At 43.3% G+C, this 130484-nt stretch overlaps 6 protein-coding genes, 1 long non-coding RNA gene and 1 other non-coding gene across 24 annotated transcripts; 4 read left to right on the top strand and 4 right to left on the bottom strand.

Moving 5' to 3' along the window:
* Positions 1–30088: 30088 nt before the first annotated feature.
* LOC125159520 (uncharacterized) lies at positions 30089–47051 on the bottom strand. Of its 2 annotated transcripts, none has more exons than XR_007149806.1 (3): positions 46604–47051; positions 44023–44114; positions 30089–30403 (listed from the first exon to the last, which is right to left on the bottom strand). It is a non-coding gene; the product is annotated as an uncharacterized LOC125159520 (long non-coding RNA). The 2 variants fall into 2 exon arrangements; XR_007149805.1 differs by lacking the exon at positions 30089–30403 and adding an exon at positions 41854–41910.
* Positions 47052–51100: 4049 nt separating this feature from the next.
* ANP32E (acidic nuclear phosphoprotein 32 family member E) lies at positions 51101–66953 on the bottom strand. 2 transcript variants are annotated; one of them, XM_047848001.1, is made up of 7 exons: positions 66512–66953; positions 63286–63435; positions 62689–62811; positions 61772–61937; positions 59861–60039; positions 53791–53845; positions 51101–52533 (listed from the first exon to the last, which is right to left on the bottom strand). In XM_047848001.1, the coding sequence occupies exons 1-7, from the start codon at positions 66563–66565 to the stop codon at positions 52463–52465; spliced, it is 798 nt and encodes a 265-aa protein (XP_047703957.1). In that variant the 5' UTR covers positions 66566–66953; the 3' UTR covers positions 51101–52462. The 2 variants fall into 2 exon arrangements, with proteins under 2 accessions (XP_047703957.1, XP_047703958.1); XM_047848002.1 differs by lacking the exons at positions 51101–52533; positions 53791–53845; positions 61772–61937 and having other exon boundaries at positions 59878–60039.
* A 2800-nt stretch (positions 66954–69753) lies between these two features.
* Positions 69754–69940, bottom strand: LOC125159556 (U2 spliceosomal RNA). The gene has a single exon (XR_007149819.1). It is a non-coding gene; the product is annotated as a U2 spliceosomal RNA (small nuclear RNA).
* Positions 69941–86777: 16837 nt separating this feature from the next.
* On the top strand, positions 86778–93511 carry CA14 (carbonic anhydrase 14). 6 transcript variants are annotated; one of them, XM_047848034.1, is made up of 12 exons: positions 86778–86824; positions 87158–87258; positions 89292–89312; positions 90183–90362; positions 90735–90877; positions 91126–91221; positions 91401–91467; positions 91630–91787; positions 92145–92265; positions 92506–92526; positions 92643–92727; positions 92847–93511. In XM_047848034.1, exons 2-12 carry the CDS (start codon positions 87204–87206, stop codon positions 92908–92910), a joined length of 1011 nt encoding a protein of 336 aa, XP_047703990.1. In that variant the 5' UTR covers positions 86778–86824; positions 87158–87203; the 3' UTR covers positions 92911–93511. The 6 variants fall into 6 exon arrangements, 5 of the variants coding, with proteins under 5 accessions (XP_047703990.1, XP_047703987.1, XP_047703986.1 ...); XR_007149813.1 differs by lacking the exons at positions 86778–86824; positions 87158–87258; positions 91401–91467 and adding an exon at positions 91314–91400 and having other exon boundaries at positions 89230–89389; XM_047848031.1 differs by lacking the exons at positions 86778–86824; positions 87158–87258 and having other exon boundaries at positions 89230–89389.
* Positions 93512–93647: 136 nt separating this feature from the next.
* Positions 93648–97334, bottom strand: APH1A (aph-1 homolog A, gamma-secretase subunit). The gene is made up of 7 exons (XM_047848035.1): positions 96986–97334; positions 96239–96409; positions 95988–96061; positions 95631–95753; positions 95350–95477; positions 94807–94930; positions 93648–94469 (listed from the first exon to the last, which is right to left on the bottom strand). The coding sequence occupies exons 1-7, from the start codon at positions 97096–97098 to the stop codon at positions 94405–94407; spliced, it is 798 nt and encodes a 265-aa protein (XP_047703991.1). The 5' UTR covers positions 97099–97334; the 3' UTR covers positions 93648–94404.
* Positions 97335–98177: 843 nt separating this feature from the next.
* CUNH1orf54 (chromosome unknown C1orf54 homolog) lies at positions 98178–105345 on the top strand. 5 transcript variants are annotated; one of them, XM_047847934.1, is made up of 8 exons: positions 98185–98994; positions 99111–99232; positions 99633–99697; positions 100932–101015; positions 101454–101512; positions 101911–102024; positions 104399–104497; positions 105205–105286. In XM_047847934.1, exons 3-7 carry the CDS (start codon positions 99652–99654, stop codon positions 104492–104494), a joined length of 399 nt encoding a protein of 132 aa, XP_047703890.1. In that variant the 5' UTR covers positions 98185–98994; positions 99111–99232; positions 99633–99651; the 3' UTR covers positions 104495–104497; positions 105205–105286. The 5 variants fall into 5 exon arrangements, with proteins under 5 accessions (XP_047703886.1, XP_047703890.1, XP_047703891.1 ...); XM_047847935.1 differs by lacking the exon at positions 105205–105286 and adding an exon at positions 102823–102898 and having other exon boundaries at positions 98186–98994; positions 104399–104498; XM_047847932.1 differs by having other exon boundaries at positions 98445–98994; positions 104396–104497.
* Positions 105346–106842: 1497 nt separating this feature from the next.
* CIART (circadian associated repressor of transcription) lies at positions 106843–112762 on the top strand. 3 transcript variants are annotated; one of them, XM_047847929.1, is made up of 6 exons: positions 106843–106917; positions 107776–107947; positions 108093–108168; positions 108422–108500; positions 108613–108724; positions 112106–112762. In XM_047847929.1, exons 2-6 carry the CDS (start codon positions 107846–107848, stop codon positions 112628–112630), a joined length of 894 nt encoding a protein of 297 aa, XP_047703885.1. In that variant the 5' UTR covers positions 106843–106917; positions 107776–107845; the 3' UTR covers positions 112631–112762. The 3 variants fall into 3 exon arrangements, with proteins under 3 accessions (XP_047703885.1, XP_047703884.1, XP_047703883.1); XM_047847928.1 differs by having other exon boundaries at positions 106846–106917; positions 107522–107947; XM_047847927.1 differs by lacking the exon at positions 106843–106917 and having other exon boundaries at positions 106927–107947.
* Positions 112763–116231: 3469 nt separating this feature from the next.
* On the top strand, positions 116232–130280 carry MRPS21 (mitochondrial ribosomal protein S21). 4 transcript variants are annotated; one of them, XM_047847939.1, is made up of 3 exons: positions 116232–116236; positions 118347–118462; positions 129496–130280. In XM_047847939.1, the coding sequence occupies exons 2-3, from the start codon at positions 118380–118382 to the stop codon at positions 129674–129676; spliced, it is 264 nt and encodes an 87-aa protein (XP_047703895.1). In that variant the 5' UTR covers positions 116232–116236; positions 118347–118379; the 3' UTR covers positions 129677–130280. The 4 variants fall into 4 exon arrangements, with proteins under 4 accessions (XP_047703895.1, XP_047703892.1, XP_047703893.1 ...); XM_047847936.1 differs by lacking the exon at positions 116232–116236 and adding an exon at positions 117873–117938; XM_047847937.1 differs by lacking the exon at positions 116232–116236 and adding an exon at positions 117953–118169.
* Positions 130281–130484: the final 204 nt, after the last annotated feature.

Genomic DNA, 130484 nt, shown 5'->3' with positions numbered 1-130484 from the left:
TGGCATTGGTTTGGCCTTTTGGTGAGGGGAGCCCAGTTCAGGGGAACTAGGGACAGCTGACCCCACAGAAGAACCCCACTAAGAATGAAACTGATTTGCAATGCGAGCTGGGCAGGATTGAGGGGAAAACCAAAAGCATGCACGTGTTCCTCTTTTTGGCCAAGCTAGGGCTTCTGTAGCCTCTCCCTCTCCTTCCTCAAACCTGTCTTCCAACACTCATCAAGCCCCAACTTCGGCAAAACATCTTTATGCTCATGCCACCACCCTCCTGGCCAGGCCCCCCTACATTCTTAATGGTAGATTCCACACGCTCCTTGTATTTTGCTTCTTTCCTTTTCAAGTCCCTAAGATCAAGTTAGCAACAGTGACTGGGTCCAGAGAAGACTTGGGAAGGCAAGAGTGGTTTTTGACAAGAAGGGGACAGAGCTTCATGAATCAAGTAGAGGGGTTAGAAACCACTTTGAGGTATATGTGTCCCTTGCTAGCCCCTCTTCCCTACATCTCCTCTGGCTTCCAAGACCTAGAGCCTCTCTGGGGGTGAGAAGGAAGACGGGGTAACGCGGGGACAGACTGCCTGTCGGTCTTGGCGATGAGTCTGCCCCGTTGGGACATTCAGGAAAATGGGGTAGGAGGAGAAAAGGAGAGTCCTCTGGGTGGAACACAGACCCTTCAATTCCCATTCTTCTGCTCTGGGATTTGTTCCTCCTATATCCCAAGTAAGCATGATGGGGGACTGTCTCCAAGTTAAATGGTCTCTGTGGAAGAGAAGTTCTTGCTTCTAGCCCTGCACCATGTGATCCTGAAGATTTTCCCTAGATCTAGCCTGTACATCTCTCAACCAGTCTCTTCCCTGAGGAACGTGTATCCTACTTGAGTGAGGGACAGTGCACCAGAGCACCACCTGAATGTCGTCCCCAAGATCTCCCGGGATAGCATGGGAGGAAATCTGTCTGCGAACCTGCCTTCCTCCAAACAGGCCTTCCTCTCCTAAACTCAGCAGACCTACCGATTGTCAAATCAGGAAGATTTACTTTCTTTGTGTAGGTCCCACCTTTGTATTAATTTTATCTTACCAGTATTTTTCCTCTTTTTCTTCCTTATTGCTCCCTCATAATGAAGAAAAAGACAAGAGCGAGAAGGACATGTATATCCCAACATGCCAATTACCTGTGGCTCCCAGGGGGGCTAGAGCACAGAGGGGGACACTGGGAGGAGAATGACAGGTTAGGAGAGCAGAAAAGAAAGATCAGGGCCCCCAGGAGACTAGAAGCCAGACACTGGGCTCCTGCTGTCTCCAGGCCACAAGGTAGTAAAATCAAGCCCAGCTTTGGAACCAGACAGATTTGGGGTTCCAATTCTGACTTTTCAGTCATGATGCCCTGGGCAAGGCATTAAACTTTCTGAGGGTCAGTTTCCTCATCTGCAAAATGGAGAGTTACTGTGGGACAGGCAAAGACCGTACATTACGTGGAAAATGCCTGTAGGCCAATGAAAGGCTACTGGCCCTGAGCAAATGGCCACTGTGGCTGCAGCTGCTGCTATTAGTGAAACAACTCCTCGGGCTAGGCACACGAGGGCTAGAAGACAGTTGGAACGAGGCCTGGGGCATGGGGTGGATCACTGTCACTTTGTTCTAGTAAATCAGCTGAGTCCACACACGGTGCCCACACCCTTTCTTCAAGGGGAGAGTGCCAGGGACTGTGTAAGGCTGGAGATAAGAGTGGGAAAGCTAGACCTCCTGTCTTCAGGAACTGCAGAGATTGGCATCAAGCTGGCCTTCCCATTAGAAAACCAGCTTAAAGCACACCCTGAAGGTGGGCACTAGCAAGGTCTCTTAACCCAGAGCGAGCACAGGCAGAAGGACAGGAGGACAACAGCTGGGACCCTAGCTCCCCCTCTCCCAGGACCTCTCTCCCCTCATTCATTCCGTCATCCCAACTTCTTTGCCTGCCGAATTGCTCCCATTCCCTCCCAATTGCTGGGTTCTGGGGTAACCGGGTAGACGGAGTAGGGGATGTGAGCCAACTTGCTCGTTACATGGTCGCCAACATTCTCCAGGATGTGTATTTCTTGTTCCTCCCCTTCTCTCCTCCATCAAGTGTGCTACATCTTTTCTTGCACAAATGAACTGGAAAAGGGAGAATCTTTTGGGATGTCCTAGGATGGGGTGGTGAGGAAATCCAGGACAGAGTCGAAGCCGAGTAAGGAGTAAAGACAGGCGAAGAACCAAATGCCATTTCATATTTCGGTGACATTCCCCTCAACTCTGCCTGTTCTTCTCCATTCACTTAAGTAGGGATTAGGGGAACAGGAGGAAAACATCTGAGGTGTCCACCTGAAGAGTTGATGGGTTCCTGTGCATGCTCTTTCGCATAGCTATAGGATGTTTAGGGTGAGAAGAGACCACCCCATGAGTTTCTCTAACTCCTACTCCAAGCCTTTGGAAACCATGCCATGCCCAGCCTGGAGCTCTGACCCCAGGGAAACAGCTCTTGCCCTCTCTCCCAGCCCCTGTGTCAACAGTATGTTACCCCTCAGCCTCCCCTAAAAACCAGTCCCCCCACCCCAGATCTCTCCCTTTTCTACACCTCTCAGGCAAGCAGACCTAGCCCCAGTCTGTAACCCCCAAGCTTGGCTCCAGCCCCTTCCCCTTCTCACTCCATTCCCCCGATCGGCTCGCTTCTCTTCCTCCTTTCTTCCCAGCTCCCAGGCTCCTAACTGTGACAGCCAATCTCCAGCCTGCTCTGGAGCCACACCATATAAGGAGAGGTTGGAAAGAAACCCAAGTAAATGCGGGAGCAAACACACACACACACACACACACACACCAGCACACGCACACACCCTAGAGTTTGAGCACCTTTCTGCACAAGACCCTGTGTCCCTTCTTCCGTGTGGATGACACCAGCCCTACGGCTCCCTGTCCCCGGCTCACCCACCCCCTCCCCACACACACACACAGAGAAGGAGGAACCTGTTTGCTATTCCCCGCCTTTATTCATGCCCCCCTGAGACCATCACTCCAACCAGTTGCCTCTGACCTAGATTTTCTGCACTAATTACAAGCCTAACGAGATATAACAAACACCCAGCTTAGCACAGCTGAGACCCTTGAGGTCAATTAGTGCAACCCAGCTCAGCCCAGGAAATGAGGGGTGGAGCCAGAAACTCTTGTAGGCGCCTCACCCCCACCCCAACTCAACCCTGACCTTGGAAGCAGGCAGGGGAGAAGGCAAAGATTAGCAGGACCAGTTTAAAAATAGGATCTTGGAGAGTTGACAAACGTGCAGAAAACTGCATTGAAGTTGGGAAGAATACAGATTCCCATCTCCTCTTAAGTGATCAGTAGGGTGGAGGTTGGTGCAGGGCCATACGGCAGGCAGTTGGCAGTTTTCTTTCTCTGGAAGACAATCCGGAGCCCAGGAACTCAGAAGGGCAGGTAGCACTGGAATCTTGGGCCTGCACCCATCTCCAACTCATCATCCCTCTTCCTCTTTATTTCGGACAAGTTGGGGTTGTCTCCCCTATCTTTCCTGCTGGTTTGCAGTAACTCTGAAATCCCCTCTTTCTTTCAGAAATGCTAGATTCCACCTCACTCTTGCTCCTCCTTCTTCCAGATATGAAAACAATGAGAGCAAACAGTTCCTTCCTCCCAAGAAACACGGAATAGGGTAAAACAAAGGCGATCAGGTTTGGGTTAACGAAGTATGGCGATGATGCCCAACTTACTGTCTTCTAGAGGAAGAATGAGAAGAAATAGAAGTGGTAGAATCCGGTTGCTTTTGCAGCTTTCCGACCTGGCAGCAACCTCAGCACCACAGGAAAAAAGATGGAGGGCAATGTGGCCCTCGTTCCCTGGGTTCCTTTCTTTAGGTGGCAAAACAGGGCAGTAGGAAGGTTCCCTGTCCTATGTCCTCTGCGTGTGGGCCAGTTGTCCCAACCCCATCCCTGGCACTTGTGACTCTGTTGAGATGGGAAGGGAAGGACAAGGCTCTGCCCAAGTGGTAAGGGGACTTGGAGTCACTTCAAGAACAGGTGTCTCTTCCCCCAGCCTCCACCCAGCTCTGGCTGCAGTGGGCTGCACTCGGCTCACACCCCGCCTCATCTACAGTCCAGATTTACGCAGGAACCAGGTACTTGGTGGGCAGGACAACCCACAGAAGCAGCATGTCTATATGTGGAGGACTCCCAGATTTACCTTCCGGGCCCGAACCCGCCTCTGAAATAAAGGCACTTACAGCCACGTGCCCATCTGACATCTCTACTTCAGTGTCTACAGGCATCTTAACATAAATGTAGAAGATCTTTAAACAATGGTTCTTGGTGAATCAGCCTTCCTCCATGCTTTTTTGCAATGTGAGTTTACCATCCTCCGCTCAAGATTTCTCCAACTGCCATTTGAATCTGGGTTTGCCTTGATCTCACCGATGGAATGTGCCATTGTGTAAGTTCCAAAGCTTAGACCCTAAGAGGTCTTGCAGTTCCCTCACTGCATGTAAGAAGCCTGGGCTTCTTAAAATTCAGCTGCACGCAAGAAGCTTGGGCTAGCTCAAGGATGTGAGACCACATGGGGAAAGAGGTCCTGAAACCACATGGAATCATCCCAACATCCAAGCCTCCACACAAACACTGGCTAAATGTAGCACACGATGCAAGACCAGACGGCCAACCTTCCAGTCAATCCACAGAATTGTGAGAAGTTGATAAATCATTGTTGTCTGAAGCCACTAAGTTTGGAAGTGGTTTATTATTCAGCAGTAGATATGGAAACAGAAATTGGTATGCGGAAGTGGGATACCATCATAATTAAAACCTAAAACACATGGCATTGGCATTGGGACCAGGGAACAGACAGAGGCTATAAGGGCAGGCAGCAAAAAGACTATTAGTAGAGGCTGGATGAACAGGGATGAAATTGTTGTTGGATGCTCTGAGAAAGGGTCACCTGTGTTATGTAGTGGTGGAATAATTTATGAAACCATCATCTGTGGTACTTGGAAAATAGTAAATGTACCTAATGAAGTTGTTGGAGGTGGCTAAGGGGATTTCCAAGGAGAATGTTGACAATACCAATATGCTTTTCTTAGCTGTAAATGATAAGGTATTGAAAGAGAAAGGAACTAACAAAGGAACCAGTTTTCAAGCAAAATTTGAGGGGGAAATCATAAAGAGACAGGAACAGTCTCCAGCCAGAAGAAACTGGAGGAATTGAAACCCTTGTGCACTGTTGGTAAGAATGTAAAATGGGGTGTCCAACTATAGAAAACAATATGGCAGTTCCTTAAAAAAAAAAAAAAAAAAAGAATTATCACATGATCCAGCAATCCCACTCCTGATATATATCGAAAAGAACTGAAGCTAGATATTGAAGAGATATCTGCTCACCCACATTTATAGTAGCATTATTCACAATGGGTCAGAGATAGAAGTAACTCAAGTGTCCATCAAAGGATGAATGGCTAAGCAAAATGTGCTATATACATATAATGAAATAGTATTCCGCCTTAAAATGGAAGGAAATCTGTCATATACTTACATGAATGAACCTCGAGGACATTATGCTACATGAGCTAAGTCAGACAAAAAAAAATACCGTATGATTCCCCTTACACGAGGTATCTAAAGTAGTCAAATTCATAGAAACAGAAAGTAGACTGGTGGTTTCCAGGGGCTGGGGGAAGGGGGAAATGGGGAGTTGTTTGATGGGGACAGAGTTTCAGTATTGCAAGAAGAAAAAGTTCTAGAGCTGGGTTGCACAACATTGTGAATATGCTTAACACTACTGAACTGCACACTTAAAAATGGATAAGATGATAAATTTTATTATATATTTATTATATATGTTAACCTCAGTTAACTATAAAAATTTTTAAAGACACTTTAAAAATGCCATGATCTCTTGCCCAGTTCCTACACCTGAAATAGTTTTCAGACCTGAAATCTATTGAATGAAAAAGTGGCTGAACACACCCCCCCCCCGCCCCCACCCCAGGAGGAAGGACCCTACAGCAAGTATGTATTGTGCTAATTCCACCAGTCCTTCTCTCAAAGGGACTTACAGGCATTTACTTCGGTGACTGTAAACTAGGGGAGAGGGAATATCCAGTACAACATAAGGTCTGAAATGATATTGGTATTTCGAGACCTGAAATGTCATTGTGGACCCTCACTAGAGTGATGGACTATGGGCCCAGTCAAAATGGAGTCCTGGCTGACATCCATCTCAAGGTGCTCCGTGGGCCCATGGCCCCACCTGGTGGTCATTGCCCCAGTTTCTGAATGTGTAACTGCAATTGATATATTTGGCTGTTAGGAAAGCCCCTACATTATTGGGTCATTGGTTTCTGTAAGAGCTGTCACGGGGGGTGGGATGAGGGGGAGGCCTGGGTGGCTCAGTCCATTAAGCATCCAACTCTCGATTTCAGCTCAGGCCATGATCTGGCTCAGAGCAGGATCTCACAGTCCATGGGTTCAAGCCCTACATCAGCCCTGCATCAGGCTCCACGCTGGCAGTGCAGAGCCTGCTTGGGATTCTCTCTCTCTCTCCTTGCCCCTCCCCAGCTCATGCACACTCTCTCTCTCTCAAAATAAACTGTAAGAGCTATCACAGTGGGGAAGCTTCTGAAATTGTGCCTCTCTCCCCACTCACGTACTTTCAAAGCATGATGGCAAATAAAAAACAATATCCCAGAACAAACTGGTGGTTACCACAGAGGAAGAGAGTGGGGGAGATGGGCAAAATGGGTGAAGGGGAGTGGGGGTGGGTGGGTACAGGCTTCCAATTATGAATGAATAGCTCACAAGGATGAAAGGTATGCATAGGGAATGTAGTCAATGGTATGTATTATAATAGTGTTGTATGGTAACAGATGGTAGCTACACTTGTAGTAAGCATAGCATACATTCAAATCACCATGTCGTACACTGGAACTAATATAACATTGTGTGTCAACTATACTTCAATTTAAAAAATATATATCCCGTTAGAGAGGAAAGACAGATCAGCACCACCCTTAAGGATCTCAAAGGATAGTGGTCTCTATCATACCTCTGGTTAATTTGCCAGTCTGGCTCCTGCAGAAAAGAAATGGATCCTGGAGAGTGACAGTAGACTACAGCCAACTCAATTCAAGCCCTGATTGCAGCCACTGTGCTGGATGTGGTCTCATTGCTAGAGCATATAAACATGGCTTCAAAGCACAAGACATGTGGCCAGGGATTTAACATCTGCGTTCTTCTTCATCTCAGTCAGGAAAGAGGACCAGAAACAGCCCTCGCACAGACTGAACAACAACATTCATTTAGTTTTTCCCCCAGGCTGTAACAACTCTCCCAATCTATGTCATGATCTATTCAGGAAAGATCTGGACCACGTGGACATCCTAGAGAACATCACATTGATCCACTGCATCAATAACATTGTGCTGATTGTAGAGAACGGGCAACAGGTGGTTAACACCTGGAGGCCTTGGTAAGACACATTCACTCAAGAGGGTGGGGTATAAACTCTATGAGGATTCTAGGGGTCTCCCCCATCAGTAGTTTGGGGGATCCAGTGGTCAGAGGCATGCTAGGACATCCCCTATAAAGAAACTGCTGCATCTTACATGCCCGGTACCTGGTGGACCTCTTCGTTCTGGAAACAACATGTTCGACACTTAGGAATACTGCTCCAGTCTATATCCTGGGTGACACACAAGGTTGTGGCTTTGAGTGGGAACTGAGACAGGGATATCAAGACTGATCAGCAGAAGGAGGTGGAATGCTGCGACACCTGGGGCGGGAATACCTATGGAACTCAGGTGATCCACATGGGCACCTCTTGGCGCTCTGTTGTCTAATTGTGATGTGAATGGCAAGCACAGCACAGCCCATGAAGGGTGAGGTTATCAGGGGCTCAGACCGCCTCGAGAATCAGGGTTAGGGTGACTCCACCAGGTAAGCCATCAACACCAGCCGAGATGACGGTGGATAATGGAGGAGAAAGATAATAAATTACCAGCTGCAGCCCAAGACCCGCCACAGCAACAGCCTCTGGTTAAGCCATCCTTTTCTGGGTCCCTTTAGGAAGAGAGCTCACTAGGATGAAGGACTACCCCTCGTATGTGTCTGGAAAGTGGGTCCACACAGTACAAGGGATGGACTGCGGTGGCCATGGAGGTGCCCTGCTTAGATGTGCCTTCAGGAAAGAGCTTGCTGAGCAGCTGCAGGAAGGGCAGTCAGCTATCAGCCCTCTACTGCTGGAAGCTTCAGGCTTGGTCTCAGTTTTCAAGCCAGGGCACGCCCCTCCTGGCACCCCTCACCCCCACCCCCTGCCCATGACTAACAGCAGAGTGAGGGGTGGTGAGGGCCTGAACATTTCTGCCCAACGGGAACTCCTCTCTTGAGAATCTTTGCTCTGGGGTTCCCAGTGGGTTGCCCAAGGTTTCATCTGCATTTCAGACCAAGGCTCTCCCTGCCCAAGCCTGCTTCCTCTCCCCTTTCCTATCATAGGCACACCCCCTCCTTACAGCTCTTACACTCCCCACTCCTCAGCATCTACTTCCTAGAGGACCCAACCAACATACCTTTCTTCCTCTTGACCTCCCCAGCGCCAACATGTGCAACATGTGCAACAATCTATGTGCAAGTCTTTTGGCTCTACCTTAAAAGCATATCTAGTATTTGACCATTTCTCTATCTCTCCCCTGCCAGGCCGTCATCGTCCAAATAACTGCATGGTCTCCTGATGACCTCTGTCTCTGCTTCGACTCTTCCCCATTCAGAAACTGGGGAAGCAACCCTTGTAACTTTTTTTTAAAGGAAGGCTTTTATTTACTTACTTATTTTTAAATGTTTATTTATTTATTTTTGAGAGAGGGAGAGAACAAGCAGGGCAGGGGCAGAGAGAGGGGGAGAGAGAGGATCCGAAGCAGACTCTGCACTGACAGCAGTGAGCCAAATGCCGGGCTGGAACTCGCGAAACTGTGAGATCGTGACCTGAGCCAAAGTCAGATGTTTAACCGACTAAGCCACCCAGGCGCCCCTGCAATTCTTGTAATTGGCCTACTTAAAATCGTCCAAGCTTCACAACACTCTTAAAATGAAAATCCAATAAGAATCCAAACTCCTTTCCCTGGAAAATAAAGCCCTTTGTCATCTGACCCATGCACACCTCCCACCTTATGTTATCCTGATCCAACCACACAGAGCTCCTTCCTATTCATCAAACACACCAATCTTCTTCCCACCTCAGGCCCTTTGCCCCTGCTATTCCTTCTACTTAGAAAACATTTTAGTTCTCTTCCTTAAAATCTTTATTCAAATGTCAGCTCCCCTGAGAGCTCTTTACTGGTCACTCTGTCTCTTCCAGGGGGAGCACCCCTTCAGATGACTTGCTCCATGTCACATTACTATTTGCTCCCTTCAATTCCTTCAACAATTACCACAGTCTAATTATTTGCCTCTTTTGCCTAGGATCTTGACTTGTTCACTGTTCTCTCCCAGTGCGCTGCACACAATATTTAATGCAACATTTGTGCAACGAATGAATGATTAAAGTCCCACGCAAACCTCTGCTACATTCATCCACACCATTTACTTCCATTGTAATGATATTGCTATATCTTGACAGCCCATCAGTTTTTAAATAGCATATTCTTTTACATACTTCATTTATTTATTGATCTTAAGAATTAACCCTGTGTGGAAAATAGAACAGAGATGATACCCAAATTAAGGATAAACACAAACACACACACACACACACACACACAACCGAAGCTGACAGAAGTAACCAAACTAGAAAGTGCCAAAATCTGAATCTAAAATCAGGTTTTGGGAAATGCAATGATGTCTGACACCAGCTGTCAACCACAGGTAGGCCAAAATTCATAGTGCCCTCACTTCAGACACTCATCACAAGTTCAAGGGTCCCACTACCTCCTCAAGTTTGATAATTTGCTAGAACTACTCACAGAACCAGGAAAGCACTGTACTTACAATTAAAGTTTTATTACAAGGATACAAACCAGAACCAGCCAAAAAAAAAAAAAAACAGACAGATGGGGTGAAATCTGGGAAGGGCCCAAACATAATGCTTCTGGTCATCTGTGGAGTCCTGGATGGCATATACTCCTCTCACCTACAGTGTGCGACAATACTTGAGTGTTGCCAACCAGGGGCACTTACCCAAGTCTTTGGTGTCCAGAGTTTTTATCAGGGCTCTATCAGACACCACCTACACTGCTGACCCATAGTCTCCAGCTTCTCTGGAGGTTGGAACTGATACAGCATGTTTCAAAGCCATCACAAATCACATTGTCAGACTGCCCAGTAGCCAGCCCCCACCCCCAGGGCAAAGACACTCCTATCAGGCAGGACATTCTAGGTGCCTAGAGATCACCTCCCAGTAGCAGAAGGCAAAAGCCATGCCTCTCTTTGGGTAAAGTCAATTCTTGGGGTGCCTGGGTGGCTCAGTCAGTTAAGCATCTGGCTCTTGATTTCAGCTCAAGTCATGATTTCACACTTCCTGAGTTCGAGCTCTGCATTGGGCTCTGCGCTGACAGCATGGAGCCTGCTTGGGATTCTCTCTCCCCCTCTCTCTCTGCCCCTCTCCTGCTTGCTCTCTCTCTCTCTCTCTCTCTCTCTCTCTCTCCCTCAAACAAATAAATTTTTAAAAAGTTAATTCTTCACTATACAGGATTGTTTTGCTTTTTTTTTTTTTAATTCCAAACCTAGTGCTCCAAAGATACTATTCTGTCTAATCTTTGATCTCAAAGCCTTGCTCCACCCCTCCTCTCTTAGAATCTGCTCCAGGTCACATTTACCCTGGAGAACTAAGAAGGTGAGCAGACCAACAAGCAACTGAGGCCCCAAAATAGCAAGAGGCCTTTTTTTTTTAATGTTTGTTTATTTTTGAGAGACAGAGAGAGAGTGTGAGCGGGAGAGGGGCAGAGAGAGAGAGAGAAAGACACAGAATGTGAAGAGGCTCCAGGCTCTGAGCCATCAGCACAGAGCCCGATGCAGGGCTCGAACCCACAAGCCGTGAGATCATGACCTGAGCCGAAGTCAGACGCTCAACCGACTGAGCCACCCAGGTGCCCCCTTCTTTTAAGTCTATTTCTTTATTTTGAGAGAGAGCACGAGTGGGCAAGGGGCAGAGAGAGAGAAAGAGAATCCCAAGCAGGCTCTGCACTGTCAGTACGGAGCACGACACAGGTCTTGAACGCACAAACTGTGAGACACGAGCTAAGCCAAAATCAAGAGCCGGCTGCTTAACCACCTGAGCTACCCCTAAAAATAGCAAAGGGACTTCTATAAGCAAAGTCTTTATTATCAAGCAAGAAATAAGCTGTTTACAAAGGAAATTATTATAAATTCCCCTTTTTCACATGATGTTGTCAAGCTAACATCTAGTAAATGTATCTGTTAGCAAGGAAAAGACCAAAACAATGCTGGGCAGCGACATCAAAGTTAACATAACCCAGTAATCTACTCGACATTCTCTGCCGATACACCACAACACCTCGGCCTGTAATTTCCTACAGATTAACATGCCAAGAAAATGCCACTTACTTCCTGGAATGTAAGATTCAGATTTTCACTGATGGGGTTGGGGTGGGTTGGGTAGTTACACACAGGTATGTGTGTGTGGCTTCTTTCTCCCACTTTTCACAAAAGTCGGCTGTGATTATTACCTTTTGAGTAAAAGCTGTCATCATGCTGTCATTAAAAACCATTTGTGAAATCTCCAAATTGCAAACTTTGTTTTGTCTTTTATTGCAACTCTTTGTTTATTTACTTTTCTCCCAACTAGATGCTGAGCAGTTTACAAAGGTACTCAATAAATGTTTTGTAATGAATGTCTACACAAGGTTATTTGATTTTAAAAGCATAATAAAAGCCTAATAACAATAATGAAAGTATAAAAAGGCATTGAAGTTGTTGACCAAAAACCCAGGTTCCCATTCTGGCTCTGCTCCTTACTGGGTTTTTGACCTTGGACAGGTCTCAATTCCTAAATCTATTTCCTCATCTGCAAAGTGGAATTATTCATGTTTGTTCTGCTTACCTATAGGGTTACTGTAAGAATCAAATGAGTCCATGGATTTTAAGGTGTTTAAGGTGTAAACTAAAATATCTTGCCAATGGTATTTATTTTTTTCAATGAAAAAGTATTTTTTGTGTTTCAAGTTTATATTTAAATTATAATTAGTTAATATACAGTGCAATATTGGTTTCAGAAGAATTTAGTGATTCATCACTTACATGTAACACCCAGTGCTCATCCCAACAAGTGTTCTCCTTAATGCCTGTCACCCAATTAGCCCACCCCCCAATCACCACCCCTCCAGCAATCCTCAGTTTGTTTTCTATCAGAGAACCTAAGAGTCTATAAACATAAGAGTGTCTTATGGTTTGCCTCTTTCTCTTTTTTTTTTTCTTCTTTCCCCTATGTCATCTGTTTTATTCTTAAATTCCACATGTGAGTGAAATCATATAGTATTTGTCTTTCTCTGACTTATTTTGCTTAGCATAATACACTCTAGTTCCATCCATGTCATTGCAAATGGCAAGATTTCATTCTTTTTGATGGCTGAGTAATATTCCATTGTATATATACATCTTCTTTATCCACTCATCAGTCGATAGACAGTTGGGCTCTTTCCATAAGTTGGCTATTGTTGATAACGCTGCTATAAACATTGGAATGCATGTGCTCCTTCAAATCAGTATTTTTGTATCCTTTGGGTAAATATCTAGTGGTGCAATTGCTGGGTCATAGGGTAGTCTATTTTTAAACTTTCTGAGGAATCTCCATACTATTTTCCAGGGTGGCTGCACCAGTTTGCATTCCCACCAGCAATGTAAGAGGGTTCCCTTTTTTCCACATCCTCACCAACATCTGTTGTTTCCTGTGTTGTTAATGTTAGCCATTCTGACAGGTGTGAATTGGTATCTCATCACGGTTTTGATTTGCATCTCCCTGATGATGAGTGATGTTGAGCATCTTTTTATGTGTTTGTTGGCCATTTGGATATCTTTGGAAAAATGTCTGTTCATGTCTTCTGCCCATTTCTTAACTGGATTATTTGTTTCTTGGGTGTTGAGTTTGATAAATTCTTTATAGATTTTTAGATACTAACCCTTTATCAGACACGTCATTTGCAAATATCTTCTCCCATTCTGTAGGTTGCCCTTTAGTTTTTTCAATTGTTTTTCTCTGTGCAGAAGCGTTTTATCTTGATGAGGTCCCAATAGTTCATTTTTGCCTTTGTTTCCCTTGCTTCTAGAGACAGATCTAGTACAAAGTTGCCCCGACTGAGGTCAAAGAGGTTGCTACCTGTGTTCTCCTCTAGGATTTTGATGGTTTCCCTTCTCACATTTGGGTCCTTCATCCATTTTGAATTTGTTTTTGTGTATGGTGTAAGAAAGTGGTCCAGGTTCATTCTTCTGCATGTGACTGTCCAGTTTTCCCAGCACGATTTGCTGTCTTTCTTCCACTGGATATTCTTTCCTGCTTTGTCGAAGATTAGTTGACCATATAGTTGTGGAACCATTTCTGAGGTTTCTATTCTGTTCCATTGATCTATGTGTCTGTTTTTGTGTCAGTACCATACTGTCTTGATGACTACAGTTTTGTAATACAACTTGATGTCCAGGATTGTGATGCCTCCAGCTTTGCTTTGCTTTTTTTAAGATTGCTTTGGCTATTTGGGGTAAAAACTGTTTTTAAAGTTGCATACATTTTACTAGGATATAAAATATGATTGGGTAAAATTGGGAAAACAGACTCAGGAATTCCAAGCCTAGGTCGATAAAGAGCAGGGTAGCTACCTCTCACCTTCTGAGTCCTGTAAGTAGCCTAGAGGGGACCTATTCCTGGTCTCCAGTGTTTATTATTTATGTGTCTTCCCTGAGTCTCAGTTTCATTATATCAGTCTCTCTGAGCCTCAGTTACACCACCTGCTACATGGGAATAAGACATGCCTTTCTTACACCGGATGGTTTGCTGGGAGGTTCACATTAGGTCACTGTTGCTAAGGTCTCTTTGCCAGCCACAAAGCGATATACAAATATAAAGAAATCTGGTAGTATTTTCCTAAGGTGATGAACTTTCAAGCATGGTTTAAATGAAACACACAGGCTGAGGACTCTTGGGTGGCTCAGTCGGTTAATTGTCCGACTCTTGATTTCAGCTCAGGCCATGATCTCATGGTTGTGAGATCGAGCCCATTGGGCTCACCATAGAGCCCAATGGGATTCTCTCTCTCTTCCCTCTGTCTTTGCCCATCCCCAACTCATGCTCTCTCTCTCTCTCTCTCTCTCTCTCTCTCTCTCTCTCTTTCCTTCTCTCCCTCAAAATAAATAAATACACTTTAAAACACACACACAGGCTGAGAGTATGAGAGGCTTACACTGGCCACCAGCAGGCACATCCCAGGAAAGAATAGATTATGCTTCACTGTCTTGGAATGGATCACATATTGCCTTACAAACTCCATTCTGTCAAGTCTTTGGAAAAAAGTACAATAGGCCCTTTGATACCATTGGCTTATTCAACCTTCCCAATGCTTGTGCCAACCAGGAATTATTATGCCCACTTTCCTGATGGGGGTACTGACGCTTGCAGATGTTGACACTTTCCCAGAATCACGCAAGTGGTAACTAGGTGCTTGGGGAACAAACCCTTCCAGCAGCAGTGGGAGAAGTCAAATGTGCTTAAATGAAAGAGGCGGCCTTCCACAAATGGCCCATTTCTCTTTCCTCCCTGACACAGCTTTCTATCCAGGTCATCACACCTATTTTCTTTTACAAATCCTCCCTGTTTCTCACGAGGGCTGGGGTGCCCAGAGAAACAATTATGCTAGCAGGCAGATTTAGGGTGCAATAGGGTGACAGCTATGGATGGGTAAGAACGCACTTCTAACCACAGGGGAGTATGGGCAGTGTTCCCACAGCGCTCACACCTCCTACCCTGAAAGATCTTTAGTTGGTGAAGAAATGGCTACTGCCTGTTAGAAACGCCCAGCTCTTGGGGCACCTGGGTGGCTCAGTCAGTTGAGCATCCGACTCTTGGTTTCTGCTCAGGTCATGATCCCAGAGTCGTGGGATCGAGCCCCACATTGGACTCCGTGCTGACAGCATGGAGCCTGCTTGAGATCCTCTCTCTCCCTCTGCCCCTCTCCCCCACTTGCACTCTCTCTCCAAAATAAAAATAACTAAGTTAAAAAAAGAAATGCCCAGCCCTTAAGTCACATTCCAATTCTACACATAGACTTGAAGGTCTGCATAAATGCCCTCTGCTCTCCCACCTCCACCCTCATAAATAGGGCACCTTAAGGCTTAGGCAAGTCAAGAATAGTTCCTCAGTCACAAAAATGTTAGGATCCCCACTTATGTATAAACCTTTTTTCACCACCTAGAATTCTTCCTTTGTTAATTCATGTGGCTGTTCTTATTTAAAATCTAATTTTAGTGGTACCTGGGTGGCTCAATCAGTTAAGCATCCAACTCTTGGTGTTTGCTCTCAAGTTGTGATCTCACGGTTCATGGAATCCAGCCCTGCCTTGAGCCTCTTTGTAGGGCTCTGTGGTGACAGCACAGAGCCTGCTTGAGATTCTCTCTCTCTCTCTCTCTCTCTCTCTCTCTCTCTCTCTCCCCCCCGCCCCACCCTGTGCCTCTGCCCTGCTCACGCACACATTCTCTCAAAGAAATTTTTAAAAATTAAAAAAAATAATAATAAATAGATAAAATCTAATTCAAATATCGAAAATTGGAAACAGCCCCAAAGTCCATCAGTTTGGAGACCACTATAAATAAATTATGGTAACACAGGCACTCAATGGACCACAATATAATGTTTAAGTGACTTAGTACAGGGAGAGCAGCATGCATAGTATGTTCCCATTTTATAAAAAGAAAAATATTTTAATATTTCTCTTAATACAAATAAATATTATTTTTACAAAATGTTAAAAATAATAGGCAAACCTCATTTCATCATGATTCACAAACATTGCCTTCAGTCTGTAGACTAAAGGTTTGTGGCGACCCTACATCAAGCAAGTCTGTCGGTGCCATTTTACCAACAGTGTTTGCTCATTTCCTGTCTTTATCACATTTTGGTAATCCTCACAATATTTCAAACTTTTTCATTATTATTTGTTTTGGTGATCTGTGACCAGTGATTACAACTTGCTGAAAGCTCAGATGATAGTATTTTTTAGCAATAATTTTTTTTTTAATTAAGGCATGCATAATTTTTTTGGAGGGGGTGGTGCAAAAAAGGTGATTTCATTAGAGCATGGGGACAGGACCCGTGGGCAGGAAGAGCTGCCCTGGGACCATGAGGAGAGATTGATTATATACTTGGGAGTTGGGGGAGGTAAAGTCAAGTGGAAGTTTCCAAAGGGATTTTCATAGGCATGTACAATTTTTTTTGACACAATGTTATTACACACCTAATAGGCTACAGTATAGTAGAGACATAACTTTTAGATGCACTGGGAAACCAAAAATTCATTGAACTAGTGCTATTGCATTGATCTATAACCGAACCCACAATATCTCTGCTATGTTAGAGCAGGCAGTTAGTTAGGTTCTAACAGGACACCTGGAGGTCAGCAAAGAGGAAGTGCTGGCCAGCTATTGGCAAGGTCAGAGGCCTGTCCTGGCGGAGGCAGTCCACACAAGAAGCCGGATCAAACCAGACAGGCCCCAGATGGTGGGAGCCAAGATGGGGAAACCCTTGACCAAATTAGGAAAAAACAAACAAACTGGGAAGCCCTGCTTGCAGCCCCAAGTAGTAAGCGTTCTATCCCCTAGTTAACGACTGTCAATAAACAACAGAAACCCGACCCCAGGGTACATAGCTCTCTCTCTAAAAGCTTGCGGCCCTCATATCTCCAGTGTACTTGTCACTTTAATAAACTTTCTGCTGGTGTTACTCATCTGCTGTGCTTTGTGTCTGTTCTTGAATTCCTTCTTGTGACCAGACCAAAAACCTTCAGAAGCCACTCCTTCTACTCTGGCTGGGTCAAGGCCCCAGGGCCCAGGGTCTCCCCAGTTCACCTGGCAACACCCGTATAAACTTATACTGGCACCAAAAATGTCTAGAAGAGTACACAAGAACTATTCATAGTGGTTGACTTTCGTTAAGGAGACATATTTTCATTGTTATGTCTTTAGTACTGTTTGAATTTTATCATAGCATGTATTACTCTTTCAATTAAAAAACAACTTAAAAAATGAACTCAAATTCTTTATCCCTCAAAAGCTTTCCTTGTCCATCCTACTTCTTAACTATCTCCTAAATCTGATTACCTCCCTCCCTCACCCACCTCTTCTCTAGACTAACTGCTAGGGGTTGACTATGCTTTGTTCCTGGAGACAAAAAGCTACAGGAGGTAGATATTTTTTACATAATTATTTAAAAGAATATCACTCTCAGAACAGCACTAAATACCCAGAATATTTAGTTAAATTGAAAGCTACTGAAAGGCACATTACCAGTCACACCCATTTGCAAGGCATATCTTGAATGACAGAGTTGCTTGAAGGTCAATCTGGGGATGTTTGCCCTGAGAACCAAAATTGCTATTCATGGTTCTGCCCCTACAGGTTGAGGCCCCCTCTCCGGTACTGCGGAACAGGTTTGTAATTAGTCTCACTGATTCCATTGTTTCTCTTCCTCTCTCTCCCAGAAGCCATCCGCACACTGCAATCAGAACTACATCTAAAATTTAATGACATGAAGATTCCCCATTGTCCTTGAGGGAAAACCTACTTCTTTAATGGGGCTTACTGGGCCCTCCAGATCTGGATTCTTCAGCCTCAGTCTCCCCCTCCCAAACCCTTACTAATGCCTCGGGGCCTGCACCCTGCTCTAAACTCCAGTTTAGAGCTGAACTTCCTGTTCCTTGAACCAGCAGTCTACACTCTCTGGCCTCTAACACTCTGCATCTGCTGTATGCTCTCTGGGGACCCACACCTTACCAACTTGACTGCAGAGTAGTGACCAAAATGTGTGTTGCCACAGGCTTTCCTCTCTTATGCATACCTTTCTCCTGTTGGAACAAGTATCATTTCCATTAAAAGCAATAACTCTCTGCTTAAGTGGCAGATCATTCAGATTGTTACTTTGGCTTTCAGCAGTGCTCCAAAAATGAAAAGGAAACCTATATGGCATAGAGGTAAGAAGAGAGCAAATATTAAAGCCAAGAAATAACTTTTCTAGCAGCCAGGCAGAAGTTACCTAATGAGGAAACGACTCAAGTTCTTCACATCCAGCCTTCCACAAGGCTGCCATAGACTCAATGTTCTAATAATCTAGGTTCATCCTCAAAGGTGTGATGGTCTTTCCAAGTTTACTCTGAAATGTGACCTCCCAACCCAGCCCAGTTTTCATTTGGATCCTCACCAGGGCAATTTCCTGGGTTATGTGCACCATCAGATAGCACCTTTAAAGGCTTTGTACTTGGACTGAAAGATATAAATTTCTTCATTCATGTCCCCCAACAACACAGAACAGAGACCAGATTTTTCTGGTTCTTTTGTAATGTCCACACCATACCCATTCCTCAAAATCTGTCACACATCCAGATAATTCCAGTTAACAGTGAACTCTATCAATATACAATGGCAACTGATTATTCGGTTTTTTACACTTAATTATATAATATCTTGAATTGTTCTCTAACAGCTACAAAGCACTTTCAACAACAGGGGAATGGAAAAATACCGCTGGGAGTAAAAAGATCTAGCTTCAAGAAAATCAGGGGTCTGCCACTAACCCTCTGTGTAATCTTGAGGAAGTCACCTTTTTGGGCCTCAGTGTTCCCTGCAGAAGAAGGGTAGAGTACTGATCTCAAAGGATCCTCCAGTCTACGGGTCTATGACTCTGAGCTCCTTAAAGTTCAGGAGCACAGGCCACATCCTTTCTCAAGACACATAATGGGAGCTCTATTAAGACTTGAATGAAAGCCATTGATGAAGAGGTTGCCTGGCCCCAACCCTTCTATACCAAACCAACAGATGACTATGTCTTCCTTGAAGAGCTCTCCGCTCTACATCTACAAGTGAGTCTACAACTCACAAACCTAGTAACTTTGAATATCTTCTTCCACTGGAGAGTTATTCCTTATAATAAACTTAAGTCTCTCCACATCAACCTTCAAGAACACTGAGAAACTATCAATAATGGTTTAAATCATCAGCTTCAGATTTGCCTTATTTCCCCCATTCCAGTACTCCTTTTTGCTACAGCACTTAGATTCTAGTTCAGGAAACAAACACCTGCTAGACCACTAATTTGTCAGCAACACAGCCTTACTGCCTAGACCCCCACTGTTCCCTTTAGGTAAGCCATGTGATTATGGGAATCATTGACTAACACCCAAAGGTCAAAGATAAACAAAAACAAATACCTTTTCAGGAATTTCAGTTAGAAAACGAAGTATAATGGGGGAGGCGGGGGGAAACCAAAAAAAAAAAAAAAACCCCACACACACAAAACACAAAAACAAAAACAATTTTTTAAGCTTTGGGGGATGTTGAGACTTCGGTCTCAAGATCTGGTTTCGGAAAGGCAGTGCATACCAGACAATGCGGTACAAGAGGCTCCCGGCTGTTGTGTCAATGAAGCCTTTCAGACCTTCCACACTACTTCACTTGTTCTCCTAAAGTAGTGCTTTCTGGAAGCTCAGCTCTCAGCTGGTGAGAACAGTGAACCTTGTGCCATTTGTCTATCAACTTCTTTAAAAAGAAAAACCTCCTGTACAGCTGTCTTGTTTTGCATTTTCTATTCCGTACTTCAGTACACATAATGACAAACAGTGCAGGCAAAGAGGCTCTTTTAAAACTGGAAAGAAAGAAGAAATAAAAAAAAGTACCCAGAAGTCTCTGCTTTCAGCTCCTGGAGAAAAGTTTGCAACCTATAGAAACCAGCACTAATTAAAGAAAAAAGAAAAAAAAGAAAGTCAGTCCTGAGCACCAGGAATCAACAAGGAGACACTCTTCAGGTTTTGCAATAGCAAAAAAAAAAAAAAAAAACCCAAAAAACAAAACAAAACAAAACAAAACAAAACAAAACAAAACAAATGCAGAGCCCATCCATCCTTTCCAAATCAAACCATACAGCTTTCCAAAATTTGAATGTAAAAACTTTTTCATGCTGAATTGCCTTTCAATAAATTAGTTTTTTAAAGATCTTCGTGTGCAATCAACCAATTCTGTTGGCACTACGATAGAAGAGCTGGTGCAGATAATCCAAAGTAAACATTGCCAAAGACACTTTTCTCCAAAAGCATTTTCTTCTACGCATTAGTATATATACCTTGTGTACATTTTACAGAAAATTTGTAATTTTATTTTTCTTAAAATATGGCTTAAGTATAGGTATTATACCAGTTGAGGCCACATCCATTGACAGTATAAGAAACCAGTTCAAAAGAGCACCTAAAAAGAACAGAAACTGAGTGTTTTCTTCAAATAATATTTTAAAAAGCAAAAACCCTACATGTTGGAAATTGCTGTTTAAAGGAATATTAACTTAAAAGAACAATCAACACTATTCACTTAAACTAACAAGGTCTTAATACATCAAGAACTCAAATGAACTGATAAGAAAAATCTGAGAAAAATGGCAAAGTAAATTATAATATAAATAGAAAATCTCCATCAATATAAGGAACTGTTCATAGTGAACAATAGCGACCAAGCAATTGATAGTAAAGCACCAAAATAACATTTTTTGTCTCCCAAGTTAGCAACTAAAACGCAAATGAGACTACCTCAGCGCTGATGACTGCCATGAAATGGGCCCTTTCACCCACAATGAGGTGCAAACAGGACAACCCTTCCGGCACGTAAGTTGTCAAGATACATCAGGAACCTTACAAATGTTTACATTCTTCAGAATGGCAGTTCCATTTCCAGGAAATGGACCTAAAGACATTAATGCTGAATATGAAGAAGAGTTTGCTTACAAAGATGGTCACTGAAGCATTGAACCCAGGCAGACCTCGTTTTATTGTGCTTCACTTTATGTATTTTGAGATAGAGCACAAGCAGGTGAGGAGCAGAGAGGAGGCACAGAATCCAGTGAGGAGAGACAGAGAGGAGAGACATTGGAGAGTCCAATGTGGGACTCGAACTCACGAACCACAAGATCATGACCTGAGCCGAAGTCAGACGCATAACCAACTGAGCCACCCAGGCGCCCCTGCTGTCTTATTTTTAAAAATTGCCTCAGCCACCCCAGGCTTCAGCAACCACCACCCTGATTGGTCAGTGGCTGTCAACACTGCAGCAAGACCCTCCACCAGAAAAAAAAGTTGACTTACTAAAAGCTCAGATGATGGTTAGCATTTCTGAGCAATAAAGTATTTTTTAATTAAGATACGTACATTGTTTTTTTAGAGATAATACTATTGCATACTGATTAGACGACAGTATATTATAAACATTTATATGCACTGGCAAACCAAAAAATTCATTTGACTTGCTTTATTGTGGTGATCTGGAATCAAACCCACGATACCTGTATGGAAAAGTAGAATAAATGTCTAGCAATGGAGGAAGGCTGAACAAATTATGATATATTAGACTATTGGCCTGTAGGCATTTTAAATTGTATTTGTGAATATTTTTTTTAATGTTCATAATTTGGGGTTTGCCTGGCTGACTCATTCAATAGAGCATGAGACTCTTGAGCCCAGGGTTTTAAGTTCAAGCCCCACATTGGGTGTAGAGATTGCTTAAAAATAAAAAATCTTTTTAAAAAATGCTCATAATTTTAAGAAAAAAGCAAAAGAAGCAATTATATTTCATGATCCCAAATATTTTTAAAATACATTTAAAAGACTTGGAGGGAAATATACAGAAACTGCTGTGTTGAACATTATGCATTAATTTTTTTTTCATACTTTCCAAATTTTCAAAGGGTGCTTTTCACAATGGGAAAAAAACAGATTAAACTTAAATTAAAAACCTACTGTCTCAATAATGTACAAATGACAGTATGACAGCTATGATTAACAAGTTGTTTCTGAAATAATTAGATATTTCATTTTAAGTTGGGATCCATGAACTCTCTCTCCCTCCTTCTGCATTTCTGGAACTACGAATTTAGTACTTTGACAGCATAACATTCTAGGATTATAAAGTTTATACTAAATCTCTATACTAACTTTCCCAGTAGATTTCAAGCTTACTGAGAAACAAGATCATTTGGGTTTTTTTTGTAGTAAAACTACCTCCCCATCCCCCATCCCTTCTGCATATAATCAGAACTTCTCAATGACTGTTTCTCTCATTGATAAAGAGCTAAGTCACTAAGTAGAGCGGCTGGTGAAATAATCAGACATAATGGATCCCAGGATCTTTTAATGCCCTGGGATATGTGACAAAGATACACTGTATTTACTGTATGTAGTAATTACATAACTATTCTTGCCGCATTTGGCAGCTAAATGCCCAATAACTAAATGAACCTCAATTCAGAATGGGAACAAGTTTTTAGCCATTTAAATCAATCCATTTTATACCTACCTAATGGTTCCAGGGGACTCCATATTACTCCTGTATTTCCAAGGGTCTGTCCTGGTCCCAGTCTCTCTCAGAGTTTTAGAAACCCTCGTCTGCCATCACCTGGCACCACTCCCCCCACCTCTAAAAATGGTAAGATTTTTACCTATACCTGTGAATCACCCAACTAATTGCATGACTTTGGACAATTTATGTGCTTTCCCTATAATTTATAGCTATCCCATTCAGTCACAGTAGCTACCGGCCACAGGTGCCTTTTGAGCCCTGGAAATGTGCCTTCTGCAAATTCAGATATGCTGCAAGTGTCAAATACACACTGCATTTTAAAGACTTAGTATAGGGGCAGCTGGGTGGCTCAGTTGGTTAAGCGTCCGACTCTTGATTTTGGTTCAAGTCACGATCTCACGGGTTTGTGGGATTGAGCCCCTCATTGGGCCCTGCGCTGACAGCTGGGAGCCTGCTTGGGATTCTCTCTCTCCCTTGCCCACTGCCCCTCCCCCATTCACACGTGCATTTGTGCTCTATTTCTCACAAAATAAATGAATAAACATTAAAAAAATTTTTAATAAAATAAAAATACTTAATATAAAAACTAATGTAAGACATCTTAATAATTTTTATATTGATTACATTTTTAAATGATAATATTTTGATATATTAGGTTAAATAAAATTGATTATTTTTTAAGTTTATTTTTGAGAGACAGACAGAGCATGAGTGGGAAAGGGGTAGAGAGAGAGGGAGACACAGAATCTGAAGTGGGCTCCAGGATCTGAGCTGTCAGGATCTCGCTCCAGGATCACAGGGCTCTAACTCACAAACCACGAGATCATGACCTGAGTTGAAGTCGAATGCTTAACTGACTGAGCCACCCAGGTGCCCCAAGAAAATATACTATTAAAATTAACTTGGGGCGCCTGGGTGGCTCAGTCGGTTGAGCATCCGACTTCAGCTCAGGTCACGATCTAACAGTCCGTGAGTTCGAGCCCCACGTCGGGCTCTGGACTGATGGCTCAGAGCCTGGAGCCTGCTTCCAGTTCTGTGTCTCCCTCTCTCTCTGCCCCTCCCCCGTTCATGCTCTGTCTCTCTGTCTCAAAAATAAATAAACGTTAAAAAAAAAATTTTTTTTTTTTAAATTAACTTGGGGCGCCTGGGTGGCTTGGTCAGTTGGGCGTCCGACTTCGGCTCAGGTCATGATCTCACGGTCCGAGTTTGAGCCCCACGTCGGGCTCTGTGCTGACAGCTCAGAGCCTGGAGCCTGTTTCAGATTCTGTGTCTTCCTCTCTCTCTGCCCCTCCCCTGTTCATGCTCTGTCTCAAAAATAAACGTTAAAAAAATTTCTTTTAAATAAATAAATAAATAAATAAAATACAATTAACTTAAAAAAAATTTAACTTCACCATGGTTCTCAGATGTGTATAAGGCATCTTTCCCCAGAAACGCTCTTATATCACCATCTTCAAACAACAACAGCTGCTGGCAATATCAGCAGTCCACTAACATACGCGGACCATGGCATACAGTACAAGTCAAGTGAAATGGTATCTTTCTGGACTATAAGTTGGGAGAGGATTCATTTTATAATTTGACTAGCAGGTCATATTTGTATACATTCACTGATATATTTACAGGAAAATTTATGCCTTATTTCTCTGTTGAACGTTCTTCAAAAATCTCTTACAATCTGTATCCTCATAGATGAATGATGAACTGCTCGGAGGACTTTTAAAACTTTTTTTAACATTTATTTATTTTTGAGAGACAGAAAGAGAGAGAGTGCGTGTGCGTGCACGAGTGGGAGAGGGGCAGACAGAGAGAGAGAGAGAGAGACACACACACAGAATCTGAAGCAGGCTCCAGGCTCTGAGCTGTCAGCACAGAGCCCAATGCGGGGCTCGAATTCATGAACTGGAGATCATGACCTGAGCCAAAGTCGGACACTTAACTGACTGAGTCACCCAGGCACCCCAGAAGGACCTTTTTATATGCAGTTATATTCCTGTGCTCTTGGAGGGTACTGGTAATAAAGATTTTGATTCCAAAAAAACATGAATTTCACCAATTTTTTTTTTACTTTTTTTAATGTGCTAACTAGAAAAATGTTAATTTAAAATAAGTTGCTTGTGTTATCTTTCTATATAAAGCTTGACTTAAAAGGATTGGACTCCAGGACTTCAAAGATCCCTACTCTCAGGGACACCTGGGTGGCTCAGTCAGTTAAGCATTCAACTCTGGATTTTGGCTCAGGTCATGGTCTCGCAGTTCCTGAGTTTGAGCCCCACATCAGGCTCTGCCTTGGCAACCTACCTGGGATTCTCTCTGTCTGCCTCTCCCCAGCTCACTTGCTCTCTCTCAAAGCAAATAAATAAACTTTAAAAGTAATAACAATAATAATAAAATTTAATTTAAAAAAAGATCCCTACTCCCAGGTTTAAACAGTAAAATTCTTCCAAACTGTTTGATTTCAAATCTCTGCTCTGCCACTTACTAGCTTTGTGTTTAGTTTCTTCATTGATAAAAATAGAGATGATGATAATTATAATACCTACCTCATAGAGTTGTTACAGGAGTATGTACATGTACATGAGTATGTACTGTGCCTAGCACTTACTCACCAGGGTTGGCTATTTTCATTATCATTATTATTCACCATGGAGAGCAAAGTCACAACTATGTCTTTACTGTGTAAAATACCTAGATGAAAAACAAGAAATATCTTGATAATTCCAAACAGTGTTGTTTAGTATTAAATGCTGTATTATAACTATCCAAGTGGTTCAATGAATTTCAAGCTTTCATTCATTGTGTTCTATATATTCATTCATTCAATGATTAAATATTCCTTGAACATTTACTACAAGCTAGGCATTTTTACAAGTATAAACAAAAACACAAAAATTGCTGTCTTCATGGAGTTTATATTCTAGTAGAAGGCAATAAAGACTGTCCAGATGAATGAAGTCAATCTGAACTATTTCCATCTTTTAATATGACTTATTCTTGGATATTTAAAAGAGATTTTAAAAGTAAGCTCAAGAGGTGCCTGGGTGGCTCAGAGCCTGGAGCCTGCTTTGGATTCTGTGTCTCCCATTCTCTGTGCCCCTCCCTCACTCTCACTCTCTCTCTCAAAAATAAATAAATATTAAAAACAAAAAAAATAAAGGGCACCTGGGTGGCTCAGTTGGTAAGCATCCAACTTTGGCTCAGGTCATGACCTCACAGTTCATGAGTTTGAGCCCAGCCTCTGGCTTTGTGCTGATAGCTCAGAGCCTGGAGCCTGCTTCAGATTCTGTGTCTGCCTCTCTCTCTCCCCCTCCTCCACTCGTGCTGTCTGTCTCTCTCAAAAATAAATAAACATTAAAAAAATTTACTTAAAAAAAAGTAAGTTCAAAAATTACATGAGCCCAGTATTTTCCTAGTCTTTTATCCATTCCTAGCACCCTCTCAAAAGAAAGATTAATCTATTCAGTATTCTATAGCACTACACTAATTAGTACCTTCTCCCTAGCCCCAGAGGCAACAACAATGATGTGTTTAAACTCATTACTTAAACCAAATGAAAGCATAAGATTCAGAGAATTCTCTTCATATTTGTTCAAGACTTTCAGAAAATATGCAATCTGATGCAACAGATTATAGGGTTTTGCATTTTTCAACATTAGATTTAATTGATAAGATAGCAAAACACGAAGTATGTGCACCAAAACAACTATATATGAGATCATACACAACGTCATTATTTGTAGTAGCAAATATCTGGAAACAATAAAAAATCTGTAGTGGTAAAGATGATGAATAATTGTTGATATAACTAGAGCTATTTGTATCAACATGGACAGAATGTTGAAGGAAAAACACAAATTACAGAACACTTAACACGCCAGGTATATGAAGTTTTTAAATATGCAAAAGCTATGTATTACTGTGCATATTTAACACACAGAATAAAAGTACAAAGAAATATAGGGGAATGGTAAACATCAAACTCCTCTACCAGGGCCTGAGGGCAGGCAGGAGGCAGGGAGAGAAGGACATAACTGGAGAAGGGTGCGCAGTGGGTTTAAATTGGATTATTACTTATTTTTTTAAGTTGAATGGTTGGTTCATGGATGTCCATTCTTTATATCAAGTTGTATACCTTGAATGTTTAATAATAAATAAAAATGTGAGTTTAGGGGCGCCTGGGTGGCGCAGTCGGTTAAGCGTCCGACTTCAGCCGGGTCACGATCTCGCGGTCCGTGAGTTCGAGCCCCGCGTCAGGCTCTGGGCTGATGGCTCAGAGCCTGGAGCTTGTTTCCGATTCTGTGTCTCCCTCTCTCTCTGCCCCTCCCCCGTTCATGCTCTGTCTCTCTCTGTCCCAAAAATAAATAAACGTTGGAAAAAAAATTTTAAAAAAAAATGTGAGTTTAACATGAGTTTACCAAATGGTATACCCTGTTTTGGGGAAGTGGGGTCAATCTTTATTAAAATACTTGAAAACTCAGGTTTAAGCCTGGATGTCTCATACTAAAAAGAAAAAAGTTGTTTCATTTTTAAAAACTAGACTGACCCTTAGGAAAAAAAATAGAAAATTGTATCGCATTCTCGCATAGATAGCTTATGTAAATCTTCCAGCAACAAACTGGGAATTATTTTTCTGTCTCACAGAATCAGAGTTGAGTCAGACTCTGAGTTGTCTAATAGGTTCAATCAGCTTTGCCTTTCTAAGTCCCTTGCCCAAGACACAGCTTCAACAGCATGACAGATCCACATGCCCTAGGAATAGTGACTTGGCATCAATCTGCTTCAAGAGAGCAAATAGAAGTGTAAGTGGCAATGACGTTAGTGTTTCAGTGTGTGAAAACCTAGTGTGAATTTTCCCCTTTCTCTGGCAACAGTTCATAAGGTATTATAAAAAGAAGAAAAAAACCCTTCTTGCTCTGCTTTTACTGACTTCAGAAACAGTAATCGTTAAAACTGTCTTTTGATCTAGAATGACTTAAGTAGTTCTTTAAGGATCTTTTACAGTCCCTTATCTTCAAGTTACCTCAATCACAAGCTCCTTTTTTCCTTCCACTTTTACCCACCCCTCCAGAGTAAAGTGACATTAGCTGCAACTGTTGGGCAGGTACTGCCCTCTAGTGCTTATACTTTTATAATAAAATTTTATAATAAAATGTATAATAAAATTAAACACTAACATCATACCACAAAAAAGTCTGTCAAAACTTAAATAACATCCTATTAACCCAGGATTTTTCAACTTCACACTGTTGACATTTTGGGTCAATAAGTCTTCGTCCTGGCGTATCCTGGGTGTTAGCAGCATCCCTGGCCTCTGACCACCAGATGCAGTAGCATCCCCAACCCCAGTTGTGACAAACAAAAAGGTCTCCAGACTTTGCTAAATGTCACCTGGGGAGCAAAATCACCTCTGGTTGAAAACCACTGTATTATACTAAAAAGTTGTCCAAAATGTTCACATTAGTCCTGAAAATTATAAGCAGAAAAGGGTCTCCTCTAATTACTCTAAGTGAGATAAAGGAGAATTTCATTTCTGCATTAAATAAAAACAAAAAAAATAGAGAATTAAGGTTATCAGGTCTCCCTCCCTACCCCCCTAAGTTCTGGCTAGTGGGAAATTCTTTACACCTTTAACTTTATACCCCAGTTTTACTTCTTAGATCTTTTCACTTCCTTTCAAAGTGCTTAGAAAACAAAGCTTGCACTTCTAGCTGAATGTAGGGAAGATGGTAGGGAAAAGGGTAGGGGGAGGTATGGTCTGTTCTGTGTTCTAACATAATATGAAACATAATAATTGTACACATAACATGAAAATTCTTATAAATTATCAAAATTTTAAATCTGGATTTTAGAAAGTTACAGTAAGAGGGTTTATTCAGATCTGCCTGCTGTGAATGATTATTCCTCATGTAAGTACATTATGCTTATAAATCCTGATTCTGTGAATTTTAAAACCTACAAATGACTACAAATGAATTTTAAAACCTACAAACTAGATACTTTAAAAATGAAAAAGGAGTTTGGACTGGCCCTGAATGTAACTTACCCCCTTCATCAAATTTCTCACTGACTTAAATTGGTTTTACTAAAGAAAATAAAGAAATAAGAATCAATAAATAATTATTATTTGGTTAAGAATATATCACTTTTACAGGGCGCCTGGGTGGCTCAGTTGGTTGAGCGTCCAACTTCCGTTTAGGTCATGATCTCGCAGTTCGTGAGTTCAAGCCTCACGTCAGGCTCTGTGTTGACAGCTCAGAGCCTGGAACCTGCTTCAGATTCTGTGTCTGCCTCTCTCTCTGCCCCTTCCCCACTCATGCTCTCTCTCTCTCAAAAATGAATAAACGTTAAAAAAAAAAAAAGAGTATATCACTTTTGGGACACCTGGGTGTCTCAGTCAGTTAAACGTCTGACTTCAGCTCAGGTCATGATCTTACAGTCCGTGAGCTTGAGCCAGACATCAGGCTCTGTGCTGACAGCTCGGAGCCTGAAGCCTGCTTTGGATTCTGTGTCTCCCTCTCTCTCTGCCCCTCCCCTGCTCATGTTCTCTCTGTGTCTCAAAAATAAATACATTTTTTAAAAATTAAAAAAAAGAATATATCACTTTTTATTAATGTATTCAGATCTACTATTATATTTATGACTTAAATTGGAAATATTATAGCTCTATAAGCAGAACCTTGGGATGGAAATCTATTTTAGCTACACAGAGTAGTATGTGATCACTCCCCAGCCTCCTCTTAGAAGCTACTGCTTTCCTAACTCTGTTTATACTGGTTTCATACTATCCTAATTAAATTCGATTAGAAATTTGTCTTTTTGGGGCACCTGGGTGGCTCAGTCAGTTAAGCATCAGACTTTGGGTCATGATCTCACGGTTCATGGGTCTGGGCCTGATGTTGGGCTCTGTGCTGACAGCTCAGAACCTGGAGCCTGCTTCAGATTCTGTGTGTGTGTGTGTCTCTGCCCTCCCCCACTTGTGCTCTGTCTGTATCTCAAAAATAAATATTAAAATTTTTTTCAAAAAAATTCACCTTTTTAAAAAAATGTATTTATTTTTTTTTGAGAGAGAGAGAGAGAGAGTGTATATGTGTGAAGGAGGGGTAGTAAGGGAGAGAGAAAATCCCAAGCAGACTCCACGCTTAGTGCAGAGCCCAACACGGGGCTCCCCTAGGCACCCCTAGAAAGCCTCAACCCAGGCACCCCTAGAAAGTCTTCTAGTCGTATAATAAAGCAAGGTAAGATAGATTTTAGCCTTTGATCTTTTTAAAGGACAGCCAAATGGCTTAGAATGTGTATTTAAAATGATAACACAGGGGTGCCTGGACTCTTGATTTTGGCTCAGGTCATGATCTTACACTTTGAGATTGAACCCCACACCTGGCTCTGCACTGACAGCTTAGAGCCTGCTCGAAATTCTCTCTCTCCCTCTCTCTCTCTGCCCCTCGCTCCCCTCTTTCAAAATAAATAAACATTTTTTAAGCAAATTATTCTAGAAATTAGTTTATGTATTCATTGCTAATTTCACAGCACTCTAAACCCCGTGAAGGAAATATTTCCTTAGGTTTTCATTTAAAGGAACAGGATAATCACCCACTGCTCCCCAGAAGTCCATGTCCTGATTCCCAGAACCTGTGAATGTATTACCTAACATGGCAAATGAGGTTTTGCAGGTATGCTTAAGCTAAGGATTTTGAGACGGGGACATTAGGCTGGATTATCTGGCTGGGCCCAAGGCAATCACAAGTCTCCGTCTTCAATCCGAAGAGAAACCAGAGTATCATCACAAGTGTCCTTATGAAAGAAGGGGACAGGAAAGTCAGAGGAGATATGATCACGGAAACAGAGGTCAGAGTAGTGCAGTGGCCACCTGTGAAGATGAAAGGGACATGAGCTTAGGAATGGGGGCTGGAAAAGACAAGGATGGGGTTCTCTACTACAGCTTTGCTGACACCTTGATTTAGCCCCATTAGACCCATTTCAGACTTCTGACCTCCAGGACTGTAAGAAAATTAATTTGTATAATATGACTAAGTTTATGGTCATTTGTTATATATAGCAGCAATAGGAAACGAATACAGAAACATTTCATGAACGTTTTAGTATTTTTAATATCCCATTAAGTTGGCATTTCACCATTTGAACAATCACATTTCATCATGTTTGTGTTTTTAAAATGTGTGTTCTCTTTCGCTGGTTGCTAGTAACTATGTTTTCACTAAAATATACTTGCTCTCTACCTTAAGTTAAATAACATTCCCAAGAGCCAAACCTGGAGACAAACACATTCAGTGAGGAGCACCCATACTAACCACCGCAAGACAAATTTAGTGGACATGACATGTGCATTTAAACACATGGCAGTAGCTACCCATGAAATCTCAAGAGATTAAATCCAGTAGCACAGCCAAAAAAGTTGAAATTTGATTCAGAAAATAGAAGCTGACTTCAGAAGACAAAATGACAGAGTCAACAATGCTACTTTGGTGTGACCCTTTAGCAGAAAGCTGACCTTTTCAGTAGATGTTAGAAACATGTTAGGTTACTGTAGGAGAGAATTAAGCTTGATAACTTGTGAAAAATAGGCCTACCCCCTTCATGTGGACAGAGGGAACTGGCTGTCAATGTATTCTCATCTCCTTTCACTGGTATTTTCATGGTGAAAGCAGCCATTGTGAAGGCTCCCTCCACGGTGCCTCAGAGCCTCATTGTGATGCAGCTCCGGAGAGTCCTTCCAATGGGAAGCATCCATACAACACTCCTTCTCAACTAGAGGTATTATTCAGACACGCTTTATGGAATTATAATTAAAATCTACCTTCAAATAATTAAAATAATGGCACATACTCCCTAAAGAAAACTTTCCTTCCTTTGCCACCCACTGACAAATTTAGAAAGATCCAACTCCAAACATAATGTTCATTATTGCTTATGATTTTGACTTTTGAAACTTTGCAAAGAAAATTCTGTACACATCTTTTCCAAAGTACTTATGAAAAACAAGAATATTTAATACAGATGCTGTTTCCTAAATTGGCCAAAATGTGTTCTTCCGTGATTAGAAATGTAAGAAATTAGTTTAGCTTAGCACTTACAATTTAAGAAAGTAAGCTTCAGAAATTATCTTGCTTCATCTTCTCTTGTCCTGTTTGAATATCACCTGGCCTTTCAATTAGAACATGGGTTCATTGCTTCTTAGTGTCCACAGAGTAAATTAATTCATTACAGAACATTTCTTTATTTTCAGCTGGCATCAATGCAAACATCAAGATGCTCCTTGTACTAAGCAATTTAACCTGAATTGTTAATATATCGATTAAATATGTATAGTACTGTAGGGATTTAACTGTATTTCTCTCTTTACACAACTTATTTTTTCTCCTTTGATATGGAAAAATGTCTCTAGACAACTTTATGCTTTATATCTAAACAATAAGAACAGTGTGAGGTTATGGGGAAATATTTCAAGAAAAGTAAATTCTAGCCATTTTTAACCTAGCATCATAAACAAGGATTATAAACAAGCATTATAAACAAGATACTGCTACAAAAGGTAGAAAATGCAAATACCTGTCCTCCAGGAGTTTTCCCTTTGGTGATGCTTAGAACAAGAATTTAGTGAGAAAAAAAATGTAACACATTTTTATTTGATTTGTTTAAACAAATTTTATAACTAATTTTTTTATATCAGGTCTACATCTTCCTCATAAAATTAAATTTGTTAATGATAACAACCCATAAGAAAAGACGATACCACATTTTACTTACATCTTATTACTGACTAATGTATCCCTAGAGCTTGGAACACAGAAATCAATAAATACCTATTGAATGAATAAATATGTCTTACTTTTTATTCTTTTAGATCAACTTTAGAAATAATTTCAGTTGCCCCTCAAAACATTCCAGTGAGAATTTAAATGGAAACTGTATTAAATTTTTAAGCTGATTTAAGATAGCCTGAAATCTTTACAATGTTTAGGCTTTGCATCCAAAACTTAGCATTTTGAAAAATTAAGGGTGTTTCTATTAGAGGGTGTTTCCAATGTTTTCTTCTCTGGTAATAATTTGATAATTTGGATTATATAGATCAAACACACTCTTCATTAAGAGCATAACTATAAATTGCATTTTTTGATATGGTAAATGAAATCATTTTTCATTACATTCCCTACCTAAATATTGTCAGAATAGTAAAGTGCTTTTTCCTGAACAACTTTATTAATTCAAACATTTAGTCTAACATAAAAACTCCATCATCTACTTTCTGCAACCCCTAGATTAAAACACTTGTTTACTATCTTTTGCATTAGTCAAAAATTTCCAGACAATTTTATTTGTATTCATTTTTATTATTTTTTTAATGTTTATTTTTGAGAGACAGAGAGACAGAATGTGAGTGGAGGACGGTAGAGAGAGGGAGACACAGAATCCGAGGCAGCCTCCAGGCCCAAGCTGTCAGCACAGAGCCCATCGTGGGGCTCAAACACAGTCCGTGAGATCATGACCTGAGCTGAAGTCAGACACCGAACCTACTGAGCCACCCAGGAGCCCCATTACGATTTTTAATAATAGTGGCTGAGAGACTAAATGGACAAATGGACAATGGCCAGACCATATAGAAAATATAAACTTGGCCCACAAGCTTCAGCCACCTGCCCAGGAAACCAAACCCTTATCTACAATAAACAACCCAAGAAGCCAGCCTATTACAAGTCAGACTTACAGGAAGCCAGGTTGCTATCTATACTGACAATCCAAGAAGCTAAACAATCACTTCTGTAACAATCTGCCCCAAATGGCCAGGACTTCATTAATAACTGACAGTCTCCCTAATTTTGGTCCCAACTCCCCGTGTGGGACCAACCACAGAAGGATGCCCCACTTCTAGTTAGCCAGTCTACAAACTTCCCCATGCCAACAGTCTCTAGACAGGCGGGCCACACATGAAACCTTCCCTTTTCTCCACTATAAAGCTTCCCCAATCTTCTGCCTGCCTTTGAGTAACTGACAAAACTCCAGTGACAGGATTCCCTTGCTATATCAAACTCAGAATAAATAGTCTTTGTTTTTCTCATTTGGTTGGTCTTCATTTATTTGCACAGGCAACAGCAGGCATCCTTAATTTTGCTCCTTTTAATGGAAACATTCTTTTTAATTATTATTATTTTAATTTACATCCAAGTTAGTTAGGATATAGTGCAACAATGATTTCAGGAGCAGATTCGTTAATGCCCCTTACCCATTTGGCCCATCTCCCCTCCCACAGCCCCTCCAGTAACCCTCTGTTTGTTCTCCACATTTAAGAGTCTCTTATGTTTTGTCCCCCTCTCTGTTTTTATATTATTTTTGCTTCCCTTCCCTTATGTTCATCTGTTTTGTATCTTAAAGTCCTCATATGAGTGAAATCGTATGATACTTGTCTTTCTCTGACTTATTTCACTTAGCATAATGCCCTCTAGTTCCATCCACGTAGTTGCAAATGGCAAGATTTCATTCCTTTTGGTTGCCGAGTAATACTCCAGTGTGTGTGTGTGTGTGTGTGTGTGTGTGTGTGTGTGTACACATCTTCTTTATCCATTCATTCATTGATGGACATTTGGGCTCTTTCCATACTTTGGCTATTGTCAATAGTGCTGCTAAAACATTGGGGTGCATGTGTCCCCTCAAAACAGCACACCTGTATCCCTTGGATAAATACCTAGTAGTGCAATTGCTGGATTGCAGAGTTGTTCTATTTTTAATTTTTTGAGGAACCTCCATACTGTTTTCCAGAGTGGCTGCACCAGTTTGCATTCCCACCAGCAATGCAAAACAGATCCTCTTTCTCTGCATCCTCGCCAACATCTGTTGTTGCCTGAGTTGTTAATGTTAGCCATTCTGACAGGTGTGTGGTGGTATCTCATTGTGATTTTGATTTGTATTTCCCTGATGATGAGTGATGCTGAGCACTTTTTCATGTGTTGGTTGGCCATTCTGGATGTCTTCTTCGGAGAAGTGTCTATTCATGTCTTCACTGGATTCACCTATTTCTTCACCCATTTCTTCACTGGATTATTGTTTTTTGCGTGTTGAGTTTGATAAGTTCTTTATAGATTTTGGATACTAACCCTTTGTCTGATATGTCATTTGCAAATATCTTCTCCCATTCTGTAAGTTGCCTTTTAGTTTTGCTGATTGTTCATTCGCTGTGCAGAAGTTTTTATTTTGATAAGGTTCCAATAGTTCATTTTTGCTTTTGTTTCCCTTGCCTCTGGAGATGTGTTGAGTAAGAAGTGCTGCAGCCAGGGTCAAAGAGGCTTTTGCCTGCTTTCTCCTGGAGGAGTTTGATGGCTTCCTGTCTTACATTTAGGTCTTTCATTTTAATGGAAACATTCTTAATTATTTTGCCACTAAGAATAGTATTCTTATTTTGAAAAAGATTTTATCATGTTGAGTTGTCCTTTTATTTCATTGTAATAACTACTTAAGATAGAATGTTCATTTTTATCAGATATCTTTTCAGCATTTTAGATAGATAGATAGATAGATAGATAGATAGATATACATGTTTATTTTTGAGAGAGAGAAAAAGAGCATGAACCTGTGAGAGGGGCACAGAGAGAGAAGACACGGGATCCGAGGTGGGCTCCATGCTGAGGGCAGAGAGCTCTGTGCGGGGTTTAGACTCAGGAACCAAGAGATCATGACCTGATCCGAAATCCAATGCTTAACCGACTGAGCCACCCAAATGACCCATATCTTGTATTTTCAAAAAATGTTTGTTTGTTTGCTTGTTTTTGAGAGAGAAAGAGAGAGAGAGAAAGAGAGCATGCATGAGCGGGGAGGGACAGAGAGAGGAGGAGATAGAGAATCCCAAGTAGGCTCCACACTGTAAGCACAGAGCCTGATCTGGGGCTCAAACTCACGAATCACAAGATCACGACCTGAGCCAAAGTCAGATGCTTAATGGACGGAACCCCCACCCAGGCACAACTTAATATTTAATGTTTTAAGATTAGATTTATTATTGAATCATCCTCAAATTTCTGAGATAAGCATTTCTCAGTTATTGAATTATTCTTTCTATATATTGTTGGTAAGACTCATTTTCAGTAGTCAGTATTAATCTTACTTGTGTTTTTTTTTCCAATGGATAATTTTATTTTCAGATTAGGAGGGCATCTTTTAGGTAACTAAAAAAGATAAACCAGAACATTAGTAGCCACTTATAATTACAAGGAATAATAAATAAATGCCTCATCTTCAAGAATGTAACAACAATCAAACGTATTCAAAAGTGAAATGAGGGGCACCTAGGGGCTCATTCAGTTGACCTTCTGACTTAGCTCAGGTCATGCATGATCTCACTGTTTGTGGGTTCGAGCCCCATGTCAGCTCACAGCTCACAGCTCAGAGCCTGAAGCCTGCTTCGGATTCTGTCTCTCTGCCCCTCCCCTGCTCACACTCTGTCTCTCTCTCTCTCTCTCTCTCAATATAAGTAAACATTAAAAAAAATTTTTTTAAGTGAAATGAAAATAAACCTACTTGCAAATTTATGCTTTAATCAAGTAGAAAACCATTATTTTAAGCACTGTCTTTATTTGAATATTCTCTACTGTTGAAGCATTCAAGGTAGAGAGAAAATCCTACTGATACTAGAGATAGAACTTAAGACTTCTCAGAAATAGGAATAGTAAATACATATAGTAATGCTTCTTTTTAACTCTAACATACCCTGTATTAAATGATAGTACATTTTACAGATTAGATTAATATATGTTTAAATTTTAACTTCATGAAGTTAATATCCTGATGTTAATGGTACTAACATTTTCAAATAATTAGACATAAGTAAAATACAAAATATAAGATTTAATATATGCTTAAAAAGGTATCACAAATCACTGGCAAATGGATAGATCATTCAATAATAAGTAGTGTTGGAATAACTAACAATTTGAGGGTGTGGAGAGACAACAAAGATTGTCCAAAGAATCATCCAGAATGAGCTGGCTGGTATCTGGAGGTACCTGATCTCACCTTCCCCCAAAATATCCAAGCACTGGGCAGCTAACATTCCCAGCTCCTCTCTAAAGAGCTAGCACCCAAGCTCAGGCCGTTTGACACCGAAATTCAGCTCCAATCTCAAGGCCACTCCCATGTTTGACCCTGCACACCTGGTACACTCAAGCAAACACTCTACTCTCCTGCTTAGTGAGCACAGGACCCCATGAATCCCACTGACCTTTCTATTTTTGAATTCCTGCTTGAACCAAATAATGCTTTCTGGTATTCGCCTGAGCCCACTGCTTGAGGAAATGTGTTTAAATTCTGACCTCACATTATGCACAAAAACTAATTCTAGACAGTCAGCAAGTCAATCAAAATAAATCAAGGTATGGAAAAGTTAGAATAAAGTAGAATTAAATGATCATCAAATCTCCGGAAGATGAGATGAATTTCCAGGCTTCATAAGGATAAGATGAATCACAAACAAAAATACTAATTGACTTACTACATAAATATTTTGAACATTCATATAACCAAAATAAAAAGACGGGGCACCTGGGCGGCTCAGTCAGTTGAGCACCCAACTTCGGCTCAGGTCATAATCTCTGGGTTCATGGGTTCAAGCCCTGCATCAGGCTCTGTGCTATCCCGTCTCCTTCTGCCCCTCTCCAGCTTGCACTTGCTCTCTCACTGTCTCTCAAATGAATATTTTTTTAAAAGAATGGAAGAAATAGTTTTATGTAGTATGACAAAGGATTAAAGTCCCTATTACGTGAACAAATTAATACAATTTTATTTTAAATCAAACAGTAAAAGCCCACCTGATAAATGTTATAAACAATCTACAATGGAACTTGCAACCAGTCGTGAAAGAAATGTAAATGAAAGCAACAATGAGGTAACCTATTTACCTACTTTTCCTCCTACTTTCCTGGTAGGTTCTTCTTAGTCTCGTTTGCTCCTGTCTCTCCAACTTCTGTGTGTTGAAGTGCTCCCAGAACTCAGTACTGAGACTTCTCTTTTTTTCAATCTCTACTCATTCCCTAATGATCTCATCCAGTCTCATGGTTTTAAATAGCATCTATTTATCAATGATTCCCCAAATTTATATCTCCAGCTTGGACTGGAATGCCAGCTGCCCACTTAACATCTCTCCTCGGATTTTTAACAAGTGACTCAAACTTAATGAAAATGGATCTCAGTCTGAACTACTGAGCCCCCCTCTCTCTCCCAAACCAGTTTCTCCTGCAGTCTTCCCCTTCTCAAGTAATGGCAATTCCATTCTTCCCATCGCCCAGACCAAAAATATTGGTACCACCCTGACTCCACTTTTTCCTTCATATGCCACATCTCATCGGTCGGCAACTCCTGTCAGCTCCATCTCCAAAACACATTCAGAATTCAATTGACCTCCCCCATCACCACCAGGACGCAAGTCACCATCATCTTTCTCTTGGATTATTGCCATAGCCTCCTAACTGGTGTTCTGGCTTCTGTCCTTGCCCCTCTTCCTGTTTTCAGAATAGCCAGAGTGAACCTCTTAAAACCTAAGATAGATGCCTCACTCCTTTGCTCAGCTCTCCCATAACTTCTCATTCTCATTGAGGGTACAATCCAAAGACCTTAGGAGCCCTACCTGATCTATCCCCTTCTTACCCTTCTCAACCCCTTATCTCCATAAGCTTATCTAATGTTTCCATCCTTCTTGTTTACACTGTTCCAGCCGCATGGCCTTGGTATCCTTCCACCACACCAGCCATGCTCCTATTACCCAGCCTTTACACCTGCTATTCCTTATCTGGAGTGGTCTTACCAAGGAATCAAAGAGTTAGCTTTTCCATTTCCTTTGGGTCTTCACTAAAAATTTTCCTTCACTTTTCCTCCTCCCATTCCCTTCCTTTCCTAAGCAATTCAGTCTTAAAGACATTAGGATGGGGCAGAAAAAGGCAGACTAGCCCACAGTGGTGTGTCAGAGTCAAGAAGGGTAAGGAGGGCACCCTTGCAGAGGGATGGCCTGGCATGCGATGTCAGACCTGAGCGAGGTGGGGGCATGCTGAATGAGGTTAGAAAAGGCATGGAGGGGCACGTGGGTGGCTCAGTTGGTTAAGTGTCCAACTTTGGCTCAGGTCATGATCTCACAGTTCACCAGTTCGAGCCCCACGTCAGGCTCTGTGCTGACAGCTCAGACCTTGGAGCCTGCTTTGGATTCTGTGTCTCCCTCTCTCTCTCTGCCCCTCCCTCCCTCGTGCTCTGTCTCTCTGTCTCTCTGAAAGATAAACATTGAAAAAAATTTTTTTAAAAAAGGCATTGAGTCAGGGAAAGGTGTGGCAGCAGAGGAAGAGATTGATAATACACAGAGGGTTTGATCAAGTAAGTAAATAAATTGAGGATAAGGGGAGCTAATTTCTGTTAGATTATAGAGGTATAAAGATGCAAAGGGGATAAAACTAGAGTGAACACTGAGGTGTTGGATTGAAATTGGGAGTGAACCATGGTTTTCAATATAGATATACAGAGATAGATAGATATGCATATATATATTGTGTGTATATATGCAAAAGTGACAAACACATACACATATATTCACTGTCCGTTAAGAGGGCCTGGGAGGGGCACCCGGGTGGCTCAGTCAGTTAAGCATCTGACTTCAGCTCAGGTCATGATCTCACGGTTCATGAGTTCAAGTCCTGCTTCAGGTGAGCCCAAGTCCTGCTTTGGGTAAACTCGTGCCTCACTTCAGGTGAGCTGCACTCACCTGCCCCCTCTCTCTCTCCCTTTCTTTCTTTCTCTCTTTCTCTCTCTCTCTCTCTCTCTCTCTCTCACTTGGTTCACTTGCGCTCTCTCTCTCTCTCTCTTAAAAAAAAAAAAAAAAAAGGGCCTGGGAGGAGCAACTCCATTCAATCCCTGTAGCAATGAGCACACCTAGTCCCCAGGGAATGGCTTCAAAACAGCATTCTTAAGGGCTCCTCAGAGAAACAGCTGATTCCAGGGCTGGGCCAGGAAAGTACAAGATAAGCCTGGAACTTGCTGGCATGCCTGAAAACAAGGAAGTGCTCAAAGAATGATGGGGGCATGTCACAAGGACACAGAAGCTAAGCTTGAAGGGGTTCCAATGGGAAAATCTAAAAACAAAACACCGAAGAAATGACACTCACTCACTGACTAAAATAGGAAACTATGAGCTCACATACATAGAAACAAACAAACTGAAAGTCTGATGAGGAATGTGATCAAGTTTTTCCCCACAAAACACTTAATTACAAAGAGAAGAGGAACAATTTTACAGTGGACAAGATTGAGGGGCACCTGGGTGGCTCAGTCAGTTTAAGTGTCCAACTTCTGATTTCAGCTCAGGTCCTGATCTCACAGTACATGAGATCAAGCCCCACATCCGGCTCTATTCTGACAGCACAGGCGCACCTGGGATCATTGGGCTCCCGCTCTCTCTGCCCCTCCCCTGCTTGCGTTCTCTGTCAAAAATAAACGTTAAAAAAAATAAAATAAAACACAGTGGACAAGATTGAAAGATACTATCTTTGATACTACAATTGTAGTGATCAAAGTAAACATTATCCCTAATGGAGCAAACGGATATTATGTGTCACCTGATAAGATACAATAAGAACATAGCATTGTCTCTGTCATAGTCCCACCAGAAATGAATAACCCTAAGTCTGATCACGAGGAAACAGCAGACAAATCTAAATTAGGGGATGTTCTACAAAATAAGTGGCCTGGAATTTTCAAAAGTATCAAGGTCACAAGAGTTGAAGAAACACTGAGAAACTGTTTCAGCCTGAAGAATACTAAAGAGACATGATAACTAAAAGCAACAATTTGATGCAAAATTGGATCCTTTTTCTATAAAAGGCATTATTGAGACAATTGGCAAAATCTGACTGGGGTATGAGAATAAGATAGTATTAATGTCTCAGTGTTAATACTCTTATTTTGATGGTTACATTTTGGTTGTGTAGGAGAAATATTTCTGCAGTAAAAACACATCAAAGTATTTGGGGAGGTAGAACATTACATGAGTAATTCTCAAATGTTCAGGAAAAAAAAGTTCTTGCTTCTATACTTGCAAGTTTTCTTTGGCCTGTGATTTAAAATATATTTTCAAATTTTGTCAGTTACTCAATGAGACCTTTAAAAGCCACTCTAACTAAAATGCTCACCCCGATGACACCCAATTCTCCTTCATGCTTTATTTTTATCTGTTAGCACATATGTTTTATTTATTTATCCAGGTGATTTTTTTCTCCCAAGAGGATCTGTGAGGGCAGGAACTTTTGTCTGTTTTATTCACTGCTGTGTTGGTAGGACATTGCCTGGAGCATAATAAGTATTCAATAAATATTTAATGAATAAATGAATGTATAAGCCTATTAAATAAGTAAATGTTTTACGACAGATAATAACCATTATGAGTGAAGTAAAACTGTTACTCTCATAATCAATGATAGCTTGTTAGAAGTCCTTTGTTGGGGGGGGGGGGGGGAGGCAGTGCCTGGGTGGCTCAGTTGGTTGAGCATCTGACTTTGGCTCAGGTCATGATCTCACGGTTTGTGAGTTGGAGCCTGGCATCAGGCTCTGCACTGACAGCTCAGAACCTGCTTCAGATTCTGTCTCCTCTCTCTGCCCCTCCTTCACTTTCTCTCTCTAATATAAACATTACCCAAAAAAAAAGTCCTTTGGGAAAATAGGCAATTAAGAATCATAAAAATATTAATGCCCTTTAATCTAGAAATTCTACTTCTTGGAATTCATTCTAAGGAACTATCCTAAAATATGGGAATGCAATCACAGTATTAAGCTGTTCACTACAGTGTTTTTTATACAAAGAGGAGAGACAAAGAGAGAGAAATAGAAAAAAAACATTGGATAAATTAGGCATATGCACAGAGTAAAATTCTATTTCATTTGAAATTCCATTTGTTTCAAAAACCATTTCATTTGAAATTCTAATAATATGGGGGAAAGTTTTTATGTCTTATTATATTAAGGGATAAAATTAACAATATGAATTTATAGTCTATGATTCCAACTAAATAAAAATATGCACTATAATAAACAATTATTGTATTATGGTAGCTTTTATTTGTTTTTCTCTATTTTCCAAAATTTTAGTAATATGATTATAATTTACATTCTTAAAATACATTCCTAATTAAAAATATTTATCTTTAAAAATACATCATGGATATGGGGCGCCTGGGTGGCGCTGTCGGTTAAGCGTCCGACTTCAGCCAGGTCACGATCTCGCGGTCTGTGAGTTCGAGCCCCGCGTCGGGCTCTGGGCTGATGGCTCGGAGCCTGGAGCCTGTTTCCGATTCTGTGTCTCCCTCTCTCTCTGCCCCTCCCCCGTTCATGCTCTGTCTCTCTCTGTCCCAAAAATAAATAAAAAACGTTGAAAAAAAATTAAAAAAAAAATACATCATGGATAAAGTTAGCCAATTGTGGTATTAACCCCCATGAAAGAAAATAACTGCGTGGGTGAAGAGATTAGATACATATAAATCAGATTAACTTCTCTGTACTCAAACATGGCCAAATATAAAAGAGGTAAAGAAATTTAAAAACCTGTTTGAATACAAAGTATGTTAACAGAAGAAAGCAGTTTACATAAAATCAGAAGAATTTGGCCATAGTAGTCTCATACTCCTGAGGCAAGACATGCTTAATACAATAAATACTAAACCAATGGGGGAGCCTGGGTGGCTCAGTTGGTTAAGCAGCCAACTTTAGCTCAGGTCGTGGTCTTGCAGTCCATGGGTTCAAGCCCCGCGTCGGCCTCTGTGCTGACAGCTCAGGGCCTGGAACCTACTTTGTATTCTGTGTACTCCCCTCTCTCTCCCCCTCCCCAACTCTGATCTGTCTCACTCTCTCAAAAATAAATAAAATGTTTAAAATTTTTGAATAAATACTAAAACAATGAAAAAGGTATATTCTAATGGGGATCAAAGTAAGTTCATCCAGCTTGCCAGACCAACAACTTATCCCCCAACCATCTAGCACCTTCAGTTCTAATTCCATGCTGTAATTAACTGGCCTCCCAGTTTTTCTTTTTCTAGGAAGGGGATATCCTAGACCTCCACAGGGCACATGAGTACTTGAAATGTTGCTACTCCTAACTGAGTTGTGCTTAAGTGTAAAATCCACCCCAGCTTGCAAAGGCTTAGTATGAAAAAAAGAATGTAAAATATCTCAGCAATAAGTATATATTGATTATATGTTAAAACAATAACATTTTAGATATACTGGGTTAAATAAAATATATTATTAAAATTAATGTTATCTGTTTCTTTTTACTTTTTTAATATGGATACTAGAAAATTTTAAATTACTTCTGTGGCCCACATTTGTGGAGAGTATTATATTTTTATTGGAGAACACTTATCTAGAGCATTGAACAAGAATACTGCAGTTAATATAAATGTACAATATCCCTGAAAACCAATTATGTTGACCCTCAGGTTTAGGCATCAGTCTCTGTGAGCTTTCATGGCACAGGTCTATCCCTCACATGTGCATTGACAAAATCAGATCTTCACTGAGGTGAGTAAGACAAGGTTCTGGCAGCCTCTGCACTTCCTGGGCACAAGTTGTCAGCTCTGCTATTTGTCTACCTTCTATCATTTCTCTCTTGGCTCATAATCTTGTGTTAAGTCTGTGTTCTTCAAACTGAGGGTTGATGGGGGGTGAGGGAGAGGGGAAAGTGGGTGATGGGCATTGAGGAGGGCACTTGTTGGGATGAGCACTGGGTATTGTATGGAAGCCAATTTGACAATAAATTATATTTTAAAAAAAAGACTGTGTTCTTCAAGGGATAGGGTTGTATATTATTCATCTTTGTTCTCCTAGCACTTCAATGCCTTAAACAAAGGTATTAAAAAGCTCATTAGGGACACCTGGCTGCCTCAGTCAGTAGAGCACACAACTCTTGACCTCTGGGTTATGAGTTCAAGCCCCATGTTGGGGGTAGAGATTACTTAAAACTAAAATCTTTAGGTGGCATCTGGCTGGCTTAGTCCATTAAGCGTCCAACTCCTCTGATTTCAGCTCAGGTCATGATCTCAGGGTCCTAAGATAAAGCCCCAAGTCAGGCTGAGTGTGGAGGCTGCTTAAGTTCCTCTCTCACAGTCTCTCTCTGCCCCTCCCTCTCTAAAAAATAATAATGAATAAATAAATAAAATCTTTTTTTTTTAACGTTTATTTATTTTTGGGACAGAGAGAGACAGAGCATGAACGGGGGAGGGGCAGAGAGAGAGGGAGACACAGAATCGGAAGCAGGCTCCAGGCTCTGAGCCATCAGCCCACAGCCCGACGCGGGGCTCAAACTCACGAACCGTGAGTGAGATCGTGACCTGAGCTGAAGTCGGACGCTCAACCGACTGAGCCACCCAGGCGCCCCAATAAATAAAATCTTTAAAACGTTTGTTAAATGAACAATTTTCCACATCTTATGCCTTTGATCATAGCTCTAGACCTCCTTACCTTAAAAAAAAAATGTGGACATAACCTCTCCATTGGTTTTTTCCTCACCAGGTAAATTGGAAATGACTTGTGAAGATTGAACACATAACGACCTGAAAGAAAGTAAATCACAAGCATGTGAACTAAAAATAATGAATCTCTAACATGGAGTGATAGCTTCACAACCATCACAGCACAGTGTATCTTACTATGAAGGACAGAGCCTTACAGACAGACCACAGAATTGACATTTCATCATTATGCAATGACCTACATTATATGACCTCTTATTTGTCCCTGAACTCCAACAGCAATCTCATGGCTGATACAGAATAGCGGTGGAAGGGAAAAATAAAGGACACAAAAAGAAAAGATTTATCATCACATCGGTGTAATGCTTTGGCCTCTTAATATAGACCAGATGGCTATAACCTCTTTCTCAGCAAGTAGTTTCTCAGTGTTCTACTGGTTGTAAAAAAAAAAAAAAAAAAAAAAAAAAACTTCATTGCCAACTTCCCCTGTTAATAATTATTTTTTTAGAGAAGATTTTTTTTTAATGTTTATTTATTTTGAGAGAGAGAGAGAGTGCACAAGAGGGAAAGGAGCAGAGAGAGGGAGAGAGAGAATCCCAAGCAGGCTCTGCACCATCAGCACAGAGCCCAACGCAGGTCTTGAACTCACGAACCATGTGATCATGACCTGAGCTGAAATCAAGAGTGGGACACTTAGCCAACTGAGCCACCCAGGCGCTCCAATAATTATTTTTGAGTGCTGTGGCAACATCAAAACAATGCTAAAAATACAATTTCTCAATATAAGGGGGAGGGGAGGAGAACTTACTCCTAAATATTTACCTTGTCAAAAGGAAAATCCTTTTCTGAGAAATGCTGTTACCCAACAGAAAATCTTGGCCTCTTAAAATCCAGGTATGTTCTCATCTCTTATTTTAAACAAAGTAGTTGGTCTTCATTTAACCCAATTTTGTGACTGTTTTGTAAAAGCCATTGAAAAAGCCTGAGAAGAGGCACCTTGCTGGCTCAGTTGGTGGAGCCTGTGACTCTTGATCTCAGGGTTGTGAGTTTGAGTCCCATGTCGTGTGTAAAAATTACTTTTAAAAAAATGAAGTCTTAAAAAGGAGAAGAAGAAGAAGAAGAAGAAGAAGAAGAAGAAGAAGAAGAAGAAGAAGAAGAAAGAAGGAAAGGAAGGAAGGAAGGAAGAAAAAAGAAAAAGCCTGAGACATTATTGGCATTAGATTTACTAGAGTTAAACATTTATAGGGGTGCTTGGCTGGCTCAGTTGGTAGAGTATATGCCTGAAGTTCTGGGTTGTAAGTTTGAGCCCCACGTGGGGTGTAGAGATTACTTAAAAATAAAATCTTATGTGGTGCCCTCGTGGCTCTTGGCTCAGATCATGATCTCACAGTTCGTGAGTTCGAGCCCTGCGTTGAGTTCTTTGCTGTCAGTGCAGAGCCTGCTTGAGATCCTGTTCCCTCTCTCTCTGCCCCTCCCCGGCTTGCACTGTCTCTCTCACAATAAACTTTAAAAAATAAGTAAAAATAAAATCTTACCAAAAAATGTAGTTGCTAATTCTATAGAAACATAAACCCAACCTTTTTCTCTTGAAAAAAAAAAAAAGGAAAACTTGCTAATTCTATAGACACATAAACCCATTCTTTAATTTTAAGATTATATTTTTAAGTAATCGCTACAACCCAAGTGGGGCTTGAGCTCACCACCTAGAAACCAAGAGTCCCATGCTCTACCAACTGAGCCAGCCAAGCACCTCAGCATCCTTTAATATTTTTATAAAAACTGTACACACAGGGGTGCCTGGGTGGCTCAGTTGGTTGAGCGTCCAACTTTGGCTCAGGTCATGATATGTTTGTAGAGTTGAGGCCTGCCCTGAACTTTCTGCTGACAGTGTGGAGCTTTGAGCCTGCTTGGGATTCTGTGTCTCCCTCTCTAGCTCTCTCTGCCCCTCCCATGCTTATGCACATGCTCTCTCTCTCTCAAAAATAAAAACATTTTTAAAAAATTACATACAGGGGCGTCTGAGTGGCTGTCAGTTAAGTGTCGGACTTCAGCTCAGGTCATGATCTCACAGTTTGTGGGTTCCTGCCCCGCGTCAGGCTCTGTGCTGACAGCTCAGAGCCTGGAGCCTGCTTCAGATTGTGTCTCCCTCTCTCTCTGCCCCTCCCCTGCTCAAACTCTGTCTCTCTCTCTCAAAAAAAAAAAAAAAAAAAAAAATTAAAAAAAATTTTTTTAATTGCATACAAATACTATCTGAAATGAAAGGTTACTTACTAAGTTCAATAAAAAGTATAATTTCATGACAGTTTCTCAATAGTTTTGAGACACTTCTAACAAACTGCAATTTAGCTGCCCTACCTAAAAGAAAACCTTAAATGCTCAGCTTGTTGACCTTTACAAAACTTCTCCAATGGAACCATTCTTTCCTTTTAGGAGAAAGGGAAAAAACTCAATCTATGTTATATTTCTTTTGTCATTTTACTTGTGGTCTAAGTATCATTTCCCAGTGCTTTGCCTATAAGCAGTTGCTTGCTGTAATATTTTCCACAACTGATTCGTCCTTAGGTACCAACCTGACTGAACGAACTTTAATACAGAAAATGAAAATAGGAAAACCACAGGATAGCAAGCTAGCTCCTAGAGACAAGGAGCAAAGTTCACGAACAAACGTCACTCGAATGCAAACTTGAACATGCACAAACAAGAAGCAGAAGCAAAGTGTCCTCAGCTCCAGCCGCATTTCCAGCTTAGAAATCACGAAAACGTACATACAACACCAACTTGGGTGATATTCATGAACCTGAGACTAATTCAAATTTTGAAAACAACAGCTCTGTACATCGTTAAGCGAGAGCTGGAAAGTGTAAAAGAATGAATAAAGTTAAGGTCCTAAGGACCTGACCGGCGAGTGTCCCTGGGTGTCAGCGGAGCGGACCCGGCAGGAGGAAGGAAGCGGGAGAAGGAGCAAGGGCGCTTTTGTGACGACCGTGGGCCCCAGGACTCCCAGCGCGACTCCGCAGCTCGCACAGCGCGTGCGCACCTCATCACAGAAAGTTAAGGGCGAGCGGCCGCCCTCTTTTATCTTGGCAGGGAGGGAAGGGGAGGTGGGGCGCGAGAGCACGTGACCAGGATTGCGACATTTCTGGTCCAATCGAAAGCGTTTCGGAAAGCGCCCTTGCAGACTCTTTCGGGTACCTCCGGTTCCAGCATAGGCCGCTCCTCTTTTCGATCCACTGGTTTCTGCACTCCGGCTTTTGGATCTGAGGATCTGGTTTGGGGGAACTTTTTGTTGCGCGTCCCGCGAATCAAGTCAGGGTCACGGTCTGGAGTGATTGGCGCTTTTTATTTCTTGTTCTCCCTAATTAGAGTTTCATTTCTCTAATTTCAAGGCCTGGTGTTCTCTCCCCAAGACGCTCAAATCCGATTTCTGCTGGTGGAGACTCTGGATGCCCTAAAGAGCGTCTTGTTGTAAAAATGGTACTCTCAAAAAACAAAAACTGGTTTATCTGTATTTCAGGGGTTGAGGATTGGGGAAATAAGTAAAAATTTAAGGAGCCAAGTCTCCCATAGGACTACGATAGGTAACACCTCAAAAACGTACCCCTAGAAGATTTTATTTCAGTGTAATCATTTAGGTAAAAATCTTTCGCTCTGTTTATTCAAACCTATCAGGAATCTAAAGCAATGATGCTGAGATAAGATTACCTACCGGGTGTGGTAGGTAATCACTCGCCCCAGAGGAGTGTGACAAGCAAAGAGGCTTTAGAGAAACTCAATCTTAAGGCTGAAGTCCTTGAAATGAGAAGGGAGGGCTGACAGCTTCAGCTATATTCCAGGAAACTTGGCAGTGGGAAATCAAACTGCAAAAAGATAAAATATCAGATGTGTCAAAACGATACAAAGGGATATTGCCCTCCACACATCCTATTATAGATACCTTGGTAAAAATAAGACGCCTCACCTGGGATCCTAGTCAGAAAATTTCACTAATTTCCTACAAATTACAAATCCTCAGCCCAGCAGAAATGAATTTGTTCTTAACTTAGAATACTCTCATAAAAGGAAGGGGGGGGGGGGAGGGGATGCATAGCTAAAAGGACCGGACTTGCACGGACTTCTCTGCCAGAGCTGCAGAGTGATAGTTAATTGCTGCTTCCCTTGCAGATGCTAGTTTCCTCTGGTGCTGCTGTCTTTGGTTCTTAAGAAGTAAAGTTGCTTCAGCTGTAGTTCTTTCCGTTACACTTAAAGATTCTTCTACCAACCCCAATCTTCCTTAGTCACAGCTGTCTAGATAAGTGACAGCTCCCCCGAGCACACCGTTGCTGGCGTCTCTGTGCCAGCAGACTTGGGAGAAAAGGCCAACAAGTAGAGAAATCCAGTAGCTTCAGTGAGCTAATTCTGGGGCTGGGGAGTGAGTTTATCACACTAAAGTAGAGGCACAGATCATGGCTTTCATCTGCAAGATGCTGTCATCTGAATGTTTAATAGGAGGATGACAAAATAGGGACGTATTCCGTGGCAACGTTCCATCCTGACAGCTAGAATGGGATTTTTTCCATCAGTGTTGCGTGCCTATTTGATGGCCTGTGTCAATAGACCAGTAATGTGGGTGTGTGCATTTTATGGGTAACCGGGTCCAAATGATGCCTTAGCAAAAATTTACTTGTAAATGTTCATAAATTTGAAGAAATAATTGTTGCTTCTGATTGTTAGTCAGAATTGCTATTATGAGGTAACCCTGCTTGGATCTTACCACCCCCAAAAAAGTGACTAGCTCTGTATGAAATGAAACTATTTTACCAGTATATAAAGTCTTTTTATAAAGATTTTCCTGGAGATCAACCCATTTTGTAATGTCCATTTTGTGGTATAACCTGTTCTTCAAGTTAGGGCTGATCAACAGATTAACACAAGTAGCTGCCTCGGGCCAAATTACCCAAGCCTTGTTTTCAAATCTTAGGCTCATTAGTACATGAAAAAGGAATGCAGTAGTAGAATGCTATTATTAAGCACCAGCTGCAGAGTATCATTGCTAGTACGAGGAACAGAGGCGAAATTTTCAGCAACTGGGAGAATGTCCCTTGTTCCAAAGCCTCTCTTTAAAATATAGAAGGAATAAACAATACTTGTGTTTTGAATCACCATGTCACACAGAATTGTTTCATTACCTAATACCTTCATCAAAAACTTTTAGTGTAGTTATACCATTTTCTTTAACCAAGGGGTAAAACGTTTTGAATTTTTTTTAAGTTTACTTATTTTGAGAGAGAGAGAGAGAGCGCGCGCGTGTGTGCGCGCTCGCGCACAAGTGGGGGAGGGGCAGAGAGAGCGGGAGAGAGAGAATCCCATGCGGGGTTCGATCCCACGAACCAGTAAATAATGACCTGAGCCAAAATCAAAAGTTATGCATTTAACTAACTGAGCCACCCAGGCACCCCCGAATTTTTTCAAGAGGTACAACGCACACACAATTTCAATAAACAGTTTCTGTAGTTGAGATACACTCCAATATTTTCCACCTCTCAGGGAGCAGAGTTCCGTAATTAAAATACTTTTCCAATATTAAACTTTAAGTAATCACAAAAACATTACTTCACATGCTTGTGCCTTGACTTTATAAATAGACACATGCCGAAGCTGTCTACAAATGAAACATGTTAAAAATCACTTCTCACTGGATAACCCAGAGAGCAGAAAAAAATATTGGTTCAGGTTTGATTTACTCAAGGTAAACACGAATTAGGTTTGTATCATATTATCTTAAGGATTCTGAAAATAAACACTATACAGTATAAATGAAGACTTTGGATTCATTTTTAAAAACTACCGGTGTATGACAGGTTTATAATAACGTTAGTTAACTATGGATAGGTTACATCAACTGTCGGAAACAAAGTTATGACTTCAAATCAAAATACAAAACGTACTGGCTCAATTTTCAACTCCAAAAGGAAAGTTAAAGGAACCCAGAATTTTTTCTGCTTCTTGGACAAAAGTGAATAAATAAGGCAGATGATGAGTTAAACTATTAAATTGTAATGTCTCACATGACATCCAAGTGTTTGAGAACTTTCGGGCTGTTTCTGTTTTTAAAAAGACATTCAAAGCCCCAGTGGAGGGTTCAAAAAGTGAATGTCATACACTGAAACTATTAACAAATCTTCCATTTATTTGAAGCAATTCAATTTCAAAAACTTTTAAGTTACAGCAGTCACAGAAGAAAAAAAAACAGGGAACAGTCAGAAACAAAATAATCAGGAGTGCTGCATTTTTTTGTTTTTAACACTGTCATGGCTTTATTCAAAACACAGTTGCACAAAAGTATTAACTTCAAAGTTTTTTAAGGACAGTTTTGAGGAATTTAACATACTATATACATACTGCCATACAAAGAGCATTAAAATAGGACCAAAAACTTCTACAAAATATAAAACCCACCCTTACTTATTTGCATGAAAATACCACCCACAAAGCTAAATAAGTCTTAAAAAACTCATTTGGAGGCTCTAAATGTTGTTTGCAAACCAAAGAACTCTAATTTTGATTGCACAATAAGACGATTGATAAAGTCAGTATATAGATTTCATTTTAAAAATAAGTATTTTATAGTCTGGCATATACTCTGTGATGAGAATTCTTAGGGACTACAACAGGGCATTTCAAATGTTAAAAAGGAGTAAAATGTTAGCCTTTTGGAGATTCCAATCCCCCCCTCAAAACTTATTCCAAGAGTTTTATTTCAGTCACTTGTGCAACGTTTTTAGTTTACCCACAAATAACTTCGTAGTTTTTACTCTAAAACCCAAAGTCATACATTTGAAACTAAAAAAGAAGTTCTTTACTCAGTAATTTAAATGTGTCCCAGTAACTTCAATTAATTTGTTGAATGCTAACTTTACAAAAACTTACAGATATCCAAAACAAAGCAGAAAAACATTTAGATAGCCAAGAATTTCAAAAGCAATTGCCTTGACCGTGGAGCCTCCACAACAAAAAGGGGATGTACTTTTCTATTGTTATTATATTTAGTAGCCATATATAGAAACACACATTTGTCCTGAAATATTTTCGATTTTTAATGGACATCCACTTGAAAATAAAGCTTAATCTTGAATACTGATTTAGTTTCAAATATGTTTCCAACTGCCCAGTATATTCCAATTAAAAGCTATATCTGGTAATACCTTAAAACTATAAGAATAATGAAAGGTTCTACTCAGAAAAATTAGAAATACTTTGCAGTGTGGTATCTAAATCGTTTGGGAAGCTAACTTGAAAATTTGACTTGAATGTCTCATTAATTATCAACAGGCAATAGTTCTGACTTTTGAGGAATATTAATTCTGCTTCTGAAAGCCTCCTCTACTTTTCTTTCTGCATCCTAATAATACGGTCTGTACATCTTGTCAATCAAAAATGATTTACAGCAAGCAGAATCTGTTGCATACAAATGTACTGGTAATAATATTCGTATCTCAGAAAATACTCAATTTCTTTCACTTAGCTTGTTTAAAACTGAGACAGTCTGAAAAGGTGGTTGAGGTATAAAAGACTAAAAGTTTTCCTGGGTATCACATGAGTTTCCCAACTTTTTTTTGAGACAGAGGGAGAGGAGTGAAAAGAGAAATGAAAGTGATTATAAAGGAATTGCTGGGAGGAAAATAAAGAATGCACATTTAAAAACAAAATAACCAACCTACTAGTATGTTGTAATCTTCAGCCTGAAAAAGAAAGGGCTCACCTGCATGTCTCTGAACACATCTCTCTGAACTTCAAAAAGAAAATCGTATTAGTCACCTGACTTTAAAAGTTTTCAGAAGCCTCCACAAAAGCTATGAACTATATTGTTGAGTAGAACCTTTACTATTCTGCTCCTACTTTCCAAGCTACTCAAGTGACAAAAAAGCATCCAAATACCCTTAGCCAAAAAAAAAAAAAAAGAAAAGAAAAAAAGTCATTGCCTTCAAACTAAAGATCTCTGGGTCACCTCTAAAAAAATAACCAACTTCTCATTCAAGAGACTTCATTTCATATTCCAGCTGATCGTGATTTCCATTAACTATAAATAACTTTAAAACCTTATGAATGAAATGCACCAAACTACGCCTGTGTAAAAGTGATCATGTTTTAATTATGGGCTAAAAATAACTAATACAATGAGCTTGAATGAGAAAAATGAAGATTCTAAATAAATTGCTAGGGAATTTCACAACAGGGTCAATGAAAATGTTTTCTCTACATACAGTATGATCATTAACAGACTAGTAAATCTTATTTGGAATGATAAGGCAAAAATAGTAAAACCACACTTTTCCTATAAAAAGTTACAGGTTATTTTCCGTAGGGTTCACTATGGTACATGAAGAAACAAAGAAGATGTGATCACTCTATTGCACACCCAGGAACTTTAGGGAATCTGGTCTTAGAATGATCTAGTCGTCTTCTTCATCTCCATCGTCTTCAGCATCTCGTTTCCTTTTTTCCCCTCGAAGACCTTCTTCTTCTGAAGGAAGAGTGAAAGAAAAATTGTAAAGTACTCAATTTTAACAAATGAGTACCTGTTAAATTACAAAGTTTTGAATCTATCTTAGTGAAAACTTAATGGCATAAAAAAAAATTACAGGTTTGGGGCGCCTGGGTGGCTCAGTTGGTTAAGCATCCGACTTCAGCTCAGGTCATGATCTCATGGTTAGTGGGTTCGAGCCCTGTGACGGGCTCTGTGCTGACAGCTCAGAGCCTGGGGCCTGGAGCCTGCTTTGGATTCAGCGTCTCCCTATTTCTCTGCTTCTCCCCTGTTCATGCTCTATCTCTCTCTCTCAAAAAGAAATAAACATTAAAAAAAAATTTTTTTTAATTATACGTTTAAGTTTCCTCTCTGAAAATTTTTCAATTTTAGTGTATTATAAAGGCTTAATAGACAGAAATCCATAAATAATGACAGCTTGCTGTGCACCCTTGTGGCCAAATCATGAAGTACAGATCAAGAAACTAGGGGCTTGTCATTACAAGAATTATTAGCGAATTTTTAAATTTATTTTGAAAGACCTAGATAAAGAGGACTAGAGAGCATTATTTGAGAATTCCATTGCTCTTCTCTTGAGAGATAAGGCTTCACCCTCTTCAAAATGAAAGACCTAAGAAAGTAATAAATTAAGGCTCAAGGTTCCATGATCTCTTCATACCATTTTAAAAATAAATGTTAGAGTGGTGCCTGGGTGGCTCAGTCGGTTAAGTGTCCGACTTTGGCTCAGGTCATGATCTCACAGTTTGTGGGTTCTAGCCCCGCATAGGGCTCTGTGCTGACAGCTGAGCCTGCAGCCTGCTTTGGGATTCTCTGTCTCCCTCTCTGCTCTTCCCCTGCTCGTGCTCTGTCTCTCTCTGTCTCTCAAAAATAAATAAACGTTAAAAAAAAATTTTTTTTAATAAAAATAAATGTTAGAGGCTGGTTTTTTGTTTTTTAATGAAATTATTGAATGCCCTGAGAACATTACTCTTTTAAAAAGGTTTTAGGGGTGCCTGGCTGGCTTGTTACAAGGAGTGTAAGACTCTTGATCCCAACCAAGGTCATGAGTTCGAGCCCCACGTTGAGCGTAGAGATTACTTAAATCAATTTTAAAAGAAAAAGGTTTCATACTTCTCAAGGTGCTCTATGTTACCAAAATCAATTACAATTTGAATTATAGACTCATTTGTTAAAGTATATATGAATAATAGCTGTAACTTGAATGTTAGGATTTCTTTAATGGCTAATGTAACTCACCATCTTCTTCCTCTTCTTCCCCTTCTTCAACATAGTCATCATCATCTTCTTCATCCTTGAAAATCAAATATTCGATTTGAGAATAAAAAGCCATGACACATATTTTTCACTGTTTGGTAATAATACATTCCAACAAGAGCAAAAAACTATGGTCATTCTACATTCTGACAACCTGTGCCTAACTTACATAGGTGTTTTCTAGGAACCCAACTAAATCTAGATTCTTTATGAAAGTAATTTATGTTTTGGACCAGCACCGTTCAAAAGAACTTTCTGCAACAATGGAAATGTTCTGTATCTATGCTGTCCACATGTGGCTACTGAGCATTTAAAATGTGACCAGTACAGGGGTGCCTGGCTGGCTCAGTCAGCAGAACATGCAACTTTTTTTTTTTTAAGTTTATTTATCCATTGAGAGAGAGAGAGAGAGGGAGAGGGGCGGGGGGGGAGGGGGAGAGAGAGAGAGAGAGAGAGAGAGAGAGAGAGAGAGTGTGTGTGTGTGTGTGTGTGTGTGTGTGTGTGTGTGTGTATGTGTGTGTGCAAGTGGGATAGGGGGAGAGAGAATCCCAAGCAGGCTCTGCACTGTCAGCATGGAGCCCAATGTGGGACTCAAACCCACAAACCATGAGAGATCGTGACCTGAGCCGAAATCAAGAGTTGGACGCCTAACTGACTGAGCCACCCAGGCGCCCCAAAGTGTGCAACTCTTGATCTTGCAGTTGTGAGTTCGAGCCCCATGTTGGGTGTAGAGATTACTTAAAAATAAAAAAAATCTTAAAAAATAAATGAAATAAATAAAAATAAAAAAATAAAATGTGACCAGTACAAACAAGGAACTAAATTTTTCATTTTATTTTAATTTAAATAACGAAATATGTCCAGTGGCTACTATAATGGACAGAGTACCTTTAGACTATTTCAAAGAAAGGTCTTCTATTTTATAGAGTGAGAAAGTAATTACCTGAATTCTTGCCCCAACATAGTAATATGCACTAAATATGTCACTTAATCTCTCTAGACCTCAGTTTTCCTTTTTTTTTTTAATGTTTATTTTTCAAAGAGACAGAGCATGAGTCGGGAAGGGGCAGACAGAAGGAGACACAGAATCTGAAGCAGACTCCAGGCTCTGAGCTGTCAGCACAGAGCCTGACATGGGACTCAAACTCACAAACAGTGAGTTCATGACCTGAGCCGAAGTTGGACACTTAACCGACGAAGCCACCTAGGTGCCCCTGGACTTCAGTTTCCTAATCAATAAAAGAAAGTATTCATCTAGAAAGATCTACAAGTTTCTTCTATATCTAAAAATCTACACATCAAAACAGCAAAAAAATCACACAAAAAAGTCACAAAACTTGATCTACAACTCTTGTGAAAGAGCTGTTCAGGATACCTAAGATGTAAACATAGCCTTGAAACATCATAACTTTTTTTTTTTTTTACTTTAACCAATTGGGATACAAATCTCTAAAGTGCACTACCATTTTATGCTAACAAACCTTTCCCTTGCATAATCAGTCATCATTTTGACCATGAACATTATACTCATTAGTGTATGCTATTCCCTCAGAGCCTATTAATATATGTAGGATGGTTTTTCCCTTTTAAAAATGACCCTCACCTCTACTTTTAATTGTACCTTTTCCTAGTTTTCGTGCCTTCTCTTTTACAGTAGGTTACTACTTCAATTTTAATCTGCTATGGATTCAGAAAATAGATCAATAAGCTTATTATAGATTTGAATATAAAAGAGAAAATAGGTTTAGAATAAAGCTGAAACACTGTCCTACAAAGAAAATGTCTTTGGTTACTTTATGTTGGCTATTCAGAGGCCTTTTACACTTACTGCCAAATAGTTGAGTTCTACTATATGTTTGAAAAAAATGAAACCAATCTAGGGTCTCCCCTCCAACTCCACAAAAGTTTACTGCTCCTTAAAAATATTTTAATTGGCAGGGCACGTGGGTGGCTCCATCGGTTAAGTGTCTGACTTCAGCTGAGTTCATAATTTCATGGTTCGTGGACTCGAGCCCCATATCAGACTCTGTGCTAACAGTGCAGAGCCTGCTTTGGATTCTGTGTCTCCCTCTCTTTCTGCCCCTCTCCCACTCACTGTTCATCTCTTTCAAAAATAAACATAAAAGAAACACTTTAATTGGCAAATGTCAAGAATTGCTGGGTATTGAAGGAAAAATTTGTACAACCCATCCCTTTCACAGTATCCATAGCCCCATTTGTGTCTAGAAATACTAAACAGAACTTAATTTCCCAGCACGTAGGATCCCCTGAGAAACTCAACTGCACAACACTCATATCAGAAATCAGTCTTATACAATCAATTCAAATACTGAAAAGCATTCTATACCAGAACATCATCAAGCTACAAGGAGCAGAAGAAATAGATGGGGTAGCCAATAGTATAAAAAGGAACCACAGTAAAAATCAGGAGAACCTAAAGCCTTAAACTAAAGAGGAAAAGAAAGGAAGAGAGAAGGGTAGAGGAGAGAGGGGACAGGAAGAGGAAGGAAAGGGAAAGAAATAGAAAGAAAAACAAGGGACACATTTTAAACATCTCCTATCTGCAAATAAGTGAGGATATTTAAATATTTGCAATTTTTTAAAAAACAGTGGAGACACTAATCACATTTATTCCTTAATTTAGAAAAGCCCAAGTCTCAAAAGCTAATTACTTCTCTGGATTTTGCTTTAAACAAAATATGGTTCAACTAATTGATTCATGGAGTGGCTCAGTCAGTTAAGTATCTGACCTTTTTTTTTTTTAATTAACATTTTATTTATTTTTCAGAGACAGAGTGTGAGTGGGGGAGGGGCAGAGAGCGAGGGAGACATAGAATCCCAAGCAGGCTCCAGGCTCTGAGCTGTCAGCACAGAGCCCAGCAGGGGCTGGAACCCACCAACTGTGAGATCATGACCTGAGCTGAAGCTGAGTGCTAAACCAACTGAGCCACCCAGATGTGCCAAGTATCTGATTCTTGATTTTGGCTCAGGTCATGATCTCACAGTTTGTGAGTTCGAACCCCACATCAGGCTCCGTGCTGTCAGTGCAGAGCCTGCTTGGGATTCTCTTTCTTTCTCTCTCTCCCTCAAAAATAAATAAATAAACTTTGAAAAGTTGATTCATGTTTTTAAGCCTTTTTTATTTTTTATTATTTTTTTAATGTTTATTAAGAGAGAGAGAGAGAGGGAGCAGGGGAGGGGCAGAGAGAGGAGAGAGAGAGAATCCCAAGCAGGTTCTGCGCTGTCAGCACAGAGCCCAGCGTGGGGCTCAATCTCACTAACCTTGTGAGATCATGACCTGAGCCAAAATCAAGAGTCAGACGCTTAACCAACTGAGCCACCCAGGCATCTCTAAGCCTTTTTTTAAATTGAAGTAGACTTGACACACCATGTTACATTAGTTTCAGGTGTACAACATGGTGATTCATTAAGTCTATATCTTATGTTACACTCACCACAAGTATAGCTATCATCTAAGCCTTTAGTTTTTAATGTCATCTATTAGATGATACCCCTCAATAAAAACTCAGCTTTCATCAGTGACTTGTTCAGTAGAAACCATGATCTTTTCCCAATTAATGGGAAATAACGTTTCCTCATTGTACTATGACAGTACAGGGGCACCACAATTCCCAATTCTTCTACAGCCCCATCCCCATTTTTAACGAAATGTCCTACAGATACATCAAGACCTTCTTTATCCATATTAATTCCTTACCTCTAAAGAGCAGATGAAATAAAAATATTACTCAAACCATGCAGGTACTACACTGACTTAACATCGTGAGAATTATCTCAGAGATTTTTGCTCTATACTGGACTGTGTCACTTTTAACATTTCCCAATATTCAGTGGAATGATAAACACAAACATCAGCAGTCAGTTGAAAATCATTTTAATGTTTATTTCTTTTGGGAGACAGTGCGTGGCTCCACGCCACCAGAGCCCGACAGAGGGCTTAAACTCACGAACCACAAGATTATGACTTGAGCCAAAACCAAGACTCAGACGCTTAACACACTGAGCCGCCAAGGCGCCCCAGTTGAAAGTCATTTTTAGGGGCAGGTGCCTGGATGGCTCAGTCAGTTGAGCATCCGACTTCAGCTCAGGTCATGATCTCGCAGTTTGTGAGTTCAAGCCCCTCATCAGGCTCTGTGCTGACAGCGTGAATCCTAGAATATGCTTCAGAATCTGTGTCTCCCTCTCTCTTCCCCTCCTCTGCTTGCCTCCGTCTCCATCTCAAAAATAAATAAACATTATGGGGTGACTGGGTGGTTCAAGTTGGTTAAGCATCCGACTTTGGCTCAGGTCATGATCTCCCGGTTCGGGAGTTTAAGCCCCACATCAGGCTCTGTGCTGACAGCTCACAGACTAGAGCCTGCTTCACATTCTGCGTCTCCCTCTCTCTGCGCCTCCGCCCCCCCCCCCTCAAAAATAAATAAACGTTAAAAATTTCGGGGGGGAAAATGAATAAATAAATAAATAAATAAATAAACATTAAAAAAAACTTTTTAAGGTTTTAAACTACTTAATACTAGGGGTGCCTGGATGGCTCAATCGGTTACGCATCTGACTTTTGATTTTGGCTCAGGTTGTGATCTCATGGTTCATGAAATCAAGCCCCAGGACAGACTCTGAGTGGGTAGTACAGAGTCTACTTGAGATTCTCTCTCTCCCTCTCTACACTCCTCCCCCTCCTTATAAATAAATAAATAAATAATAAAATTATATCAGAGAAAAATTATCATCAGTGATATTACCTATCTAACCAATGTAAAGGTCATTAGGAAAACAAATAATGCTAACAATTCCTAGTCTAAATCAAGAGATATTATTTTTAATAATAAAAAACTTTGAATTATTAACATAAAATAATAATTTAACAACATTAGGAGAAAATAATAATTCCCAGGGGCTGAAGATCATTTGTTCAAGTCAACTGACGTTTTCTGTGAGCTTACTATGTTCCTGTCAACGCACTAGATGCTGAGATACAAAGATAAATGGCCCTTCCCTCAAGGAGCTCACCCTCGAGTAGAAAGTGGCCAAATAGACAAGTTTTTACAAAAGTGTCTATAGGCAATAAAGCCTAATCAAGGTTCAAAGGTAACACAGGAAGGAGTAGTTATCTATGAAAACTTACAGAAAGCTTCAATAATGAAGCAACTCCAAAACAGTTTTTAAAGAGTCTGCAATGCATGATTTGCATAGTAGTCACAGGAGTATATATACATAAGTGGCTTGGTCATGGACTTGTACATAAAATCAGTGTACTTTACAAGCTTTACTATACTTATGTTTACCTCAGTAAGAACAGAACATAAAGTTCACCAGAGAGCATGGGTAGAAAGTCACTACAGATAGAATACACAATGTAGCTACAGTCAGAAAGGCAAGAAATAGCTCGGTGTGACAATTTAATTTGGTACTGAGGGAGAAGAGGCTAGAGGAGGAAGCAGGGGCTAATAATGATGGGCCTTGTATGTCTTGGTGGCAACAGGGAAACAAAGTGATTCATGCAGCCTGGTGACATGATCTCATTTGCATTCAGAGTACCCAAGCACATACTGTGGATGATACACCTTTGTGGTGACACTGTATTCAGAGAGACCATTTGGAAAGCTACTACAAAACCATTAGCAAGACATAATTAGGGGAAAGGAAAGTCTTCTTGAGTGCCTACGATGTGCCGGGGACTAGATACTTTAAGTGTATTATCCTGTCAGTTCCTTAAAATAATCCTAAGAGGTTGGTATAATCTCCATTTTATAAATGCAGAAGCTGAGGCTCAGAAACTTTTGTAAAATGTTCGCCGTCCCACACCACTGAGGGCTGAGCAGTGTTGAACGATAGCTGGGTGGTAAAATTAATGGAGGTTTGCGATTATCTGGATACACTGTGAGCTGATGGACAGTGGGAAAAAGGACAGGCAGACAGATACATGCAGACCCACAAGTCAGGAACAGCTTTCAGCTTTCCACTCAACTTCCTACTTTAGGACTTGACCTTAGGCCTAAATGGCTTTCAGTGCAGGTAAAAAGTGCCTATTCACCTGGATTTCTTCTTTCATTAAGTAGGAGAGGCCCACTTCCTCTTCTCCCTCTCCCAGTTCTGAGCCTGCCTCCTCCTCCTCCTCCTCCTCTTCCTCCTCCTCGTCCTCCTCCTCCTCCTCATAGCCTTCTGGTGGACCAGCTTCATCTTCCTCTTCGTCTTCGTCATCTTCATCTCCGTCTTTAAAAATATTTTGAAAGATGAACAAATGGCTGGGAAAAATGTTTCTTGCTAGTATGTCGATCCTATTTTCCCTTGTCCCAATCACCTCAAACTCTTAAGCCAACGGGTGGGTGGAAAGTATCCCAGGGTGATTTTCTTTTTTTTAAGACTTCCCTTTTGTAACATCCTCCTTTACTATTTGAGAAACATGGCTTCTAAATACTAAACTGTTTCCAACATATAGATTGTCATCAAAACGTTGCATGCACTAGGGGCGCCTGGGGGGCTCAGTCCATTAAGCGTCCCACTTCAGCTCAGGTCATGATCTCGCAGTTTGTGAGTTGGAGCCCCACGTTGGGCTCTGTGCTGACAGCTCAGAGCTTTGGAGCCTCCTTCGGATGCTGTGTCTCCTTGTCTCTCTATCCCTTCCCCACTCTCACTCTGTTTCTCTCTCTCAAAAATAAGTAAACATTAAAAAAAAATTATTTAATAAATAAAAAATGAAATGTTACATGCACTAAACTTTATTTTATTTTGTGGACACTTCAAAGCCCTTTTATCTATCATTCCATCATTTTCTAACATTGTTTTTCCTTCAAATTTCTTTTTAGAGTAAAAAACTTTTTTTTTAAATATTTATTTTTGAGAGAGAGGGAGTGCAAGTGGGGGAGGGGTGTGGAGGTGGGGGACAAAGGATCCCAAGCAAGCTCCCTGCTGACAGCAGAGAGCCTGATGTGGAACTCAAACCCAGGAACCTCGAGATCATGACCTGAGTTAAAGTCAGACGCTTAACCAACTGAGCCACCCAGGCACCCCGTTACAGAAAAAAACTTTTATGGGGTCTTTTATTTGAGCAGGTCATGATCTCAGGGTTCATGAGAGGGGGAGCCCCGGGCTGTGCTCTGCGGCTGACCCCACAAAGCCTGCTCCGGATTCTCTCTGCCCCTCCCCCACTTGCGCTCTCTGATGCACTCTCTCTCAAAATAAATAAACTTAAAAAAAAAACAAAACTTTTCAACCAAGAATAATAAACAGTATTCCATAACTATCAAGATCCATTCCATCATCTGTTAGTCACCCATTTATCCAAACATGTATATTCAGTATCTAATTTCAGAACATTTTCATCACCCCCCTCAAAAGAACCCATACACATTTACAGTCACTCCCCAATCTCCTCTCCCCCAGCCCTGGTGACCACTACTCCACCTTCTATGAATATGCCTATTCTGGACATGCCATACAAATGAAGTCATACAAAATGTGGCCTTTTGTGTCTGGCTTTTTTCACTTCATAGAATGTTCTCAAAGGTACAGCATTTATCAGTGCCTCATTCATTCTTATGACAGAATAATATTTCATTATATGGACATATCACATTTTGTTTATCCATCAGTTGATAGGCCATTTGGATTGTTTCCATTTCTTGGCTATTATGGATAACACGCAAGGAATGGTTCCTTTTTAAAAAAAAAAAGGTACTATTTTAAAAGTTACCACTTTTACTAGGTGGTGGTTACACAGTTTATACAGATATAAAATTTTCACGGAGCTTGGTACTACAATAACCATTAAATTCCCCAAGCTACCAGAAATCTTAAAGAAGAAACACAGGATTAGGGCTTTGGGTTTTTAAATTTTTCTTCTTACTAATCTCTTTTTTTTCCCCCCAACACCTAAATATCCAGGCCCAATCTAAATTGCACGGCTAGACTGGAGGCTGTATTTATAGGCATTAAGAATGATTACCCTCATCGTCCTCTTCTTCTGAGTCCGGTGCCTCGTTATCATCCTGGTCAAATCCATCTAGGTAAGTGATTTGCTGCAGCAGTTCAAAAATACTTTCTCTGTAATCCTCCAGGTTTGTGATCTCACAGTTAAACAAGTCAAGGCTTTTCAAATTTTTAAGATTTTGCTGGAAAAGTAAAAAGTTAAAGCTTACATTTCAAGATTTTAAATACTAGATTACTTCTTTGTAATTCATGAACCAGAAAACACATATTTGAAATCAGAATGATTTTTGGATCTTTCGCATTTTATAATGAAGGGTTATTGTATCAATTCTCTTAATGAGGCCCCAGGATGCAAGTATCACGAGGGAAGGGGCTTTATTCTGTTCACCACTGTAACTGCAGCACCTGATTAGTGCCTTACTATGGTAGCCACTTAATAGATTCTGTTGACAAAATATGTGCATAAATAGACAATAACAACATTGTGGTTAGCTTAAATCTAGTCAAGCTTATTGTCAACAATTTTTACCTCCTCTTTAAATCAGAGCAGCAGGGGCCCCTGAGTGGCTCAGTCAGTTAAGCATCCAACTTCAGCTCAGGTCATGATCTCAAGGTTCGTGGGTTCAGGCCCCACACAGGGCTCTGTGCTGACAACTCAGAACCTGGAGCCTGCTTCAGAGTCTGTGTCTCCCTCGTTCTCTGTCCCTCCCCCCCTCGTGCTTGGTCTCCCTCTCTCTCTCTCAAAAATGAATAAACATTTAAAAAAATCTTTAAAAGAAGCAAAAGCAGTAACCATCTAGATCAAAACATGTAAGAAATTCAGAAGTTTCAAAGAGTGAAATATAAATCAATAATGAAATATAAATCAATAAAACAGAAGCAAATCTCAGAAAATCAACCAAAAAAGAGAAAGTCCAGAGACTTTCCACTTACCAGAGCTTCTACTGTACTGAGATCTTTGATTTTGTTTCCACTCAGATTGAGGTAGGTAAGATTTGGACATTTCTCTGCCAGGACTTCCAAGCCTCCCGAAATTATATTGTCACTGAGTTCCAACTAAATATTCAACATGGAGAGAAAACAAACAATGGTGAAGGCTTAGGGCAGATCAGATTTTCAAAATATATCCATGTGAAGAAGAAAAACAATTGTCATTCTCTCTAGCTTCAAGAAACTGTCACAAATTATTAATTTCCAAATTCCCACCTACAAATGCCAAATAATATATTAGAACCCCTACAGAGTAAGCTTATAACGCTAGTTTGGCTCCAGTCGTGTTGTAGTTGGATCTTTATGTTTCAGAGAAAAATATTTGGTAGATATTAAATCCAAATTCATGTCATAAAGCAATTTCATTATTAAATGTAAATTTCTAAAAGCATTAATAGAGCTGATTCCAAAATCCTACATAACCCTTTTTCTTATCTGTAGAAGTTTGGAAACTTCTAATTAGAAGGCAGAATGGTTGTTTCACTTGGCCAAAACCTGGGCCTCAAAATTATGATGATTTCAAGCTTAATGCCAACTTACCTTTCGAAGTTTATTTAAGCTGGGCAGCCGGGCCAGTGAACTTAGTTCCACATTAGCCATACTCAGAAACTCTAGTTTTTTAAAAGTATCATTCAGGCCCTCAATTTCCCCATTGACACATAGGCAATTATCAAGGACTAATTCTGTCACCTGTAAGACAGAAAATGAATGAGTCTTTACTTTGCAATCTGTTTAGCAAAAGATCTGAGTCTTGACACACTGGAAACATGAAGATAAAACCATCAGTCCTGGGGTGCCTGGGTGGCTCAGTCAGTTAAGCATCAGACTTTGGCTCAGGTCATGATCTCGTGGTTTGTGGGTTTGAGCCCCACCTTGGGCTCTGTGCTGACAGCTCAGAGCCTGCTTGGGATTCTCTCTCTTCTTCTCTCACTGCCTCTCCCCCACTCCTGCTTTCTCTCTCACAAAATAAATAAACTTTAAAAAAAGAATACACACATCAATCCCCTTACCCAGATCCTTTTCATTCTCTTCTCCCCCACCAAAACCTGAAATACAATCTAAAGTCATCATTATAAGTTAACCTTTTAAATTTAAACTTAGACCAATTAGTTCAATGCCTGTTGAAATCACTGATGCAGGGGAAAAAAACTTTGAAAAAGGTCCCATGTGAAACTTGCTTCTGCCCCTGATGAGAAGGACTCTCAACATGAGAGCATATACTTTACAGTGAGGTGATGCCTGGGCTACTGGTAAAGGATTCCAGGGAGCTGCCCTAAAGCATAAGGGAGAAGAAAGGAAACTATTTTATTCATGTTTCCAGTTTAAATTCCTTGATCTTTGGTTGATAAATGCCACCATAACTCCCAAATACCTTATTACCCTTCGTGAAGAAATGTTAGAAAGCTCATGCTGAGAAAGCTGGCTTTTAGAGGGGCCTAACAATGTCACCCAGAACGATACATCCTTGACAAAATGTTATTTCTCTGTAACACCCTCCTAGCATTTTTGTTTCTCCCACAGTGGGGGAGGGGAAGGGGCTGCATCCTCTATTAGGTCACAGTTGTAGAACAAAACTTGCTGCTGTGTGGACCTGGAAGGACTTAATCTTAAGGGGGAGACAGGAGACTCTGGCAGTCTATTCCCAATGCAAAAATATGTTTGAGGTATTTTGAGGGCTAAAAATTAGCAACGAGGAATGCCACGTTCTCTAGTTGAGTATGACTTTGACAATTATTTTAGAGACCAGAGAAGGTATATGATCTGTTTAGAGGTAAGGAAGCCAAGGCCCAAAGGGTAAGAATGACTTGGCTAAGGTCACACAGCAGTTTGTGTGACAGAGCCGTGCCTCACTCTAAATCTTCTGACTCCTGGTCCAGCTGAGCGGGAGGAGAGAGCCACAAGATCTGGTGTCAGAAAGCCAGTTCTTCCACTTAAGTAACTTCACTGCCCACGAGGGGACTCCATTTGCTAATTTGGGTTCTAGAACAATACAATCCACCTTACAAGTCCCTCCAAGGAGAAAGGTAAAAAACAAACACAAACAGGTTTTGTAAACAGTAAAGAGCTATACAAATACAAGAGACCGTTATTACACCACAAGGAAGGAAGGAGAGACTGCAAAAGAGCAACATCCGGCACTCCCCAAAACTAGCAAGGAAATTACTACGGACAGGGTAGGTAAATGAAAGGGGGGTATGGAGGAGCAAATTCACTTTTCCAAACTAAGACATACAAAAGCATACTAAATGTGTGCTTCTGTAAGGCAGCTTTTTTTTTTCCTGAAGCCCCCAAAGAGTAGGCCCTAGAAAACTCCCATCTCTCTCTGGGGTAATAGCAGCGACTGTTTCCTCCTCCCCGCCCTTTGCCAATTTCAGAGAAAAAGGGACTTAAAACACACACACACACACACACACACACACACACACACACACACACACACACTAAGACCTTGGGTTCCCATTCTGCATGCCACCACAGCCCACCGAACAGAGCCCACTCCTCCCCTGTGCTGGTGTGCGCAGGCACCACCCCCACCCACCCCTGCAGAAAACAACTGTATCCTCATGTTCCACCTCTCGTGTTTATTTCAGAGGGCCGCAATTAACAAGACTCGACGCTTTCCTCGGCGTTCTGGAGTGAGAGGTTTCTCACGGACCACGGGCCCCGCTCTCGCGACCTGCAGCTCCGACCCACGGGAAACCCCAGACGGGGCGGGGACTCCTCGAGGGAACAGAGGGTCGCCTCCCCGCCCGCGTGCCCGGCACCTCCGCCCCGGGCGGAGAGGGCTGGGTGCAGCCGAGGAAGCGCCTTCAAACAGGAGGCGGAAACGCCTCCCGCCCGACCCCCGAAAAGTTGGCCGCGACCCGCCTCACGTGGCCCCTCCCAACCTCGTCTCTTTAACTGAGGCGACGGCAGCAAGAGCGCATCATTTAGTTTCGCCGAGCCCAGCTTTAACGCACAAAACTACTACGGCCCATTTGTTGAGTTCTGTGAAACCTTCTCCCGGGATCAAATTCGGAGTGACGGCCACTACGACACGACACGCCGAGTAGCATTACACCGCGGGGAGACCGAGGGGATTACGCCTCGCGTCCCCTCCCCACCTCTGGTCTCGGCGACGACTCCCAAAACTTACCCGCGGCCGCGGAACCGACCGCTGACCCAGATTCCGCCCGGCGGCGGGCGGCGCGCGCCGCTTCCCGGGGGAGTGGGCGCAGCCGGCGGCAGACGGTACGCGGACTCCGCCAGGGACCCCAGCCCGCGCCCGGCGCGACGTCAGACACCCAAGGGCCTCGAGGCCGCGGGCATCCCCCGAAAAAAAGAAAAAAAGAGTTGGCAGCGTTGCAGAAAAGTTGGACTAACTTCTCAGGCGACGATGGCTGCAGCGGGGGCAAGTGGGACCGGTGGGTCGCCCCCACGCCACCGGCCCCCAGGAGGAGGAGGAGGAGGGGACGAGGCGGCGGAGCGGCCCCCAACACTCAGCTTCCTGCCCCCACCAGGACAGGACTCCCGACTCGAAGAGGGCTGAAGGAGGCTAAGCCCCCGGGTACCCACAAAAACGCCCCTAGAAACTTAAACCTTCGCCATTTTTAAGTAGAAGATTTTAATGATTTAACACTTAAAATTAAATATTTCCCCCAAACCGTAACCTCAGGGTTACGGGGTTAACTCAATACCCCTCCTCAGACACCCACCCGGATCCCTACAAAGCCGATCTTCCCAATACAGGTCCGGTGGGGAAGGGGAGGGGGCTGAGTCATCTCACCTCCTCCGGGGCTCTGTTCCTTAACTCCAGGTTAATCCTCTTCTTCATCTCCATGTCCTCCTCCTGCTCTTCTGCGGCTACTCCCTTCCCTTACCCTTTCCTGCCTTTCCCACTACCCCCAACCCTTAATTTTAAAAGATTTGTAAATGAATGAAAAGAAAAGCAAATATAAACGCCCACCACCACCAGATAGGTGTGGGGAAGAAAGAAGAGAATAGCAAATGGAGTCCAAGGAGTTGGGACTCTAACTCGACTGCCCCCACCTCCTTGTCCACACACTCGCGCGCACTCACACGCACACACACACACGCGCGCGCACACACATACACACACACAGACACATACACACACACACACACACACACCCGCAGTTCCTTCCCCTTCAATGGCTGCTCTGAGACTGAGCCTCCATGACACGGCACCGCCAACCCCCTGGCCTACACTCCACCCACCTCCCGAATGTATTGGTCAAGTCTTCAGCATCGCACTGTTTCATTGGACTGCACAAATGTCCGTCAGTCTTCAGGGTGGACCTGAACCAGAAGTACTGTGTCTATTGGCTACGACCAAGCGCGCAGTTAACTCCGATAGGTCCAGGAGGGTGTTCGTCCTGGGGAAATGATTTTGAATCCCTGTAGCCCCCCTCCTTTTCTTTGTGTGGTTGGCGCGCTTTCCCTAGGCGTTCGGACGGTTTTGATGCCCGCTGGATTTGTTTGGGTTTTTTTGTTTTTAGTGTGAAAGGGAGGGAGAAAGCATCTTACGTGCCCAGGTTGCAGGACTGATAATTTGGTACACAGCACGCACGAGCTCTTGGCCTTTTTAAAGCACCTTGCAGCCAAGGTGCGCCGCAACGTGCACATGATCTAAAAAGCGTGCCTTCATGGTACTGCCCTACTGGAGACAGTCTTCTGGTGCAGAACCAGAGCCGGGATAAAGATAGTATTTTAACTTCCACCCTGAAGGACTGAACGATTTTGAAAGAAGTGGGGTGAAGTATGTAAGTTAGGCACCTTTAAACAAAACTACCCTGAAGGAATTGTTACTGGGGTAATTGTTGCTGTAATAAACACTAAGTGTTTGAAGGAAAAACAGTGCTGGACTAATGAAAATCAGACGTCGATTCGCATAGAAATGGTACCCCAAATGCCTCTCCTTTCTAATTTCCCCTCGGTTGGTTTCAATGGATATCTGTAGGTAAAATGTGCCTTTAAAAGTCTGAATGCGAGTATAAACCAGCGGGATGAGTTTTGTTTGTTTGTTTTTTAATTTTGTCTTGAGCAGTCTAACTTTTCTCAGTTCTTGCTTAAATGTTGTCCTTCTCGTTCCCTTACACCATTCTCAGGATAAACACCCAAAGAAATTCCAGATGATTTGGAGAAGAAAGTGGATGAATTAGTCCCAATTCCTCTCTGCGGAGTGCTTGTTGGTTATTTTTTCAGTTTCTCGGGTTAGAGACCTATAAGGGTTTCAAACAAACTCCTCACCACTTTGCCACCACCTCTGCTTCTCCCACGCAGAGACACACCGCTCCTCAATTAGGCTTACATTTTAAATGTAAATATTTAGTATTTTGCATGTTAAGTGCTTTAAGGGGAAAGAAAATAGTGATTATCTTCTCGATAAGTGTTTCCTTTGAAATCTTGAAAAGGAAATTTTGTGAAGACGAAAACAGGGAAAGGGAGAGCTTTTGGTATAAATGACTTGGGGCGTGGGGCAGTCAATTCAGCGTTAGTTAAGCTTGTTTTGTTTTCACACAGGCTAAAGGAAGCCAGGATGATATGAAAACAACCAAATGGATTGAGGAACAGTTAAAGGAAGAGTTTTAAAAGGGGGGGGGGCAGGAGTGGTGGAACAAAAGGGCTAAAAAGAAACCTGAAAGTACATTTTAGTACTAGCTTGAGTAGAAGACCTATGGTTGGTCTCATCCCACCAGCCACAGTAGGGTTTGGAACTCTGGAATGGCATCCCAAAGAGTTCAGGGAAGGCGATTCAGATCTAGGAGCCATACACATATGAATAATAGTTGAGACTATGAGAAAAAAATAATAAGATGCCCACAGAAAATATATTTAAGAGGAAGGCTATCTGGCAAAGGGGAGCAAAATATGATTGAGGGGAAGGAGAGAGGGACTGTCTACCAAAATAATCAAAGAAACTAAGGAACAGGCAGAAAAGAATGAGTTGAGGGGCACCTGGGTGGCTCAGTCAGTTGAGCTCCCGACTTCCACTCAGGTCATGCATGATCTCATGGTCCGTGGGTTTGAGCCCCCTGTCGGGCTCTGTGCTGACAGCTCAGAGTCTGGAGCCTGCTTTGGATTCTGTGTCACCCTCTCTCTCTGCTCTTCCCCCACTTGCGCTTTGTCTCTCTCTGTCTCTCAAAAATAAACATTAAAAAAAAAAAATGAGGTTGAATTTGAGGGCAGGCGATATATGGAAGCCAAAGCGTTTCAAAGAAGAGATGATTACTGAGGTTAAATGGTAGGACTTTTATATCAGAACACAGAATGGGAGAGCATGTTGGAAATAATCAATGTGGGGAAAGGCCATGAATTCGTTTTGCCATTGGATAATAGCTTCAGAAAATACACTGTAGTAAGCATAGACAGGGATCCACCAAAGTGAGCCTTCCCTTCCCCCCCACCATCCCATAATTCCCATCCACCTGTTATCTCTCATGTGCCTTACCTCACCTCTTTCTAGTCTTAATCAAGAAGCCAGGATAAGAAACTGGATGAAGAAAGAGTCTCCAGAGGATTGGTGCACAGAAGGAAAGGTGTCAGGAAGAGGTTGGATGAAGAACATTACCAGGCTAGTAGATGGGTATATGGAGCTAAATGAAAGATGACAAAATAAAATAGGGTCAGGAGAAAAGCCAAACTCATGAACTAGGACACGTTTTAAGCTGAAGTAATACGGCAGAGTTTATTTTAAATGGCAGGATGAAAAATGAGGTTAAGTTATCAGAAGGTGGAGGAAAGCAAAGGAGCAAGGAATTGAATGAATGAGAGGGTGGTTGGGACCACTCCTCTAATCCACCAATAAGATGTACACATCAGGATATTATTTAGCTCAACATGCCTTTAATGTTCAAAAACTAAACTCACCTTCTGCTGCCGAATATCTTCTGTTGCCCCTCTAGATCCACTCTTCACCCTTCTCCACCCTGCTCTGTAACTCAAAACCCACAGAGTCCTGTGACTTCCTGAGTTTGGTGCATGGGAGAGGGCACTGGCAGAAGATCGGAAGTCTGGAGGACTGTGAGGTTGGAGTATTTATTCCTCAACTTCCTCAGTGGCAGGTTATAAGAGAGCTGAGTCTATTTACCAAAACCTACAGATCCTGTTAGAACTGTGGTGACCACCGTGATGTACCATCCAGATTTTCCTTCAGATACTACACTTGATCTTAGCCAAAAGGCCAAGAAGCGATTAGTTTCCCTCAGGAATGAGCGACTTATTCCCCCTGAATCTTGAGTAAATAAAGCATGGTTGTTCTTTTAAACTATTCAGTTTTGAGGTGATTTGTTACAGTGGATAACTAAGCAAGGGTATATACCCAAGGTCCTGCGCTTAGTAAATTGTGAAGATGAATCTCAAACCCAATTCCTGTGATCAAAATTAAGATATTTTTCCAAAGGTGGCCATTATAATCCTGTTTACTTTTTTAAATATTTATTTTATATTTGAGAGGAGGGGGAGAGGCAGAGAGAGAGAGACAGAGGATCCGAAGCGGGCTTGAATGCGGGAGCCCGAATTCACGGACAGTGAGATCGTGACCTGAGCCAGTCAAACACTTAACCGAGCCACCAGGCGCCCCTATAATCCTGTTTAATTCTCAGATGCACAAAATGTTCTTCTCCCTGAAATATCATTCTTACTCCCTACTGATGCCCAGAATGCTACAAATAGATATTCGATATTATGACCCCTGTTGAGATACAAAAACTCTAGGAGAACTAATAAATAAACTTGATTATTCTATTAAAACTTAGTTGAAGATATTTATTAGATTTTTTTTAAGAAAAGGGTTTGAGGGGTGCCTGGGTGGCACAGTCGGTTAAGCGTCCGACTTCAGCCAGGACACGATCTCGCAGTCCTGAGTTCGAGCCCCGTGTCAGGCTCTGGGCTGATGGCTCGGAACCTGGAGCCTGTTTCTGATTCTGTGTCTCCCTCTCTCTCTGCCCCTCCCCTGTTCATGCTCTGTCTCTCTCTGTCCCCAAAAAAATAAATAAACGTTGAAAAAAAAATTTAAGAAAAGGGTTTGATTGGCACCATGAATATTATAAAATAATTGAACTACCCTGCATTTTCCAGGTGTTTTCCAATTCCATTCTTTCTTTAATTCGGGATCCTTTTCACCTTAGGGGTTGTTAGTAAACACTGAAGTGGGAAGCATACACATTGTTGTGGTAAAATTTTTATTACTGTTGTGTGAAAACCAAATTTGGTGGAATATCTGCAAAGATTTTTAATTCATGGCCGAGATTTTCCAGTCTGAGTCACCTCTTTATATGTTAACATTGTGCAACCTGGTTTTAACATTAGCCAAAGTCAAACAAAATTAGAAGAGTAAGTCTCCCAAATAAATCCGTATTGCAATGGGAAATACAAATGATTGAGAGACTGTAACCTAGGAATTATTGCATCATTGCATTCTCCCAGTAGCACAAATAATAAATAGTTTTCTTTTTTTAATTTTTTTTTTTTGCATTTATTTATTTTTGAGAGAGCGAGACAAAGCATGAGCGGGGGAGGGGCAGAGAGAGAAGGAGACACAGAATCTGAAGCAGGCTCCAGGCTCTGAGCAAGCGGTAAGTGGTAAGCCTGATGCAGGGCCCAAACCCACAAACTGTGAGATCATGACCTGAGCCGAAGTCAGACGCTCAACCGACTGAGCCACCCAGGGGACCCAATAGTTTTCTTAAAAGAAATTTGTAACCTTGGTAGCGAAATTACTTTCTGGGGCCCCTGGGTGGCTCAGTCGGTTGAGCAGCCGAATTCGGCTCAGGTCATGATCTCATGGTTAGTGGGTTTGAGCCCCGCGTTGGGCTCTGTGCTGACAGCTCAGAGCCTGGAGCCTGCTTCGGATTCTTTTGTTTCCCTCTCTCTCTGCCTCTCCCCTGCTCATGCTCTGTCTCTCTCTGTCTCAAAAATAAATATAAACATTAAAAAGCTTTTTAGGGGCGCCTGGGTGGCGCAGTCGGTTAAGCGTCCGACTTCAGCCAGGTCACGATCTTGCGGTCCGTGAGTTCGAGCCCCGCGTCGGGCTCTGGGCTGATGGCTCAGAGCCTGGAGCCTGTTTCCGATTCTGTGTCTCCCTCTCTCTCTGCCCCTCCCCCGTTCATGCTCTGTCTCTCTCTGTCCCAAAAATAAATAAACGTTGAAAAAAAAATAAATAAATAAATAAAATAAATAAAAAGCTTTTTAAAATTACTTTCAAAAGACTAACTTAAACTTCTGGTTAAAAGGAAGATAATTTAGGGGCGCCTGGGAGGCTCAGTTGGTTGGGTACCTGACTTCAACTCAGGTCATGATCGCACAGTTTGTGAGTTCAAACCCCGCGTCAGGTTCTGTACTAACAGCTTGGAGCCTGCTTCTGATTCTCTGTGTGTGTGTCTCTCTCTCTGCCCCTCCCCTGCTCACACTCTGTCTCTCAAAAATAAACATTTAAAAAAAAAAAAAAAGGAAAAAGAAAAAAAAGGAAGATAATTTAATATACATATTTACTTCCATTTCTTCTCAAACCTTACTAAAATAACTTTAAAAGAATAAGATCTAAACCCAAATTTGTAACTCTGTGTGGTGATGGATGTTAACTAGACATACAGTGAGCATTTCACCATATATGCAAATATCCAACCATTATGCTGGGAACCTAAAATTACTATAATGTTACATGTCAATTATATAGCTCAATAAAAAGAAATTTTAAAGACCTAAACCCAAAAGGACAGAGATTGAGCAAAGAGAAGAGAGCTGATGAGAGAGCTCAACAAAATCTTAGCATCTGCAAAGTGATGTACCATTTATTTCAGAAATGCTTCCTTACTCCTGATGTCTTGTGAAAAAAGCTTGGTTAGTATAACTGGGCCTTTCTCAGCCCTTTGTTCATCCAACCTAAGTGGAGTGTTCCACTCTGCTCCTTGCTCTTGGGAGAGGGAGCCTGTTCATCAAAGCACATAATTCTGCTTGGTTTGTCCATACCAAAGTCCACCTCAGTCTAGACTGCCTGGTTCTGGGCACAGTTAGCAGCAGGCCCATTAACTCTCATCCTAAAAAGTACATCTCCTATCTGGCCTCCATCACTTAGTAATACAAGTGATATGTTTGCCTCCATATCTGCCTGTTGCTTTATTTCTCAACTTGTTCAGGACTACTCTACCAAGAAGGAATGCCATTATTGGGATCCCCTCCACCAAGAAGGAATGCCATTATTGGGATCCCCTTCAGAGATCCCTATAGACTAGAGGCAATCATCTTAGAAGAGAGAGGGAAGTTGAAACTTAACTGCTTGCAGGAGATTGAGAGACAAACTGATTTACATTAGAACCACACAAAAATTCTGAATTTGGAAGCACTAAGAACCCCTGAAGATGAGGGGAAGGGTGTGGCTAAAACAGATTTGGTTGAAGTTCACGGTTTTTTGTTTGTTTGGTTTTGTTTTTGAAGTTCATGTTAAAAGCAACTGAATTCCTTCCCAACTCTGAATCACAGAGGTCAAAATAAGGTATTCTAAACTCAGAAACACCTGGTATAACTAAGACCAAGTTAAATGTAATGAAAATTGGCAGGAAAAGTGAAAAATCTATATTTCTTTTTTTTTTAATTTTTTTTTCAACGTTTATTTATTTTTGGGACAGAGAGAGACAGAGCATGAGCGGGGGAGGGGCAGAGAGAGAGGGAGACACAGAATCGGAAACAGGCTCCAGGCTCTGAGCTATCAGCCCAGAGCCTGATGCGGGGCTCGAACTCACGGACCGCGAAATCGTGACCTGGCTGAAGTCGGACGCTTAACCGACTGCGCCACCCAGGCGCCCCGAAAAATCTGTATTTCAAATAGTGAGAACTCTCCCCCAACAAACCAACCCTTTCTCTCCTCCATTCCTCATACAATTGGGTATACCTTCAGGTAAAAAGTTAGAGGTTTCCTCTCTGGAGAAACTAACCAGAAGAGACAAGTCCAGAGATACTGACAAAACAGTAGGAAATGTCCAGATACCTGTCCCACCCCCTCATTGTACAGTCTACCAGTCAACAAGCTTCCATACATGGTTACACACACCTTTTAAGTGCCTTGCTCTTTTTTCTTCCTGAGAGAGAGAGAAAGAGCACCAGCACACACAAGTGTGTGAGTGGGGGAGGGGCAGAGGGAGAAGGAGAGAGTCTTAAGCAGGCTCCATGCACAGTGCAGAGCTTGACACAGGGCTTGATCCCACAACGCTGGGATCATGATCTGAACTGGAATCAAGAGTCAGAGGCTCAACAGGCTGAGCCATCCAGGTGCCCCTAAATGCCTCACTCTTAAGTGTAAATGGATAGGTAAAGATAGCCAAATATTTCAGAAAATCCTTTCACATAAAAGCAGAGACCAAAAAAGAACAACAACAAAAACCTAACTGAAGAAAAATAATTCAGAGGAAACAGAGACAAGAAGCAGAAGATAATTTTTAGAAGAAAGCCTAAGTTAACATTATAAAAGATAATGTATTTGTGAAAATAAAATAGTGCTATAAAAAGAACATTCATGGAAGAAAGAGCTTATGAAAATTAAAAATATGAATGCAGAAATTAATAATTCAATAGTTAAAGTTAAGGAAATCTCCCTGAAAGAATAAGAAGCAAAAAGATGGAGGTGCCTGGCTGGCTTAGTAGAGCATACAACTCTTGATCTTGGGGTCATGAGTTTGAGCCCCACATTAGGTGCAGAAATTATATACATAAATAAATAAATAAACAAATAAACACACAAACGAGCAAGCAAGCAAAAAGATGGAAAATAGAACTAAAAAGTTGGGATTAGAGAACATTCCAGAAGTTTCAACATATAATTAACTGGAATTTCAGAAAAAGGGAACATATAAAAAAAATTATCAAAGAAAAAATATGAGAAAACATCCCACAGTTGAAGGAAATAAATTTTTAAGCAAATGAGCTCACTGAGTGCTCTTCCAAGAAATAAAAAAGACCTAAACCAAGATATATTATCATGAAATTATAGAACATCTAAGGTAAAGGAAATATACTAAAAAGCTTCTAGAGAGAAGTCAGTCTAACTTCAGAACTAGAGAACTGAGAGTTCCAAGAGGAATATTTCTTTAAAAAAAAAAAAGTTTATAGGGTACCTGGGTGGCTCAGTCGGTTAATCATCCAACTCTTGGTTTCGGCTCAGGTCATGATCTTGTGGTTCATGGGTTTGAACCTCACGTTAGGCTCTGCCCTGACAGCTCAGAGCCTGGATCCTGCTTCCGATTCTCTGTCTCCCGCTCTGTCTGCCCCTCCCCCACTCATGCTCTGTAAAAAATAAATAAACGTTAAAAATTTTCCAAAAACAAAAATAAAGCAACTAGAAAACTAAAGCAAAAGGTGGGGAGGCTATTATCAATTCAAGGGAAGTTAAAAGTTGTACAAGAAAGAAAATATACACTGCTTGGCTCAGCTGTGAATAAATATTGATGATAATCTAAATGCTGCTTTAGCTAAAATTATGATTCAGTAACTAATCACCAAGGAAATGCAAATTGAAACCACAATGAGATATCACCTCATACCTATTAGAATGGCTAGAATCAAAAAGACAAGAAATAACAAGTGTTGGGGAGGATGTGGAGGAAAAGGAACCCTCATGCACTGTGGGTGGGAATGCAAATTGGTACAGACACTGTGGAAAACAGTGTGGAGGTTTCTCAAAAAATAAAAACACGAATTACCATATTATCTAGTAATGCCACTACTGGGTGTCTACCCCCCCACACACCCAAAAAACAAAAACACTAATTCAAAAAGATACATGCACCTGTGTGTTTACTGCGGCATTATTTACAACAGCCAAGATATGGAAGAACTGAAGTGTCCATCCATGGATAAAGAAGATGTCATACATGTGGCATACAACACAATGGAATGATACTCATCCATAAAAAAGAATAAGATTTTGCCGTCTACAGCAACATGGGTGGACCTGGAAGGTACAGTGCTGAATGAAATGTCAGAGAAGGATAAACACCATTTGATTTCATTCATATGAGGAATTTAAGAAAACAAATGAACATGGGGCGCCTGGTTGACTCAGTCGGTTGAACGTCCAATTCTGCTCAGGTCATGATCTCACAGTTCGCTAGTTCAAGTCCCACATCGTGCTCTGTGCTGACAGTTTGCAGCCTGGAGCCTGCTTCAGATTCTGTGTCTCCCTCTCTCTCTGCTCCTCCCCTGCTCACACTCTCTCTCTCAAAAATAAATAAAGATTAAAAAAATTAAAAAAAAAGAAAATAAAAACAAATGAACAAACAAGGAAGAAAAGAGACCAAAAAACAGAACTTTTTTTCTCTTGGTTCCCAAATTTTATTATGAACTCATATAAAATATTCCAGGTAAATGAGTTTTAACCCTCTTCTCCCTCCTCTTTCTGGTCCTAGTTAATCTGGAAGTAATGATTTGTAACTCTGCTGTTAGTAACTGTGCACAACCCATCACGTAGATTAATCTTCTTTTTTGGTTTGATATTTCAAATACCGTTTGGGAAAAGGCACCTCAAATATTATCACAATCTTGGGGCGCCTGGGTGGCTCAGCCGGTTGAGCATCCTACTTCAGCTCAGGTCATGATCTCACAGTGTGTGAGTTTGAGCCCTGCGTCGGGCTCTGTGCCAGACAGCTCGGAGCCTGGAGCCTGGAGCCTGGAGCGTGGAGCCGGCTTGGCATTCTGTGTCTCCCTCTCTCTCTGCCCCTCCCCCACTCATGCTTCCTCTGTCTCTCTCTCTCTCTCTCTCTCTCTGTCAAAAATAAATAAACATTAAAAAAAATTTTTAAGGGGCGCCTGGGTGGCGCAGTCGGTTAAGCGTCCGACTTCGCTCAGGTCACGATCTCACGGTCCGTGAGTTCCAGCCCCGCATCAGGCTCTGTGCTGACAGCTCAGAGCCTGGAGCCTGCTTCGGATTCTGTGTCTCCCTCTCTCTCTGGCCCTCCCCCCATTCATGCTCTGTCTCTCTCTGTCTCAAAAATAAATAAATGTTAAAAAAAAAATTAAAAAAAAAATTTTTAATAAAAAAAATTATCGTAATCTTGCTCTTGCTCCCTTCAATGGTTATAACCCCTACCCGAGATTCACAGCTTTTCCTCTCCTCACACTCCTCTTTTCCTTCTCCTTATACTTTAATTCATTTTTAAGACATTTTTTTAATGTTTACTTTTGAGAGAGAGAGAGAGAGAGAGAGAGAGCGTGAGCAGGGGAGAGGCAAGAGACAAGGAGACACAGAATCTGAAACAGGCTCCAGGCTCTGAGCTGTCAGCACAGAGCCCAATGCGGGGCTTGAACTCACGAGCCATGAGATCATGACCTGAGCTGAGGTTGGAGTTTAACAGACTGAGCCACCCAGGCACCCCCACTTTGATTCTCTCTTAAAGAAACTTCTCACAATTGGCAGCATCCACGATTCCATCTTCTACAGGGTAGTTGCCGTCAAGGGTAAACTTCAGAACTTGCTTCTTTTTTTTTTTTTTTTTTTTTTTTTTTTTTGTCCCCCTTCACTGGAAGCTTTTCCACAGGCACCGAGGCGGCAGGAAGCAGAAAGGGAGGTAGGCCTACTATGCAGAGGCAAAAAGCCCACCAAAAAACCAGAGTTTTAAATACAGAGGACAAACGGGTGGTTTCCAGAGGGGAGGTGGGTGGAGGGATGAGTGAAATAGGTGAGGGGAATGAGAAGCACACTTACCTTGACAAGCGCTGAGTAATGTAGAAAATTGTTGAATCACTATATTGTACACCTGCAACTAGTGTGTGATGCTGTATGTTATTTATACATCAATAAAGAGTATGAGATAATAACTATCAGGAGGAAAGGGTAGAAATATGTGTTGGGGAGGGATACTGTGTCAAAGAGGTAAATCCTCCCCTTTTGTAGTTGCAAGTTAATAGATAATAATATCTGTAACTGAAAAATCAAGAAATAGCAGTATAAAACATGTTTTTGAAAATTTGGTGTTTTACCCTCAAAGAAACCACTAAAAAGTTGCAGTGATCGTCTTAGGAAATACAAGTTGCGGGGGGGAGAATAGAGTGTTATATTATGACTTTTATCACTCTATTTGACTTTTTAAACTATGTACCTGTACTACTTTGATACAATTAAAAAATTAAATTTAAAAATAATATGAAGTAAAAAATAATAATATGAAGTAGGGGAGTCTGGGTGACTCAGTCAGTTAACTCTTGAGTCAGTGATTCTTGATTTCCGTTCAGGTCGTGATCTCACAGTTTGTGACTTCCGAGCCCCACATGAGACTCTGGCTGACAGTGCAGAGTCTGCTTGAGATCCTCTCCTTCTCTCTCTGCCCCTCCACTGCTCTCTCTCTCATTCTCTGTCTCTCTCTCGAAATAGATAAATGTTTAAAAAATAACGTGAAGTAGCTAACAACTGACTTGGGGACCTCCTACAAAGATAATAAAATGTATTCAGTGTTTTAGCTATCTTTAAGCCAACGTATGCTTTTCTTATTCTGTGGTAAAAGATTAGAATGTAGGTATATTTTGTTACAGAGAAGTTTAGCATGCCAAATCCAAACTTACAGTTACAAGATAGAGAACTTACTTATTCAATGCCCAATGCCTGTTGACAGGATTTTGGTATACTCTTCTGCCTCGTGTTTTAATAAGTGTGTCCCCCTACTTATTTCTTAATACAGTTTAGATTTTTGCCAAGACTGTGTTTGTGTTTCCATTTAACTTTAGTTTAATCACATCAATAGCTTCCACAAAATGCCAAAAGCAAAGTCTTAGTAACCCAAAAGTTTAATGCAATCCTACTGAAATATATTGAAATTTGATAGAAGCTTGGTGACTGGTACAACGTGGTCCATTTAATTCAGGTTTTCTCCTGCTTGTTATTTGAGCTGTTTTGAAAGTAGTATTTTGCATTAGTATAAATTATTTTGGTGCCATGATTTCTAACAAAATGATGGGTTTACTTTCAATATGTGTCTTTTGTTGTTGTTGTTTTGCTTTTTTTATTCCTTTTTTGTTTCTTATTCATTGTTTTGGTGCGTCTTTGAAGAGCTTGCTACTAATGTAGACTTTACTAGCCTTTAAACCAAAATTTGCTCCAATTGAACATATTTCTCACTTTATACTGAAAATCCACAAAAAGATGGGATTCATTGCACAAAAATTTAACCATGATACAAGTTAATTTTATCTGTGTAATAGCTCAAAGGTCCTGAAGGAGAGAAAAATACTGCAACTCGTGTATATACCATTGCAGGAGTATGACCTTTATGGAGGGCAATATTACAATAAATATAGCAAAAAAACTAAAAAGGTACACAAAACCCAGGGCACCTGGTGGCTCAGTCAGTTGAGTGTCCGACTTTGGCTCAGGTCATGATCTCACGGTTTGTGGGTTCCAGCCCTGCGTGGGGCTCTGTGCTGACAGCTCAAAGCCTGGAGCCTGCTTCAGATTCTGTCTCCCTCTCTGCCCCTCCCCTACTGGCACTCTGTCTCTCTCTCTGTCTCTGTCTCTGTCTCTCTCTCTCTCTCTCAAAGATAAACATTAAAACATTTTTTTAAAAACTTTTAAAGGTACACACCCCAAATTAAAATGAAATATCACAGGGCATGTGGGTGGATGTCTGTTAGCCATCCGACTCTTGATTTCAGCTCAGGTCATGATCTCACAGTTCATGAGTTCGAGACCCACATTAGGCTCAGCGCTGACAAGCATAGAACCTGCTTGGAATTCTCTCTCTCCTCTCTCTCTCTCTGCCCCTCCCCGCTCTCTCTCTATCTCCTCTCTATTTCTCTCTCAAATAAATAAATAAATTTACAAAAATTATATACATATACATAAATATATATATAATTTATATATACATATAAAACGAGCAAGTGGAGTTTTCACACATTGCTGGTAGGAATGAAAAACAGAATAAGCACCAAGACAGATAGTTTGGCCTTTTCTCACGAAGTTGAACATACACTGACCATTTAGCCAAGCACTGGGTGTTCATTCCCACTACTACTCCCACTGAAGAATAAGAAAAAATATGTTCATTCAAAAACCTGTACTCAAATGTTTATAGTGGTTTGATTTGTGGCTGTGAAAAACTAGAAACAGACTACATGGTCTTCAACTGGTAAGTGGGTAAACAAAGTAGAAAAACTCATCAACAGGGGCGCCTGGGTGGCGCAGTCGGTTGAGCGTCCGACTTCGGCCAGGTCGCGATCTCGCGGTCCGTGAGTTCGAGCCCCGCGTCAGGCTCTGGGCTGATGGCTCAGAGCCTGGAGCCTGTTTCCGATTCTGTGTCTCCCTCTCTCTCTCTCTGCCCCTCCCCCGTTCATGCTCTGTCTCTCTCTGTCCCAAAAATAAATAAACGTTGAGAAAAAAAATTTAAAAAAAAAAAAAAGAAAGAAAAACTCAGCAATAAAATGCAACAAATTTCTGATAAGCAACAACATGAATGAATGCTAAGTGAAAGAAGCCAGACTCCAAAGGCTACATACTGTATAATTTAATACATAAGACATTCTGGAGGGAAAGGCAAAATTACAGGATCAGAAAACAGATCAGTAGTTACCAAAGGATGAGTGTGGGAGGAGAAGCTGACTACAAAGGACACAAGAGAATTATGGTGAGGTGGGGGTGATAAACTTCTGTATCTTGACTAAATGACGGTTACATGGCTGTATGAATTGGTCAAAACACATAGAACTCTACACTAACAAGAATTATGTATATGAGTTATAGCTCCATAAACCTAACTTTCAGTAAAGGGTTGAATTTGAACTTTTTCAAAATAAAAAGTTTTTAAAAAAAGCATCGGCCATCTTGCAATTCTAGGAAACAATTGGACAATGTGTAAATGCATATGAACGAGGATATTCTCATTGAAGTACTGTTACAGATAAAAACTGGGGGGGGGGGGGGAGGGGAGGGAACCTAACAGTCCAAAGGCAGAGGGTTGGTTAAATATATTAGGTTATTTCTTTTTTTTTTTTATATTAGGTTATTTCTATACAATACTATTTCTATACAGTTCTATACAGACAATACTATGCTGTTTAAATTGATGACGGGGGGGGTGGGGGGGAGGGAGGGGAGGGTGTGTGATGGGCATTGAGGAGGGCACCTTTTGGGATGAGCACTGGGTGTTGTATGGAAACCAATTTGACAATAAATTTCATATATTGAAAAAAAATATATTGATGACAGGGAAGGGGAGAGGGAGCTTCTAGTGAACTTCTTTATCTGACTGGGTTCCTTGGGAAGTATAAACATTTAACTATCAGAATATCCAACTATATCTGGTGCTTAGAGTATCTCTAGAAACAAATGTGAGGTCACTATATTCTGCTTAGAATATTGATAAATATAAGATTAGTAGGGGGAGAAGTGAATCTAAATTGTAATTAGAGAATTTTCCGATAGTCATAATACTTTGAGGCTCTAGTGAATATGAATATATGCTGGGTTTTATATATGTTCAATAATTTAAAATGTAGGAGTTCTTTTTTTTATTTAAAAAAATTTTTTTACATTTTTATTTATTTTTGACACAAAGAGAGACAGAGCATGCGCATGGGAGGGGCAGAGAGAGAGGGAGACACAGAATCTGAAGCAGGCTCCAGGCTTTGAGCTGTCAGCACAGAGCCCGATGCGGGGCTCAAACTCACAAACTGTGAGATCATGACCTGAGCCAAAGTTGGACGTTCAACCGACTGAGCCACCCAGGTACGCCTAAAATGTAGGAGTTCTTATTTGGTCTCACTCTTTTTGTAACTCAAGAAAGAAACAAGCCATCTAGTAAAGCAGCAAATGCCTCAGAAAAAGAAGGAAGGAAGGAAGGAAGGAAGGAAGGAAGGAAGGAAGGAAAAGAGATAAATAGTGTCTGACTCTTAATTTTAGCTCAGGTCATAATCTCGTGTTTAGTGAGTTTGATCCCCATATCCAGCTCTGTGCTGACATCTCGGAGCCTGCTTGAGATTTTGTCTTCCTCTCTCTCTGCTCCTCTTTCAATCGCTCTCTCTCTCAAACAAAAGAAAAAAAATTTTTTTTTAATTTGTAAGATATTAGAATGTTAACACGATTTTCTCTAATTGAAGAAATTTTTAAGTGATGTTATTTTTTGAATCTTCTCTTTTCCCTAAACCCATCAGATATTACTTGTACAATTAAAAAATAATAATTAAGAGGAAAAGTGACAAGCCATTGCTACGATCTGATTTTCTCTACGTTCTAGAGGCAACTCCAAGTATTTCCTTTTTATTTTTTAAAAAAGAGCAAAAAAGTCAATTTTTCTCAATGTGCATGGATTTATAAACAACCTGTGAGAGTGCTACTTAATTAAAATATATGTAATACCTGATATAACAAGTATGTTGGATAGAACAATAGAAAGAATGCAGGATCTATGAGCTCAAAAATAGCTGCATTTCACTTTTGCAAATGCTGCCTTAGAAATGACTTGCAGCTTTGAGGGGCACCTGGGTCGCTCAGTCGGTTGGGCTTCTGACTTCAGCTCAGGTCATGATCTTGCGGTTTGTGAGTTCGAACCCCGCTGTCAGCTCAGAGCCTGGAGCCTGCTTCAGATTCTGCGTCTCCCTCTCTCTCTGCCCCTCCCCTGCTCATGCTCTGTCTCTCTCTGTCTCAAAAATAAATAAAAACTCGGGGCGCCTGGGTGGCGCAGTCGGTTAAGCATCCGACTTCAGCCAGGTCACGATCTCGCGGTCCGTGAGTTCCAGCCCCGTGTGGGGCTCTGGGCTGATGGCTCAGAGCCTGGAGCCTGTTTCCGATTCTGTGTCTCCCTCTCTCTGCCCCTCCCCCGTTCATGCTCTGTCTCTCTCTGTCCCAAAAATAAATAAATGTTGAAAAATTTAAATAAATAAATAAATAAATAAATAAAAACATTAAAAAAGAGAGATTGTGAGGTTCTTGAGGACAGAGATTACCTCCTGTTCATTTTTTTGAAAGAGCGCAAGTGAGCATGAGCAGGGGAGAGGGGCAGTGGGGAAGAGAGAGAGCATCTCAACCAGGCTCCATGCTCAGCATAGAGCCCAATGCAGGGCTCGATCCCACAACCCTGGGATCATGACCTGAGCCAAAGTCGAAAGTTGGTTGCTCAACCGACTGAGCCAGCCAGGTGCCTCTTGTTAACTCTTTATTTCTAGGGTGTGGTAGGGTGCCCAGCATCTAGAAGTCCTCAATACATAACTGTAAACTAGTGAAGCTATTGTGGCTCATCTCTTTAAAGTTGAATGCAAATAACAACGCCAGATGGCTGGAATCCCTACAAAGAATGGCGAACCCCCTACTACCTCCCCTCCTCCAGTTGGTATAGGGTATTGATTCTCAAGTGTGGTGCCTCAGACCACCAGCATCACCTGAGGACCTGCTGTAAATGCAATTTCTGGACATACTCTAGACCCACAGAATCAGAAACTATGGGAGGGAGGCCCAGAAATCTTTATTTCTCACCAAGCTTTCCAGGTGATTCTGATGCACACTGAGGTTTGAGGACCAGTGGCATTGCAGAAAGTCCAATGGGGCCTGTGCCCTTGCTCTGGTTCAGCTTAGCTGTTGTGTCTAACCATGAGAGAATCCCTAAACCCCTGGAAACTCTGTCTTCACAGGATATAACAAGGGAGTTGGAATGATGCCTGAGAACCCTTCTGGTCTAAAATTCTGTGACTACCAAAGACAGAAAGAAAGTAAACAAATGTTCCAATGACTAGATTATTCATTTGGTCAGCAAATACCAGGCAGTGATGTGGGCATGGAATCAACGCAGGACACAAAATTACTCCTTTTTCATTACAGTTGCGAGATTTGAGACTACAAACTTACCTGTCTTCCGTTTACAATAGTCTCATAGTACATTTGTCATGCAGTGTAAACTGGAAAACTAAGAAAATGATCCAGAGTTCTGATCAACCCTCCCCCAAATTACTTTGACTCTAATTCCTTTTTTTTTTTCACTTTGACTTTAATTCTTGAAAGCACTAATATGTTAGGAGGAAAGCGTGTGATAATAAATGTGATTATCAAATTAGAATACCTCTGGGTCTACATTACTTCATGGTACAAGGTTGCTTGCTCTTTCAGAAAACCGAATTCCATCTAATTCTGTCTCCTCATTGATTCTCTCTTCTTGGTAATTAGTTATCACCTGTATGCTTGACTAAGTTCCTGGGTTGATCGTTCTCTTTTCCTTTTGATCTGTCTCCCTCCCACATTGAACTGTAAGGTATTTTAGACTATTTAGGACATTTGTGGATTTTAAATGTCCAAATGTCCTTTTCATGTATGTTTGTATTTATTTATTTAATTTATTTATAGAGAGCATGAGGAAGAGGGGCAGTGGGAGAGAGAGAGAGAGCTCAACCAACTGAGCCGCTTAGGCACCCCTAAATATCCTTTTTAAAAGGACCTCTTAATGGGGCACCTGGCTATCTCAGGTCAGGAAAGCATGCGACTCTTGATTTCAGGGGTCATAAATTTGAGACCAAGTAGGGTGTAGAGATTATTTAAATTTAAAAAATAATAAAATTTAAAGGACCTTTTAAGAAAAAACAAACCAAAAAGTCACCACGCTTGGACACTTGATTCTCTGACCTGTTTACATTTCGCTGCACTTGAAAGGACAGGAGATGGCGCCAGAAGGCAGTGGCATGCGTTAGATTTAGCCCACCCCACCGCTTCCCCGGGTGAGGAATGAGCTGGAGAGAGAAGTGGGAATTAAAGGTGTCAGAGTTTAGTAGCTACTGAGGTGAAGGGAATGCGGGGTGGGGTGGATTTTGTTTTGTTTTAACATAAGGGTCCTCTTGACACTTACTCCAAATTAGCTTAGTGACAACAGAAATATCCATAGTACAGCCAAAGATCAAAATAAAGGCAAGTCCCTGGAGGACGGTGTTTGCCTAGAAAACAAGGCCTTTGTCTATGTGGGAAGCACAAGAGCCTGGAAAGGCTGCTCACTCAAGTCGGAAGGTGCTGATTTGGGACTAAGACGTTTTTTGTGAAACAATGTTTATTTCTGTAGGCAAAATCCCAAATCCCCCCAAGCAGTGAAACACTTCCCTGAAGCAATCACACACTCATTTTAAATTAAAATTTTTTAAATGAGGGGCACCTGGATGGCTCAGTCAGTTAAGTGTCCGACTTTGGCTCAGGGCATGATCTCAGGGTTCATGAGTTCGAGCCCCGCATCAGGCTCGTTGCTGCCAGCTTGAGCGCACTTCAGATTCTCTGTCCCCCTCTCTCTCTGCCCCTGCTCTGCTCGCATGCTCTCTCTCAAAATATAAAGATGTAAAAAAATGCTTTTAATTAAAAAAATTCATAAGACAACCAGGAGGTGGCGCAGGGCAAGACACACTATCGGCCTTGGGAGGCTGAATCACGCTGGAAGGGAACTCTGTCCTGGCAGAGGTCATTCTGTCTAGGCCTGTTCTTTCCTACCATGCAGTAGATGTCTCTGCTTTTCTTCTTTTTTCTGTTCCTCTATGTTAACTATCTTGATTCCCAGGAAGTCTAGTCTATACGCTTTTTCTTCTTCTTAAAGGAAATGAGTGGGGCTTTGGGGGAACCTCAAAACATAAAACGCTCCTGTGAGGGAAAAATAATTGAGGGTGATGAGAAAATTCAAAGGAAATGACATCTGCAAAACAGTTTTGCTTTGCAGATCAATCACAGGGGACAGAAAGGCACGTGGCTCCTGCCTCGGCAGGCTCTGATGATCCAGCACATGCATTATTCTGATCGTTTGGCTCTTATCCTGCTCCCTTATTTAGTTCCTGCTCCCTTTGTTTTGGCTTTTTCTTGCTCCTTGGCAGGAGCGATGGAAGCAGAGGGAGTTCAAATGGGTGCATCCTCAGAGCTGGGGACTCTGGTGAAGGGCATGGAGGAGAAAGAGGTGTGAGTGTCTGGCTCGAAATTATCTGTGCGTTTCACATTCTCTAATGAGGGATTTAGGATGTACATTCCAATCGGGATTTCCAGTCCCATGAGGAAACAAGCACCAGCCCACATTCCTGAGACCCAGCAGCCTCTGTGCTCTACTCATCCAGCTCCCCTGTGGCAGATTTCACTCAGTCCCACAAGTCCTGCCACAGCCCTTTGTTGGGCTGGAGGGAAGACCCTGGGCCCCTCTTCCAACTAGATCACATGGTTTCTCTCTGCTCCCTCCCCTCCCTTTCTCTGGAGTCTTTTTTTTTTTTTTTTTTTTTTTTTTTAGGGTGGTAATGATTGTTTCTGAGGTCTCCCCACCTCTCCTCCTGCCCTGGCCTCCCTGCCAGGGGTCAGTGTCCTCTTCAATGACAAAAGCCGTCCTAGATCTGGGCTCCCTGGGGAGGGAGGTGGCTGGGTCTGGCAGTTGGAGCCGCTGTCTCTCCATGGTGCTGCTGCAGCCCCTCCCCCGCTGGGCACACAAATGGGCTTTATACAGCAAACAAAACCACCCCCCCCACCCGGCCACACAGGCACGTGGACCCAGGCCTCACCGTGGGAAGGGGGTGGTGACAGGCACAAGAGAAAGAGATCGCTCCAAACAAGTTCTCTTGCCTCATTTCTCTTCTTTATTTTCCACAAGCCAGGTTTTAGCCCTTGACTTCCTACCCTCCACCTGCACCCTGAGTCCCCAACTCCTTCTGGTCACCTATCTTCAAACTCTGGACTCAGCTCAAATTCTGCAGGGGACTGGGAACAGGTCTTCTCACCCTGCCCTATGCCACCCAGGGAGTCGCTCCTCGGAAAAGCGAGATGGGAAATGAGAACCCAGGGTCCCCCTGAGGGGGCTGGATTGGACCCCCAAGCCCTCCTTCCAAGCCCCAGCCCACTCCAGGGGACACCTATCTGGACAGTGCCCATAAGAAGAGCAGAAGAAGGAAGAGCTCACCCCAGCTGGGCTCCTCAGCCAGGGCCAGGGCTCCCGTGAAGCCACTACCCGCTCCAGCTCCGAGCAGGGCCATCCTGCATGCCTAATCGGCTATTTAAGGAGCTGTTCGCCAGCAACCCGGCAGCACCCCCCCACCACGTACACCCGTCCAGAGCCACCTTAAAAGCGGGAGGCAATTGTGAAGTCGCTGGCCAGCAAGTGGAGTGAAGACTGTAGAGGTAGATTGAAAAAAGAGAGGCGGCGAGAGATTTGTCCTGGGGACCCAAAACCCTACGGTACCCTACTGAAAACCAAATCCCCTGGAAGCCCACAGAGACCCAGAGAACGCAAGCAAAAAAGAGATAAATACATCCAGCTCAGCTCCAAGAAACTCCTCTCTCTCTCTGTCCCTCCCCACTTCCTTCTCTCTCCCTCCCTTCCTCCCTCACCCTTTCTTTCTCTCTCTCTCTCTCTCTCTCACTCACTCTCTCTCTCTCTCTCTCACTCTCTCTCTCTCTCTCTGTTTCTACCTCTCTCTCCCTCTCCCCCCCACCTTTCTCTGCCAACCCTAGCCCTCTAGTCCCCAAACTCCCAGTACCTGCTTCTTCTGGGGATACCATGTTGTTCTTCACTCTCCTGCTGGAGGTGATTTGGATCCTGGCTGCAGATGGGGGTAGGTACATCTGGATGTCTGTGTGTCTGTCTGTGCTGGTGTTCACGTGCCGCCAGGCTCGCTTAATGGGGGAAGGGAAGAAATGTAAAAGGAAGCCTAAGGGGCTAGTATAATAGGCTCGGGATGGGGGGAAGCGAGAGGAGTGGGGAGAAGGGCACTTTCCATCTCCCCCCTTTGCCTGTACAGCCCTGCAGTTAGTGAGGATGGGGGGGAAGGGTTGGGGAGCTAGCTGGGGAGCAGAATGTATACACACATTACGCGAATCTCCTTACAGGCTACGGATTCTCTCCGGAGCTCTTTGCCCCGCTGCCCTAGTCCCAGGCAACCCTCCTGGCCTCATCTATTTCAGAACTCCCCCAATTAGGGAGCCAAGGACGCAGACAGTGAAAAGATAAAGGACTGATGGGGGTTGGGGGCATATCTCTACACTTCCTCATTAACTCAGATGCTTATCCCCAACTATGAACCTCATGGCCAATGTCCCCTCCTGATTCTATGGGGCAACTGGTTGCCCAGTTTCTCCCTGAAAGCAGTAGCAATAATAAAGGCTGTTGACCCTTTACAGTTTGCAAAGGACTTTCAGAGGCTCCCAGGAGATGAGAGGACTTTTGGGAGAACAGGCCTAGGTGCTTCCAAGAGTGTCCTCAGGACCCCTACCCCTCATTTTTGTGTTTGCTTTGCCATATGCCTATGCTATGTATGCCTACCTCAGTATCCAGGACATAGTAGGTGTGTAATTAAGATCCCTTGGAAGAGCAAGGGGGGGGGGGGGGGAGTGTCTAGAGAGCAGAAGGAAAATGCAGGGAGGGTGACAGGGTGAGGAGCCAGCCAAAAGGAGGGTTGGAAAGTGCATCTGAGGGAAAGAAAAAAATAGGGAAAAGGAAAAAGAGGTGAAGAATTAGCAAGTTGAGGATTTGGTGGGAGGGGAAGGGCAAGGCTACTGGCCCAGCACAGAACCAGGGAATTCAAGTTGTCTGAGTGTCCCAAGGAGCTGGTGAGATGTTGCTTTCCGCCCTTCCTTGGGCTGCTTTTCGGAGTTGTCTGACCAAGGGATGGGCCAGAATGAGAACCCGAGGATGAGATCAAGGATATCTCAGAAGTCTGAAGAATTTAAGGGGATAAGAGAGAGAGAGGAAGGAATTTAGAATTTTTTTCCAGAGTTTGAATTTGAAGTAGCAATTTGAATAATGCAGAGAAAACCTGAAGGAAGGCCTTCTCTCTCCCCTTGAAGTGGTTTGGTCCTGGGTGAGGCTGGACCATCAGACCCCCAGCCTTTCAGCCTGAGACAGGATTGCACGAGAGCCTGGCATGTGACCCAGCTGGCAGCTCTCTTTTCCACATACAATGCTTCGTTTTCAGTCTGTCTCTGCCAGCCTGGCTGCCTGTGCCCACCCACCACCCTCAGTGTGGCCTGGACCCTGCCCTGACTCCTGCCTTCCCTAGCTAGCCATCTAGGGATCTAGGGAGCAGAGGCTCCTGGCAATGGGGAAAGTTTCCTTCAGAGCTACCGGGACCAAAGGAAGAACTTGAATGTCATTTCACAGCCAAGGGCCTCAACGTGTGCAATGCTTCAAAGCAAATGAATAATGTCCCTTCTCCCCTCAGTAGCAGCACCCCCCCCCCAACAACTGCAACCTTTTTTCCCCTCCCCTTGTTCTAGTCCCTTGCCTCCAAGCCCTCTGTCCACACCCTCACCTCACCCCAATCTTCTAAGCGTGGGACTGGCTTGGCCCAGGCTCAGAAAAGTGAGGGTGGGGGCAGGGTGCCCATTCGGGTCCAGGTTAATTTTAGGCTCTGGGCTCGATCTACGTGTTTCTCCTCTCCCTGCACTCAGCACGCACCCTTACAGCCCGGCTGGTGATTTTAAATAGGCCCCCCGACCTTTCCACCGAGGTGTCGGGTTTCAGGGCTTCCTCTGGGAAGTGCTCCGGGCGGAGGGCGGAGAAAGAGCGGCGGGAGGTGGGGAGGGAGGGGAGCGGGGAGGACGCGGCCCCGGCTGAGCGGTCTGCAGCCCCGCTTTCTCTGCCTTGCAGGTCAGCACTGGACATATGAGGGTGAGAGCAGAGCCCAAAGCCCACCGTCATCCCTTTCACACTGGGACCTCTTCACCTGCCAGGAAGACTTATGTCGAGTGTGTGGGGAGTTCGTTCCCTTTAGTTTCTCAGCCCAGCTCCTCCCTCCCGAGCCCCCACCCCCACCCTCGGCCCTTGTTTTCCGGGTCGGACTCCCAGACCCGATTCTAACTGCCGGATCCCGTACCTCCTGATTCAGAAAGGCTGGGAAACCGGGTAGGGAAAGGAACACTGAGCCTAGCTGCCAATTTACTTCTTGGCTCTCTTTCCGACCTCATTGATCCTACCTGCATCTGAAATTGGGACAGAGCCTGAGGTCAGGGGTGAGGAAGAGGCTGGCAGCATAGTTTGTGACCCTGGTGGTGGTGGATTTCATCCCTTTGAACTTCTGACTAACGACTGAATTCCAGAGTCAAATGCAAGGTCCAGTGTGAGAGCAAGAAATGAATTGTGGGAAGTCAACCGAAAGAATGGTATCCCCACTTATTAGGGGCCCCCACGGAGACTTGCTCTTTCGAGGATCATTTTATTTCCCGGGCCATCCTGTTTCCGCTCTAGCCCCACCTCTCCAGGCACGCAGGCTTTCCATCTACCCCCTTTTCCTCCCATTCAGCTTTCTGGTCCCCAAACTGCTGGTAAGTAAAAGCCGCCGCTCTCCACGTATCAGGAGAGCTGGGGAGTCATCACAGCCTGGGGGCAGGGGAAGCGTGCTGCAGCCTCAAGTCTAGCAGGGACTCCTGCCTCACCTAGCCTTGCACAACTGGCTAGGTTGCCTGGGTTGGTAGGGGAGGGTTCCAGAAGGGTGGCTGGGGCTTGGAGAGCAGGACAAATGTCTCTGGTAATCCCCACCAGGCCCACATGGTCAAGACCATTGGCCAGCCTCTTACCCTGAGTGTGGAAGCAATGCCCAGTCCCCCATCAATATCCAGACAGACAGTGTGACTTTTGACCCTGAGCTGCCCACTCTGCAGCCCCATGGATATGACCAGCCTGGCACTGAGCCCTTGGACCTGCACAATAATGGCCACACAGGTAAAAACCCAGGCTCCAAGGAGGTGTAAACTCCAGTTCCAATCTTAGGAGTCAGGAGAAAGATGCATTCTAACTTCCAAATTCTTAGAAGGCTTCATCTATAAATTTGGAGATGTGACAATGGTGATGAGACTCCTACAGCCTCATCAAGGGTGGGGATTGAATGTCTACATTCAAGCTCTAAGGATGGATTGGTATCATAGCATGAATTGGATCCTCATTGAAAAAGGGGGACATATGCTAGAAAAGCAGAACTAGGTGCTACTAGGGGACGGAGGCAGAAAAGGCTGGCCAGGTCTCCTAAGGAGCAGTGGCAATGGGAATGTGTCCGCATTCCTCCACCAACCCTGACCTTCTCTCTTTTCCTCACAGTGCAACTCTCTCTACCCCCTACCATGTATCTGGAGGGATTTCCCCAAAAATATGTAGCTGCCCAGCTCCACCTGCACTGGGGTGAGACAGGATCCCTGGGGGGATCAGAGCACCAGATCAACAGTGAAGCCACAGCTGCAGAGGTACCGGGGAACAAAGCTTGGGCTAGGACACAGGGACAGGCATGGTCGGTGCCCAGGAAAGGAAGGATCTGGAAACTGGGAAAAGTCATACTTGGATAAGGCCAACCTTTGTGGGAAAGTTTTAGGGCATACTGGAGGTGGTGGTGGTGGTGGTTGTGGCAGCGGCGGCGGCTAGGGTCAAAGCCTTTAGGAAGGGGTAGTGGAGAAACATTAAGTGATTTAATTCCCTTCCCCCCCCCCCCCCCCAGCTCCACATTGTACATTATGATTCAGATTCCTATGGCAGCTTGAGTGAGGCCGCTCCAATGCCTCAGGGCCTGGCTGTCTTGGGCATTCTCATTGAGGTGAGTGGCCCTCAGTCTCCCCCAGGGCTCTCTCCACTCCCTCTGCACCCCTCAGTCCTATTCTGCCCATGTCTGTTGCTCTCCCTCCCTAGGCTAGTCAGCAACCCACTGTGACCATTTGTTCTGTATGTGAACGTCTTACTCCAAATGTGGACCTATTCCAAACTCTCCCTTTCCAGGTGGGTGAGACTAAGAATCCAGCTTATGAACACATTCTGAGTCACTTGCATGAAATTAGGAATAAAGGTGAGCCTGTGAGATTAGACTTCAGGGACACTTCCCCAAAAAGGCCAGCAAGGCCTGGGATGATAGTGAGTTAGGAACCAGGGGGTGTCACCTCTGGGAGCCCTATCTAGGTAAGCTGGGGGCCAGCGAGGAGGAGAGCAGTCCTAGCCTGTTCTCCTCCAGATCAGAAGACCTCAGTGCCTCCCTTCAACGTGGGAGAGCTGCTCCCCCAGCGGCTGGACCAGTTCTTCCGCTACAACGGCTCACTCACCACCCCACCCTGCTACCAGAGTGTGCTCTGGACAGTATTCAACCGAAAGGCTCAGATTTCCATGGGACAGGTGAGTGGTGAAGAGGTGAGGCAGGGGGCGCCTGGATGGCTCGGTCGGTTTAAGTGTCCAACTTCGGTTTAAGTGTCCAACTTCGGCTCAGGTCATGATCTTGCGGTTTGTGAGTTTGAGCCCCGCGTCAGGCTCTGTGCTGACAGCTCAGAGCCTGGAGCCTGCTTCAGAGTCTGTGTCTCCCTCTCCCTCTGCTGCTCCCCTGCTCACGCTGACTCTCTCAATAATAAATAAACGTTAAAAAAAAAAAAAAAAAAAAGAGGTGAGGCAGCAGAGACCTAGTGGTAACCTCAGACGCTCTCCCACTCCCCAAAGTGAGTGACACTTCTCCCCTAATCCCACTCTTCTGCTCCTCAGCTGGAAGAGCTTCAGGAGACATTGTTCTCCACAGAAGAGGAGCCCTCGAGGCCCCTGGTACGGAACTACCGAGCCCCCCAGCCTCTCAATCAGCGGACAGTCTTTACTTCTTTCATCCAAGGTGACTACACAGGGCTTGGAAAGGAGATGGGAAACTGGGGGACTCCGTGCCAAGAAGTTAGGGAGTCCCTGGGAACAAAAGGAAGGATAGGAGGGGAAGCAGTTTCTAGGACTTGCTTAGACTGGGAATGCTTCTACCCCTGAGTGCCAGGTGATCTCCCCGGCAAATAGAGGTAGAGTGCTGTTCCCCACTGGGGTGGGGAGCTCAGGTCACACTGACCCAAGTCTTCTTCCCTTACAGTGGGATCCGTGTATACCACAGGTAAGCCGGCCCCGCCCAGGTATGAAGAGAGGGAGGCCTGCTCCACAAAGAGGGAGGGAAAGGCTCAGTATCTGTGGGAGTTCTAGAATGAGTGACACTTTCCATCTTCCTCCCAGGCGAAATGCTGAGTCTAGGAGTGGGAATCTTGGTCTGCTGTCTCTGCCTTCTGCTGGCTGTTTATTTCATCGCTAGAAAGATTCGGTGAGGTCCTACTTTCCATTCCTTCGGTCCTTTCTTTTCTAGCGAAAAGCACTCTATTCCACCTCTAATCTGTTTCACCTAGGACACTAGTCATTTCCATCAACTATTCCCCCTTCCAGGAAGAAGAGGCTAGGAAACCGGAAAAGCGTGGTCTTCACCTCAGCACGAGCCACAGAGGCATAGACTCCTTCTTGGACATCATGGATGCCTTCCCCTCATGCCAATCAGGGAGCTTCTAAAATGAGGGGCAGGGACTGGCCAGAAAATACTGTAGAAGTAGTGGGCAGACACCCCTCCTTCCTCCAGACAGCCCCTCCCGAGAGGCATGGACAGGCTCTCATTCAAGGAGTAACAGCAGAGCCCACGGCCTCTCAAATCATATAGATCAGGACCATCCCCACATTGACAACGCAAAGGGCAAATTGTGTTTATTAGCAGGGGAAGTTGGGGATGCGCCCCAAAGTCCTCTATCCCCTTGCCTTTATGTCCCTTTCCCTACATGTCGTGCAGATTCTCCCCTTAGGAAAAAGAGTTGCTGCTGTTGGGGTTATATTTTTTTGCTCAATATATCTGGAAATTAAAGTTTCTAACCCCACCCCTGGCCTTACCTTTGGGGCTCTTGAGAGGAGTTCCTTAATCCCTCAGGTGGCAGAGGTGTGCAAAGGACAGGGGAAAAGAAGCAGGGGTGAAAAACTCTTTTTACCCCAGTCCTGCGAAGGGAGGTCCACTTCTGGAAAATGCTTAACCCAAAGTTTCTGACATATGAGACCACCAGCCCAGGTTTTTACCCTTGTACCAAAGCCATGCTGGAGGGGATCAGAGGTTGCCAGGGTGGGAAAGAGGCTGGGTAAGAGATGTGGGAGGGCAGAAATCTCAATTAACATGTTATCCCCTCCCTTAAAAGCCAACTTCCCCCACAATTATAAATTCCTTATTTTATTAGTCAAAATCACAATCACCTTGATTAAAAGGATGGGATGTGCCATCCTCAGCAGAAAATGATACAGTTCATAGAAAACCTCCCCACCCCACCCCCCTCCACACCCCAATTAAAAACTAGAAAAAAATCTGCCCTCCTTCCCTGTGATGTCATGGTAGTCTGACTTCTCCAGGGGCATTGCCGCTCCGGAGTGGGCCAGCTCACAGCAGCACCCTCCACTTCACCTTGGGGAGGGGAGGGATGCTGGTGGTCTAGGAGGTGAAAACATTAGTTCCAGTAATACCAGTTTCCCAAACATGCACTTCCTTCCTTTCCCCCAAGGCCCATGACCAAAGGGAAAGGTGGATAGATAAGCCCAGCCATGAAGAGTAATTTGAGGAGAGAAAATATAGTCCAAAGAGGTTAGAAGAATTCCAACTCACCTCCTCCCTCCCCACTCAAAAAACAAAACAAAACAAAACAAAAAACAAAAAAAAAAGGCAGTTTGGGGTCTTTATCACATCAAAAATGGTTCCCCTCAGACCTGAGAAAAAGACCAAGATGCCCAGTCTGGGGAGGAGGTACTGGGAAACTTAGAGCTCATCTACCCTTGAGCCTCCGTTAATCTCATCTCCACAGAAACAGCTAAGCTAGGTCCCTTTTCTTGGCAACCTGCACTGTCCAGAACTGGAGATGGAGAAATACAGGGCGAGGAGATCAGGAGGGCACCCCAGGCCTAGGGGCCCCCCCAGGTTCCCTCAGTCCTCGGGTGGGATGCGCAGGGCAGAATACACCATCACCCGACTGTCCTCCTGCCGTCGGCCTGCAGAGGGGAAGGGGGGTGAGTCTTGCGCAGGGTGAGAGCAGAGCACTGACACATGGGGAGTCCTGGACAACAAGGGGGTCCCCAGATGGTGGGGATAAGTGCAGATTCAAACCCACCAGTCACTGACTGGCTGAACCCAGGCTGCTCCTGGTAAAGCCTAGAGACTAAAGGTCACAAGTGGACAAAGCAAAACCCTGAAGGTGGTGGGATAGACCGACGAGGAGGAGACAGAGAATGGTGGGTAAAGGACCCGGGCTAGGGCTGGGCTCAGTCATGGGCAGTGGGCAGGTAGGTGGGATCTGTCAGGCGATCAGTCCAGGTAGTCAGTCCTTACACGAGAGGCTGCGCTGGATACTTCGGAGGGACCCTCCAGCTGTGATGAAGGCCCAAAGCCCCATGGAAACAGTGACTGCATAGATGGGCAGCAGGCTGGCCTCATACCAGGGATTCAGGAATGTCTAGGGATGGAGATAAGAGTAGAAATGAGTTTAGCTTCTCTCTCTGCCTAATCCCCAAACTCTCTACATGCCTTTGAACCAAACCTCCCGCAGGTAGCTCACCCAAATCCCCTGATCCTTCCCTTCAGAGCACCAATATTTTGTGGTTGAGGACTTTTGATTTTCAGCTCCCTCAGAGGTTTCTGCCCTCTTGCTCACCTCCGGCCATTCGTATTACAGTTTGACTAATCCATTCAAACTCCCAGAGGATACCCAGGGCAGGTTATACAATTGATGCTGAGATGAGAGTCTTCTAAACACTAACCTTTCTGCCTCCTCCCTAGATATGTTTTAACATGTTAAGAAGTGAGAACAGATCTCCCTTCCATCCTGCTGACCATTAAATATTTTTCTAACTCAGGCCCCTGTCCCCAACTCACCAGTCCCGAGGTCAGTAGGTGACTCCCGACTACCAGGCCCAAAGCCCAGTACCGTCTCCTCTCACAGGCATCAAAGAACACAACTCCCCAAAAGGTATGGAGCAGGATAATGGCTGCTGTCAGAAAGGCTGCAGGGAGGGAGATGGAAATGAGATACATGCCTCATCTGCTCCCAGCCTCCTGAGATGTTGAGCCAAAGAAGTCTCCCAGGGAGGACCAATAAATCAGATCGGGGCCAGGGATGGATGGGGCATGAAGGCAAGGCAGAAAGCAGATCTTACCTGAAGTCAGGAAGTAATAGGGTGAGTCTCCATGGATCCCAACCACACCTGGCCCAAGTGCATCAGCCAAAATATTGATAACAGAGAAGACACCACTGATGATACCGAAGGAAAGACCAGAAACTGGGGGGAAGGAGGGTCTCATCAATGTCAGAGATCGCTGTAGCCTGATTACCAGTGATCTCGCCCCATTCCCAGTCACAATTCCCCCACACCTACTCTCCCTCCAGACCACCTCTCCTTGGAAGTCAGGGATGAAGGGGAAAAAAGCAGCCCCTTGGAACATGTGCATGTTTTGACTTCCCTGGGAGAGGGGGGTGTCCAACCCCCTCCTCCAGTCCCTCTCCCTTGGCTCACCATAGGCCATCTGGCGGATGGAGATGGGTGATCTTCCGTCCTCACTCAGCGATGCTAACCCCTCATCTGCCTTCCTGGGGTGGGGTGGGGTAGGGTGGGGTAGGGGAAACATGAGGAAAGGCAGGAATGCTCCTTTCCCTCTGACATCCTCCCTTAGTGCCTCCTCTTCCAAACCACCACCCAGGGGCTGCCCCACTTCTCAGAGTGCAATCATCTGCCCTTCTCCCCTCTGGACCATCCCATCTTCTTACTTAAGCAGCTTGTAGTAGGCAAAGCGGAACACCTCCTGTAGAAGGACAGAGACCGCAGCACCAAAAATCAGGAGGCCATACTGGAGCCGGGCATCTGACCTGTCGGTCACATGGACCAAGATGAACCAGACCACAGAGGCCAAGAGCAGGGAGACCAGCCAGAAAAATGCCCTGAGGAAAGACAAGGGCAATCAGACAGGCCAGGGTAGGGAGAGCCAGAGAAATCAAGGAGGAGAACCAATCAAGGCTGCAGCATGTAAAGTGGAAGTTAGACTTCCGGATGGTCTGGAAGACTGGGAGGAGACAGGATAGGTGTCTCCACCAAGGGAGTCTTGTAGGTATCCGGACGCAGGGGAAGGGATAGAAATCTGACTAATGAGTCTTCAGAGCGATGAGAACCAGAATGTACGCGCACAGTAGTAGGGAGAGGTATCCATTCCTGGATCCTCCTTCAGGCCGGCGGAGGTCAGCACACCCCCCTCACGAGTCTTGGCCTTGGGCCTTCTCTGACGTCGCCGGGAGGAGTATAGGAGGAATCTGTGCGATCCCTGGAAGGCGGAAACCAACTGCGGGAAAGGGCAAATCATCTAGACCCCTGACTCGACCCTTTCCAATCTTCACCGCCGACTTGTCTCCCCCAACTCAGGCTCCCAAGCTTGCCCAGCCCCTTCCGGATCTCTTTCTCTCTTTCTTTCTCTCTCTCTCTCTCTCTGGCGCCCTCCCGCGTCTTCCCGACCCCCTACTCACCCCGCCACCAGGATGATGACGCGAAGAGGGTCCCCAGCGACAGTGATCAAGAAAAGCGCAAAGGCCGGGCCGAAAGCGACGAAAGTGCATCCGAAAAACACTGCGGCCCCCATGGCTGGGCAGCTGGGGGTGGGGTGGAGGCCTGGCCAAGAGGGGTGGACGGGGGCAGCACGTCAGCTAAGGAGTCTGCTTGGGGTGGCGACGCGACCCCGTGAGGGGCGCGGTGCAATGTCACCCCCGGACCCCAGGGAAGGGGAGGGGGGACACCGAAACCCCCGATACAGGTCCGCGCGACTTCCTCTACGGAAGCCGAGGAGGGAACAAACCCCGGCCGCAGCACCATGGCCACCTCCCATCCAATCCCCACCCCCCGAAGGCCAATGAAGACTCGGCGGGGGCGGAGCTGCGGGGGCGGGGACGAGGCAGCACAACCTGCCGGGAGTTGTAGTCCTCCTGCCCTACTAAGCCTTCGACTTCGGTCCTGGGAGTGGCTTGAGCTGGTCAAAGGAGGGAGTGGGCCGGGACTGGCCCGGCTTCCTGGGTCCCATTGGACCTTGGCTGCGGCTTCCTTTCGTTATTTTGTGGGGAAGGGTGGTAGCAATTCTGCGTCTTCTTGAAGAGCTGCAGAGCGGGGGAGGGGAAGATCCTGTTGGAACCTAAAGGACAAATACAAAGAAAGCACAGGATAGAGGGTGCAGGGAGATAGGGACGGGTATTGTTCTTACTTGAATGAGAGGAAATGGGCTTGAGCTACTGCCTAAGAGATGAAGGTTAGACTTAAAAGTAAGAGCTCTTTGAACAGACGAGTATAGGAAACATGCAATTCAGTGAGTATACCGCTAATGACGCTTTCATCTGTAATGACCAGAGAGTAGGAAAGACGAAGAAGAGCCTGGAGAGCAATGTTAGGAAGGAGGTCAGATGGGATTCGGTGTTAAGATTCAGAGTTAAGACTGTTTGTAAAAAGCAATTAGAGCTATGGGGTTAAAGAAAAACGACAAGCACCCCCGCCCCCCAAGTCACACAGTTCCTTTTAGGTCATACTTCCTCTATTTATTTCTGAAAATGAACTTCAGTGGTGTCTTTTCCTCAGGCCAGGGGAAGGCACAGGGGTTGTGTGTATTAGAGTGAAAGAAAATTAAAGTAGGAGAGGAGGGTATTGTAACCTCATTTGGATGGGGGTAGGGCCAGTCTTTAGGGAGGAACGTTTAGGCAAAAGAGTACCAGGATGGAAAAGTGAGGGGATCTGGAATATTGTTTTTGAGAGACTAATCAAAGTACAAAGAAAACAACTATAGAAATTGTTCGAAGAGAATCGGGCTTCCTTTCCTTACTGGAAGTGATTTATGAGTTAATGCATATGGGTACATCCACAAGAAGCGTTTTACATTTTTTTCCAGGAAATTCTAGAAAGGAGCTGAAGGAATAGATTGTATAGATTTACATGGAAAATCATCATCATCAAGCAAATCCTCCCCCGCAAAAGGTTAAGATGGTGGAAACATGCTGGCCAGTGCTCAAAACTCCAGTGTGTCTTGCTTCTGAAGCTAGCAGGCCGAGTCAGGAGAAGAGATACGAGAATACAAGTCTTCTCATCTCTCCTTTGAGCTATTCGCACAGCATTTCTAAGTGCTAAGAGCAAACACCAAACCTCTCTTGTCCACAGGTGGTTCCACAGAGACTTTCACAGTGCCTGGCTTGTAGTAGATGTTAAATAGATATCTATTAACTTCCTTTTAAACAACATAACTATTCTTATTCCCTCGCCAGTGACCTCTGAATTGCCTATCAGATTGGGCCTAGCATATATGTTACTAAATGCTTCTGAGTTGAACTGAATGAAAATGGGAAATATAAAAGCAGAGAGAAGGGCGAGATGAACTCTATCCCTGTGGATAGAATGAAGGGGGCATAGCAAGTGGGGAGGGGGGGCATCTATTCGAGGAAAGAGGCTGTTTCCTCCCTTCTTCCATCCTGTATCCAGAAAGTGGAGAAAGACATGAAGTGAGGTCAGTACTTGCCATAGAGGAAATAACTGGCCTTGGCTGAGAGATTTTTATCAGAAGTACTGCAGCAGGTGCTTTGGGTATCAGACAATGATGTTAGTATTGCTCTTGTATTTCAGAGTCCAAGACAGGCAGAAGAGAGGACATTTTTTCAGTCTAGAAAAAAGTGCTCATCGGTTCCTCTAAAATTTTGACTGTGAAGAAAGAGATTGTGAATAAGCCTGGACTCTAGATAGTGATGGTAAGTTAGGGACCGTGAAAGGGAGGGTGAGCTTTTTGTGAGGACTAGGAGGGAGTCCTCTTCTTCAGAGGGGAAGCTTCTAGATAGGCACGGGTTTTGGGTTTTGGTCTGGCTTTTGGTTTGTCTGCTTGCTTGCTTTGGTAGTGTCAGCGGAGTCCTGAATGGATCTAATCTAGGACTGGGGAAGCTCAGTGAACACGTTCACATCAAAATCCACTTTGCCTCTCTCTTAATCTGGGCAGCTCTCTGGCTGACCGGTAGCAACCATTGATCTAGTCAGTCGGCAACTGGGCGGGGAATTCTACTCCCTGGGGAAAAGAGTTGCAGCAGCTTTGGAGGAGGGCAGGAGGCGGGGGAAGTTTGGTGAGAAACGCTGTAATTTCCTTTTTTACTTTCACAGCAATAGTGCAGAATCCAGAATGGATGTCCTCTTTGTAGCCATCCTTGCTGTGCCACTTATCTTGGGTAAGTTCACTCTCTCTCCCTGAGCTTTTGGGCCAGATCTTCTATCATAAGTGGGGTGGGAGAAAAGAAAAATGAGGAGTGGATGAGAGGTGCAATTTAATGGGGAGTAATAACACTCGTTTGTGCCAGAGTCCAGTGTTGGGGTGGGGCGGGGCGGGGTGGGGGGTGGGGGGAATCTGGAAAGTAGAGCCAGAAGAAGGGGAGGAAAACAGAGTCCTGTCAGAGACAGCTGATGAAGATGGAACCCTTGACACAGGGAGTCCCCACCAAGAGTCACGTCAGCTGTCTATCACCGCAGAGTTGGACAAGAGGGAGAGGGACTACAGTGAGGGTGGAGGAGAGAGGTGGGCTCTTGGAAGGCGGGGCACTCTGATACTAGTGAGGGAAGCTGGGGGATCTTCCTTCCCAGAGGGTTGGAGAAAACCCCTTGTATTAGTAAGGACACAGAAGTAGGGGGTGGCCTTTATGGTAGTGGAGAACTGGCTTCCCCTCAGGGACAGACTCCCAAAAGTAGCTTGGCTCCTTCCCTCCTTTGTTCCCAGTCTGCCAGGTACTCTCATTGTTTCCTTTTCCTCCAGATTTGTGTGTCATTGCCTGGGATTCAGGGAGAGCATTCAAGGAGCGTAGGGAAGTGTTTAGTAGGAGGCCTGGAGACCTAATCATGTCAAAGCCACATATTTTTAGTCCTAGGAAGGAAGAAAAACTAATGTAGATGGGTCATTTAGTCCAGCTGACTCATTTGAAAAAAGCGATGGTTAGTGGCTTCTTCAGGGCTATTCCATTAGTCTGCAGCGAATCGGGAACTAAAACCCGAGTCCAAAAGCCTAAAGATGTATGTCTCCGTTCTGTGTGAGACACTGAGGTGAGAAGATATCTCACAGATCTAATATGGTCTGCAGCATTCTCCAGAAGAGATTTGGAGTTCTTCATTTCTGGTATCTCTGCTTCCTACCTTTTTCAGCTTTAGGTCTTATTTTGGGTTTACAGAATGTGAAGAGACACATTTTCTCTCTAGGAGTTCCTGAATTGAAAGGGCACAGAGTCACAAGCCTCAGCACAGATATGGAGCCCCAAAGACTGAGAAGGGTTTAGAGGTACAGGGGCAGTGAGATAGTAAGGCCTTGGAGGGGAGGCAGAAAGCAAAGACATTGATAGAGCTGAGATCAACTTCAGGTGTCCTTCTTTTGCTAAGGAGTTCCAGATGCCCCTTGACCTCTAGTCCTTGTCCCCGTAGGACAAGAATATGGGGATGAAGAAGGACTAGAAGAGGATGATTATTATCAGGTGGTCTATTATTATACAGTCACCCCCAATTATGGTGAGTATGTATGCGTCTCTGATCCCCAGTAGGATGGACAGAGGTTTTGGGGATGCTTAGTTCTGAGACTTTGCCTTTCTCTTTGCAATTGGAACAACTAGATCAGAGGAAATTTGGCTATGAGCAAAGACCTTATCAAGGCTTGTGGCGTTATTTCTCAAGCCAGTGATTTTCAATTCTTTGGAAATGGGTTGAAACAATTTAAAAATTTTCAAATTTGTAAATTATTTTGGATACCAGATTGAAAATATAAATTCAGACACACTCACAAACATTTTTAACATTAAAGTTCATTAGAATTAGATTACACCAGTAAATGTTACAACTTGAACAAGTTGAAGTATTCGGAGCAATTTCTTCCTCTTTCCATTTCTAGACCTACTGCTACCTTTTTCCTTTGTCACTACTGATTTTTTTCTCCCCACCCCCCCCCCCCAGATGACTTTGGTGCAAATTTCACTGTTGATTACTCCATATTTGAATCAGAAGACAGACTGGTGAGTGACCTCTACATCTAAAAGCATCAGAATAGGTAACAGTTAAAAAGAAAGTGGGCAATGTTGAACTGTAAATGATTAGCAAAAATAAAAATGAGTTAGGTGAAATGAAACTAGGTAGTGGGCCCAAAGCAGATTTGTTAACCACAGGTGGGGAGAATAAAGCCAGAACTTAGTAGGTTTGCTAAGACATTGAGAGGGAGGGGCAGTCCTTGAGTCAAGAGAATTGGTGAATGGAAATGGGTACATAATCCATGCAAACAATAAAGTGGGGAGGACTCCTGAGCTTAAGTCTTGGGCAGTGGGGCGTGCAGGAGACAAGGCCTCTAAATAGAGAATCTATGAGGATGTTGGATGGAGGCAATGATAACTCTGTTTCTTGATCCTACTGAGAGCAGAACAGGTTGGATAAAGAGGTAAGGGAAGGAGCGGAAACTACTACCATTAGTCACAAAACAGAACTTACAGACCATCAGGAGCCTGAAACATTGAAACCAATGACAATGGAACCAGTAAGTGGATTGGGGATGGCAGGGTGGTGGGGGGAGGGTTTGAGACATCTCTTAGCCCAGGACAGATCCCAGGGCTGGATACATAGAACAGGGGGAGGGCTGGAATAATAGGCTTGGCGGGGGGGGGGAGGGGGGGGGGCAGTGAGGAACCAAATAACAGTACACCAGTGCAGGTGCCCAGCTCAGCTTGGCCATCATACCTTTTGCTGAGATTCAATACTAACCTTGTATTCAGAAAACTGGGAAGATTTGGTGCAGTTAAATTTTAGTTCAGTGGTACTTAAGGTGTATGAAACCTATGACTAAAGCTGTGAAGGATGCCGCTGCTGCTGCTGATGAAAAAGAAATCTATGATGTTGTTATTGCCCTGAAAGTATTTATAAAACTCAAGTTTACACTTGCAAAACATTTCAAACATAATGAAAATGTTTGTAACACTGTTAAATTACATATAAATTTGAGAGCATAGGCAAATTTGAGGCAAGTGTTTTAGGCAGTAGAAGGACAGAGATCAGTACGAGCTGGAGTTGCCTGGAAGACTTTTAGGAGGTGACTATGCTTCAGATACACTTCGAAGGATAGGTGAGCTTTTGATTGGTGGTTATGAAAGTATGAAAACAATTAGAGGGAAGAATAGAGAATGAAAGAGCTGCAGGGGTGAGGGGATGGAGCAACAATGCATGTCTAGTGGGTAGGGTATGATTGAAGGAGAAGGTATACGGGAAGGTACAGTGGGTAATTAAGAAAAAACAATTTAATTTACAAGGCTCCTAATATTTGCTTGGTAATTTCACATAGGGCAAGATAGGGCTGAATTACAGGAGAATCTGAAGTGTCAGACTGAAGTTTGGACTTACAAGCCATGGGGAGCCTCGTAAGTTTTTCAGTGTAGTAAAGATACAGTGAAAATGGTATTTAAAAAAAATTGTTTGAATGTTTATTTATTTTTGAGACAGAGAGAGAGCATGAACGGGGGAGGGTCAGAGAGAGGGAGACACAGAATCTGAAACAGGCTCCAGGCTCTGAGCTGTCAGCACAGAGCCTGACGCGGGGCTTGAACTCAGGGACCGCGAAACCATGACCTGAGCCGAAGTCGGCCGCTTAACTGACTGAGCCACCCAGGCGCCCCTGAAAATGGTATTTTAGAAAAACTATTTGTCTGGTTGTATGCAGGATGCAGTGGAGTGGGGAGAAATGCATGAGACTTGCATCATTCCAGAAACAATCCATTAAAGGTTTGGACTAGGGAAGTAGCATTTTGAATGGAGAGGAGAAAAATAAGAAATATTTTGAAGAAAGTGCCTTGCTTCAGTGATAATTTCAGATGAGCAATAAATGAGGAGAATGTTGAAATAAGTTTCAAATATGGATGTCTGCAAAAATGACTGACCAAAATGGGACCTGTGGAAGGAAGGTCAGAGTGGTTTAGGACTGAAGTTATAAATTTGGTATTGGACAAGCTGAATTTATGGTGACAGCCCTATGAGGGTGTCCTAAAGGTAGCTGAACTAGGTCAGAGCTACAGTCCTAAGTGCAAAGCCACATTTACGGAAGTAGATGAGCTCAACAGAGCCAGTACACAGAAAACCAAAAGGCCAATGAATGTGCCTATAGCTAGTAGAAAGAGGACAAGGAATCAACCGAGAAACTGTGGAAGTGACTGGAGAGGCAGATAGCCAAGTTTGTATTTTAGAATCTAGAAGATTTAATTTAATATAATCAATACAAAGCTACCAAGAGGCCAGAGAAAAGGAGGTCACCGGTAACCCCAAAGAAGAAAGTTTTAATTGAGTGGTTAAGCAAAAGGTTTTTGTGGAGTTAGAGAGGGAGTACATTGTGAAGAAGGGGAGGGAGAGTATAGACCAATCATTTGAGAAATCTGATAATGAAAAAAGAGAAGCAACAGCTAAAAAGGGCAACAGGACCAAAGTGCAGCCTGAATATAATTGACCACAGATGGGAGGAATCAGTAGGAATGGAAAGCTGATTGATGACAAGGACGAAGAAATATTTTAAAGTATATGGTAGGCTCCATTTAGAGTGTAAACTCTTTGAAGAAAGGGGTCAGATCTTAATCACATTTACATCCCCCCTATAGCACCTAGCACATTGACTAACACAGTGTCAAGCCCATAACAGATAAAAATGTGCATTCTTGAAGTGAGTTGAAGCTCCCTGGTATGGTCAGGAGGCTGAAAAGCACAGAGGAAAGGACTCCTTATGGTAATGGGGAGGAGAGATGGATCCTTCTGTAAGCTCAGAGGAAAGGAAGACTGAGGTTGGTGTAAAGAGATGGCTATCCTTTCAGAGGGGGAGGGGGATGGTAGGAAGGATGACACTGGCCTACCGTGGGGGGATGTCTGTATTTTAGCAGAGTCCAGATCTGAACGATGCTGTATCCAGTCTGCAGAGTCCTGTTCCCCTCCTCCTGTCCTGGGCCCTCGTTCAGGGGGGGATGTATTTCATGTAGAAGGTGAGAGTGCAGCCACTGGCCTTGGGGGAATCAGTGAACTAATTTTTTTTTTTACCAGTATCTCTGGCTAATGTTTCCAGCCTGGTCAGTTCTCAGCTACTTAAAAGGAAGAAGGATCTCGTTTAGAAAAATCTTATCTAATTTCAAAGAGGTTTAGGAAATGTTGAGGCAGAGACTTTTCAAACAAGAGTCGTTACTTTTTCTGAACTGGGAGGACTTCAGCACCTTGTACAGCAGAAGCAGATGAAATAGAGAAAAAAACCTCTCCAGATTTCCAGTCTGCCTTGAGGAATCAAAGCTGGTTCCAGCCAGGAGGTGGTTCAAGATATGGCGGTTGCCAGAGGGCATAATGGGAGGGGCCTTACAACCTGGCAGAGTCTAGAGGCAAAGTTCAGAGGCTTGTAGGGGTGGTGGTTGGTTCCCTAAAGTAGAGCACAGATGGTGGAGACAAAAGGAGGGAAAAGAGGCCTGTACTATAGGGAAGGAATTTAAAATTGGGATTCTAAATAACTAATGGGGGGTGTGTGTGAAGAGATTTAGCAGAGTAAGGAGTGAGCAAGGGAGGGGACACATCTTCCAGGAGACGTCAGGGGGAAATCTAGCTTGGAATCTGAAATATGGGGAGTTTTCTTAGAGGTGGGGGGCCCGGAGGGGCGCTTCCTCAGCCACCTGAGCCTGGTGTTTTTCCCTTTCTTTGCTTTTTTTAGGAAAAAGAAAGCTGCTACAAATCTTCGGATGGGGATTTGGGAAGAGGAATTTGGAAGATAAATAAAGGAAATAATCTGGTTACTCTCTACTCCCTGAGAGGCTCTGTTCTAAACTCACAACACTAAAGAGAGCACCAGGATATGGGGGGTAGGAAGGGTAGATTAGAAAGGGTGTCAGCTGGCAAAAGAATGAGAGGGAATAATTAGGACTGTGAATCAACCTGAAATTTTGTGAAGAATGGAGAAGAGCACCACAGACAATTCCGTCTAATTCTTTTATTACACATGGTTTTGAGGCTGTGTTTGGGAAAAGAGAGTTGAGGTTTATGTAGAACACTTTTTCCTTTTTGTATAATAAGCACATTGTTAAACATATGTAAAATATTAAAAACTACTTAGAATAGATTTTTAAAATTCACACCCTCCTCCACTCACACCCCCCACCCCCCACAATGTGCCTTTTCCAGTGCGTAATTAGGGCAGGCAGGGACACATTTTAATTTTCTCTATCCTCGAGACCCTAATCAGAACTGGGCTGCCCCCTTGCGGTCTCTTCGGTGTCTCACCTTCTATGAGCAAACCGTCCCTGAGCCCCTATCCCCTTCTCCGCACTGTACTTTCAGTACTACAGGGGGCAGCGAATAGTCCATTCCGGACTCTGTGAACTCCCAACTTACCACCCTCCCTCCTTCCAAGCCTTCCGAATCTTCTCCAGGGTACAAATAAAGGAAATGAAGGTATCATCACACCTACCCATACTCCGTTCTCTACGTTAGGGAACACGGAATTCAGGGCGCAAGGCCGGAGGAGCCTGGATAGAAAAGTCAGGAACACCCGAGCTCAGCTTTGACCTCTACAGTCGTGGCCGACTGGCATCTGAGCTGGTAACGTGCGTGGCGGGTTATGTAAGGAAAGGGCCGGAGGAGCCGCCCCAGTGGGAGTCTGGGAGAGGACGCGGTGTTCTCGGCGGCAGTCCCCACCCTCTTCACCCAGCAGGGCAGGAGGCACCCAACTTGTAGGAGGAGGAGGCGGGGAAAGGGAGCCAGAGATCGGAGAGTCACGAGGGCCGCGCGGCCCAGAGGGGGGAGGCTACACAGTAGCATACAGCCATTCTCTCACACACGTTGCAGACCCAAGTTGCTGCTGGCTTCCACGTGCTGCCCTCGTGAGCGGAGGCTCTAACAGCTGGAGGGGAGATAAAGGGGGAGGGGGGAGTCTGCTACCGAAGAGGAGCCCGGAGTCCCACATCCCAAGACGCGCGCCTCACATCACACACCCCGTCCGTGCACTCCAACCGCACGTCTCCTGCCCACCACCATCCTATTTAAGACCGCGGGCTCCGCCCTTTTCCACTCTTCTTCCACCCTCCGCCTTTTCTCCTCACCGGGTCCCGGTCAGGAGCCGCATGTAGGGGCGGAGCACGGAAGCCTTCCCTTCCAGCCAATCGTCACCTAACTGGGTCTCTATTGGCCGAGCCCCTAGTAGGCTGTAGCAAATGGGATGTGAAAGTCAGGCGCGGGAGTCACGTGCCACCGGTTAGACAACCAATGAGAGTGTGAGGTCTGTGTTCGCAGGGGGAAGGCACGTGCCTCGCCGCACGTGTCTGGGAGGGGGAAGGGGCGGGACCCAGTGGGAGAGAGGCGGAGGTGGGTAGCCGAGAGCGACGGAGTTGGAGAAGCCGGAGGCAGCCTGGGCTGAGCAGACCCGACGCAGGTGAGGAGGCTTGTAGAACCGGGAAGCCATCCGCGCGCGGGAAGATCAGACCCCGAGAGAGTAGGTTTAGGGACCGAAAGCAGAATTGGGCATTGGGAGGGATAGCATCACGTGGCAGGCGCGACTGTAGAGGGTCCTGGTGCAGGGCTCCGGATTGGAAAGATTGGAAAGAGGCGGGAGGTTCCTGTGGGGAGCAGGCCCTACAGGGTCACTAGGTGGCTTCGGTTACCTTACCGGAGATTTACGGCTCGGCTCGGGCTCGCCGTAGCCCTTGCTGCGGGGTTAGGTTGGGAACAGACCTGGCGAACAAATGTTCAGGGTGGGGAGACGGAAGGTGTCGAGTCAGGTAATTTACTCTGAACAGAGGGAGGTAAGAACAGAGTCTGCGTCAGACTAAGTAAGGGCTGCTCTGCGGAGCCCATAGGGGCAGTCCAGGTACTTAATTGAGGGGGGCAGGCGGAGGAGAGGACTTTGTCGGCTCTGAGACAGGTGATACTGGGGAGGAGAGAAGAGATCTTATCATCCCATGCAGTACACCCCAGTCTCCCAGTCCATTTCCTAATTTTCAGATTATGGTGACATGCTCCCTTGCTTTGCTCTTCAGTTGCAGGTCCCGATCTTTGGGTACTCCGGGAGCTGCTCTCCAGCCCCTGCTTCTGAACCTATGGATTCTCCATCTAGCGTTTCTTCCTGTTCTTCCTATTCTCTCTCTTCCTCTTTTTCCACCTCCCCAGTGAACAGTGACTTTGGTCTCCCCTCCGATAGTGAGGGGGAGGACAAAGGGGCCCATGGCCCCAGGCCAGACACTGTTGGGCAGAGGGGAGGTTCTCGGCCACGACCGGGTCCTATCCGCTGCAGGCAACGGCCCAAGGTCTCCAGCAACCAACATACAACATCTTACTTGGAACAGCGGGGCTTGGCCTCTCCTATGGCAGGATCTGGGGTCAAAAGATCAAGAGACGGTGAATTACAGACCACTGTAAACATCCAGGGTTGTATCACAGAAGGAGACCTGCTTTTTGCTCAGAAGGTAAGAAAGAGCAGGGGAAAGGAGACAATACTGGAATGGCTTAGCACCCAGATGGCTAGTAAGGACCCTGTGAAGTGGGGAATAACAGTACTGGTGTGTGGGCAATTCTCAGCCCTCCCATAGCCTTTGTCCTGTTTTCCTACAGTGTAAAGAGCTCCAAGGTTTCATCCGCCCTCTCACAGACCTACTGAATGGGCTGAAGATGGGTCGATTTGAGAGAGGTAATTATTTGGTTAGTTGCAATTATTTGGGCTAGGTTCTCCTCTTTTTCTCTCTTGATGTTTTAAATGTGTATTTCTTTTAAATCTTTGCATTTAAAGCTTTATTCTTTTTTTAATCTTTACATTATTTCTTTTGTGCTTCTGTGATTTCATTTCTTTGGGTGAATCTATTTTAACCATGCTTTGTTCTTCCTTTACCTGACTAAATTGTTGCATCTCAATCCTTCATGTCTTTCCTTCTCCCTGACCCCAGGATTGAGCAGTTTCCAGCAGAGCGTGGCAATGGACAGGATCCAGCGTATTGTAGGTGTTTTGCAAAAGCCCCAGATGGGGTGAGTTCTCCTGGTTCTTTCCTCAGTATTTCCTTAAAAGGAGATGTCCACAATCCTGTCTTGTTGCCTTTTTCACACTTGATGGCATTTTAAGTAAATGTCTTTCTCACAGGGAGCGTTACCTAGGAACCTTGCTACAGGTGGAAGGGATGTTAAAGACTTGGTTTCCTCGTATAGCTGCTCAGAAGTCATCCTTGGGCAGTAGCAGGCACAAACTGACCAAGGTAAGAACATGTAAACCTGAGAGAGAGGTGGGGAAATAAGAGAATGAAGTGTACATGGAGAAATGGGTTCTTTCTGTTTTCTTCTAAGTCTCTTCCTTTTTGCCAATAAGTTTCTTTTCACGGGAGGGAATGCCCAACGTTCCTTCATTGTCTTGATCCTTATATGGTTTTTGTTCTATTTTGTCTGTATCACTACAAAGAACTCCATGAATGGGCACCTGGGTAGCTTGGTCAGCTAAGCGTCTGACTCTTGGTCTCACTTCAAGTCTTGTTCTCAGAGTCATGAGTTCAAGCCCCACATTGGGCTCCATACTGGACGTGGAACCTACTTTAAAAAAAAAAAAAGCACTCCATGAAGTTTAACCTTATTCCTCACGTTTCAGCTTCTCTGCTTTCTGCATGAATACAGAGGACTTTTTTTAAATACTTTTTTTATTTTTATTTTATTTTATTTTATTTTATTTTATTTTTTTTAAATTTTTTTCAACGTTTATTTATTTTGGGACAGAGAGAGACAGAGCATGAACGGGGGAGGGGCAGAGAGAGAGGGAGACACAGAATCGGAAACAGGCTCCAGGCTCTGAGCCATCAGCCCAGAGCCTGACGCGGGGCTCGAACTCACGGACCGCGAGATCGTGACCTGGCTGAAGTCGGCCGCTTAACCGACTGCGCCACCCAGGCGCCCCTTTAAATACTTTTTTTAAATGTTTATTTATTTTTGAGAAAGAGCATGTGCACACATGTGTCGGGGGAGGGACGGAGGGAAAGGGAGACAGGATCTGAAGTAGGTTCCGTACTGTCAGCAAGAGCCTGACTTTGGGCTCAAACTCAAGAGCCATGAGTCCACAACCTGAACTGAAGTCAGAGGCTTAACCAACTGAGCCACCCAGGTGCCTCTATAGAAGGCTTTTTACCTGGCCAAATGAGTTATGCAGTAAGAGTTTTTAGTTTTTCTTTACAAATCCTTTCTCCTCTGCTGCCCTGAAACCCTTCCCTTCTCTTTCTTTGTACTCCTACCCAAGTACTTTGTTCCAAACCCTCTGGAAGGGTGGGTTTCAAGGACCGGTCATAACAAATACATCACCGAGAGGGTAGGAGGGTGGCCATGGAACACCTATAGAAGGAGTGTTGGATAGATTTTTTTTTTTTTTTTTTTGAGAGAGGGAGAGACAGAGCACAAGTGGGGGAGGGGCAGAGAGAGAAGGAGACAGAGAATCCAAAGCAGGCTCCAGGCTCTGAGCTGTTAGCACAGAGCCCAACACGGAGCTCAAACTCACAAACTGTGAGATCATGACATGAGCTGAAGGTGGATGCTTAACCAAGTGAGCTACTCAGGTGCCCCATGTTGGATAGATTCTTAGACTTAGTGTGGAAGTGACCCATTTTTTAAAACTTTTTATTTATTTCTGAGAGAGAGAGACAGAGACAGAGCGAGCACGCTTTGGGGAGGGGCAGAGACAGAATTGCAAGCAGGCTGTACACTGTCAGTGCAGATCCCCACGCAGGGCTCAGTCTCACAGAACCATGAGACTGTGACCTGAGCCAAAATCAAGAGTTGGCCACTTAGCCAACAGAGCCACCGAGGTGCCCCTAGAAGTAACCTATTTTTTTGTGCCTTCAAACAACAGTGTGTTTATGGGGTACTCAAATGATGGGGAGGGGAAAGTCTCCTATAGATAATGGACAGTCCTTGTTTTCAATCAAGCACAATTATTATTGCTATGGGAATAACTCATTTAAAAATAAGCAGAGGGAGTGCCTGGGTAGCTCAGTCAGCTAAACCTCTGGCTCAGGTCATGATCTCACCATTTGTGAGATCGACCCCCCAAGCCAGGCTCTGCACTGACAGCATGGAGCCTACTTGGGATTCTCTCCCTGTCTCTATCCTTCCCCTGCTTGTGTGTGCAGTGTGCATGCGCTCTCTTTTTTCTCTCAAGATAAATAAAACAAAAAAATGTTTTTAAATAAGCAGGAGGATTCTTGCCTGCATATTTAAAAAAAAATTTTTTTTTTCAACGTTTATTTATTTTTGGGACAGAGAGAGACAGAGCGTGAACGGGGGAGGGGCAGAGAGAGAGGGAGACACAGAATCGGAAACAGGCTCCAGGCTCTGAGCCATCAGCCCAGAGCCTGATGCGGGGCTCGAACTCCCGGACCGCGAGATCATGACCTGGCTGAAGTCGGACGCTTAACCGACTGCGCCACCCAGGCGCCCCTCTTGCCTGCATATTTTTAAACAATTTTTTTAAGTTTATTCATTTATTTTGAAAGAGAGCACAAGTGGGGTAGGAGCAGAGAGAGAGGGAGAGAGAACTCCAAACACTATCAGTGCGGAGCCTGATGCAGGGCTTGAATTCACAAACTGTGAGATCATGACCTGAGCCAAGATAGAGAGTCAGACACTTGGAACGCCTGGGTGGCTCAGTCCGTTGAGCGTCCAACTTTGGCTCAGGTCATGATCTCACGGATCTTGGGTTCAGGCTGGAGCTGAGCTGTCAGCACAGAGCCTGGAGCCTGCTTTGGATTCTGTGTCTCCCTTTCTCTTTGCCCTTCTCCAACTCACACTCTGTTTTTCTCTCTCTTTTTTAAAAACGAATAATCGTTAAAAACAACAACAACAACAAAAGAGCCACTCAACCGACTGAGCCACCTAGGCACCCCATTGCCTGCATATCAATTTACATTTCTTAAGCAATTCAACCAAAGGAAATGAAAAAATTTTAAATATACAAATTGGGAAATGATGATTCCAATTAAAAATAGGCTTGAAGTCGGGGCACCTGGGTGGCCTAGTCAGTTGAGCGTCCGACTTCGGCCCAGGTCATGATCTCGGCCCAGGTCATGATCTCGTGATCCTGTGCTTCATGGGTTAAAGGCCCGCATTGGGCTCTGTACAGCTCGGAGCCTGGAGCCTGCTTCAGATTCTGTCTCTCTCTCTGCTTCTTTCTCTCTCTCTGCTTCTTTCTCTCTCTCTGCTTCTTTCTCTCTCTCTGCCTCTCTCCTGCTTACACTCAGTTTCTCTGTCTCCCAAAAATAAATAAATATTAAAAACAGCCTTGAAAAATAAGTTCTAAAATGAACTATTTTTTAAATAGTGAAACCTTACAGGACTGTTTTATTTTGCCCACCTGGATGTCCAGTGTTTGATATATATGTGGTACGTAACAGGCTTGCAAGTATTCGTCAAGTAAGTGAAAGTCTAATTAGGTTACTAAAATTTTTACTTGATCATGGCCTGCCAGGAAATTATCTGTTGCATAAAACATGGTATGTTTGCCTTGCAGACAGAGTCCCCAAGGAAAGAAAAATTTTAAGCAACCAAGTGGAGTTCATCTGAGAGCTCTCTCATGTATTTTTTTTTCTCTTGTGTCTTCCTTCTAGCATTTTCCAAGCCACCACAGCCATCCAGCTGCTTCCTCTCCTGCACCTCCCACGGAAAAGATGGACCAGACACAGCTAGGACATCTAGTGTTGAAATCGAAGCAGCCTTGGCACCTCACAGAATGGCCAGCCATGCACCTCACTTGGACCCACACCACTCCAATTTGCAACCCACCCCTCAGTTCCCCAGGTACCATTTCCCTGAGCCACGGTCCTTTAGGCACTGGAGCCAGCATCGGTATCATCCTTTTTGTCCAGCATGGAGTACAGCCCTTCACCCACTCTGCCCCAACCACTTCAGTTCTACCTGCTACAGCATCGCCTGTCATCCCCAGTGCTCCTAAGAAACTCTCTGGAGAGGGACCTCCTTGCCACAGTTTGCCAGTAACTCTGCCATCAGACTGGAGCTGTACCTTGTCCCACCCTGGTCTACCCACCATGGCCAGAGAGATGACTGGGAGACATCTAGAGCAGATGAGAAGCCATCCTTCAGTTGCCCCTGATGTCCATTCTCTCAACCCCTAACCCAGGACTCGCGACTGTGGTTTCTAATTTGTGTAAATATGTGTCTCTCTCATATATATTTTTTACTTTTAACGTGTGCATTTGTGTTGAGGGAAGAGCAATCCTTTTGATTAAAGAAATTTTATACCTAAACAGTTTGTTGATTGGAGGAAATGTAAACCTGCTTCAAGTACCAGTATTTATTCTCTAAGCAGCAGGAAAGAAGAGAGGGGATGGGAATGTTTGTGAACATGAGCTCCAGCTAGTTAGAATCTGAATGGGATGAGAGAGGTCCAGTGGAGAAGAAAAGGGACTCTTGCTGGCTTCCTCGGGACCACTGTTGGGACAGTTACAGGGTTCAGAATGGGCCTTGTGTTTTCATGTAGCCTCAGAGACTAGTACATTTCCTTTGTGTCTCTCACTTTTGAAATCTTCCAGCTGGCCCAGACTAGCAGGCTCTTCTGCTCTGGGATAGCTCTTTGCTTTGATGGGAACTATTGGTGCTTATGAATAAATGCACATGTAATCGACTGCTGCCAGAAGAGGGACACAGGAGCCAGGACAGCCACTGGGGTTGCTAGTTGTGATGAGGAAGGGGTGCTCTAGAGCTGTCAGAATGGGGAGTCCACTCAGACACAGGCCACATATTGATTCAAAAGGCTGCAGCTGCTAAACGTATGGAAAGCCGCCCCATGTTATCAGGAGGCGGAAATGGAGTCTGTACATTTATCTACATCCACCCTTCTCTCTATATCACTCTGACTCATTTGTCCCAGTGACCATCCAGACCATGTCCTCTCCCATCCTAAGCCCTGGCGATGTATCAGACGACTCAGCCATTTTCATTGTTCTTATTGGCTACTTAGCATGTTTCTCACAGCTGGTTATCCATCTTTCCCCCATTGCTCAAGTTTCCTGTTCTCAGGGAAGAATCGTCTCTTGATTGAATTCAGAGATCGTAACCTCCTTTCTAAGACAAACCACTCCATTTGTGCCCTTGATTACCTTTCTCCTCTGGAACTTTTGCTGTGTCATTTATCCCCCTCTTTATCTTGTAACTTTGTTCTTGAATTATTTATTTATTTCTCCTACAAGTAATATTTATTCCTCCCACAAGTGGGATCAGTTCTCCCCCTTCTGGAAAACATCTTTTGAGTCTGCTTGTCCTCTTTCTCATATTTTCTTCATAACATTATAAGTTTATTTATTTATTTTTGACAGAGGAGCAGGAAGGGCAGACAAAGAGGGAGAGAGAAAATCCCGAACAGCCTCCATGCCCCAGCACAGAGCCCAATGTGGGGCTCAATCTCACGACCAGGAGATCGTGACCTGATCCAAAACCAAGAGTCAGATCCCCAATGGACTGAGCCACCCAGGCACCCCATTTTCTTCATATTTTTGACAGTCTAATCTTTCCAACTCCTGGGGCTCCTGGGTGGCTCAGTCGGTTATGCGTCTGGCTTCAGCTCAGGTCATGATCTCACGGTTGGTGGGTTCAAGCCCCGCATCAGGCTCTGTTCTGACAGCTCAGAGCTGGAGCCTGCTTCAGATTCTGTGTCTCCTTCTCTCCCTGCCTCTCCCCTGCTCGCACTTTTTCTCTCTCAAAAATAAATAACACTTCTAAAAAATTAATCTTTCCGACTCCTACCACTTACTCCTTAGCCCCCTACAGCTTAGCTACTACCACTCTGGTGCACCTTCCAGAGTCACTAATTATCTCACAGAATCAGGTATTCTAATGGAGCTTCCATCAAATCAATAGCTAGATCCAGGATCCTTTACAAAGGCTATGTGCTTCCTGCTCCTGTAGCATTTGACACTCTTGATGCTGCCTACTGAAACTCTCCTCCCTTGGGTTCCATGACAGCACACTATCCTAATTCTCTTACCTACCTGGCAGCAACTTCTATATCTCTTAATGGCCCCACCTCTGCCCACTCTAGAATGTGGGTGTGCACTCAGGCTCAGTCCTTGATTCTTTTCTCTGACTACATACTTTCACAAAAAGGTTTCATCTTTCATGGCTTTTAATTATTGCCTCAACTTTGAAGACTCCTGAAGCCCTATCTCTAGTCCCAGTATTTCCCACAGAAGACATTGAACGTCTACATTTCTGCTGAACAGTTCTGTTTACATGTTACTAACACCTAAATATTATTGAAAATTTCCGCATTTTAGAACCAACAGGTATCACTCAAACCCCTCACTTTTTAGACAAGGAAACTTAGGTGGCTTGTACAAGACAACACAGCGTGTGGTACAGAATTCTGAGTTTCCAGTGTGGTGCTTTTTCCAGTGGTCCCCAATCAAAATACTTTCTTTCCTTTGAAGATGTCCTGTTCTGCCTTTTTATACTCGTCTTCTTTTGTAAGTGCTATCTATGCTACCAACATTTCTCTAGATAACTAAACTCAAAACTTGGTGCCAGTCAACATATTCTTTTTTAAAAATATTTTTTTATTTTGACAGAGAAAGAGTGAAAGTGTGAGTGGGGTAGGGGCAGAGAGAGGGAGAGAGAATCTGACTGCACCCCAACATGGGCTGGGAACCCAACCCTGAGATCATGACCTGAGGCAAAATCAAGAGTCAGACACTTAACCAAATGAGCCACCCAGGTGGCCCATGGTCAAATCTTTTTATTCTGCATTTGGAATGTCTTTTTTTTTTTTAAGTTTATTTATTTATTTTGAGAGAGAGAGCACGCATGCACATGCAGGCACCCAAAGGGGGAGAGGGCAGAGAGGGAGAATCCCAAGCAGGCTTTGGGCTGTCAGCACAGAGCCTGACGCTAGGCTTGAAATTAGGAACCATGAGATAATGACCTGAGCTGAAATCAAGAGTCAGACACTTAACTAACTAAACCACCCAGGCGCCCCTTGGAATGTCTCTTAAAATCTATTTTTTCCTATCCATTTCATTGCCACATCTTTGGCCTAAACTTTAACTATAGCAATAGTTTCTCTTACCTCTAATCCCTTCTCACTGATAACCAGAATACTTTTACAGAACAATGTCTTGAATGTTATATCCTATTTGAATCCTTCAATGGCTCCTCAGTGCTTGGAGAAGAAAGTTCAAAGCCTTTAGCCAAAGCCTTTTTTTCTCCTTCTCCCCTAATTGATCCCTTTGCTCACTTTTTTATTTGTCCTTGAACACTTTAAGACTTTTTAGCTCTAAACTCTAATTCATGCTGTTTACCTTGCCTGGCCTTTTCCTGCTCCTGTTAACTAAACCCTTCCATTCTTTCAGTGACCAACTCAAGTCCTTCTCCCAACAATTCTCTCCAATAAACAATGATATACAGGCTGTCTTTGGCCCTTTACTCCATCAAATGAGATCATGCACTTAAAGTGCCTGTACAAGGTTTGGTATATAGCAGACTTTCAAAAATGTTATGTTCCCTCTTTATTTCAAAAATAATTTTATATTTTATCCCATTTGATTCCCATGACAAATTTTGTGTGATTGAGGACAGATATTAGCACAGATGAGGAAAGAGACTGAGCATTTAAGAGTCGGGGCACCTGGGTGACTCAGTTGGTTAAGCGTCCGACTCTTGATTTTGGGCATGGTCTAATGGTTTCTTGGGTTTGAGCCCTGTGCCAGGCTCTGCACTGACAGTGTGGAGTCTGCTTGGGATTCTCTCTCTCCCTCTTTCTGTGCCCCTCCCCTGCTCACACTGTCTCTGTCTCTCTCAAAATAAATAAGCTTAAAAAAAAAGGCGTCAGCAAGGGTCAATCAGATAGCAAATATTTTAGGCTCTGTTCCAACACCCAAGTCTGCCACTGTAACCCAAAGCAGCCATATCTAATATGTAAACTAATGGGCACAACTGTGTTCCAATAAAGCTTTGCTTAACAAAAATAAGTGGAACTGGATTGACCTGTAGGCAATAAATTGGAGACTAATGGTTTAAGTGACAGGACGTGTGAGTATCAGAGTTTGGATAGAAATCAGATCTCTTGACTTCTAAACCAGTGCTTTCCCATCATGTTATCCTGTTGCCTATATAATTTATTTTGCATTTAGTATATGCTGATGTTTTACTATTTAACTTTCACGTCTACCATACTGTGTTCTGGGGGTCCAAGAGGCACTGGAATGGTATCAAAAACATCTAACAAAGAGTAGACATTTAATAAAAGTTTGTTAATAAGCATAGTGATGTTCCAGTCTAGCATTAGTTTGGTACTTTGAACCTGGCTTAGTTTGAGGCTTTTGTTTTTTGTGAGTTCTATTAGTGTAACTGATGAGGATGCAACTGTGTGTGTGCTGGTGCACGCCTGTGCATGTTAGGGGAAGTATGCAAAAAAACAGTATTACACAAGTACCTGCTTGTGTACCTTTCTTCTTTCGAGCCTTTCCCTACTGTTTTCCAGTAGCTCCTAGATCTGAATTTATATGAATAACCGCAAATAGAAATGTAGAAGTAACAGAGACAAATAAAATAAAAGCGGTTTCCACAGTGAAGAAGAAATAAAGCAGATGTTTCTACTAGGTCTCCCTAAGAGGCAAAGGGATAGAAGTCGACATAAAAAGAGTCTTCAGTTCAGGGCACTTGGCCGGCTCAGTCCGTGGAACATGTGACTCTTGATCTGGGGGTTGTGGGTTCCAACCCCAAGCTAGGTGTGGAGATTGCTTAAGAACAAAATCTTAAAAAGAAAAGGAGGGGGAGGGGGAGGGGGCTTTGATTCTAAAACCTGCAGCTAAAACCTGCAGGTGTTTCCTTATTTCGTAATTTCACTTTATTTCGTGAAATGCCTGGGCAGATGATTTCATAGGCAACTCGTGGTTTGTTCATTTATTTTCCTTCGTTTTTAAGCAGATGAGGGGTTTGAAGCTGTTTTTCCCGAAGGGCAGATCTCAAAGAATCTGTGTCCTTTGAGAAAACAGGAAGCGTATTCAGGAAGCTTTGCTTATTTCTCTCATTTTTCTTCCAGAAAAAGAAATCTGGAAATATCTGTTACAGATTTGATAGGATTTAGGGGTACGGAATCGCGCTGACCTCAGACATGGAGGGAGGAGAAGGCGAGGAACCAGTTTTGGGCGGACTTTAAGGCAACGAATATTTTGCTTTGTCCGGTGTGGCGTCCGGAGTGGAGGCGTTGGGAGTCCGGCAGGAGGCGTGAGGGGGCGTGGAGAATCCGTCGACTCAGGCTGGAAGCAATATTGCCATGGTTTCCACACAGGTGTTTTCTTCTACCTCCCCTCCTCACCCCCCCCCCCCCCCCCCGCCTCCAGCTAACTTCTTCGCGCGGCGCAGGAGATTACGTATTTCCGCTTCCGGCCGCGAGCCAGGTTCCTGGAGGCTGGTTCCGGAGGGCGTGGGGTGAGGAACCGGGGCTGGCAGTGGGGAAAGTAGGGCGGGTGTGGCGGGAAGGGAGGCTTGCGCGTGGTTGCCCCTCTTCATAAAGACCGAGAAAGATTCCGTTCCCAGCCCTCAGCCCCAACACTCCTGGGAACGTGAACGATAACGGAGCACGCTGTGGCGCCTCCCCGTCCTCCTGTGCCACGACTACTCCGTGGTGCCCCCCTGCTGCCACCTCTTCCGTAGGCTAGGGTGTGTATTGCCACAGAGAACTAGGCAGGCTTTATAACGATTCACGTATACTCTCTAAGATATGAGGACGTTGCTTTTCCAGATCCTGAGTAAGCCACTCGATAGAGCGGGCATTCTGTGTTTTTGTTGTTTTAACCTGGTCTCTAATTTCCTCCCCCTTTCAACACTGTCCTTTAGATCCTGCAGAGTGAGGATTTAAACCCCAAGGTGATGGCAAAACATCTGAAGTTCATTGCCAGGACTGTGATGGTACAGGAAGGAAATGTGGAAGGTGCATACAGGACCCTAAACAGGTAACCAGAATCGTGCCTAGACCAGCTGTCTTGGGAAGTGCGGTGGTTATTCTCTCCCTTTTCAGCCCTTTAGTTTTTTTTATCTTAAAGATGAAGTTTCTCCCAAAACCTGTCTGAATTTTGTTTATACACAGCCTGAATTCTCTCCCCAAGACTTAAGGAACCCAAAGGGAAAACCAAGTTATAACGTGGTTGGGAAGCAGGAATGTAGTGCATGATAAATAGAAAGCCGAGAGAGGGATTGGCAGAGGACAAGGCTAATGGAAAGATAAATTCAGATTTGGGATCTTGGAGAAGCAAGCAAGAGATGTAAAAGTATAACAGGTTTAGAGGAAGGTTACAGCATAAGCAAAAACATACAAGTGGAAATGAACTGGGTGTAGAGGAGCTGTATTGATTGGTTCTGAATGCTACATCACGAGATTTAGAATGGCTGTAATAAAGAATGTCTTACTATCATACTTAGGCCAATAGTTCTTTAGTCTTACCTTGCCACTGGTTGTAAGTCTTTTGATTTTCTGGCTTGCTTCATCATTTTCTCTCCCCAGTGTAAAACAGTTTGGAGAAACAAATGCTTGTTGAGTTGAATTATCAAAGAATTGTATGGGGGAGCCTGGGTGGCTCAGTCAATTAGGGATCTGACTCTTGGTTTCGGCTCAGGTCATGATCTCACGGTTTATGGGTTTGAGCCCCAAGTCAGGCTCCTAACTGACAGTGTGAAGCCTGCTTGGGATTCTCTCTCACCCACCCCCTGCCCTTCCCCTGCTCACACACACTCAAAATAAACAAATCAACTTAAAAACTAAGTAAATCAAGTAAGTTAAGAATTGTAGGAAAGAGATATTAAGAGATTATATGAGTTGGGCTTCCACCTTAAAGCCAATAAGGTGGTAGCTTTATTTCACAAGTAAGGGAAGCTTAGGACATTTAAATTACGTTTCTTGAATCACACAATTACTGAATGGAAGAGAGGAGTGCAAAACACACCTTTCGAGTGAGGTGCTCATTGCTTTATGTCACTAGATTGTTTACTACTTCCTCTGGAAAAATAAACACCTGTTGTATTAATTTTCGAGTTAAGAATCTTTATTTGATTGGGTTTATTAGTGGGGTTCTTGGGGACTGAGAGGGTAAATGAAAGATGATCTAGTTCTTAGCAGAGTTTTAGGTGTGGGTGGTTGGATGGCAGAAGACCATAATAAATGAGGACCAAGATGCTGTCAGAAGCTGTGTAATCAAGAAGTTGCAGGCTTAAGATGGATTGTGTGTCTTTTAAAAGGATCTGGTCTTAGGTCTCAGCCCCATTACTTCATTCTGTGTTTGTGCATACCAATCCTGTCCTTGGGTGGAAGCTGTTTCCTAAAGATATTCCATTAAGTACTGGATAGTAAGATACACTATATTATTTTTTTCTGTGGCTGCTCATTCCCAGCTCTTTCCTATTTCAGACCCAGTGGCATGTCTGTGAGTGGGTTGAGATGTCTAATGACCTTATATATAGACCTTACATATCTCTGCCTTTATATTAGAAGCACAAAATAAATGTCTTTACAGACTCAGTAGTGAATTAGCTAGTGAGATGAAATGCTGAATTTGGGAAGAGTCTTACAGATTCCTTCACCCTTTTTCTGACCTTTCTCTGTAAGTCTTTAATTTATTTTGGTAGATTTAGTTGGGTGTGTTAGCCAGGGTGATTGAGATGTTTGTATTATTGAAGGATGTCAAAGGGCAGCTGTTATTTGATGATGAAACAAATTTCCAAAGGCTCAGCTTTAGCTCTCCTAACCTCCCCTGTTCCTAAAGTGCAAATAACACAAAAGCAAAAATTTGATTTTTTTTAAAGAAATTAGCTGCTTTGGGGCTGTCTGGGTGGCTCAGTCAGTTAAGCCTCCAACTCTTGATGATTGAGCCCCGCCTTGGGCTCTGTGGTGACAGCACCCTGTCACCTCCCTGCTTACTCTCATACATACTCTCTCTCTTAAAATAAATAAATAAAACATAGGTAGGCATTATGTGTTTGCTATTATAATTGGAAGTCATTGTAAGGAAATTTTTACCCTTTTGGTTTTGCTTTTTGGTGATTTGTTTATTTATTTTGAATGATTGAGAGTTTGCTTTAGGAATCTGTTTTCACATCCCTGTTTCCCTTTTTTTTCCTCTCTCCCTTTTTTTAAAAAATATTTACTTGAGAAGGAGAGAGAGAGGGAGACATAGTATGAGTAGGCGAGGGGCAGAGAGAGGAAGACACAGAATCTGAAGCAGGCTCCAGTGTCTGAGCTGTCAGCACAGAGCCTGATGTGGGGCTCGAGCTATGAACCATGAGATCATGATCTGAGCTAAAGCCCAGCGCTTAACCCCCTGAGCCACCCAGGCACCCCTCCCCATATTTCTTTTAAGATTCTCTTTTTGTAGGTGAATGGCAGTTCACACATACTTTTTTCCTGGGTGGAAGGTGCCAGGTTGGGGACACGTATTACAGTAGTGATTTTGTTTTTAAGGAATGTGTATATTTTTTAATGTTTATTTTTGAGAGAGAGAATGTGAGTAGGGGAGGGGCAGAGAGAGGAAAGACAGAAGATCCAAAGCAGGCTCCACATTGACAACAGTGAGCCTGATATGATGCTCGAACTCATGAACTGTGAGATCATGACCTGATCCAAAGTTGGAGGCTTCACCAGCTGAGTCACCCAGGCACCCCTACACTAGTGATTTTTATAGTCGTTGGGGAAGATACTTATTTTGTCAATTTGCATTCAGTCTTTGGGAAGCTACATTTCTATTCCTTTTAATCTTGGGGTGTTAGATATATATATGCCATAAATTGTATTTTAGCTTTGGGGAAAAAATGAACAAATATTTTGCTCTTAGAACAATTTTCTAGGCAAGGACTTTAAACATGAAAATGTGAGCCAGCTGGTTCTGGAGTATCCCAGTCTTCCTGTCAAACAGTATTTTTTGATGTAATTTTCTTTATTTTTCTCTGCTTTTTCCTAATCTCTCTGGCCACCTTTTCTGTATATCTGTCTTACATCCCAGGCTTCTCCTTATCTCTCAGCTTTCTGATGTTTCATAGTTTAAAAATTAGTCTCATGTTCTGTGGTCTAATTACAGCAGTAGGTAGGAAACCAAATGAGATGAGAGGGAGGTGGTTAAAACTTTGGCGTGTTTGGAGCACAAAGGTAGTCTTACAAAGGAAACGGCCTATGTGTCTGCCCAGTGAGACCGCCACAAAATGCTTGTTATATAATCAAGTGCCCTGGGATGAGGAGATGGAAAGTGGGGGTTGCTAGGAAGCCCTGCATGATTGGCTGGCCCCCAATGAAGGAAAGGCAAGCACACTGGAAGTATGCCCAGTTGACCCCTTTTATTCCTGGTAGGCCAGCTTCTGGGCCCATTGGGTCCTTGTGCATACATGTTACCCTGCCATAGGCTGGCTACACTGACATGTGAGTTTGCCACACCCAACTTCCCCAGCCCAGGCAGCTCAGCTACTTTTACATAATCTGATGAATTCCACTAAAATTGGCAGTTAATTTCTCCTTCAGTGTTAGTTTGCCAGGTGCCTGAACTCTAGCTGATCTGTTCACTCTAAAGCTTTTGATCTGCTAGTCCTTGAGCTACATTTGGAAGCAGAAGTAACACCCTCATTAGTAACACCCTTTCTATTTACTTCATGAGTTCTTTTTATTTATTTATTTTATTTTATTTATTTTTATTTTTTATTTATTTTTGATAGAGACAGAGCACAAGTCAGGGAGGGGTAGAGAGAGAAGGAGACACAGAATCTGAAGCAGGCTTCAGGCTCCGAGCTGTCAGCACAGAGCCCAATGCAGGGCTTGAACTCATGAATTGTCATGACTTGAGTCAAAGTTGGACATTCAACTGACTGAGCCACCCAGGTGACCTTTATTTACTTCATGAGTTCTACAAAACTCTTCCTGCATCCTTTTTTATTAAAAATGAGTTGAGATGCCTGGGTGGCTCAGTTGGTTAGGCATCCAACTTCAGCTCAGGTCATGATCTCGTGATTTGTGGGTTCAAGCCCCGTGTTGGGCTCTGTGCTGACAGCTCAGAGCCTGGAGCCTGCTTCAGATTCTGTGTCTCCCTCTCTCAGTCCCTTCCCTGCTCATACTCTGTCTCTCTCAAAAATAAACATTAAAAAATATTTTAAAAAAATGAGTAGATGCCTCTACTGTAGGGACTCTGGAGCTTTGGAAGGTAATCTGTGCTTTTTTTTTTTTTAATTTTTTTTTTAACGTTTACTTTTTATTTTTGAGACAGAGAGAGACAGAGCATGAACAGGGGAGGGTCAGAGAGAGAGGGAGACACAGAATCTGAAACAGGCTCCAGGCTCTGAGCTGTCAGCACAGAGCCTGACGCAGGGCTCGAACTCACGGACCGCGAGATCATGACCTGAACCGAAGTCGGACGCTTAACTGACTGAGCCACCCAGGCGCCCCAATCTGTGCTTTTTTAAGATAACTAGAAACGTCAGGGTAAGGGTTAGAGTAGTTAGAACCATCCAGGGAATACTGTTTGGCAATGGTGTTATCATTTTGTTGGGGACTACGATCTTTTCATCCTTTCCCTTCCTCCACTCTTAGATCCTTCTGTTCTTTTTTCTTATCTTGCTTTTTTGCCTGAGCACACAGGCATTTACTTGGAAAGGTGATCACTTCTGTTTCAAACCCTTGGAAACTCCAGTAGGTTACCTGAGTATGTGTCTAAACTCCCTCCTCCTTTTGCAGATTTCTTTCCTCCTCCTTTTAAACTGTCTTTTTCATTCCAATAGGATTTTCTTCCTAGTAAAGTCATATCCGGGGTCCCTGATTTTTTTAATCGTTTCTCCTCAAACACAGTCTCTGTGTCCTTTTTATAATTTATATCCAATCTTTTTATTTTCCCAGAGACTTTTTTCTGTTGTTTCTCTAATGTACTAGACTAGTCCAAAAAGTGGCCTTCATCAGACAGCAGTAAACAAGATCCGGATGGATGTCTGGGTCATCCCTTTCCCTCAGTGTGCCGTGTCTTCTTGGCTTCCGTTTTTTTACTCTGAGGAGCCCAGCCCAGCCCTTTCCTTCCTCAGGGTCTCCTTTGCCCATAGGCCCCACAATAATTTGTCTTCTGAACCTTGGTGGTTTTTGTTTGAGAAGCAGAATGCTACTATAGAACACTGCACTTAAGATCTAGATTCTATTTCTAGCTCCATTTTGTGACCTTGGGCAGGTCAGTCTCTCTGGACTTCTGTTTCCTGAAGATGACATTATCTGCTTAATTTTATAGGATTGTATTAGGATCATGGATGTGAAAATGCTGTCTAAACTCTCATGTTACATCTTAGGAAAGGTAATATTATTGAGGCTTTCTGAGCTATTATAAAGGTGCTTAATCCCTTGAGCTACGGACATTTATCAGTCACCTAGAGGATTCTTTTTTTTTTTTTAAGTTTATTCTGAGAGAGCGCGAGAGAACACGCACAGGTGTGGGGCACAGGCAGAGAGAGGGGGAGAGAGAATCCCAAGCAGTCTTTGCATTCTCAGCACCGAGTCCCACGTGGGGCTCAAATTCAACGAACCGTGAGATCATGACTGAGCTGAAATCAAGAGTTAGACTTTTTTTTTTTTTAATTTTTTTTTTCAACGTTTATTTATTTTTGGGACAGAGAGAGACAGAGCATGAACGGGCGAGGGGCAGAGAGAGAGGGAGACACAGAATTGGAAACAGGCTCCAGGCTCTGAGCCATGAGCCCAGAGCCTGACGCGGGGCTCGAACTCACGGACCGCGAGATCATGACCTGACTGAAGTCGGACGCTTAACCGACTGCGCCACCCAGGCGCCCCAAGAGTTAGACATTTAACTGACTGAGCCACCCAGGCTCCTCTAGAGGATTCATTTTTATCATACATTTACTGATAATACACTCTTTGCTAAGCATTATGTTAAATACAAAAATGTGTAAATTCATTTTAAAAAATGAATAAATTCATTTGCAAAAATAAATAAATACAAAAATAAATAATCTCTAACATTAGAAAGCACAAACTCCAATAAGGGAGATTTTAAAAATTAAAAAGAAAATGGGCGCCTAGTGGCTCAGTTGGTTAAGCGTCTGACTTCGGCTCGGGTCACAATCTCACAGTTCGTGAATTCGAGCCCCATGTCGGGCTCTGCACTGGCAGTGTGGATCCTGTCTCCCTCTCTCTCTGCCCCTCCCCCTTCTCGCACTCTGTCTCTGTCAAAAATAAATAAATAAACCTTTTTTTTTTTTTTTCTTTTTTTTTTTTTTTTTTTAGTTAAAAGGGGCACCTGGGTAGGTCAGTTGGTTAAGCATCCGACTTAAGCTCAGGTCGTAATCTCACAGCTTGTGAGTTTGAGCCCCGCATTAGGCTGTGTGCTGACAGCCTGCAGCCTGGTTCAGATTCTGTGTCTCCCTCTCTCTCTCTGCCCCTCCCCTGCTCATGATCTGTATCTCTCTCTCTCTCAAAAATAAACATTAATTTTTTAATTTTATTTATTTATTTTTTTTAGTTAAAAAGACGGGGTGCTTGGCTGGCTCAGTTGGAGGAGCATGTGACTCTTGATCTCAGGGCTGTGAGTTCAAACCCCACATTGGGTGTAGAGATTACTTGATAACAAATTTTTTTAAAAACTTACAAAATAAGTAAAAATTGAAAAGATAGAACATGGTTAAATATGATATTGTCTGATCAGTGCTTTATAAGAGGCATTAACTGTGCTATGGCATTGGTTTTCCCTAGACCATTAGCAGCAACATCACCTGGGAACTTACTAGAAATGCAAATTCTTGGGCCCTACCCTAGACCTGTGGAGTCAGAAACTAAAGGTGACACAGCAATTTGTTTAAGTGTTCCATGTGATTGCTGCATGCTAAAGTTTGAGGACCACTGTGCTTTGGGAACGGAGGGAAGAAGTGATCACACTCTACTGTAATTCTTGTATAATTGTCCTCTCTACTATACAGCAGGGGGAGGGAACCATATTTAGGTTTGTTTTCTACAGCATTTAACACAATATCTGGTACCGATTTGGGATTCCATGAAAACTTAATTGATTAAATGACCAGTTAGATGCTTATTTCTGGAGTCCAGACACAAGATGATAAGGACAATAATTAGAGCTGTGGCCACAGGAAAGGAGAGAAGAGATCTAAGAACTATTTCAGGTTATAGAATTCATGGGATATGGTAACTGTGGATGTAGAAGTAAAAAAAAAAAAAGGCCTAGTCCAGGAACACACAGATTTTTAGCTTGAGTAACTGGTGATGTCATTAACACTATAGATTTTAGAAGACAGTAACTTTGGTCTGTGTAGGTTTTGAGGCAATTGGAAATAACAGTCTAGCTCTAAGGTGAGTTTGGGACTAGAGTTAAAGAGTCAACCGTGTCTGCATCAGTTCTCAGTTGAGGCTGAGAATCACCTGGCAGTGTTTCAGAACATTTCCAGTGCATAACCCCACTCTAGACCAATTAAATCAGAATCTCTAGGGGCACCTGGGTGGCTCAGTCATTTAAGCATCTGACCCTTGGTTTCGGCTCAGGTCATGATCTCATGGTTTGTGAGTTCAAGCCCCACATCGGGCTCTGTGCTGACAGTGCAGAGCCTGCTTGGGATTCTCTCTCTCCCTCTCTCTCTGCCCCTCCCCCGCTCACTTTCTCTGTCTCTCAAAATAAATAAAAATTAAAAAAAAAAATCTCTGAGGAATGGTGCCCAGGAATCAGTACTTTTTTTTTTTTTTTTTTCTGAAATTTATTGACAAATTGGTTTCCATACAACACCCAGTGCTCATCCCAAAAGGTGCCCTCCTCAATACCCATCACCCACCCTCTCCTCCCTCCCACCCCCCATCAACCCTCAGTTTGTTCTCAGTTTTTAACAGTCTCTTATGCTTTGGCTCTCTCCCATTCTAACCTCTTTTTTTTTTTTTCCTTCCCCTCCCCCATGGGTTCCTGTGAAGTTTCTCAGGATCCACATAAGAGTGAAACCATATGGTATCTGTCTTTCTCTGTATGGCTTATTTCACTTAGCTCAGTACTTTTTAAAAAACCTTCTAGAGGATGACTCCACTGTGCATTGGGGCTCACTGGTAAAGGTTAAGGAAGTCATGAAGAACCAGAAAGACAGAGGTTTTCAGTCAGAATCTGGAGGGATGCCAACATTTAAGAGTAAATTGAGGAAGAAAGGCAGCAAGGATATGGAGTCTTTTGGTCTTTGGTGCCCTACTTCTCCATTGTAAGATTCTAGTGTTGGATCCACATGATTTTTGGGCATAACTATGTTTCCAGTAGAACCTGAATTATCTGCTTCTCCGGTTTCTGGGAATTTGCAGCAATTCCCTTGCCTCACATTTCCCTATCACTAACAAACTGATCTATACAAATAAGATTTTCTAGTAGCCTATAAATCATTCTTTTTTTTTTTTTTAATTTTTTTTAATGTTTATTTATTTTTGAGAGAGAGGGAGACAAAGTGTGAACAGGGGAGGAGCAGAGAAAGGGAGACACAGAATCCGAAGCAGTCTCTGAGCTGTCAGCACAGAGCCTGATGTGGGGCTCAAACTCACAAACTGTGAGATCATGACCTGAGCCAAAGTCGGACGCTCAACCAACAGGCACCCAGGCGCCCTAAATCATTCTTAATATGAAACAACAGGAGCCTGGGAGAGGATCCCATAGGACACTGGTTCCCAAGTCTATTCACATTTGTAATTTACCCAAAGCTCACATCTTTTCAAGTTCATGTTCAATGTATTATTGTTATCTTGGGCTTTGTGGTATAACATAGCAGCAAAAAATAGGGTTTCCTGCTGGGCAGAAGTAGCTGGTGGTTTCTCTTATTTTGATTTCCTTTTTCCTCTATCCCCCTTCTTCCACTTAACCTCCTTATCTCCAATTGTGTTTGTGACTGACTTTTTACCTGTAGTAAAAGGCCAGGGTGAGCAGGAAGGGGGCCATGTAAACAGTGCCAGGAATGGAGGGCAGCAGCAGATGCCTCCAGACCTCCTGAGGACCAACTGGGGATGGGTTGAGAGGGAGCAACAAATTACAGATTGGAGCCACAGCTCTCAGGAGCCTGGGGATGGGTAGCTTATAGAAGCCTGATGTCTTTGTGGGAGAACAAAGAGGTGAGTTTGAGTTAGATATGTTTTACAACGTTTATTTATTTTTGGGACAGAGAGAGACAGAGCATGAACAGGGGAGGGGCAGGGAGAGAGGGAGACACAGAATTGGAAACAGGCTCCAGGCTCTGAGCCATGAGCCCAGAGCCTGACGCGGGGCTCGAACTCCCGGACCGCGAGATCGTGACCTGGCTGAAGTCGGACGCTTAACCGACTGCGCCACCCAGGCGCCCCGAGTTAGATATGTTTTAAATCCAACAAGAGGAGCTGCATTGCAAGGAATTGGGTGGGCAGGAGAAAACAGATGGAGCTCAACTTTATGGACCCTTAACGATTAATAAAACATAGTTTCTGCCTTCAGAGGCTGTCAGTCTAATGAGGGAGATGTCTGTATAAATAATAAAACGGCAGAATGAAATAACTGCTAAATAGGTATACAATAAAATAAATGATATTCTCTAAAAAGATGAGAAACCTTTTTGGAGAGGTGGCATGTAGGTTTGGCATGAAAAAGATGAGGGAAAATTTCACTCAGAAGGTTGGCAACTGGGGGTGCCTGGGTGGCTCAGTCAGTTAAGCATCTGACTTGGGCTCAGGTCATGATCTCACAGTCTGTGGGCTCAAGCCCCGCATCAGACTCTGTGCCGACAGCTTGGCGCCTGGAGCCTGTTTCACATTCTGTGTCTGTCTCTCTCTCTGCCCCTCCCCTACTCGTGCTCACTTTTCTCTTTCTCTCTATCAAAAATAAACATTGAAAGAAAGATTTAAGAAGGTTGGCAACTGGAAGTAGCGGTGGCATTCTAGGCTGAGAAAGCAGCTTGAGTAAAGACTTGGTATCAGCGTATTCAGGGAGTAGTCTGTAAAGTAGTGTGGTTAGAGCATGTGTAGGTGGAAAATGATGGGTGAAGCTGTTATTTAATGTTCCCATTTGTATCATTAGTGTATCATTGAGCCTCTTCTTTCCCCAAGTAGGCCCAGGGATATCTCAGGCCTCCAGACTTCAGCTGTATCAATCAGTTAATGCGATGGGATGGCTTTTGCAACTAAGGAACATGTAGGAATCACCCCCTGGTGATTTATTTTTTCCTACTACAAATGACTTATTCCATCTGAAGATTCTGAAATGATCCCTTGGTTGAAAATCACTGCCATAGAGAGCCACTCCTTTTTTTTTTTTTTTTTTTTTTGAGGTAATTTATTTTGAAAGAGAGAATGTGAGCGAGGAAGGGTCAGACAAGGAGAAAGAGAGAATCCCAAGCAAGGCTCTGCACTGTTAGCCCGCAGCAGGGTTTATTTATTTATTTATTTTAATTTTTTTTAACCTTTATTTATTTTTGAGACAGAGACAGAGCATGAATGGGAGAGGGGCAGAGAGAGAGGGAGACACAGAATCGGAAGCAGGCTCCAGGCTCTGAGCCATCAGCCCAGAGCCCAACGCGGGGCTCGAACTCACGGACCGCGAGATCGTGACCTGGCTGAAGTCGGACGCTTAACCGACTGAGCCACCCAGGCGCCCCGACACAGCAGGGTTTAAACTCACAAACCGTGAGGTCATGACCTGACCCGAAACCAGGAGTCTGATGCTTAACTCACTGAGCTACCCAGGCACTGTTCTTACAGGACTCTGTCACATCCCTTAGGTGTGCTGTGGTAGAAAAAAGATTGAAAACATAACCTTGACCATAAACTTCCCAAGAGCAAGGACTATGTAATTACTTTTTTATATCCCACAAATTCCTGTTTGGGGCCTCTGTAAGTAGGCAGTTAATGCTATATAACCACCATTTCACATAATTTTTATAGACACCAGTTGTTTGGCCAGTTGGCTTCTGGCCATATGTGAAATTCAGAAAGAATGAGCCCAAGTTTCTAACTTTACTGCCTGCCCTTACACAGAATTCTCACCATGGATGGGCTCATTGAGGACATTAAGCGACGGCGGTACTATGAAAAGCCTTGTCGCCGACGACAGAGGGAAAGCTATGAAACCTGCCGGCGGATCTACAACATGGAAATGGCTCGCAAGATCAACTTCTTGATGCGAAAGAATCGGGCAGACCCATGGCAAGGCTGCTGAGGCCTGTGGATTGTAGGCCCAGTATGAAAATCCCTCTCCAGCTGTCTCCTTCCTATCTCAAACCTCATTTTTTCTCCCCTTTTTTATAATAATAAACTCAATCACATATATGCAAGAAGGCCTGCATATACAGAAGTAATCCCGTAGTTACCAATGGACCTTCTCTTTTATTAAGTGAAAGAGAAACTGAGTCAAAAAGTAGTCTAGGAATAGAATGGTTATTACCAAGGGCTAGTGGGGGGTGGGGAATTACTGTTTAATGGGTACAGAGTTTCAGATGGGGATGGTGAAAAAGTTCCAGAGACAGATGTTGGTGATACACAACAATGTGAATATACTTAATGCACTTAAATGGTTAAAATGGCAAATTTTGTGTATGTTTAGCTATAATATTTAAGTAGTCTAGGAGAGGTGAGAAGCTTTTCTAAAATATAGCAGAATAGATCTATGATTTTTTTACCCGATTCTTACGAAATCCAAATCAAGACCTTATTATTGGAAAAGCACCTGTTACTCTTTACTGAACTGTCCCTCCCCACCAACTGTTAGATGAGAGGAAGCATGTATGTATTTGGAATAAATTTTGCTACTGAAATACCCATCAGCCAGACTAGAGTGCCAGAATCCTTGCCCAGAGGAATCCTTAAGATACATCTAACACTCCTGTTTCTGTCTTTCCCTTAGTTTTTCTAAAGGAGAATAGTGGAGAAGAATTAAAGCAGTAGGTGGATGGTAGAAAAGAGGGAATGGGAGAGTATTAAGAGATTAAGGGTGGGGCGCCTGGGTGGCGCAGTCGGTTAAGCGTCAG

Source organism: Prionailurus viverrinus, unplaced genomic scaffold, assembly GCF_022837055.1.
Source record: "Prionailurus viverrinus isolate Anna unplaced genomic scaffold, UM_Priviv_1.0 scaffold_50, whole genome shotgun sequence".
In the NCBI taxonomy this organism is placed as follows: domain Eukaryota; kingdom Metazoa; phylum Chordata; class Mammalia; order Carnivora; family Felidae; genus Prionailurus; species Prionailurus viverrinus.
Note: the sequence above shows the minus strand (reverse complement) of the source record. Positions and strands in the feature narration are given on the sequence as shown.

Coding starts and splice junctions, on each gene's coding strand:
- ANP32E (XM_047848001.1), bottom strand. CDS start 66,565: ATGGAGATGAAGAAGAGGATTAACCTGGAGTTAAGGAACAGAGCCCCG. Junction 62,812..63,285: donor GCTTAAATAAACTTCGAAAG/GTAAGTTGGCAT, acceptor TTGAATATTTAG/TTGGAACTCAGTGACAATAT. Junction 53,846..59,860: donor TAATGAAAGAAGAAATCCAG/GTGAATAGGCAC, acceptor TTGATTTTCAAG/GATGAAGAAGATGATGATGA.
- CUNH1orf54 (XM_047847930.1), top strand. CDS start 99,652: ATGGATGTCCTCTTTGTAGCCATCCTTGCTGTGCCACTTATCTTGG. Junction 101,513..101,910: donor TTGAATCAGAAGACAGACTG/GTGAGTGACCTC, acceptor TACTGAGAGCAG/AACAGGTTGGATAAAGAGGT. Junction 102,025..105,204: donor AACCAATGACAATGGAACCA/GTAAGTGGATTG, acceptor TGCTTTTTTTAG/GAAAAAGAAAGCTGCTACAA.
- CIART (XM_047847927.1), top strand. CDS start 107,498: ATGCTCCCTTGCTTTGCTCTTCAGTTGCAGGTCCCGATCTTTGGGTAC. Junction 107,948..108,092: donor ACCTGCTTTTTGCTCAGAAG/GTAAGAAAGAGC, acceptor GTTTTCCTACAG/TGTAAAGAGCTCCAAGGTTT. Junction 108,501..108,612: donor TTGCAAAAGCCCCAGATGGG/GTGAGTTCTCCT, acceptor TCTTTCTCACAG/GGAGCGTTACCTAGGAACCT.
- APH1A (XM_047848035.1), bottom strand. CDS start 97,098: ATGGGGGCCGCAGTGTTTTTCGGATGCACTTTCGTCGCTTTCGGCCCG. Junction 95,478..95,630: donor CTATTACTTCCTGACTTCAG/GTAAGATCTGCT, acceptor CCCTCCCTGCAG/CCTTTCTGACAGCAGCCATT. Junction 94,931..95,349: donor ACCTACTGACCTCGGGACTG/GTGAGTTGGGGA, acceptor CTCCATCCCTAG/ACATTCCTGAATCCCTGGTA.
- CA14 (XM_047848030.1), top strand. Junction 90,363..90,734: donor GCACAATAATGGCCACACAG/GTAAAAACCCAG, acceptor TTTTCCTCACAG/TGCAACTCTCTCTACCCCCT. Junction 90,878..91,125: donor GTGAAGCCACAGCTGCAGAG/GTACCGGGGAAC, acceptor CCCCCCCCCCAG/CTCCACATTGTACATTATGA.
- MRPS21 (XM_047847939.1), top strand. CDS start 118,380: ATGGCAAAACATCTGAAGTTCATTGCCAGGACTGTGATGGTACAGGAA. Junction 118,463..129,495: donor GCATACAGGACCCTAAACAG/GTAACCAGAATC, acceptor GCCCTTACACAG/AATTCTCACCATGGATGGGC.